Below are 144,179 nucleotides of genomic sequence, written 5' to 3'. Positions count from 1 at the left end.
AGCTTAAGTCTCCCGCAGAAGGCCTCTCTGTCCTCCCAGACAATCACCAGCAAGGTAAAGACAATCAATAAATTAAGCCAGAGTCCCCCCCGCCCCCCAGCCGTGGCTTGTCATTGTCCTCAACCCCAATTCTTCACGATCCAGTGAAACCTGAATGTCCAGGAGCTTGGGAGACCCTTGTCCTGGTCTGGTTGTGGGCCTGTGTATCTTGGACCTTCATTCCCGACTCCTCTGTATGGTTTTCCAGTGGCAACTAGGTGTCTGAGAGCTTAGGAACCTCAGCTTCAGCCTCCTACATCTTAAACTGTGTTTTGCACCCCCTGAGCAGTGTCTCAGTTCTTCTCTAAAACCCAGCACCCGATAGCAGGGGTGCAGGGTAAATGCAGTCTAGTTCCTTGAGTTCCCTGAAGCTTTTCCTCACCCACGTGGTGACAGAGCGAAACACAGACCATACTGAGTCCTGGGATTATTTCTAGATAAGAATAAATTTCTATTTCCTAAATATGGTGTACCTGACAAAACATATTTTTGAACCTTGATGAACTTGTGACCCCATGATGGTGCCTACCCTTTACGTTGCTTAGCTCATGACCTCATTATGTACTGCTGCCTTTTGCCTTGCCAAATATGTTTTCAGGATACATGGATCCATACCCTTGACAACCTACCCAATGATGGATGCATGACTCCCCTATGTGTTGTATATTTGTGCTTTTATTCTTACTTTTCACTCTATTTTCTTTAATAGCCAATTATTTCACCCCTGAAAACATATAGCTGTTAGCCTTATGGCTCTTCCCTTGAAAAGCCAGTAAGGAGCTGCTCTCTCAAACCCTGAATTAGTACTCTAGCCAGTCCTGGGTATACCTCTAAAAGTTTTCTCAATCATGGGTTTGGTCTTCCTCCTAGAATATTTAGGATTAAAACAAGGACTCCGATTAGCCCAATGCCTTCCTTTTGTTACGTTAGGGCTGAATACTGGTGCCTTTTCCATTTATATGCTTTTCTTTTTCTTTCCCTAAAGTTCCTTTTCTTGGGACTCATTGTGACACAACAAATACATTTCAGTGATTTTACTTTTTGTTTGAGGGTGACAGTTTTAAACCTGATCTTCTCGAAGAGAAAAGAGCAAGTCCACAATTGTCCTATTAAAGCAAACTGTATTTGGGGGTACACCCAGGACTAGCAGTTGACTGCTTCATCCTAAATCAGTATTTGAGAGAGCAGCCCCCACTGGCCTCTTGAAGACCCTCAAGTATGAGAGATAAGGTATTCACAGGAGTGAAAGGGTAGGCTGTTAGACATTGTTAAAAGGATACAAAAAAAAAAAAAAAGAGATGGAACAAAGGGAAGGATATTCATCATGTGAATTGGGTTGAGAGGAGTTTACATCAGACCCAAGAAATAGGAACTTATGCTTAATTACAAATAGAAACCTTATTTAGGAAGGACTTAACTCAAGACCATCAGAAACCTCTTCTTATTACAAATAGAAATCTTTTTTTTCTTTTTTTCTTGGATATTTTATTTATTGAATTTCAAGTGTTATCCCCTTTCCCAATTCTCCCGCTAAAGCCCCTGTATCCCATCTCCCCTCCTCCTGCTCTATGAGGGTGTACCCCCACCCACCCACACATTTCCAACACTCTGGCCTCGGATTCCTCTACACTGGGGCATCAAGCCTTCTCGGGACCAAGGGCCTCTTTTCCCAAGGCTATCCTTTGCTACATTTATGGCTGGAGCCATGGGTCTCTCCAAGTATACTCATTGGTTAGTGGTTTAGACCCTGGGAGTTCTGGTTGACTGATATTGTTGTTCTTCCTATGGGGTTGCAAACCCCTTCAGTTCCTTCAGTTCTTTCTCTCACTCTTTCATTGGGGACCCTGTGATCAGTTCAATGGTGGGCTGAGAGCATCCACCTCTATATATGTCAGGCTCTGGCAGAGCTTCTCAGGATACAGCTATATCAGGCTCCTGTCAGCATGCATGTCTGAGCATCCACAATAGTGTCTGGGTTTGGTGACTGTATATGGGATGGATCCCCAGGTGGGGCAGTCTCTGGATGGCTTTTCCTTCAGTCTCTGCTCCACACTTTGTCTCCTCCCTTAAGCATTTTGTTACCCCTTCTAAGAAGGACCAAAGGACACACACTTTCTTTGGTCTTCCTTTTTCTTGAGCTTCATGTGGTGTGTGAATTGTATCTTGGGTATTCCGAGCTTTTGGGCTAATATCCACTTATCAGGGAGTGCATACCATGTGTGTTCTTTTGTGATTGGGTTACCTCACTCAGGATGATATTTTCTACTTCCATCCATTTGCCTAAGAATTTCATGAATTCATTGTTTTTAATAGGTGAGTAGTACTCCATTGTGGAAATGTACCACATTTACATAATGTATCCATTTTTCTGTTGCAGGACATCAGGGTTCTTTCCAGCTTCTGGTTGTTATGAACATAGTGGAACATGTGTTCTGGTTATATGTTGGAGCATCTTTTGGATATATGCCCAGGAGTGGTCTATCTGGTAATACTATGTCCAATTTTCTGAGGAACCACCAAACTGATTTCCAGAGTGGTTGTACCATATTGCAATCCCACTGACAATGGAGGTTTCTCTTTCTCCACAACTTTGCCACAACTGCTGCCACCTGAGTTTTTGATCTTAGCTGTTCTGACTGGTATGAGGTAGAATCTCAGGGTTGTTTTGATTTGAATTTCCCTCATGACTAAGGATGTTGAACATTTCTTTAGGTGCTTCTTGATCATTTGGGTTGCCTCAGTTGAGAATTCTTTGTTTAGCTCTGTATCCCATTTTTGAATAGGGTTATTTGATTGTCTGGAGTTTAATTTTTTGTGTTCTTTGTATATATTGGATATTAGCCCTCTATGGATGTAGGATTGGTAAAGATCTTTTCCCAATCTGTTGGTTGTCATTTTGTCCTATTAACAGTGTCCTTTGCCTTACAGAAGCTTTGAAATTTTATGAGGTCCCATTCGCTGATTCTTGATCTTAGAGCATAAGCCATTGGTGTTCTGATCAAGAACTTTTTCCCTGGGCCCACATATTTGAGTCTCTTCCTCGCTTACTGTTCTATTAGTTTCAGTGTATCTGGTTTTATGTGGAGGTCCTTGATCCACTTGGACTTGAGCTTTGTACAAGGAGATAAGAATGGACTGACTTGCGTTCTTCTACATGCTGACCACCAGTTAAACTAGCACCATTTGTTGAAAATGCTCTTTTTTTCCACTGGATGGTTTTAGCTCCCTTGTCAAAGATCAAGTGACCATAGGTGTGTGGGTTCATTTCTGGGTTTCAATTCTATTTCATTGATCTTCCTGCCTGTCTCTGTACCAATACCATGCAGTGTTTATCACTATTGCTTTGAGGTCAGGGTTAGTGATTCCCCCAGAAGTTCTTTTATTGTTGAGAATAGTTTGGGTTTTTTGTTATTCCAAATGAAAATGCAAATTGCTCTTTCTAACTCTATGAAAAATTGAGTTGGAATTTTGATGGGAATTGCATTGATCTGTAGATTGCTTTTGGCAAGATGGCCCTTTTTGCTGTATTTATCCCGCCAATCCATGAGCATGGGAGATCTTTCCATCTTCTGAGATCTTTGATTTCTTTCTTCAGACACTTGAAGTTTTCATCATACAATTTTTTACCTGCTTGATTAGAGTCACACCAAGGTATTTTATATTATTTGTGTCTATTGTGAAAGGTGTCATTTCCCTAAATTCTTTCTCAGTCTGTTTATCCTTTGAGTAGAGAAAGGCTACTGATTTGTTTGAGTTAATTTCATATCCAGCCACCTTGCTGAAGCTGTTTATCAGGCTTAGGAGTTCTCTGCTGGATTTTTTTGGGTCACTTAAGTATACTATCATATCATCTGTAAATAGTGATATTTTGACTTCTTCCTTTCCGATTTGTATTCCCTTGATTTCCTTTTGTTGTCTAATTGCTCTGGCTAGGACTTTGAGTACTATATTGAATAGGTAGGGAGAGAGTGGGCAGCCTTGTCTATACCCTGATTTTAGTGAGATTGCTTCAAGTTTCTCACCATTTAGTTTGATGTTGGCTACTGGTTTGCTATATATTGCTTTTATTATGTTTAGGTATGGGCCTTGAGTTCCTGATCTTTCCAAGACCTTTACCACAAAGGGGTGTTGAATTTTGTGGAATGCTTTCTCAGCATCTTAATGAAATGATCATGTGATTTTATTCTTTGAGTTTGTTTATGTAGTGGATTATGTTGTTGGATTTCTATATATTGAACCATTCCTGCATTCCTGGAATAAAGCCTACTTGATCATGATGGATAATTGTTTTGATGTGTTCTTGGATTCAGTTTGCGAGAAATTTAATGAGTATTTTGCATTGGAATTTGTAAGGGAAATTGGTCTGAAGTTCTTTTTCTTTGGTCTTTGTGTGGTTTAGCTATAAGCATAATTGTGGCATCTTAGAACGAATTGGGTAGTGTTCCTTCTGTTTCTATTTTGTGGAATAGTTTGAAGAGAATTGATATTAGGTCTCCTTTGGAGGTCTGATAGAATTCTGCACTAAAACCATCTGTTCCTGGGCTTTTTGTTTGGTTGGAGACTTTTAATGACTGCTGCTATTTCTTTAGGGGTTATGGGACTGTTTAGATAGTTTTTCTGATCCCGATTTAACTTTGGTACCTGGTATCTGTCTAGAAAATTGTCCATTTCATCCAGATTTTCCAGGTTTTTTGAGGCTTTTGTAGTAGTATTGATGATTTTTAAAAATTTCCTCAGTTTCTGTTGTTATGTCTTCCTTTTCATTTCTGATTTTACTAATTTGGATACTGTCTCTGTGCCCTCTGGTTAGTTTGGATAAGGGTTCATCTATCTTGTTGATTTTCTCAAAGAACCAGCTCCTGGTTTCATTGATTCTTTGTATAGTTCTTTTTGTTTTTACTTGGTTGATTTTAGCCCTAAGTTTGATTATTTTTCCATCTATTCCTCTTGGGTGTATTTGTTTCTGTTTGTTCTAGAGCTTTCAATTGTGATGACAATCAGCTAGTGTATGCTCTCTTCAGTTTCTTTTTGTAGGCACTGAGAGCTATGAGTTTTCCTCTTAGCACCACTCTCATTGTGTCCCATAAGTTTTGGTATGATGTGCCTTCATTTTCATTAAATTCTAAAAAGTCTCTAATTCCTTCCTTCCTTCCTTCCTTCCTTCCTTCCTTCCTTCCTTCCTTCCTTCCTTCCTTCCTTCCTTCCTTCCTCTCTCTCTCTCTCTCTCTCTCTCTCTCTCTCTCTCTTTCTTTCTTCTTTCCTTCCTTCTTTGATCAAGTTATCATTGAATAGAGAATTGTGGGCTTTCCATTGCTTTTGTTGTTATTGAAGACCAGCCTTAGTTCATGGTGATCTGATAGCATGCATGGGATTATTTCAGTCTTCTGTGTCTGTTGAGGTCTGTTTTGTGACTAATTATATGGTACCATGAGGTGCTGAGAAGAAGGTATGTTCTTTTGTTTTAGGATGAAATATTCTATAGATATCTGTTAAATCCATTTGGTTCATAACTTCTGTTAGTTTCACTGTGTCTCTGTTTAGTTTCTGTTTCCAGGATCTGTCCATTGATGAGAGTGGGCTGTTGAAGTCTCTCACTCTTACTGTATGGGGTGTGATGTGTGCTTTGAGCTTTAGTAAAGCTTCTTTTATGAATATGGGTGCCCTTGCATTTGGAGCATAGATGTTCAGAATTGTGAGTTCATCTTGGTAGATTTTTCCTTTGACCAGTGTGAAGTGTCCTTCCTCATCTTTTTTGATAATTTTTGGTTGCAAGTTGATTTTATTCCATATTAGAATGGCTACTTCAGCTTGTTTCTTGGGACCGTTTGCTTGGAAAATTGTTTTCCAGTCCTTTACTCTGAGGTAGTGTATGTCTTTGTTGCTGAGGTTCATTTCCTGTATGCAGAAAAATGCTGGGTCCTGTTTATATATCCAGTCTGTTAGTCTATGTCTTTTTATTGGGGAATTGAGTCCATTGATGTTAAGATATATTAAGGAAAAGTGATTCTAGCTTCCTCTTATTTTTGTTGTTAGAAGTGGAATTATGTTTGTGTGGCTTCTTCTTTTGGGTTTGTTGGAAGAAGATGACTTTCTTGCTTTTTCTAGTGTGTAGTTTCCTTCCCTGTGTTGGAGTTTTCCCTTTATTATCCTTTGTAGGGCTGGACTTGTAGAAAGATACTGTGTAAAGTTGTTTTTGTAGTGAGATATCTTGGTTTCTACATGTACGTTAATTGAGAGTTTTGCTGAGTATTATAGTTTTGTAGTAGTATTTGCTGAGTTTCGTAGTATTGTAGGCTGGCATTTGTGTTTTCTTAGGGTCTGTATGACATCTGTCCAGGATCTTCTGGCTTTCATAGTCTCTGGTGAGAAGTCTGGTATAATTCTGATAGGTCTGCCTTTATATATTACTTGACCTTTTTTCCTTACTGCTTTTAATATTCTGTCTTTTTTTTTGTGTGCATTTGGTGCTTTGATTATTATGTGACAGAAGGAATTTCTTTTCTGGTCTAGTCTACTTAGAGTTCTGTAGGCTTTTTGAATGTGACTGGGCACCTCTTTCTTTAGGTCAGGAACATTATCTTCCATAATTTTGTAGAATGTATTTTCTGGCCCTTTAAGTTGGGTATCTTCGCTCTCTTCTCTACCTATTATCCTTAGGTTTGGTCTTCTCATTGTGTCCTGGATTTCCTGGATGTTTCAGGTTAGGAGCTTTTTGCATTTTGCATTTTCTTTGATTGTATGGTATCTTCTGCCCCTGAGATTCTCTCTTCTATCTCTTGCATTCTGTTGGTGATGCTTGCATCTATGACTCCTATGACTTCCTAGGTTTTCTTTTGCCATGGTAGTCTCCCTTTGTGATTTTTTTTTATTGTTTCTACTTCCATTTTTAGATCCTGGATGGTTTATTTCAATTCCTTCACCTATTTGGTTGTGTTTTCTTTTAATTATTTAAGGGATTTTTGTGTTAATTCTTTAAGGGCTTCTAGCTATTTACCTGTGTTCTCCTTTATTTCTTTTTCTTTTTTTTAATTTTTAACATTTTTTATTACATATTTTCCTCAATTACATCTCCAATGCTATCCCAAAAGTCACCCATACCGCCCCCCCCCACTTCCCTACCCACCCATTCCCATTCTTTTGGCCCTGGCATTCCCCTATATTGGGGCACATAAAGTTTGCAAGTCCAATGGGCCTCTCTTTCCAGTGATGGCCGACTAGGCCATCTTTCGATACATATGCAGCTAGAGACAAGAGCTCCGGGGTACTGGTTAGTTCATCATGTTGTTCCAACTATAGGATTGCAGATCCCTTTAGCTCCTTGGGTACTTTCTCTAGCTTCTCCATTGGGAGCCCTGTGATACATCCAATAGCTGACTGTGAGCATCCACTCCTGTGTTTGCTAGGCCCCGGCATCGTCTCATAAGAGACAGCTATATTTGGGTCCTTTCAGCAAAATCTTGCTAGTGTATGCAATGGTGTCAGCGTTTAGAAGCTGATTATGGGATGGATCCCTGGATACGGCAGTCTCTAGATGGTCCATCCTTTCATCACAGCTCGAAACTTTGTCTCTGTAACTCCTTCCCTGGGTGTTTTGTTCCCAATTCTAAGAAGGGGCATATTGTCCACATTTTGGTCTTCATTCTTCTTGAGTTTCATGCGTTTAGCAAATTGTATCTTATATCTTGGGTATCCTAAGTTTTGGGCTAATATCCACTTATCAGTGAATACATATTGTGTGAGTTCCTTTGTGATTGTGTTACCTCACTGAAGATGATGTCCTCCAGGTCCATCCATTTGGCTAGGAATTTCATAAATTCATTCTTTTTAATAGCTGAGTAGTACTCCATTGTGTAAATATACCGTAATTTCTGTATCCATTCCTCTGTTGAGGGACATGTGGGTTCTTTCCAGCTTCTGGCTATTATAAATAGGGCTGCTATGAACATAGTGGAGCATGTGTCCTTCTTATCGGTTGGGACATCTTCTGGATATATGCCCAGGAGAGGTATTGCTGGATCCTCCGGTAGTACTATGTCCAATTTTCTGAGGAACCGCCAGACTGATTTCCAGAGTGGTTGTACAAGCTTGCAATCCCACCAACAATGGAGGAGTGTTCTTCTTTCTCCACATCCTCGCCAGCATCTGCTGTCACCTGAATTTTTGATCTTAGCCATTCTGACTGGTGTGAAGTGGAATCTCAGGGTTGTTTTGATTTGCATTTCCCTGATGATTAAGGATGTTGAAATTTTTTCAGGTGCTTCTCTGCCATTCGGTATTCCTCAGGTGAGAATTCTTTGTTCAGTTCTGAGCCCCATTTTTTGATGGGGTTATTTGACTTTCTGGAGTCCACCTTCTTGAGTTCTTTATATATATTGGATATTAGTCCCTTATCTGATTTAGGATAGGTAAAGATCCTTTCCCAATCTGTTGGTGGTTTTTTTTGTCTTATTGATGGTGTCTTTTGCCTTGCAGAAGCTTTGCAGTTTCATGAGGTCCCATTTGTCAATTCTCGATCTTACAGCACAAGCCATTGCTGTTCTATTCAAGAATTTTTCCCCTGTGCCCATATCTTCAAGGCTTTTCCCCACTTTCTCCTCTATAAGTTTCAGTGTCTCTGGTTTTATGTGAAGTTCCTTGATCCACTTAGACTTGACCTTAGTACAAGGAGATAGGAATGGATCAATTCCCATTCTTCTACATGTTAACAACCAGTTGTGCCAGCACCATTTGTTGAAAATGCTGTCTTTCTTCCACTGGATGTTTTTAGTTCCCTTGTCGAAGATCAAGTGACCGTAGGTGTGTGGGTTCATCTCTGGGTCTTCAATTTTGTTCCATTGGTCTACCTTTCTGTCACTATACCAGTACCACGCAGTTTTTAATCACAATTGCTCTGTAGTAAAGCTTTAGGTCTGGCATGGTGATTCCACCAGAGGTTCTTTTATCCTTGAGAAGAGTTTTTGCTATCCTATGATTTTTGTTATTCCAGATGAATTTGCAGATTGCACTTTTTTTTATCTTGTAATTCACTTTTTTAAAAATTTTTAATATTTTTATTACATATTTTCCTCAATTACATTTCCAATGCTATCCCAAAAGTCCCCCATACCGCCCCACACTTCCCTACCCACCCATTCCCATTCTTTTGGCCCTGGCATTCCCCTATATTGGGGCATATAAAGTTTGCAAGTCCAATGGGCCTCTCTTTCCAGTGATGGCCGACTAGGCCATCTTTCGATACATATGCAGCTAGAGACAAGAGCTCCGGGGTTCTGGTTAGTACATTATGTTGTTCCAAAAATAGGGTTGCAGATCCCTTTAGCTCCTTGGGTATTTTCTCTAGCTTCTCCATTGGGAGCCCTGTGATACATCCAATAGCTGACTGTGAGCATCCACTCCTGTGTTTGCTAGGCCCCAGCATCGTCTCACAAGAGACAGCTATATTTGGGTCCTTTCAGCAAAATCTTGCTAGTGTATGCAATAGTGTCAGCGTTTAGAAGCTGATTATGGGATGGATCCCTGGATACGGCAGTCTCTAAATGGTCCAACCTTTCATCACAGCTCCGAACTTTGTCTCTGTAACTCCTTCCCTGGTGTTTTGTTCCCAATTCTAAGAAGGGGCACAGTGTCCACACTTTGGTCTTCATTCTTCTTGAGTTTCATGCGTTTAGCAAATTGTATCTTATATCTTGGGTATCCTAAGTTTTGGGCTAATATCCACGTATCAGTGAATACATATTGTGTGAGTTCTTTTGTGATTGTGTTACCTCACTCAAGATGATGCCCTCCAGGTCCATCCATGTGGCTAGGAATTTCATAAATTCATTCTTTTTAATAGCTGAGTAGTACTCCATTGTGTAAATTTACCATAATTTCTGTATCCATTCCTCTGTTGAGGGACATCTGGGTTCTTTCCAGCTTCTGGCTATTATAAATAGGGCTGCTATGAACATAGTGGAGCATGTGTCCTTCTTACCGGTTGGGACATCTTCTGGATATATGCCCAGGAGAGGTATTGCTGGATCCTCCGGTAGTACTATGTCCAATTTTCTGAGGAACCGCCAGACTGATTTCCAGAGTGGTTGTACAAGCTTGCAATCCCACCAACAATGGAGGAGTGTTCCTCTTTCTCCACATCCTCGCCAGCATCTGCTGTCACCTGAATTTTTGATATTAGCCATTCTGACTGGTGTGAAGTGGAATCTCAGGGTTGTTTTGATTTGCATTTCCCTGATGATTAAGGATGTTGAACATTTTTTCAGGTGATTCTCTGCCATTCGGTATTCCTCAGGTGAGAATTCTTTGTTCAGTTCTGAGCCCCATTTTTTAATGGGGTTATTTGACTTTCTGGAGTCCACCTACTTGAGTTCTTTATATATATTGGATATTAGTCCCTTATCTGATTTAGGATAGGTAAAGATCCTTTCCCAATCTGTTGGTGGTTTTTTTGTCTTATTGATGGTGTCTTTTGTCTTGCAGAAGTTTTGCAGTTTCATGAGGTCCCATTTGTCAATTTTCGATCTTACAGCACAAGCCATTGCTGTTCTATTCAAGAATTTTTCCCCTGTGCCCATATCTTCAAGGCTTTTCCCCACTTTCTCCTCTATAAGTTTCAGTGTCTCTGGTTTTATGTGAAGTTCCTTGATCCACTTAGACTTGACCTTAGTACAAGGAGATAGGAATGGATCAATTCCCATTCTTCTACATGTTAACAACCAGTTGTGCCAGCACCATTTGTTGAAAATGCTGTCTTTCTTCCACTGGATGTTTTTAGCTCCCTTGTCGAAGATCAAGTGACCGTAGGTGTGTGGGTTCATTTCTGGGTCTTCAATTTTATTCCATTGGTCTATTTGTCTGTCACTATACCAGTACCATGCAGATTTATCACAATTTCTCTGTAGTAAAGCTTTAGGTCCGGCATGGTGATTCCACCAGAGGTTCTTTTATCCTTGAGAAGAGTTTTTGCTATCCTAGGTTTTTTGTTATTCCAGATGAATTTGCAGATTGCACTTTCTAATTCGTTGAAGAATTGAGTTGGAATTTTTATGGGGATTGCATTGAATCTGTAGGTTGCTTTTGGCAAGATAGCCATTTTTACAATGTTGATCCTGCCAATCCATGAGCATGGGAGATCTTTCCATCTTCTGAGATCTTCTATAGTTTCTTGCTTCAGAGACTTGAAGTTTTTATTATACAGATCTTTCACTTCCTTAGTTAGAGTCATGCCAAGATATTTTATATTATTTGTGACTATTGAGAAGGGTGTTGTTTTCCTAATTTCTTTCTCAGCCTGTTTATTCTTGTGTAGAGAAAGGACATTGATTTGTTTGAGTTAATTTTATATCCAGCTACTTCACCGAAGCTGTTTATCAGGCTTAGGAGTTCTCTGGTGGAATTTTTAGGGTCACTTATATATACTATCATATCATCTGCAAAAAGTGATATTTTGACTTCATCTTTTCCAATTTGTATCCCTTTGATCTCCTTTTGTTGTCGAATTGCTCTGGCTAGGACTTCAAGTACAATGTTGAATAGGTATGGAGAAAGTGGACAGCCTTGTCTAGTCCCTGATTTTAGAGGGATTGCTTCAAGCTTCTGACCATTTACTTTGATGTTGGCTACTGGTTTGCTGTAGATTGCTTTTATCATGTTTAGGTATGGGCCTTGAATTCCTGATCTTTCCAAGACTTTTATCATGAATGGGTGTTGGATCTTGTCAAATGCTTTTTCCGCATCTAACGAGATGACCATGTGGTTTTTGTCTTTGAGTTTGTTTATATACTGGATTACGTTGATGGATTTCCGTATATTGAACCATCCCTGCATCCCTGGGATGAAACCTACTTGGTCAGGATGGATGATTGTTTTGATGTGTTCTTGGATTCGGTTAGCAAGAACTTTATTGAGGATTTTTGCATCGATATTCATAAGGGATATTGGTCTGAATTTTTCTATCTTTGTTGGGTCTTTTTGTGGTTTAGGTATCAGAGTAATTGTGGCTTCATAGAATGAGTTGGGTAGAGTACCTTCTGTTTCTATTTTGTGGAATAGTTTGTGAAGAACTGGGATTAGATCTTCTTTGAAGGTCTGATAGAACTCTGCACTAAACCCATCTTGTCCTGGGCTTTTTTTGGTTGGGAGACTATTAATGACTGCTTCTATTTCTTTGGGGGATATAGGGCTGTTTAGATCATTAACCTGATCTTGATTCAACTTTGGTACCTAGCATCTGTCTAGGAACTTCTCCATTTCATCCAGGTTCTCCAGTTTTGTTGAGTATAGCCTTTGGTAGAAGGATCTGATGGTGTTTTGGATGTCTTCAGGATCTGTTGTTATGTCTCCTTTTTCATTTCTGATTTTGTTAATTAGAATGCTTTCCCTGTGCCCTCTATTGAGTCTGGCTAAGGGTTTATCTATCTTGTTGATTTTCTCAAAGAACCAGCTCCTTGATTGGTTGATTCTTTGAATAGCTCTTCTTGTTTCCACTTGGTTGATTTCACCCCTGAGTTTGATTATTTCCTGCCGTCTACTCCTCTTGGGTGAATTTGCTTCCTTTTGTTCAAGTGCTTTTAGGTATGTTGTCAAGCTGCTAATGTGTGCTCTCTCTAGTTTCCTTTTGGAGACACTCAGAGCTATGAATTTTCCTCTTAGAAATGCTTTCATTGTGTCCCATAAGTTTGGGTATGTTGTTGCTTCATTTTCATTGAACTCTAAAAAGTCCTTAATTTCTTTCTTTATTCCTTCCTTGACCAAGGTATCATTGAGAAGAGTGTTGTTCAGTTTCCACGTGAAGGTTGGCTTTCTATTATTTATTTTGTTATTGAAGATCAGCCTTAGTCCATGGTTATCTGATAGGATGCATGGGACAATTTCAATATTTTTGTATCTGTTGAGGCCTGTTTTTTGACCAATTATGTGGTCAATTTTGGAGAAGGTACCATGAGGTGCTGAGAAGAAGGTATATCCTTTTGTTTTAGGATAGAATGTTCTGTAGATATCTGCCAGATCCATTTGATTCATAACTTCTGTTAGTTTCACTGTGTCCCTGTTTAGTTTCTGTTTCCATGATCTGTCCATTGGTGAAAGTGGTGTGTCGAAGTTCCCACTATTATTTTATGAGGTGCAATGTGTGCTTTGAGATTTACTAAAGTTTCTTTAATGAATGTGGCTGCCTTTGTATTTGGAGCATAGATATTCAGGATTGATAGTTCCTCTTGGAGGATTTTACCTTTGATGAGTATGAAGTGTCCCTCCCTGTCTTTTTTGATGACTTTGGGTTGGAGGTCAATCTTATCAGATATTTGAATGGCTACTCCAGCTTGTTTCTTCATACCATTTGCTTGGAAAATTGTTTTCCAGCCTTTCATTCTGAGGTAGTGTCTATCTTTTTCTCTGAGATGAGTTTCCTGTAAGCAGCAAAATGTTGGGTCTTGTTTGTGTAGCCAGTTTGTTAGTTTATGTCTTTTAATCGGGGGGTTGAGTCCATTGATATTAAGAGATATTAAGGAAAAGTAATTGTTGTTTCCTGTTTTTTTTTGTTGTTAAAGTTGGCATTCTGTTCTTGTGGCTGTCTTCTTTTAGGTTTGTTGAGGGATTACCTTCTTGTTTTTTCTAGGGCATGGTTCCCGTCCTTGTATTGGTTTTTTTCTGTTATTATCCTTTGAAGGGCTGGATTCGTGGAGAGATAATGTGTGAATTTGGTTTTGTCGTGGAATACTTTGGTTTCTCCATCTATGTTAATTGAGAGTTTGGCTGGGTATAGTAGCCTGGGCTGGAATTTGTGTTCTTTTAGTGTCTGTATAACATCTGTCCAGGATTTTCTGGCTTTCATAGTTTCTGGTGAAAAATCTGGTGTAATTCTGATAGGCTTGCCTTTATATGTTACTTGGCCTTTTTCTCTTACTGCTTTTAGTATTCTATCTTTATTTAGTGCATTTGTTGTTCTGATTATTATGTGTCGGGAGGTATTTCTTTTCTGGTCCAGTCTATTTGGAGTTCTGTAGGCTTCTTTTATGTTCATAGGCATCTCTTTCTTTAGATTTGGGAAGTTTTCTTCTATAATTTTGTTGAAGATGTTTGCTGGTCCTTTGAGTTGAAAATCTTCATTCTCATCCACTCCTATTATCCGTAGGTTTGGTCTTCTCATTGTTTCCTGTATTTCTTGGATGTTTTGAGTTAGGATCTTTTTGCATTTTACATTTTCCTTGATTGTTGTGTGGATGTTCTCTATGGAATCTTCTGCACCTGAGATTCTCTCTTCCATCTCTTGTATTCTGTTGCTGATGCTCGTATCTATGGTTCCAGATTTCTTTCCTAGGGTTTCTATCTCCTGTGTTGCCTCACTTTGGGTTTTCTTTATTGTGTCTACTTCCCTTTTTAGGTCTAGTATGGTTTTGTTCATTTCCATCATCTCTTTGGATGTGTTTTCCTGTTTTTCTTTAAGGACTTCTACCTGTTTGATTGTTTTATCCTGTTTTTCTTTAAGGACTTGTAACTCTTTAGCCATGTTCTCCTGTAATTCTTTAAGTGAGTTATTAAAGTCCTTCTTGATGTCCTCTACCATCATCATGAGATATGCTTTTAGATCCGGGTTTAGCTTTTCCGGTGTGTTGGGGTGCCCTGGACTGGGCTAAGTGGGAGTGCTGGGTTCTGATGATGGTGAGTGATCTTGGTTTCTGTTAGTAAGATTATTATGTTTATCTTTCGCCATCTGGTAATCTCTGGGGTTAGTTTTTATTGTTGTCACTGTTTAAAGATTGGAGCAGACTCTGTGTTCCACTCACCAGAAGTCTCAAAATCCTGTCGCGGGTGTCGTGGGTAGCTGGCGGGAGTCAGCCGACCCTGCACGCTAGCTACCCCAGTGCTGGTCTGACCGGAAGAGGCTTGTGGCCCTACTCAGGCCGGTTTTCTGCTTCCCGAACTAATGCAGTCTCAGGCCTGTGCGCAATTTGATTGGAGCAGAAGCTGTGTTCCACTCACCAGAAGTCTTAAGATCCTGTGGCGGGTGTTGTGGGTAGCTGGTGAGTGTCAGCCGACCCTGCTCCCTAGCTACCCCGGTGCTGGTCTGACCGGAAGAGGCTTGTGGCCCTACTCAGGCCGGTTTTCTGCTTCCCTAACTAATGCAGTCTCAGGCCCCGTGCGCAATTGGATTGGAGCAGAAGCTGTGTTCCACTCACCAGAAGTCTTAAGATCCTGTGGCGGGTGTTGTGGGTAGCTGGCGAGTGTCAGCCGACCCTGCGCTCTAGCTACCTCGGTGCTGGTCAGACCGGAAGAGGCTTGTGGCCCTACTCACGCCAGTTTTCTGCTTCCCTAACTAATGCAGTCTCAGGTCCCGTGCGCAATTGGATTGGAGCAGAAGCCTCCTTTATTTCTTTATCGGAATTATTTATGTCCTTCTTAACATCCTCTATCATCGTCACGGAAAGTGATTTTAAATCTGAATCTTGCTTTTCTAGTGTGATGTGTTATCCAGGACTTGCTATTGTTGGAGAACTGGGTTCTGATGATGCCAAGTAACCTTGGTTTCTGTTGCCTATGTTTTTGTGCTTGCCTCTCATCATCTGGTTATCTCTTATAGTAACTGCACTCACTGCCTCTGACTGGAACCTGTCCCTCCTGTTATCTTGGTTGTGTCAGAATTCCTCAGAGTCCAGCTGTCTTTGTGATCCTGTGATCCTGAGATCCTGGGTATAAGAACTCCTGGGAGTCAAGCTGCCTCTGGGATGTTGAAATCTTGGGATGACCAAGCTCCTGAGATCCTGTGATCCTATGATTCTGGGCATGTTAGAGAACTTGGGAGTCCAGGTTCCTCTGGGTGTTATGGGATTGGGTGCAGAGCTGGTGCCCAAGGTTTGCTCTGGGCACCAGTTCTGGCCAGATGGAACCCATGCCACTTGCAGGGTGGGGGTTCCTGCTTCTCTGGATCTCTGGGGGTCCCAGTTACTCCCAGTTTGGGGGGTTGTTGTGGCCTCCTCACCTATGATCCTGGGCATTTTAGAGTTCCTGAGGGTTCAGCTTCCTCTAGGTTTTTTATTGTGCAGACCTAGGGCCCAAGGTCTGCTCAGGGAACCAGCTCTGACTGGAATACAAATAGAAATCTTATTTCACAGAACTTAACACAGCACAAACAAGAACTTTCTTTACCTAGGATTTAATACAGGAGAAAGAAGAACTTCTTTTTTTACTAGTTTAGCTCTAAACAGAGCTTTTAACTTGCAAAGCTTGGTTTCCTGTTTTGGTCTGCCATTAACTTCTGAGATATTTGTGCCTATTTTGGTCTCACAGCAGCTAGAACATTAACATTATAATTGTGGAAGCTTATATCTGTGCTGACTCTGATATAGTCTTTCAAATATTCTCTGCAGCTCATATCAGGCATATAAACCTTGGAAATGGCATTATCAAAAGTAGAATTTTTATAAGCATGTCCCTGAAATCAGTTTGGGTAAAGTTTTCCTTAGGTTGTCCTGTAGTTTAGACACAAATTACATATCAAATTCTGAACTGCCTGATGAAATTTGCTATAAGGAAAATATGAGCATATTTCCTGGTTCTGCAATGTTTTCCTCTGTTTTAGTTCAACAAACACAGACTTGATTTATAAGTCTTCATATCTACTTACTTATCTACAGTCAATTTTAGAAAGGTTCTTTCTTTCTTTCTTTCTTTCTTTCTTTCTTTCTTTCTTTCTTTCTTTCTTTCTTTCTTTCTTTCTTCCTTCCTTCCTTCCTTCCTTCCTTCCTTCCTTTCCTTCCTTCCTTCCTTCCTTCCTTCCTTCCTTCCTTCCTTCCTTCCTTCCTTCCTTCCTTCCTCCCTTCCTCCATTCCTCCCTTCCTCCTCCCTCCCTCCCCCCTTTTGTTCTTTCTCTGTCATTTTTTTTTTTTTGTTTACAGTTTTTCAAGGTCAGTTTTCACTGTGTAGCTCTGGCTATCCTAGAACTCACTCTGTAGACCAGGCTGGCCTGAAAAATCACAGAGATCTGCTTGTCTCTGCCTACTCAATGCTGGTGTTAGAGACATGTACCACCACTGCCTAGATACAAAAGGCATTTTCTTAATTGAAGCTTCCTTCTCTGATTACTTTTGCTTATTTCAAGGCAATATAAAACTAGCCAGAACAACTGATCCCTTGTAAACCTGACACACAAACACATCTCTATTAAGGATAACCTCATTTAACTCATTTATTAAGTCCCTCATTTTTACTATTTCAAACATGTTAAAAGTTCATTCTCTTTAAACTACCACATCTATTTTAAAATTGAAAGTGTCTCAACTGTGGGGTCCTTTTGGGATAGCATTGGAAATGTAAATGAAATAAATACCTAATAAAAAAAAAAGAAAAAAAAGAGAAACATACCATTTAAGGATGAATGCTCCAAGGTATGCTTGTTGTCTCTTCTTCCTTACCCTTCCTCTTCCTCCAGGAGAAGGGAAGGGGAGATGGGGGAGGAAACAAAGAAATTGAAGAAGATATCAGTCTTACTTTGGATTTTATTGCTATAAAGAAACACCATGATGAAGGCAATTCTTATAAAAGAGATGTACTTGCAGCTGGCTTATTATTATCATCATGGCAGGAAGCATGGCAGCATACATACAGACATGGTATTGGAGAAACCAAGAATTCTGTATCTTCATCTGTAGGCAGCAGAATGGTAATGTAATTCTATACTGGGTGGAGCTTGAGTGGTAGGAGACTTCTAAGCCCACCTGCACAGTGACACAATTCCTCCAACAAGGCCATACTTATTACAACTAGGCCACTCCTCCAAATAAATCATAAAGTTATGTAATCATAATGTTAGGAGAAAAGATAAATTGTCAAAGTTCAGGCTGAAATTATTCTCAAAGTGTATATGATATAAGAAAGAGGATGAAAAAAGTGTGAGTTTCAAAGGCAGGACATTGTAGAATTTTGAAGTGTTTTGCATTATTTTGTCTCTTTGAGCCATGTTGGGGTAATTTTTTCTTTACATTGTGTGAAGATATGTCTCTGTATTTTCAATTGTTAATTCTGTACCGGCAGAAAGCGAAATGCTGGCAGGATCTTGGAATGGTCGTTTCTATGGCCCATCACTGGCCTTATATTTGTAAATACTTGTCCTTTCACACTTGTTCAGACACTTTAAGGTCAGACAGCCCTCTATGCCTAGAGGAAATCTAAACAATGTATCAGGTGTTATCTTGATGCAGACTAGTTGTAATAAAGATCTGAGGCCCAATAACGGGAGCAGGAAGAGGGGGCAGGACTTCCAGACAAAGAGAGTGATGCCAGGGAAGAAGCAAGATGTGGAAAATTCAGGAGTGCCACAGAGTGGAACAGATGGACTATAGCAGAGTAGAGAGGTATAAAGCTAGCCATGTGGGAGGCTGTAGGCTAGATAGCTGAGTTAAGTTAGATGAGTTAGGTGGGAAACTGCCCAAGCAAAAAGCCTATGTTTTCAACTTAATTTATAGACTCTTAAAACTTAGTTTGTAGTCATTATTTATACTACCAGTGGATCCATAAAATTCCTGCTATAGAACCACATTCAAATAAAAGAAACTACTATTCCAGAAGCTTGAAAAGAATTAAATCAAATAAATTCCTTGTTTAGAGCAAAACAAACACCAAACCAACCAACCAACCAACCATCCAAACAAACAAACAAAGTCAAATGCATATAAAGAAAAAAATCATATGATTGCTTCACTAGGTGCTTAGAAGGCCTTTGAAAATATTCTTTATATATTGATGATAAAAGTCCTGGAAAGTAAAGTGTTGGAGTGTACATAACTCCATATATTAAAGGCTAAATATTAGGGACTAGAGAGATGGCTAAGAGGTTAACAGCACTGACTGCTCTTCCAGAGGTCCTGAGTTCAATTCCCAGAAACCTCATGGTGGCTCACAACCATTTATAATGAAATCACAAGCCCTTTTCTGGTGTGTCTGAAGACAGTGACAGCATAATCACATACATAAAATAAAATAAAATAAAATAAATAATTCTTTTAAAAAAAGGCTAAATATTACAAACACAGAGACATTATCATTCTACTTGGAGAAAACCTCCAAGTAATTAGAATTAAATAAAATTAAAATCAAGAATGAAACAGGACTATCCACTATTCACACTCCTTTCCAATACAGTGCTTAAAGTACTCACAGAAGCAATAAGGAAGGAAATGAACATAAAAGACAACAAACAGGAAAAGAATTTGATTCACCTCCACCTGCAAATGATATATTACAGAAGGCAGTCCCACAACTCTTCCAGAAAACTTTTAGAAAATATCAACACATCTCTGCTCCTCCCTGTTCCAGAGATAGCCATATCTTCTTGTGCAGTGCCAGCCTCATCAAGATGGAGAAGATTGGTGTGAACAGATTTGGCTGTATTGGGTGCCTGGTTACCAGGGCTGCTTTCTGCTCTGCACTTGGAAAAGTGGAGATTGTTGCCATCATGACCCCTTCATTGACCTCAGCTATGTAGTTTACTTGTTCCATTATGACTCTGCCCATGGCAAATTCAACGGCACAGTCAAGGCTGAGAATAGGAATCGTGTCATCAACAGGAAGCCCATCACCATCTTCCAGGAGCGAGATCCTGCTAACATCAAATGGGGTGATGCAGGTGCTGAGTATGTTGTGGAGTCTACTGGCATCTTCACCACCATGAAGAAGGCTGGGGCCCACTTGAAGGGTGGGGCCAAAAGGGTCATCATCTCTGCCCCTTCTGCCAATGTTCCCATGTTTGTGATGGGTGTAAACCACTAGAAATATGACAACACACTCAAGATTGTCAGCAATGCATCCTGCACCACCAACTGCTTAGCCCCTGGCCAAGGTCATCCATGACAATTTTGGCATCCTAGAAGGGCTCATGACCATGGTCCATGCCATCGCTGCTACTCAGAAGACTGTGGATGGTCCCTCTGGAAAGCTGTGGTGTGATGGCCATGGGGGTGCCTAGAACATCATCCCTGTATCCACGGTGCTGCTAAGGCTGTGAGCAATGTCATCCCAGAGCTGAATAGGCATGGCCTTGTGTTCCTACCTGCAGTGTATCTGATGTGGATCTGAAATGCCTCCTGGAGAAACCTGCCAAGTATGATGACATAAAGAAGGTAGTGAAGCAGGCATCCGAGGGTCCACTAAAGGGCATCCTGGGCTACACTGAGGATCAGGTTGTCTACTGTGACTTCAACAGCAACTCCCACTCTTCTACCTTTGATGCTGGGGTTGGCATTGTTCTCAATGACAACTTTGTAAAGCTCATTTCCAGGTATGACAATGAATATGGCTATAGCAACAGGGTTGTGGACCTCATGGCTTACATGGCCTCCAAGGAGTAAGAAACCCTGGACCACCCACCCCAGCAAGGACATTGAGAGAAAAAGAGAAGCTTTTGGTTGCTGAGGAGTCCCTATCCCAACTTGGCCCTCAACATTGAGCCCTCACACTTTCCACCCCAGATGCCCATAAAACAGGAGGGGCTTAGGAAGCCCTCCCTACTCTCTTGAATACCATCAATAAAAGCTCGCTGCACCTACAAAAAAAAAAAAAAAAAAAAGAAAAGAAAAAGAAAATATCAACACATTGCACAAAGTGGCAAGACACAAAATAAATTTACATAAATCAGTTGCCCTCATGCATACCAATAATTACAATGCTAAAGAAGAGTTTGCAAAACTCTCCCAATTCACAACCACTTCAAAGGCAGTACAAAATTAGTACAAATTAGTACATATGAACCTAGAGTCAGAAATGAACATTTTTTACAATAAATATTTTAACTTCATAGGGCAAAAAAGCGTCAGATAAAAACATCAGAAGATATAATGGTCTTCCAGGATGGCTTGGTTGGAATAATATTATGAAAAAGACCATCCTGTCAAAAGATTTCTAGAGTAAAAAAATAATTGTGGCATTATTTACAGAATGAAGAAAAATTATGAAGTTTGTATGGAATTACAAGTTACTTCAAATACTCAAGAAACCATAAATAAAGAAAAGTGCTAGAGGGATTACTATACTAGATTTCATGCTGTCTTATAGAGATATAATAATAAAACCAAGATGGGACTAGCACAAACCAAACATAAGTTCAATAGAATAAATGGAAGATATTTCATTTGAACACAGAAGTGTAGTATGTAAAAATACATACTGAAGGACAGTTACCATCTTCAATAGTGTTAGAATGAAATTGGACACATATCTATTGTCCTGCATGAAAATCAATTTCAAAGGAATCAAATACAGAATGTTTTTATGGAAAACAAGAAATAATTCTCAACAGAATTAAAACATCCCTGGTTTCCATGTTACAAATTACAAAAACATGTCCATTCTCTGAATTTTCACTCTACACAGTCTTGGTATCAGGGTAGGTGAATGCCTTCATTATTTTTCAGTTGTAGTGATAAATTATATCGACAAAAATATACAAAAATATATAAAACATCCCTGGTTTCCATGTTACAAATTACAAAAACATGTCCATTCTCTGAATTTTCACTCTACACAGTCTTGGTATCAGGGTAGGTGAATGCCTTCATTATTTTTCAGTTGTAGTGATAAATTATATCGACAAAAATATACTTGGAGGGAAATGGGTTTATTTTGTCTTACAATTTATAGTTGTTATCCAAGGGAGTCAGGGCAGGAATTTAAGGCAGGAATCTAGATACAAGAACTGATGTAGAGTCCATGGAGGGGTGCTTCTTACTAGCCCACACCTCATGGCTTCCTTAACCTAACTTATTATCATGTTTCTACCTTCTCAGATTATAATGGACTACCCTTTCAGATATTTCAAGAACTGTACTGAGCCTGGGCTCTCCCACATCAATCATAAGTCAAGAAAAAGTATCACATGCCAATATGGTAGAGATATTTTCCATTTGATGTTCCTTCTTCCCAAGTGACTCTAACTCAAGTTGACATAAAAACTAGCCAGCACAGTTGATAAGAATTTGCCCACTTGATTGAATTTCATAGTACCAAAATTAAAAAAAAAATTGAGTGGTCTTGAGAAGCCATTTTTCACAGAGGATGAAATGAGGGGTTGGAAACACCTTGGGTGGTTGGCTTCAGCATCTTATAATGTTAAGTCTTGAGTGGAATTAAAGATTCAGAAAGAAACATGATTCAAGATAACTTCTCTCTGTATCCTGATCCAAATGACAGTATGTAGCTGTAAAACCCAAAATAAAAGACCATCTAGCCCCTTCCCCCTCTGAAGGGACTTTCCAAACTAGTGGTCAAAAGGACCAGACTAAGTCTGCAGCTGCCCAAACAAGATTCGTAGTTCCCAGAGAAATTCCCCTACCCTGCCCCATACTGAATTCTGAGAAAAACCACAAACCACCCTGACCTTGCTAGAATTCCCTGTGACATTAATAGCTGTGAAGTCAATAGCTGACCCATAAGTTCAAAATGTACTGCTTTGCTGATAACCCACCATAAGGGCAGGCAGAGCGAGTCACTAGGCCAAAGGAAGTCACCCTATGCAAACCAACCAATGCCTGAAAGGGTTACATGCTACACCAATGAGAATAAGCCAGCTAGCCCTTTTGCCTAAATCTGCCCCTTACAAGGTATAAAAAGTGTGTTCTTTGTTTGTTTGGAGTCTCTCCTCTTGCCTGCGTGCTGAGGGGGGGACCCCAATGCGTTGGATCAATAAAAAAAATCTTTTGCATTTTGCAGTGATGGCAGTCTCTGTGGTCTTTGTGAGTGAGGGTCTTTTGAAGGACTCCAACATAGCCTTATGCTTCATGACACCATACCTTCCCTGCCATGACAGAATCGACAAATACAAATTGCAAGCTAAATTAAAACTTCCCTGAAATCTGTTGCTTTAGCTGTGAGAAGTGATGTAAATAAATAGCCTTAGAGAAAGAAACCATTTGAAAGGAATAAAAAAAGATAGAAATACTACAGGTAGATTCATATAATTCATATTTGCCTATAATAAACTCCTATACTTAAAATACAAGAAGGACTCAAAGGCCAACACTTTGATATGGTAAATCGTTTCAACAAACTAACATGGAAAAAATAAACATTAAAAAATCATTACATTTTTAATATCTAGATTAAAACCTTGATGGAAAGGATTCAGAAAGATTAGCACATTACTATTACCTTCTAAAATATGTAGTGAATATAAATATTTTTACTATAAAAATTTGATTCAGAACCTCTAAAATATCATTTTATAGAAAATACTCCCAAATTACATGATCAATAGTTAACAGTGAATAAATGAATATGTTGCTAAAGGCAATACTGATATTCAATATAACTCCCACCAAAATTCCACAGATATTCTTGAATAACAGTAATATGAATAGAAACCCTCAATATTTTAAGGAAGCACAAAAGATAGGAAATAAGCAAAAGACTGATTGCGAAACTTTCATATGAGTGTTAGGAAGTCCAATGCAGGAAGTACTATAACACCCGATTTTAAATAATATAAAGGCATCTGAGTGTAGTGTGTGTGTGTGTTTGTGTGTGTGTGTGTGTGTGTGTGTGTGTATGAGAGAGAGAAAGAGAGAGAGAGAGAGCTGGCCATCTCTCAACTTTATTGTTAACCAAATGCAGTTTCTAGTGTTGGGATTAGTTTACATCTAATTGAATTTTGACCTAAGGAGTCCTTTGGGAATCTCTGAACAACAGGCAGTTTCCAAGATTATAGGTTGCTCTACACAAACTGACAGCAAGACTCCATTGCTGAAGTCAGCACTAACACAACAACATGTTAATGAAAAAAACTCACTACCAAGGATGTGGGGAAAGTGGAACCCTGCCACCAGGCAAAAACTTGGTGAGGTTGAGTGGATTCAGACACCCTGGTACATTCATAGATGAGACCAGGTTACCGCCCTGGAATACGTGATCACAACACCCCATGGAGAGGACTGTAACAATCAGTCACATAGGGACAGTGTCAGACCCTGTCCACGAGGAATAATACACACACAGGGTATTTCACCAAAGATTGACTGAGAGCATCTGAGAGCTCTATATGAGCTGCAACACTTTGGGAAAGAGAAATTCTTTCCCTCATTACTGGAAGCTGTTCAAGCCTACCGCAGTCCCTTCTTGCTCCACGGCCCCCCGCCTTTGGCTCCCAGTTGCCTGCTGTGCTGCTCTGGCCCACTGGCCTGCCCATAGAGTCCTCAGTTTCCCACCACTGTCCTACACCAACTTTAGAGCAGTGCCAGAAGAGACTAGGCAAGTTCGACTCACCCTACCCTTTGGAAAGCACAACTCTTTAGCTGCCCTGGCTCAGCCAGAGCCTGACAAATCTCTGCAGATAGCATCAAGTAAAACAGACTGGCACATGGAGATGTTGAGCTGGTGCCTACATAAAGCCTTCATCCCCATGCTCCAGTGTCTCTGGTGCAGAAAGTACTTTGCACAGACTCAAAAGAGAAATGCAAACACCAAGTCAGCTACAAACCCTTTATCAGGCTATCCCTGTCTGCTCACTTGCTATAGCACTTGGGAGAGCAGGTCCTGCAACTTGCCTGGGCAACACAGTGAAGCTGGCCCTGATGAGGAAGGCAGGCATGAGCCTTGCCAGAGCATGTGAGAGCAGGAGAACAGTCCCAGATCTTCATAAGTTGCAGCAGCACTTGAGAGAGTGGGCTGGGCCACATGTCTTGACTGAGCAGCAATGGAGCTGGCTCTGGAGGTGTGGGTATGAGTGAGCAGGCCCTAAGGGATTGAGAGCAGGGGAGCTGACCTGCTCCTTGCCTCCTGCTGATGGGGGCATTGGGCGGCCTATCCAGAGCTGTGCTGGAGAGCTGGTGGGATGAACAGCTCTGGTACCACTGAGGCCCAGATGCAGGACTCTGAGATGGCCCACTCCAAAATCTATAGAAACTGGAAATGGTTGGGAGGCAGAAAAGGGGAAATCTCCATGACACAGGGCAACAAAGGAATAACTGGGAGGAGTCCCAATGAGGATCCAGTATTGATGATGTCACAGAAGCCAGAAATCTTGAACCAAACCAAAGACTCATTTGCAAGTGAAGAATACGTGGACAGAGGGACACACTGTCATATACTACAGCTTCCACAAGGACATGTTTTTCTATGCTTTGTTTTTTTTTGTTTGTATGTTTGTTTTTGTTGTTTGTTACATATATCCAAAAAGATTTTTTCTTTTTACTATATTTTATTTTTAAATGTTTAATTTAAATTTATATATACTTAAAAAATCTTTTTATTAATTCTTTATGAATTTCACATCATGCACCCAAGTCCTGCTTATATCCCTGTCCCCTCAGATCTGCCTTTTGCCCTTGCAACCTCACCCACAAAATAGAAAACACACAAACATTGATGTGGAGATGGCATAAGGGCAGGTGAGAGTCCTTTCACTTTATTTTAGTATAGCAACTGCTTTACATGACAGTCATCCTTCTTTTCCACAAGTGATCACTCTTTCTCTAGTTTTCTTCACATAAATATAAATGCATTATAAAGTGTGGTTGTTCTGTCACTCCCTCAGTTGTATATTTTTTACTTAAAAAAAAACCAATTATACTTATATACCTATAGTCAATTTTTCTACCTCTGTTTTGCATAATATAATATCTCATGTGAAAAGCAAAGCATAAATCTCTCATTATTATTTGGATGCATTTATTTATTTATTTATTTATTTATTTGAGACAGGATTTCTCTGTGTAGCCCTGGCTGTCCTGGAATTCACTCTGTAGACCAGGCTGGCTTCGAACTCAGAAATCTGCCTGTCTCTGCCTCCCGTCCTGGGATTAAAGACATGCACCACCACTGCCTGGCAGACGCTCTTAATTTTATAGCAGATTCTGCTCTTGTATTCATGGTATTTAAGAACCTAGTAAGTACTTTCTGGAAGGTAGATTGTCACATTGAAGTACCCTAGGGGCTTTCACCAACCTTACACCCACCCGCCTTGGGTCAAGGCTAGCCCAAGTTCCATTCTCCACCCACAGGAACATTCTTGAGTAAAAAATTCTCAGAATGTATTGATAGTCACCTGAGAAAGACAATAAACACACAGACAGTTCACCCCTGCTACAGGTTACAGAAAAACTTGGGGTTGCCTTCTCATCACTATCCCCGAGGGACTGATTGAGGGTTGACCCTGATGCCCTGGAAAATAAACCTCTTGCTTTTGCATCTATCCACATCTTGGTGTCTCATTTGGGGGTGTCTTGAAGTATGTACCACTGACCGAAGGTTGGGGGAAGACAGAGGAGGAGAAGAAGCAGAGAAAGAGAAAGGAAGGAGATGAAAAAGAGATGAATAAAAAAAAGAAAAGTGACAGAAATTTACAGAGAATCTTGTAGTTATGGAAATCAGAGAAGAGAGACTCCAACCAAAGAGAGACATAAAACTGCTTAAAAAGGACCAGTGAACATATATCAAGGAGAGGGACCACTGGATCACAGAGTACTGCAACAAACAGAAGCCAGGAATGGGAAATTCCAGACCTTGGGAAAAGTGTTCCCAAATGGCAAAGGTGTTAGCCCTGGGGGAAGGCAGCAATTAGAGAGGATGGGGTTTGGACCCCCTCCCTGAGCCCAGGGTAACTTTAAAAGTGAAGGGGAAACCCACCCACTTCTTGGTGGATACTGGGGCCCAACACTTGGTCTTCCTCCAAGCTGTTGGGTCAGTCTCCAGCAAAACAATCTTAGGTCCAAGGAGCCACTGGCACCAAAATATATTCATGGACAAAGAACAGTGGACCTAGGAATAGGCTAAGTATCCCATCATTTAGGTCATCACAGACTGTCCCTACCCTCTGTTGGGGCAAGACTTACTCTCCAAGACAGGGGTCCAGATACACTTCCTGCCCAACAGAGTCCAACTAACTGGCCCAAGAAGAGAGCCCATGATTGGAGGAAAGACTTCTCTGACTGACCCCTGCTGGGAGCCTAAGCTACCTGGTTTACAGATTTGAGCAGTTATCTCCATGAAGGTCAAAGACAAGCAGGTGCTACTGTGGTGGATGGCACAAATGTCATCTGGGCTAAACTTCTACCTCCCCAGCATATCAGCACAGAAAGCAGAGCTAACTGCACTCACCAAAGCCTTGGAACTTGGGCCCTGCAAGAAAATTAACATCTACATGGATAGCAGGTGTGCCTTTGCCACAGCCCATGTCCTCGGGGCTATATACCAAGAGAGAGGACTGCTCACATCAGAGGGAAAAGAAATAAACAAGCAGGAAATCTTAGATCTCTTGGATGCTCTGATGAAGCTGGCAACTGTGAGTATTATTCATTGCCCAGGACATCAGAAGGGAAGGGACTCAGTGGGCAATAACCAGGCAGATCAAGTGGCTCAAGAAGTGGATATGCAGTAGCCTATTCCAGTTATGGGCCTGCATGAGATACCCACTGGGGAATGGGACTGCACTAAGGGATAGCCTCACTTAAAATATACTGAAGAAGAAAGAACTCAGATTGCTCACCACCGTACCAACTATTACCTAGAGAAGGAAGGTCAATGGCCCACACAAGAAGGAAAAACTATACTCTCCAGAAAGCAAGCAAAAGACTTACTAGGCCAAATGCACAGATGGACTCATTTAGGGGATAAAAAGCTCATCCAAGCAGTTAAGGGATTTAAAGTATATATAATGGACCTCAGGTTTTGGGCCAGAGAGATAGTAGAACAGTCTAAGATATGCCAGAAAGTGAATGCTTATGTGGCCAAGAGTAAACAGGGCAAAGGACCTAGAGGAGAGCAGCCTGGAGTATATTGGAAGGTAGATTTTTACAGAAGTTAAGCCAGGAAAATATGGTTACAAATACCTTCTAGTGTTTGTGGATACTTTTTCTGGTTGGGTTGAGGCTTTCTCCACCAAGCAGGAAATAGCTACTGTGGTAGCCAAGAAGATATTAGAGGAAAATTTCCTGAGGTTCAGAGTGCCCAAGGTAATTGGATCAGACAATGGCCCTGCTTTTGTCTCTAAGGTAAGTCAGGGATCAGCAGAGATATTGGGGACTAATTGGAAGCTCTATTGTGCATACCATCTCCAGAGCTCAGGGCAGGTAGAAAGAATGAACAGAACCCTAAAAGAAACCTTAACTAAACTGACCTTGGAGACTGGCGCTGACTGGGTGGTGCTCCTTCCCCTGGCCCTGGAACACTTCCTACCATTTTAACCTGACCCCTTTTGAGATCCTGTATGGAACCCCCACTCTCTTGACCCCTCCCCGCAGTGGCTTTTCAGGCTGACAAGGATCTTATGGTTCGATTGCAAGCTTTCCAGATCAGCCACCAGGAATTGTGGCCTAAACTTAGTGCCTGGTATAACAAAGGTACCCCAGAGGTTCCACTTGAGTACCAAGTTGGAGATTGGGTATATGTTAAGAGACATCATGCTGAAAACTTGGAAGCAAAGTGGAGAGGGCTGTTCCTGGTGCTGTTGACCACCCCAACCATCATTAAAGTGGATGGAGTAACTGCCTGGATTCATGTAACTCATGTCAGACCAGCACCTGCTCCTGACGCCAACTGGATAGCATCCAGACACCCAAGCAACCCCCTCAAGCTCAAGGTTACCCACCCTTCTGTAAGGCCAGAGAAACCGTGAGATGGCTATGGTGTATCTTCCTTCTGGTGATGAACTTCAGCAGCCCCTACGACCCTACCAAAGTGACTCAGCCACTTGGTTGGTCCACTACAGAGGAACACCCGCCTTATACCTGGTGGCTGGACCTTGTCTTTGACCTCTGTAAGTTAGCGGCAGGCCTTGACTCCTGGGATACCCTCACTGTAGAGGCACAGGGGGAGGAATTACCCAAATGTCGGGGACAAGGGACTTTTGAATTTAAACCATGCCCCAAAAGCAGCCTTGGAGGGTGGGGTTTAGGGTGCAGACACCAAAGTTGAGGAGTGTCCTGCAAGAAACCCCCATATATGTGTGCTCTTGAAATGGGAGAAGCCAGCATCAGGCCCATCAGTGTCTGGGTGGGGGCAACCACTTTTTCTGTGCTACCTGGGGTGTGAAACATTGGGAAGCACATACTGGAGACCATTTGGGAGTAGTTAAGGATTCAATGGACAAGATGAGAGAAGGGCTAGCCAAGCAAAAGAGAGAAGAAAGAGAACAGAGTCCGGGTTGGTTTGAGTCTTGGTTAAACTCCCCACTTTGGTTAACCACCCTTATACCAACCTTGTTTGGACCCTGTAATTGTTCTCCTGCTATTGTTGACCTTTGGGCCCTGCATACTGAACAAGCTTATAGCTTCATAAAAGAGAGAATAGTAGCAATACAGCTTATGGTCCTGCACCAACAATATGAGACTCTGAGGACAGGACCTAAAGAATGAGTTAGTTACCAGAGAGCCCTGAGTGTAGCTCCAAGATTGGAGCTTATACAAGAAAAAGGGAGGAATGAAGAACCCCAGGGGCTTTTGCCAGCTTTACACTCACCCACCTTGGGTAAAGGCTAGGCCAAGTTCCATTCTCCACCCATAGGAACATTACTGAGTAAAAAATTCTCAGAATGTACTGACAGTCACCTGACCCTCTGGAAAGCCCCAGGTAGAGTTCAAATTCATGTCATGCTTGATAGCCAATGGATTTAAAGGTCAATATGATTAGCCAATAAGTTTGAACTGTAACCTTGCTGATGTAACCTGTGCCCCTAAAAAGTATAAAAACTGCTTGTTATAGCCATTTGGGGATGCCTTCTTGTCACTCTCCTCAAGGGACTGGTTGAGGGTTGACCTCGATGTGCCAGAAAATAAACCTCTTGCTTTTGCATTGATCCACATCTTGGTGTCTCACTTGGGGGCATCTCGAAGTAAGTACCATTGACATACAGTTTTTATATAAATCTGAGTAAAGTAAATGCATTCATAGTGGCAAAAAAGTACAAAGTCATCACATTCTTAATTGATTTATTTGATATTGATGCTATAATTTTGTATTTAATGGAGTTATATGCATATGTAATTTAGAAATTTGTCCAGTATACATGCACCATGAATTCTGGGTTATGGGTGTAATCCCACCACAGTACTGCATCATAAGTGGTGATATATACATTTTAGCCTCCCAGAGCAATTGTAACATGAGTGCCAGGATACAGGTGTCAGCCTCCCACACTATATGCACTCTGAGTGCTGGGTTATTATTAGTAATCACCATGTACACTCACAATGAGTCCTGGGAAACAGGCACAGTACATTCACCATGAGCACCATGTTAATGGTATTAGTCTCCTACCATATGCAAATCGTTAGTGCTTTAGTTTTGAACTGTATATTCTCATTAATGCTGGGATATAGGCACGAGCCTCCACACTAATTGCAACATGAGTGTTGGGTTACTGCCAATGATCCACCACAGTACATACACCATGAGTTATATGTTACCGAGTTGAGTGTTACACAATACATTCACAATGATATTGTGTTATAGGCATGAGTCTCCCAGTGCATGCATCGTGGGTGACAGGATGTAGTTGTGAGCACACCACAGTAAATATGCAATGGAATTGGGTTTAGGGACATTAGCATCCTTCAAATCATGTCCCATATGGCTTGGGTTACTGGTTTGAATATTGACATTACATTCACAATTACTACTGAGTTACAGATATGAGCTTTCCACAGTACACGCAGCATGAATGCATGGATACTGGCACAAGCACATGGTGCATGAGTTCTACATTCCTGTGTTGAACCTAACATAGTACATTCACAGTGAATGTGCCTTGTAGGCATAAGCACCCCACAGTACATGAAACATGAGTGGCACAGTGTTCCACAGAATATATACAATAAATGCTGGTTACAGCCATGGCCCAATCATAGTACATGTACCATGAATACTTGGTTATAAACATGATCCTCCCACAGAATATTCACTATGAGTACTGTGATATATATGTAAGTACATTCACCATAAAGCCACAACAATACATGGGCAATGAATTGTTGGTTATAAGCTAGAGCCTCTGACAATACATCACCATGGTTGCTGGAATCAGCCACTATCCCATCACAGTATGATTGCTGTGTTATAGGCATTGGCCTCCCACAGTAAATTTGCCATGAATGCTGGCTTATAGGAATGATCTTACCATTTTATATATACCATGAGAACTGCATTACTGGTTAAAGTCTCACAGAGAACATTCAAAATGAGTTCTGGCATACAGGTGTCAGCTTGCCACAATAAATGCACCTCCCACAGTACATGCTTTATGCTTCACTCAGTATATTCACAATGACTGCTGGTTTGTAAACATGCACCTCCTAGAGTAACATGAACTATGAGCTCTGGATTATAGCTCTGGGCCTACCAAAGTATGTGTGTCATGAATGCTGGAGTACAGATACCAACCTCTCTTAGAACACGGACCAAGAGTGCTAAGTTGCTGGTTTGAATCTTGCACAGCACTTTCAAAATGAGTGCAGGGTTATAGGTGTGTGCCTCCAGCAGTACATGCACCACGAGTGTGGGAAATAGTTGTCAGCTTCCCATAGTAGATGCACTATCAGTGCTTGGTTACAACCGTGAGCCCACAGCAGTACATGCAACAGAAATGCTGGCTTGTAAGCAAGATCTTCCAGAAGTATATGATTTATGTGTTCTGGGTTACAGGGTTGAGTCTTACACAGTACATTCACAGTGTTTGTTGGTGTAGAGGAATGAGTCTCCTACATTACGGGCATCAAGAATGATAGGATAGAAGGGTGATACAACACGTAGTATATGCACAATGATTGTTACATTACATTCATAAGTCAACCACAATATACACACCAGCAATGTTGTGTTACTGCTTTGAGTCTCTCACAGAACATATACCATGAACGTTGGGTTGTAGGCATGGGCTTCCCTCTGGAGCTTGCCCTCATGTGTGTTGGTTACGGGTTTGATTTTCACACAGTGCATTCTCAATAAGTTCTTGGTTATATGCACGAGCCTGCTAAGGTACATCCACCATGATTTTTTTTTTTGATTTTTAATATTTTTATTACATATTTTCCTCAATTACATTTCCAATGCTATCCCAAAAGTCCCCCATAGCGCCCCCCACTTCCCTACCCACCCATTCCCATTCTTTTGGCCCTGGCATTCCCCTATATTGGGGCATATAAAGTTTGCAAGTCCAATGGGCCTCTCTTTCCATTGATGGCCGACTAGGCCATCTTTCGATACATATGCAGCTAGAGACAAGAGCTCCGGGGTTCTGGTTAGTACATCATGTTGTTCCAACAATAGGGTTGCAGATCCCTTTAGCTCCTTGGGTACTTTCTCTAGCTTCTCCATTGGGAGCCCTGTGATACATCCAATAGCTGACTGTGAACATCCACTCCTGTGTTTGCTAGGCCCCGGCATCGTCTCACAAGAGACAGCTATATTTGGGTCCTTTCAGCAAAATCTTGCTAGTGTATGCAATGGTGTCAGCGTTTAGAAGCTGATTATGGGATGGATCCCTGGACACGGCAGCCTTTAAATGGTCCATCCTTTCATCACAGCTACGAACTTTGTCTCTGTAACTCCTTCCCTGGGTGTTTTGTTCCCAATTCTAAGAAGGTGCACAGTGTCCACACTTTGGTCTTCATTCTTCTTGAGTTTCATGCGTTTAGCAAATTGTATCTTATATCTTGGGTATCCTAAGTTTTGGGCTAATATCCACTTATCAGTGAATACATATTGTGTGAGTTCTTTTGTGATTGTGTTACTTCACTCAAGATGATGCCCTCCAGGTCCATCCATTTGGCTAGGAATTTCATAAATTCATTCTTTTTAATAGCTGAGTAGTACTCCATTGTGTAAATGTACCATAATTTCTGTATCCATTCCTCTGTTGAGGGACATCTGGGTTCTTTCCAGCTTCTGGCTATTATAAATAGGGCTGCTATGAACATAGTGGAGCATGTGTCCTTTTTACCGGTTGGGACATCTTCTGGATATATGCCCAGGAGAGGTATTGCTGGATCCTCCGGTAGTACTATGTCCAATTTTCTGAGGAACCGCCAGACTGATTTCCAGAGTGGTTGTACAAGCTTGCAATCCCACCAACAATGGAGGAGTGTTCCTCTTTCTCCACATCCTCGCCAGCATCTGCTGTCACCTGAATTTTTGATCTTAGCCATTCTGACTGGTGTGAGGTGGAATCTCAGGGTTGTTTTGATTTGCATTTCCCTGATGATTAAGGATGTTGAACATTTTTTCAGGTGTTTCTCTGCCATTCGGTATTCCTCAGGTGAGAATTCTTTGTTCAGTTCTGAGCCCCATTTTTTAATGGGGTTATTTGACTTTCTGGAGTCCACCTTCTTGAGTTCTTTATATATATTGGATATTAGTCCCTTATCTGATTTAGGATAGGTGAAGATCCTTTCCCAATCTGTTGGTGGTTTTTTTGTCTTATTGATGGTGTCTTTAGCCTTGCAGAAGCTTTGTAGTTTCATGAGGTCCCACTTGTCAATTCTCGATCTTACAGCACAAGCCATTACTGTTCTATTCAGGAATTTTTCCCCTGTGCCCATATCTTCAAGGCTTTTCCCCACTTTCTCCTCTATAAGTTTCAGTGTCTCTGGTTTTATGTGAAGTTCCTTGATCCACTTAGACTTGACCTTAGTACAAGGAGATAGGAATGGATCGATTCACATTCTTCTACATGTTAAGAACCAGTTGTGCCAGCACCATTTGTTGAAAATGCTGTCTTTCTTCCACTGGATGTTTTTAGCTCCCTTGTCGAAGATCAAGTGACCATAGGTGTGTGGGTTCATTTCTGGGTCTTCAATTCTATTCCATTGGTCTATTTGTCTGTCACTATACCAGTACCATGCAGTTTTTATCACAATTGCTCTGTAGTAGAGCTTTAGGTCTGGCATGGTGATTCCACCAGAGGTTCTTTTATCCTTGAGAAGAGTTTTTGCTATCCTAGGTTTTTTGTTATTCCAGATGAATTTGCAGATTGCACTTCCTAATTCGTTGAAGAATTGATTTGGAATTTTGATGGGGATTGCATTGAATCTGTAGATTGCTTTTGGCAAGATAGCCATTTTTACAATGTTGATCCTGCCAATCCATGAGCATGGGAGATCTTTCCATCTTCTGAGATCTTCTATAATTTCTTTCTTCAGAGACTTGAAGTTTTTATTATACAGATCTTTCACTTCCTTAGTTAGAGTCACGCCAAGATATTTTATATTATTTGTGACTATTGAGAAGGGTGTTGTTTCCCTAATTTCTTTCTCAGCCTGTTTATTCTTTGTGTAGAGAAAGGCCATTGATTTGTTTGAGTTAATTTTATATCCAGCTACTTCACCGAAGCTGTTTATCAGGCTTAGGAGTTCTCTGGTGGAATTTTTAGGGTCACTTATATATACTATCATATCATCTGCAAAAAGTGATATTTTGACTTCATCTTTTCCAATTTGTATCCCTTTGATCTCCTTTTGTTGTCGAATTGCTCTGGCTAGGACTTCAAGTACAATGTTGAATAGGTATGGAGAAAGTGGACAGCCTTGTCTAGTCCCTGATTTTAGAGGGATTGCTTCAAGCTTCTGACCATTTACTTTGATGTTGGCTACTGGTTTGCTGTAGATTGCTTTTATCATGTTTAGGTATGGGCCTTGAATTCCTGATCTTTCCAAGACTTTTATCATGAATGGGTGTTGGATCTTGTCAAATGCTTTTTCCGCATCTAACGAGATGACCATGTGGTTTTTGTCTTTGAGTTTGTTTATATACTGGATTACGTTGATGGATTTCCGTATATTGAACCATCCCTGCATCCCTGGGATGAAACCTACTTGGTCAGGATGGATGATTGTTTTGATGTGTTCTTGGATTCGGTTGGCAAGAACTTTATTGAGGATTTTTGCATCAATATTCATAAGGGAAATTGGTCTGAAGTTTTCTATCTTTGTTGGGTCTTTTTGTGGTTTAGGTATCAGAGTAATTGTGGCTTCATAGAATGAGTTGGGTAGAGTACCTTCTGTTTCTATTTTGTGGAATAGTTTGTGAAGAACTGGGATTAGATCTTCTTTGAAGGTCTGATAGAACTCTGCACTAAACCCATCTGGTCCTGGGCTTTTTTTAGTTGGGAGACTATTAATGACTGCTTCTATTTCTTTGGGGGATATAGGGCTGTTTAGATCATTAACCTAATCTTGATTCAACTTTGGTACCTGGTATCTGTCTAGGAACTTCTCCATTTCATCCAGGTTCTCCAGTTTTGTTGAGTATAGCCTTTGGTAGAAGGATCTGATGGTGTTTTGGATGTCTTCAGGATCTGTTGTTATGTCTCCTTTTTCATTTCTGATTTTGTTAATTAGGATGCTTTCCCTGTGCCCTCTATTGAGTCTGGCTAAGGGTTTATCTATCTTGTTGATTTTCTCAAAGAACCAGCTCCTTGATTGGTTGATTCTTTGAATAGTTTTTCTTGTTTCCACTTGGTTGATTTCACCCCTGAGTTTGATTATTTCCTGCCTTCTACTCCTCTTGGGTGAATTTGCTTCCTTTTGTTCTAGTGCTTTTAGGTGTGTTGTCAAGCTGCTAATGTGTGCTCTCTCTAGTTTCCTTTTGGAGGCACTCAGAGCTATGAGTTTTCCTCTTAGAAATGCTTTCATTGCGTCCCATAAGTTTGGGTATGTTGTGGCTTCATTTTCATTGAACTCTAAAAAGTCCTTAATTTCTTTCTTTATTCCTTCCTTGACCAAGGTATCATTGAGAAGAGTGTTGTTCAGTTTCCACGTGAAGGTTGGCTTTCTATTATTTATTTTGTTATTGAAGATCAGCCTTAGTCCATGGTGATCTGATAGGATGCATGGGACAATTTCAATATTTTTGTATCTATTGAGGCCTGCTTTGTGACCAATTATGTGGTCAATTTTGGAGAAGGTACCATGAGGTGCTGAGAAGAAGGTATATCCTTTTGTTTTAGGATAGAATGTTCTGTAGATATCTGCCAGATCCATTTGATTCATAATTTCTCTTAGTTTCACTGTGTCCCTGTTTAGTTTCTGTTTCCACGATCTGTCCATTGGTGAAAGTGGTGTGTTGAAGTCTCCCACTATTATTGTATGAGGTGCAATGTGTGCTTTGAGATTTACTAAAGTTTCTTTAATGAATGTGGCTGCCTTTGTATTTGGAGCATAGATATTCAGCATTGATAGTTCCTCTTGGAGGATTTTATCTTTGATGAGTATGAAGTGTCCCTCCCTGTCTTTTTTAATGACTTTGGGTTGGAAGTCAATCTTATCAGATATTAGAATGGCTACTCCAGCTAGTTTCTTCATGCCATTTGCTTGGAAAATTGTTTTCCAGCCTTTCATTCTGAGGTAGTGTCTATCCTTTTCTCTGAGATGAGTTTCCTGTAAGCAGCAAAATGTTGGGTCTTGTTTGTGTAGCCAGTTTGTTAGTCTATGTCTTTTTATCGGGGAGTTCAGTCCATTGATATTAAGAGATATTAAGGAAAAGTAATTGTTGTTTCCTGTTATTATTGTTGTTAAAGTTGGCATTTTGTTCTTGTGGCTGTCTTCTTTTAGGTTTGTTGAGGGATTACCTTCTTGTTGTTTCTAGGGCGTGGTTCCTGTCCTTGTATTGGTTTTTTTCTGTTATTACCCTTTGAAGGGCTGGATTCGTGGAGAGATAATCTGTGAATTTGGTTTTGTCGTGGAATACTTTGGTTTCTCCATCTATGTTAATTGAGAGTTTGGCTGGGTATAGTAGCCTGGGCTGGAATTTGTGTTTTTTTAGTGTCTGTATAACATCCGTCCAGGATCTTCTGGCTTTCATAGTCTCTGGTGAAAAATCTGGTGTAATTCTGATAGGCTTGCCTTTATATGTTACTTGGCCTTTTTCTCTTACTGCTTTTAGTATTCTATCTTTATTTAGAGCATTTGTTGTTCTGATTATAATGTGTCGGGAGGTATTTCTTTTCTGGTCCAGTCTATTTGGAGTTCTGTAGGCTTCTTGTATGTTCATGGGCATCTCTTTCTTTAGATTTGGGAAGTTTTCTTCTATAATTTTGTTGAAGATGTTTGCTGGTCCTTTGAGTTGAAAATCTTCATTCTCATCCACTCCTATTATCCGTAGGTTTGGTCTTCTCATTGTGTCCTGTATTTCTTGGATGTTTTGAGTTAGGATCTTTTTGCATTTTACATTTTCCTTGATTGTTGTGCCGATGTTCTCTATGGAATCTTCTGCACCTGAGATTCTCTCTTCCATCTCTTGTATTCTGTTGCTGATGCTCGTATCTATGGTTCCAGATTTCTTTCCTAGGGTTTCTATCTCCAGTGTTGCCTCATTTTGGGTTTTCTTTATTGTGTCTACTTCCCTTTTTAGGTCTAGTATGGTTTTGTTCATTTCCATCATCTGTTTGGATGTGTTTTCCTGTTTTTCTGTAAGGACTTCTACCTGTTTGATTATGTTATCCTGTTTTTCTTTAAGGATTTGTAACTCTTTAGCAGTGTTCTCCTGCAATTCTTTAAGGGATTTTTGTGCTTCCTCTTTATTGTCTTCTGCCTGTTTAGCAGTGTTCTCCTGCATTTCTTTAAGTGTGTTGTTAAAGTCCTTCTTGAAGTCCTCTATCATCATCAGGAGATATGCTTTTAAATCCGTGTCTAGCTTTTCCGGTGTGTTGGGGTGCCCTGGACTGGGCGAAGTGGGGGTGCTGGGTTCTGATGATGGTGAGTGGTCTTGGTTTCTGTTAGTAAGATTATTACGTTTACCTTTCGCCATCTGGTAATCTCTGGGGTTAGTTGTTATCGTTGTCAGTGTTTAAAGATTGGAGCAGAAGCTGTGTTCCACTCATCAGCAGTCCCAAAATCCTGAGGCGGGGGTCGTGGGTAGCTGGCGGGTGTCAGGCAACCCTGCGCTCCAGCTACCCCGGCGCTGATCCAGCCGGATGAGGCCTGTGGCCCTACTCAGGCCGGTTTCTGCTTCCCTAACTAATGCAGTCTCAGGTCCCACGCAATTGGATTGGAGCAGAAGCTGTGCTCCACTCACCAGAAGTCTTAAGATCCTGTGGCGGGTGTTGTGGGAAGCTGTCGAGTGTCAGCTGACCCTGCGCCCCAGCTGCCCCGGTGCTTTTCTGACCGGAAGAGGGTTGTGGCCCTATGTAGGCCGGATTTCTCTCTCCCCAACCAGAGCAGTCTCAGGTCCCACGTGATTGGACTGGAGCAGAAGCTGTGTTCCACTCACCAGCAGTCCCAAAATCCTGCGGCGGGGGTCGTGGGTAGCTGGCGGGTGTCAGGCAACCCTGCGCTCCCGCTACCCTGGCGCTGATCCGGCCGGATGAGGCCTGTACATCCACCATGATTGTCGGAAAACACATTTCAGTCTCCCATAATACATGGTGCATCAGTGATAGATTACAAAGATGAGCCCACCACAGTGCATACAACTTGAAAGTTGGTTTATAGGCACTAGCCTCTGATAGTATATGCACCATGAATGCTGGATTAGTGATGTGACTTTATCACAGTACATTCACAATTAGTACTGGGTTATAGGCATGATATTCCCATAGTACTTGCACCATGAGTGCTGGGGTATAGGTATGAGTCTCCCATAGTATGTACACTGATTGGTGAGATACATATGTCACCCTCCTCTAGTATAGGCACCATGATTGGTAGGATACATATGTCAGCCTCCTATATAGTACATGCATCAAGAGTACTGGATTATAGGCATGAGCCCAAAACAGCACATGCACCATGGAGCTGTACATGCAAACATGCACACTACACATGTGCACTCAACATGCACATCACACACAAAACACTACATACACATTTCACATTCCTACTGTACATCATGCACACACATGCACACATACATCAGACATGTACATGCACACCACACATGCACATGCACTGCACAGGCACAGCATACATAGTAATAAGGAATAGTGACAACTACAGGTTAAGTAAAACTGTAGCAAAATAAAAAGCAGAAACTGGTAAAGACAAAGGACTAGGAACACTTGCTGTTACTTCTGAGGTCCAGGGTTTAACTTCTAGAACCAGCATAATTGGCTCACAAAGATTTGTTACTGCCATTCCAGGGCACTTCATAGAACCTTTTTTTTTTCTTTTTGTATGCATCAAATATATTTACTAAGAAAATAAAGAGAGAGAAAAAGAATGAGACAAAAGCAATAGAAATCAAATTAACAAGATTCTATGGGAGAGCAAAACAATCCATCAGCCAACTCCGAGTCCATTGTGAACATGAGCATTTAGGTGAAGGAAACCAAAGAATACACATCCCTCTGTAGTTTCTGTGTTTGCTTGTGGAACTGTCCTAATTGCAAGTTTTGTCAGGCTAAAGCGTCACTGTTTGCTTCCCCTCCACCTAGTTGCAGCTGGTTTAACGGTGGCACTGATTTTTTTCCAATTTTTTATTAGATATTTCCTTCATTTACATTTCAAATGCTATCCTGAAAGTTCCCTATACCCTCTCCCCAACCCCTGTTCCCCTACACACCCACTCCCACTTCCTGGCCCTGGTGTTAAGACAAAAAGGCCACCAACAGATTGGGAAAGGATCTTTACCAATCCTAAATCAGATAGGGCACTAATATCCAATATATATAAAGAACTCAAGAAGCTGGACTCCAGAAAAGCAAATAACACCATTAAAAAATGAGACATAGGGCTAAACAAAGAATTCTCAACTGAGGAATATCGAATGGCTGAGAAGCACCTGAAAAAATGTTCAACATCCTTAATCATCAGGGAAATGCAAATCAAAACAACCCTGAGATTCCACCTCACACCAGTCAGAATGGCTAAGATCAAAAATTCAGGTGACAGCAGATGCTGGCGAGAATGTGGAGAAAGAGGAACACTCCTTCATTGTTGGTGGGATTGCAAGCTTGTACAACCACTCTGGAAATCAGTCTGGCAGTTCCTCAGAAAATTGGACATAGTACTACTGGAGGATCCAGAAATACCTCTCCTGGGCATATATCCAGAAGATGTTCCAACTGGTAATAAGAACACATGCTCCACTATGTTCATAGCTGCCTTATTTATAATAGCCAGAAGTTGGAAAGAACCCAGATGTCCCTCAACAGAGGAATGGATACAGAAAATGTGATACATTTACACATTGGAGTACTACTCAGCTATTAAAAAGAATGAATTTATAAAATTCCTAGGCAAATGGATGGACCTGGAGGGCATCATCCTGAGTGAGGTAACCCAATCTCAAAGGAACTCACACAATATGTACTCACTGATAAGTGGATATTAGTCCAGAAACTTAGAATAAGGGCTAATAACAAGATACAATTTGCAAAACACATGAAACTCAAGAAAAACGAAGACCAAAGTGTGTACACTTCGCCCCTTCTTAGAATTGGAAACAAAACACCCATGGAAGGAGTTACAGAGACAAAGTTTGGAGCTGAGACGAAAGGACGGACCGTCTAGAGACTGCCCCACCTGGGGGTCCATCCCATAATCAGCCACCAAATGCAGACACCATTGCATATGCCAGCAAGATTTTGCTGAAAGGACCGTGATATAGCTGTCTCTTGTGAGGCTATGCCAGTGCCTGGCAAACACAGAAGAGCATGCTCACAGTCAGCTATTGGATGGAACACAGGGCCCCCAATGGAGGAGCTAGAGAAAGTACCCAAGGAGCTGAAGGGGTCTGCAACCCTATAGGTGGAACAACAATATGAACTAACCAGTATCCCCAGAGCTGTGTCTCTAGCTGCATATGAAGCAGAAGATGTCCTAGTTGGGCATCATTGGGAAGAGAGGCCCCTTGGTCTTGCAAACTTCATAGAACTTTCCAAAGAATCAATGAGTTACGTGTATGATCTCTGAGGACCTATCTAGGTAGGTATGGGGTGTCCATCAATGGCCCAGGAGGTGGAGCCAAAACCCAATTACCAAGTTATACAACTCAAAAAACCACAAAACAAAGAACTTCCTGCTGCATATGTAGCAGAGGATAACCTAGTTGGACATCAATGGGAGAAGAGGCCCTGGGTCCTGTGAAGGCTCTATGCTCCAGTGTAGGGGAATGCCAGGGCCAGGAAGCAGGAGTGGGCGGGTTGATGGGCAGGGGGATGGGGAGGGAATAGGGAGAGGAAGCTTTCAGAGGGGAAACCAGGAAAGGGGGTAACATTTGAAATGTAAATAAAGTCAAATAAATAAATAAATAAATATATATATATATATATAGAGAGAGAGAGAGAGAGAGAGAGAGAGAAGGAAAGAAAGAAAGAAAGAAAAAGAGAAAGAAAGAGAGAACGAGAGAACGAGAACTTCCTTAGTGCTGGTAGTCTTCCTTTGAAGCTGGAAGACTGAAACCCTGGCAGGCCCTTACCGTCTGACACTGACCTCCCAGCACACCAGTCTGTAGGTCCTGTTGGACTCTGGACTCTAGGTTTCCCAAAACCATGAGATCCTGCTTTCAGTTGGGAAAATACTCTTGAAGGCCTTTGCCCTCTGCTGAGAAAGATAGAGGGTATTCACTTCAGGAGGACACCACTCTACATGGAGTCTTTTGTAGTGGCTAAAGTAATTTCAGTCTGTACTGATCAGCTATGGAACGTAAACTTAAAGAATTAGTACACTGGGTTATATTTATAGACAAAACCTAATGCTTTATGTTAAGACCTAGGTAAAATATTAAGGCCTGGAACTAAAACAGTTAAGGTAAATTGTTACCTCTCTAGCCTGCCGTTGTTTCTCTTGTTACTAGGAAACTTTCTCATGCCCAAGTTGATTCCATATTCTGTTATATTCTGTGCTCTTGGAAACCCATTACGGTAGAAGTCAGTAGAACTGCTTTGTATATTTACACACAATAAGCTCGAACCTGAACCAACCACCGAGCAACACTTCCTGAACCCATGTTTAAGCCCTCATGATATTTGCTTTTATAAGCTGCCCCTGGGGTGGACCCCAACATAAGAGAGACATCTGTATCTATTTAAAAGAAGACTTTTATTTTGAGTAGGGTTTGAATAAAGTTTAAGTTCTCAAGACTTCCCTGGGAACTGACATCGTACTTGGCAGAAAGAGACATGTGTGTGGGTAACTGACATCCTGGTTGGCAAGTTAAGACATGAATGTTAGGCAAAAGCAAGTCCCCTGACATAGTTGAATATTCCAATTAATGGGAACAGGATTCCTAGACCCCAACACTTTAAATAGTGGTAGACCAAATGTATGCTATAGAAAAGGAAAATAAACTTTAGACTTTGTTAGTAATGTAGTCAGGGACTAACAAAACAATCTCCAGGTTAGTGAATATACAAGGGAAGCTGCTGAGATAACAGCTTTTCATTTACAGAAACCATTTCTCAGACTGTACCAGATAACTTGAAACCTTCTAAATACCTTGAACCTGAATTTCTAGAAATATTGTTTAGGAAGATAATCTGAAATTCAGGCAATATGGAAGATTTGAACCAGACAGTTGTTTGTAATAAACTATGAAGAACTCTGAAGCTGTCGCACTGGGAAGATTAAACAGCCACTCTGTCCCAATGCCTGTACACAAGATAGAAGATATCGTAAAAGTAACTTTTACTCACCAGATGGTAATTATCATCTCAGAGGCTTACTGCTGAATAAGCTCACTCTTTCTAGTTTTGTTCTGAACTCAAGATGGCTGGTTCAATTTAGCTATTCTGGCTCAAACTCCTCTCCAACTAACTGATTCAATCTGGTTTCCCTCAGCTTCTCATCAAATGGCTTTGCTTGGCTTCAAACCAATTCTAGCAATTTGTTTTAATCCTCTGGTTCCGTCTTATTCTCTGACTTTAATTGCCACTGCACACTCTGCACTGCCTCCCAAGTGACTGACCCTCTCTCCCTGTGCTGCTCGTAAATAGCTTCTCTTTCCTGTCTGTTCTAGTGAGAGTTGGGTGTATCCTATCTCTGACTCATTATGTCCTATCATAAACAAAACACACACACACACACACACACACGACAAACAACTCAGAATTTAGGGAACAGTAAACTGGATAGGTGGCTCTGGTGAAGATCACTTGATGTTCTTGCTGAAGACCTGGGTTACAGCACTCACATGGTGGTTCACAACTGGATGTTGGCTATAACTCTAGTTCTAGGGGATTGGATGCCCTCTTTTGGTTTCTATGAGCCCCTGCTCATATAAAATGTACATACATGCATGCAAGCAAAACACTTACATTAAGTAAAAATAAATAATTCTTATAGAGGAATTGTAATATAGATAAGCAATATAGATAAGGTCAGTCTGAAGAAGGAAGGACCCATGTTTGAAAGTGATGCCTAATTGACATATAGAACTCTGGATATATGGTTTGGTTTCAGTTTGAGGTCCAGGGGTTGAACACAGTTTGAACACAATGCTAAGCAGTGCTTCACCACAGAGCAACAGCCACTTACTAACATCAAAAGATGCTGGGTACAACACTTTAAAAAAAACTCTGTCCTTCCAGGTTTGGTAGCTCTGTTATCTGTGCACTTAGGAAGTCCTTTGGCAGCTTCTAGGCTGGCTTAAGCTATGTAGTCTTAAGCCAGCCTAGAACCCTCAGTTAGGGTCTTGGTGACCCACAAATATAAAAATAAAAAAAATTCTCAGGCTGTCAATATAGCTCATTGTTTAAAATGCTTTCCTTGGAAGCCTAACACTCTTGAGTTTGCTTCTATGAACCAGTGGTTGGACGAGAGAATGGACTCTAAAGTGGTTCTCTCATATCCACATGCATGATCTCTCACATGCTGACATACACACATTAATAATGATGATTTTATAATAATGTAGTAATAACAAATTTTAGTCAAGCATGAACTTGGGGGTCAGAGACAGGCAGATATCTGTGAATTTGATACATGCATGATCTACATAACAAGTTCCAGGACAGCCAGTGGTACATAGACTGATCATTTTTAAATAAATAATTAAGTAAAAATAGATTTAAAATGTCTCTCACTCCCAGGAGAACAATATTGGAACAGAATTGGTGGGGACAGATGAATTATCAACTGTCCTTTTTTGTTTCCTCTGCAGTGTTCAAAATGTAGGAAATGTTCCTTGTAGTAGTAGCACTGGTACACTCTGGAGAGATGGCGTATCAGTACTGTACTGTACAAAGGTGGATGAGACCTCCTTTGGTGCACTTGGTAGCATGACACCTGACTTATAATTCATCTAGGGTAAAAGTTGTTTTTCAGCCAATGTACATTTCAAGTGAATTCTGGGAATTCTAGGACTGCATAGTGAGACTGTGCAGGTCAAGTAAAACAATACAAAAAGAATTTAAGAGCACAGCCTTAGCCAAGATCCCATCCTCACCTTTGAAGATTTTTGGACTGTGTAACCCTGAAATATGCACCAACTTTTTATTTTAGTTTCCTCCTTGATAAAATGTAGGGAAATTATAGTTGTGGGGTTCTATCAATTAGTCTATATAAAATTGTATAACTGTGCCTGACAAATTATAACCACTAAAGTATTTCATACTAATACTGTTGATAATCATTCTAGAGGGATGTCAAAAAAAAAAGGCATCTGAATTATGCTCCACAGAACATTGAGTGACAGAATTTGAGAGGGATTCAAGGTTTAGATTCAAGAAGAGATGATTATTTGACCATATTTTAGAATTAAGCACCTCCCATTTTAGTTTGGTGATATGTATCTGGGCTTTCTAGTGTGCACCATGTAAAATCCCACTGGAGAGCACTACTCTAGACTTGCTTCTGTGTCTTAGACTTCTAATCCTGTCAGGGAATAAAAAGCAGAGTCTAAGCCAGGGATATGTCTTTGACTCTGACATGTAGAAGGTGAAGGGAAGAGGATCATGTGTTCAAGGCTAACCTCTGCTACCTGAGGCCACTCTAGGTTACCTGAGGTGTTCAGGTATGGCCAGGGGCAAAGGCACCTCTCACCAAGTCTGATGACCTGAGTTTGATTTCCATGATGGAAGAAGAGAACAAAGTCCTGGTGGATGTTTTTTTGTTTTGTTTTGTTTTGTTTTGTTTTGTTTTGTTTTGTTTTGTTTTGTTTTTGTTTTTTGTTTTTTGTTTTTTTTTTTGGTTTTTCGAGACAGGGTTTCTCTGTGTAGTCCTGGCTGTCCTGGAGCTCACTCTGTAGACCAGGCTGGCCTCAAACTCAGAAATCCGCCTGCCTCTGCTTCCCGGGTGCTGGGATTAAAGGCGTGCGCCACCATGCCCGGCTCTGGTGGATGTTTTTAATCTGTACATTCCCCCTTAATAAATAAACTGCAAAAAAATATAACTAATGCCTATAGGTTGTCTTCTGATGTATATGTGTATATTCATTCACACACACACACACAACATAGACACACACACACACAAACACTCACACTAACCTGTATCAACAGCTTAGAACACACACACTAGGCTTTCTGAGATTCCCCGCCCCCTTCTCAAAACAAAACAAACAACAGCAATAAAACATTGTGCCTCCAATCTGGAAACAACCCAGATGTCCTTCAGCGGGTATCAGATGTTCTTCGATATGTATCCACTTATGGTTGCATATTACACAGCAAGGAATGAATATAAAGCTATTGATAAATATACTTGGATGAATGACAGAGTTGTGCTGGGTGGGAAAAGTGCGTCCTGGGAGGGCACATTGCAACATGCATTCAGGTCAAGATTTTGTGACATCTGAGGTTGTTATAGCCGAAGGAACTGGAAGAAGAGAGGCTCTTTGTTTCTGCAAAGGGCAAGAGGGGATTTGGGGGATAAAAATGGTAGTCTTTTTGTTAAAACTTACTAAGTTTTATGTGTATTTCTGTTTTGATTGCATGCCTGTCTGTGCATCACATACATGTCTGGTGTCTGAGAAAGGTGGTGCATTCCAATCCAATTGCAGATGGTTGTGAGTGCTGAGAATCAAACTCAGGTCTTTTGAAAGAGCCTCCAGTGCTTTTTTTTTTTTTTTTTTTTTTTTGCATTTACTTTTACCTTTTACTTATACATGATTTTTGGATTTACAGACTTGTGAAAAATACAGTAAAAACAGTGTCTCAACTGCTATTTTTTTAAAAAAGGAATTCAATAGGCTCTTCTAATATCACATTGCTGTAAAACCTGGTTTTTCCATTATTAAGAACATTTTTAAATTTTGATATGTCTCCATCTTCTAGGTTGTGCCATATTTCTATTGTCATTTAACAGAGCTGATGAGATAGCTCAGCAGGTAAAGGTGCTCTGTGTGAAGTCCGACAACCTGAGGTCAATCCATGGAATCCACCTGGTGCAGGGAAAGAATTAATTCCTAAAATTTATCCTCTGACATCCACACATGTGTCATACCAGGTGTACACTTCTACATACTCATACATACACAAATAAATAAATAAATGTAAATTAAAATGTTTTTTGTTCTTTATTCATGACTATACGACTTTATTGAGTCTTTGTTCTTTGAATCATAGAGAACATCCTATGCTATATCTTAATCACACATTTATAAGTGAATTTTTACTTTAGTGTTTTATTTACAGGCCTTCATTTTATTTACAAATAGTAACCACATTATCTGTCCCCTCACAGAGGATGCTTGCTGAGCTGGAGTCTGAAGATAATGCATAATATGAAATGTGGCCCTTGCTTTATGTAGAGCCGTTGATGATTTCAGAACTTACATCTTACGAGAATGTAATGAAAATTTAATTGGGCATGAGTGATATTGATGTGCACAGCCCTTTGGGCTGCTATGCAGATCACTAGCCCCAAAACTGTAATTTTTATTAAAAATGCCTTACCCTGATTAAGCTATGTCTCACTTAGCAGTTAAACAAAATTTGCAGTAGTTGAAAATAACAGTAGGTCCATGTCAACCCACTGGTTGACATGTTTCAGTAGAGGCTTAACAGGGGAAGACAAAAACAGGTGCTTTTTTTGGGGGTGGGGGAGTTTCCTCACTGTTTTATTATTTGTTTATTCATTCACCCTTACTTACTTTTTTATGTCATCAAAATAATTTATAATAGTTAAATGCCTCTTAAAAATACATGATATCTTCTGAAGCTAAAAGTGATATGCACTTAACCAGTTTTCAAAATCTATTTAGAACATTAAACATCATAGAAGTAGAAGAAAATCCCTTATGAAGTCCTCTATGAAAGGTAATTGTGACAAGTTCCTGACTAGACAGAAACTGTTCCATCTCCAAGGGAGAATACGCAGTGTAAATAACTGTGGCTTCATAGAATGAATTGGGTAGTGTTCCTTCTGTTTCTATTTTGTGAAATAGTTTGAAGAGTATTGGTTTTAGATCTTCTTTGAAGGTCTGATAGAATCTGCACTAAACCCATCTGGTCCTGGGCTTTTTGTTGTTGTTGTTGTTGTTGGGAGACTTTTAATGACTGCTTATATTTCTTTAGGGTTATGGTACTATTTAGGTGGTTTATCTGATCCTGATTTAACTTTGGTAGCTAGTATCTGTCTAGAAAATTATCCATTTCATCTAGATTTTCCAGTTTTGTTGAGTATAGGCTTTTATAGTAGGATCTGATGATTTTTTGAATTTCCTCGGTTTCTGATATTATGTCTCCCTTTTCATTTCTGATTTTGTTAATTTGGATACCGTCTCTGTACCCTCTGGTTGTCTGGCCAAGGTTTATCTACCTTGTTGATTTTCTTAAAGAACCAGCTCCTCCTAGTTTTGTTGATTCTTTGTATAGTTCTCTTTGTTTGTACTTGGTCGATTTCAGCCCTGATTATTTTCTGCCATCTAGTCCTCTTGGGTGTATTTGCTTCTTTTTGTTCTGGAGCTTTCAGATGTGCTGTTAAGCTACTCATGTATGATCTCTCTAATTAATTTTTGGAGGCACTCAGGTCTATCAATTTTCCTCTTAGCACTGCTTTCATTGTGTCCCATAAGTTTGGGTATGTTGTGCCTTCATTTTCATTAAATTCTAAAGTCTTTAATTTTTTATTTTATTTCTTCCTTGACCAAATTATCACTGAGTAGGATGTTGTTCAGATTTCATGTATATGTGGGTTTTCTGTTGTTTTTGTTGCTATTGAAGACCTGCCTTAGTCTGTGGGGATCTGATAGGATGCATGGGATTATTTCAATCTTCTTGTATCTGTTGAGGACTTTTTTGTGACTGATTATATGATCAGTTTTGGAGAAGGCAGCATAAGGTGCTGAGAAGAAGGTATATTTAGGTGAAATATTATATAGATATCTGTTAAATCCATTTGGTCCATAACTTTTGTTAGTTTCAATGTGTCTCTGTTTAGTTTGTGTTTCCATGATCTGTCTATTAATGAGAGTGGGGTGTTGAAGTCTCCCACTATTATTGTGTGAGGTGCAATGTGTGCCTTGAAACTTTAGTAAAGTTTCTTTCATGAATGTGGGCGTGCTTGCATTTGTAGCATAGATGTTCAGAATTGAGAGTTCGTCTTGGTAGATTTTTTCCTTTGATGAGTATGAAGTGTCCTTCCTTATCTTTTTTGATAACTTTTGGTTGAAAGTCAATTTTATCTGATATTAGAATGGCTACTCCAGTTTGTTTCTTGGAACTACTTGTTTGGTAATATTTTTCCAGTCTTTCATTCTAAGGTAGTGTCTGTCTTTGTCACCAAGTTGCATTTCCTGTATGTAGCAAAATGCTGGGTCCTGTTTACATATGTAGTCTGTTAGTCTATGTCTTTTTATTGGGGGAATTGAGTCAATTGATGTTAAGAGATATTAAGAAAAAGTGATTGTTACTTCCTGTTTTTTGTTGTTGTTGTTTTTGCTTTTGCTTTTGTTAGAGGTTGTGTTATGTTTGTGTGGCTATTTGCTTTTGGGTTTGTTCAAAGATTATTTTCTTGCTTTTTCTAGGGTGTAGTTTCCCTCCTTGTGTTGGAGTTTTCCATCTATTATCCCTTGTAGGGCTGGATTTGTGAAAAGATACTGTGTAAATTTGGTTTTGTCATAGAATATCTTGGTTTCTACATCTATGGTAATTGAGAGTTTTGCTGGGTAGAGTAGCCTGGGCTGGCATGTGTGCTCAATTAGGGTCTGTACGACATCTGCCCAGGATCTTCTGGCTTTTATAGTCTCTGGTGGGAATTCTGGTATAATTGTGATAGGCCTTTATGTTACTTGACCTTTTTCCCTTACTGCTTTTAATATTTTTTTCTTTGTTTTGTGCATTTGGTGTTTTGACTATTATGTGGCAGGAGGAATTTCTTTTCTGGTTCAATCTATGTGGTGTTCTGTAGGATTCTTGTTTGTTCATGGGCATCTCTTTCTTTAGCTTGGGGAAGTTTTCTTTATAATTTTGTTGAAGATATTGACTGGTCCTTTAATTTGGGAAGCTTCACTCTCTTCTATACCTCTTATCCTTAGGTTTGGTTTTCTCATTGTGTCCTGGATTTCCTGGATTTTTTGGTTTCGGAACTTTTTGCATTTTGCATTTTCCTTGACTGTTGTGTCAATATTTTCTCTGGTATCTTCTGCACCTGACTTTCTTCTATCTCTTGTATTCCTTTGGTGATACTTGCATTTATGACTACTGATCTCTTTCCTAGGTTTTCTATCTCCAGGGTTGTCTCCCTTTGTGATTTCTTTATTCTTTTTATTTCCATTTTTACACCTGTTTGTTTGTGCTTTCCTGTAATTCTTTAAGGGATTTTTGTGTTACCTCTTTAAGGGCTTCTACCTGTTTACCTCCTGTATTTCTTTAAGGGAGTTATTTATGTCCTTCTTAAAGTCCTCTATCATCATCATCATCATGAGATGTGATTTTAAATCAGTCTTGCTTTTTTGGTGTGTTGGGGTATCCAGGGCTCACTGTGGTAGGAGAACTTGATTCTGAAGATGTCAAGTAGCTTTGGTTTCTGTTGCTTATGTTCTTGCTCTTGCCTCTTACCATCTGGTGTTAGCTGGTCTTGCTGTCTCTGACTGTGGCTTGTCCCTCCTGCAAGCCTGTGTGCCAGTACACCTGAGAGACCAGTTCTCTTCAGGAGGAATTTGGGTATGAAGAGTGTGGCTCAGGGTCAGCTTTGGGGTACAGATGGAAACCAGAAGGATCCTGTCCCCAGATTTTCCTTGGTTTCTGTGTCCTGATGGCTCTAGGTGGGTCCCACTTGGGCCAGGAATTTGGACAGAAGTGCTGCCTTACCTGTGTTCACAGGTGTGTTAGCACTCCTGGGAGACCAGCTCTCTCCTGACATTATTTGTATATGTATCTCTGTGGCACAGGATCAGCTCTGGGGGCAGATGGAAACCTGAAGGATTCTGTCCCAGGCTGCTCCTTGATCCCTGTGTCCCAAGGTCTCTGGGCAGCTTCCTTTGAACAGAAGTAGTGGTCTTACCTGTGCTCACAGGTTTGCCCCCACTCCTGGGAGACCAGCTCTCTTCCAGCCATATTTGGTTTGGAGTGGCACAGGATCAGCATTCAGTGCTCTTAAACACTGATCCATCTTTCTAGCCAGCCTCTCATATTTTGAGGCAGGGTCTCATATAGAAAAGCTAGGCTCTAATTCATATATATCTGAAACTAGCTTTGAAATTTTCATCCTTCTTCCTTTACTAGCAGTGCTGGGATGACAAGTGACTGCCACCACACCTAGCCCATTTTGTGGCATGACTGTCATTATCAACTAGGCACTGCTCCTGCATACAGGCTTACTGTGGTTTTTGTGGTTTTAGCCTTTATAAACTGACAGAGAAAGATGCTCATAAGTTGTAGCCTCAACCCTGAATTCTGAGCTACAGCCCTGATCAATCAGTTTTAGGTGTCAGTAAGCCACTCTTGTTTGACTGAGATTGGTGTTTGCATGGTTTGTGGGTGACTCTTGGATCTCAACATTTGGTACATTGACCAGGAAGTCCCCTACCCTCAAGTGCCCCTCAGTTACTCACAGTGAATGCCTCAAAGCCAGCTGTGCTCTCAGTGAGGAGGCAAGTTTAGTGTACCTGCACAGTTCTTTGTTCTTGTTTCTGGTACCTTTTGGTGACTCAATTGAAGGTAGCTCGACACAGTAATGCTCTTGGATTGGAAGGACAGAGAGAGGATGCTCCCATTCTTCTCTTTGCTAAAGACCTAGAGTCCAACCCACTCTTTAAGACCTGTTCTTGGTCAGGACTCTCATCTAAGAGCCCCAACATGCAACTTCTCTGGTAAAGAAGCTGATAGCTAGTCCTGCTACAAAATACAATTCTCTACGCCTGTGAGAATTGGATTCAGTAGGTGGCAAGGTACTCCTTCCTTGAAATTGCACCTGGAAAAAGTATGAAAAAAATCTGCTTGTCTATTCTAAATGTATAAGTGTATGTGGCCACTATATCTTTATTTCTGACTGGTCTTAAATGTATAGGTTTACTATGTTCTGCATGTCTTGGTTATAGATTATTGACTTATAAGTTACTGGGTATAGTTAAAAATCTGTAACATCTGTAACAAAAAGTTAGCTTAAAATTCAAAGGGTAGCCATTCTGGGCAACAATACATGGCATGAGCCAACACAGGCCAGACACATGCACATACATACATACATGCACACATAGGAACAGAAATTATTTGATAATGTGTTTTAGGATCAAGTTTAAATTAAAAAAAATTTAAAGTTTTTATAAATTCTAAATAACTGTTATTTGTGACCCAGAGGAAATCTCTATTGATAAAAAGGTAAAGATATATATGGTATGAATTGTAATATTGAGTAGTAATTTTGGGGAAGTTAATTGTCACGCATGAGTTTGGTTCTTCTTTAAAGGAGTTAGATTTGTGGTTTATTCACACTCACTGTACTTTTATTGTATTTTCAGTCCATGTCCTCAAATACTAGGAAACCAAAAGAATGAAAATTTAGGCCCCAATTCTTAACTCAAGTTGAGTCAAAGTCACTACTTATTTTTGTATTTACTTGGTCCAGCCTAACTTGGGATGGATCCCAGGGAAATATCACCTTAGTTAGGGTTTTTATGGCTATGAAGAGGCACCATAACCATGGCAACTTTTATAAAGAAAAACATTTAATTGGGCTTGGCTTACAGTTTTAGAGGTTCAGTCCATTATCATCATGGCAGGAATGAGGGCAGCATACAGGCAGACATGGTGCTTGCTATGGTTTGTAAATGCTTGGCCCAGGAAGTGACATTATTAGAAGGTGTGACCCTGTTGCAGTAGGTGTGTCCCTGTGGGTGTAGCCTAGCTACCTGGAAGCCAGTATTCTGCTAGCAGCCTTCAGATGAAGATGTAGACTTTTTAGTTCTTCATGTACCATGCCTGCCTGGTTGCTGCCATGTTCCTGCCTTGATGATAATGGACTGAACCTTGGAACCTGTAAGCCAGCCCCAATTAAATGTTGTCCTAATAAGAGTTGCCTTGGTCATGGTGTTTGTTCACAGCAGTAAAACTCTAAGACAGTGTTGAAGAAGGAGCTAAGAGTTTTACAACTTGATCCTTAGGTAGCAGGAAGTGACAGTGACACACTGACCAGGCTTAAGCATCTGAGACCTCAAAGATCTAGTAACAAACATCCTCCAACAGATCCATACCTCCTCCAACAAGACCACACTTCCTAATAGTGCCATTCCCTATGGACCTTTGGTGACCATTTTTATTGAAACCACCATACATTTCTATTTTAAATGTTACACAAATTATTCTGAGGCAATCCGAGATGGAAAACTGTGGGAATCCACTACAAGACTGAGCTATTCTGTATGGTTTCTAAAAGCAATGGTAACAGGTTGTATGGGAAGACAATACCCTTGATAATTCTAAAGGGCAATATGTGTATTAAGACTAATTGGTTCAATTTATATCATTTATACTGAGCAGTAATAGTTGTGGCTAATTTTAACTTTCCCCCTTTTTATTGAAGACAGATTCTTTCTCCATCCATTATATTCTGATACAGATCTCGAATAAATATTTCTCTTTCCTCTACTCCTCCAAGCTTTTCCCCACCTCCCCTCCCATCTGGATCCACTCCTTTTCTCTATCTCATTGGAAAAGTACTTCTAAATTCTTCTAAGAGGTAACAAAATAGAATATATTAAAATAAAACAAAACCCATCACATTGAAGTTGGACAAGGCAACCCAACAGAATAAAAAGAGCTCCAAGAACAGATACATGAATCAGAAACACATTTGTTCACCTACTCAGGAGCCCCACAAAAATACTAAACTGAAAGCCATAATATATATCTAGAGGACCTGGTGCAGAATTGAGCCAGCCCTGTATATGCTGCTTCAGTCTGTCAGTTCACATCACCTTTACTTAGTTGTTTTAGATGGCTTTGTTCACCTATTGTGTTCCATCACCTCTGGATCTTGTTTTTTTTTTTTTTGTTTTGTTTTGTTTTGTTTTGTTTTTTGTTTTTTCTTTTTCTTCTTTTTTCATTTGGTTGGTTTTTCGAGACAGAGTTTCTCTGTATAGCCCTGGCTGTCCTGGAACTCACTTTGTAGACCAGGCTGGCCTCAAATTCAGAAATCTGCCTGCTTCTGCCTCCCGAGTGCTGGGATTAAAGGTGTGTGCCACCACGCCCGGCTACCTCTGGATTTTACACTCTTTTAGCCCTCTCTTCTGCAAGGTTCCCTGAGCTCTGAGGGGTGGGATTTGATGGAGATTTATAACTGAGTGCACCAAGGTCTTTTCCTCTCTGTGTAATGTCTGGCTGTGGGCCTCCATTTCTGCTTCAATCTGCTATGGGAAGAAGCCTCTTTGATGATGGCTGAATAAGTCATTATCTAGGAGTAAAACAGGATATCATTAGGAATAAATTTATCACTACTGTTTTTTTTTTAAAGACCATCATAGTATTTTGTTTCACCCTATGTCTCTGGGCTATCAAGTCTCAGGTTCTTGGTCACTCTAGCAGTGTCAGATATAGGTTCCATCTTATGGAGTGGGCCTTAACTCAAACCAAACATTGACAAGTTACTCCCAAAGCTTATTGCCACCATTGCCTTAGCATATTTGCAGGCAGGAAAGGTTGTAGATCAAGGGGTTCTCCCCACATTTCCTCCCACAACCCAATCTCTCCTCACTTTCCTCATCTGATCCTCCTGCTCCTGTTTCTGATCACCCCTACTCCCAGTCCATCTACAAAAATCAAGCCTGGGTCACAGACCTTCCTGATGCAACAGGATAGGAGAGTAGGCCTGAGATCTAAGGAGATGGGGCTTGTATTTCTACATACCCGGGAGATCTACTTTGCACCTGCAGACCAGTGCAGTGTGCTGCTCATGCAGGTAACCTCTGAGGGCATAGAGAATAAGCAGTGGTAAAGGTAAAGGTGCGGTGAATGTCTCTTAGGAGTAAAGACAGGGAAAGATAAATAAGAGAGCTCAGAAGAAAGTAAGGGAGCATGGAAAATGTAAGGGAGCTCAGAAAAAAAAATAAAAGACACAAGAAAAAGTAAAAAGAGTCAGAAATGGAAAATGGAAACAGATGTATGTTTTTGTTATGCCCAGATTGTGAGACCTCCAAAGAGACCACCAGGGTCCACAACTCTGATGCAAGCACATGAGAGTCTTTATTCAGGATCAAGCCTGGGTTACAAACTTTGATGCAACAGGATAGGAAAGTAGCTCCGAGATCTAAGGATATGGGGTTTATAAAGGAAAAAAACACAAAACAAAAAAACAAACAAACAAAAACCTGAAACCTGCAAGTGGGGTTTCTTGAGCCTTGCTTGGCCTAACATGATTGGGTATAAGGGTAAAGGATTTTTGGCCTTTAAGCTGATTGGTTCACAGCATCTGCAAACTGTAAGGAGGGACCACACATCTAAATGGAGCTTTGCTTTTTTTTTTTTTTTTTTTTTGAGACAGGGTTTCTCTGTATAGCCTTGACTGTCCTGGAACTCACTCTGTAGACCAGGCTGGCCTCGAACTCAGAAATCTGCCTGTCTCTGCCTCCCAAGTGATGGGATTAAAGGTGTGCGCCACCACTGCCTGGCTTAAATGGAGCTTTTTGACCTGGGAAGGACTCATGTTTTCTCAGCCCACCCTGTTTTTATCAGCTGGCCACAGCTGTCATGTCTATTTTGCAACAGTCAAGAATATCTCATGGTTTTTCTCAGAACTCAAGTATGGGGGTCAAGTCACTCTGAGAACAAGTTAACTTAAAATGGGGTCTGAAAAACAAAATGGACTTTATTCTGCTACTTTAACCCCTCCACTTTTTATACATATGCTTAAAATTTTGCTTCATTCCCTCCTGACTAAAATAGAGCAACAGCATTGCATAACGTCTTAAATTTTGTAGAGAAGGTTTGTCCTTGCTTTCTTGAGGACAGTACAGTAAATTTAGTAACTTTGAAAAAGCTTGGGGATAGACTTCAAAACTATTATGATGTGCACAGACCAGGTAAAATGCCTGTAGGTACCTTTTAGTCTCTGGGCCTTGATTAGAGATAGCTTAGATCCTAGACATAAGAGAGAGAAGTGGGTTTCAGGGAGGCAGCCCCCATTGGGGACACTTTGACAAGCGAGTGAGAAAATGAAACTATGTTGGCTGCCCTGGCAGTGGAGCCTGTGTACACAGACAAGTTAGTTACAGAGAAGATAAAACAGCTGCAAACCTGCAAAGGGCTTTTACTTTGATGTCTGTGCAAATGCAAATATTACAGGCTTGACAATCTCAAGAGGAGGACTTGGAACCACCTAAATGAAAGATGAGAGCGAGTAAAACCCCAAGTGTCTCTGGACTGAAGCCTGTCCAGAGGTGGCGGTGGAGCCACCAGTTGTAGCAGTGGTGGGAAAGTTGTCTGGGAGACGACCTTTGTAGAGGCTTTTCTCTCCCTTACAAGCGACCTTGAAAGAAGCTACTCAGAGAGGAGATGATGTTCAGGGATTTCATTTTACACTTCCAGTTATAGAACAGGCCGATTCTCAAGGTAATAGAGTTTATCAACCTCCTCTGTTTAAAAAGTTAAAGGAATTAAAAACTGCTTGTGTACAGTATGAGCCGACAGCCCCATTTACTAAGGCTATGCTTGAATCATTGTCCACAGAGTCCCTCCCTCCTGGGAACTGCAAACAATTGACAAGGGTGTGCTTGTCAGGAGGAAATTTTTTATTATGGAAATCAGAATTTGCTGAGCAGTGTCAAAACACTGATGAGATCAACTGAATAAAACAAATACCTATTAACGTTGGAAATGTTAGCAGGAGAGGGACAGTATCATGAGGCTGTTCAACAGTTAGAGTTTGACCTAGCTGTTTATGCACAGGTTAATGCTGCAGCTAAGAAAGCCTGGGATAAGCTACCTTCTACAGGGAGGCAGACTGAGGATTTATCAAAAATTAGGCAGGGACCAGATGAGTTGTTTCAAGATATTGTGTCTAGCTTGTTGTAGACAGCAAGCAGACTTATAGGGGGTTCTGAGGCAGGTCTATTGCTGGTAAGGCCATCCATGAGAATGCGAATACTACATGTCAGACAGTATTATGACCTTTTAGGAAAAGGGAAATTTGTCAGACTATATCAGATTGTGTTCTGACATAGGTCCTTCGTACACCCAGGGTGCTGCTATGACAGCTGCTCTGCAAGTCAAGACAGTAAAGGAGCTATTGTTTCAGCAAAGAATACCAAATAAAAGTAAAGTAACTGGTTTTCCAGGAAGTTGCTATGGGTGTAGACAAAGAGGACATCAGATCAGGCAGTGTCCCAATAAAAATGTGACTAGCCCTCAGAATTTTTTTCCAGGATGGATAACAGTCAAGATTATAGTACAAGTCTAAGAAAGGAAGACATTGGGCTAATGAGTGCAGGTCCAAGAGAAATGTTATGGGAAACGAGAGGAAGGGCCAGCCCCAGGCCCTGTAACAGCAATGTTATGGGATACTACAGAACTTTGTTCCCCAGCAAGGAAATCCATTCAGGAGCTCTTCCAAGCAACCCCAGGCAGTGCAGGACTGGACCTCATTTTCTCTACTTATACAGTATTAACACCTGAAATGGGTATGGAGGTCCTACCTACAGGAGCGTATGGTCCTTTACCACCAGGTACCATGGGTCTGCTCCTTGGGTGTAGTGTTACCATGAATGGTATTAAGGTAGAGCCAGGTGTTATTGATAATGATTATACTGGAGAGACCAAAATTATGACACATCCCCCTAATTGGATTTTGGTTATTTGCCAGGAGCCTGCTCAGCCTGGAATGGGCTTGAAGTGGGACACAGCATTGGACACTATTATGGCCTTCTAGCTCTCTACCTATGCTGAACGTTTGCTGATAACTTCTAAAAGATTCTAAGAACTTCTTGCTTATTCTATGATTAAAATAAGCTGGCTTCTTTTCTCTTTAGCTCTGTTTTATTAAACATTACAACTCTGTGCTTCATTTAACTCTTTATGTTAAAATAAGCGCCAGGGAAACTTAACTCTTTGTTACTGTTCTGTGTTTCATTAAGCACTACAAACTTAACTATTATGCTGTGCTTCATTAAGTGCTAAAAATGTAACTCTTTATTACTTTGCTTTAATAAGCTCTAATATCTGGCAATTAACACATTTTGTTTAGCAGCAGGGAATGAAGCAAAAGAATTTATTGCTGGTGCTTCTTTCTGTGGTGAATCAGCCAGACACCTCTCTGGGTAAGCTGGTTAACTCTTTGTGACCTGAGAGGAAGAAAAGAAAAAGAATTAAGATTCTGTACAGAGGCAAATATGCACAGATACATATATATCAAGCATTCATATACCCACATTCTGGCCATATATATCAAACATTCATATACCCACACTCTGGCCATATATATCAAACATTCATATACCCACACTCTGGCCATATATATCAAACATTCATATACCCACACTCTGGCCATATATATCAAACATTCATATACCCACACTCTGGCCATATATATCAAACATTCACATACCCACACTCTGGCCATATATATCAAACATTCATATACCCACACTCTGGCCAAGCTCAATCATCTGTCACAATCAACTCCACAAGTGTTTATGCATGCTTATATACATACTCATATACCTTACACAAACATAGACAAACAGACATATACATTTGGATGGATAGATAGGTGGATGGGGCAAAGCTCCCCAAGCCAAACCACTCAACCAACAACTTTATTTTTTTCCTCTGGTCTTTTTATACCTTCTTAGACGAAAAGTTCTTTAGAAAATTACTTCAGGGATAAAATGTTACATAAAATGGGAGTTACAGAAGGATGTTAATATTAAGTTCAAAGTAGTGTTTCATTATAATATACTTCTTAATATATAAAATATATTATATTATTTTATATATTATAAATATATTATACATTAAAAGTTCAAAGCAACTTTTTACATGTTTTAACATGGCCTTGCCTTATCATAGTGCACACCTGTGACTTAATCCTTGGACCTAAATGTTTTTCCTTGAACACAAAATTGTCCCTAATTTATTTCTCTTTTTAGTGTGATTATGAAAGCTCATTGCATTTCTTACTATGATGCAGCCTTTACTTACTATCTTGAGGAGTGGGAACATTCTATTCTTGATTCTAACTTTACTACATTTTCTAGCAACCAAGACCATCTCTAAACACTTTCTTCCTAAAATTACTTTAATCAAATCAGGAATTCTAATGAATTATTACCTATTTGTATATAGAGCACCACTAGAAGATTGTACATCTCTGTAGGTCTGCAGAAATCCGCTCAAAATGGTGAGACAATACCTAGTGATATATATATATATATATATATATATATATATATATATATACACACACACACACATATATATATTCATGTAAAGCATATTAATAGCAGAATTCTTTCCTTGCCAGCTGGAGCAAATTCATCATAGATTTTTAAAAAGGATTTCATTTATTTATTTTTTTTTATATATATGATGAGTACACTGTGGCTGTCTTCAGAGATACCAGAAGAAGGCATCAGATCCTATTACAGATGGTTGTGAGCCACCATGTGGTTGCTGGGAATTGAACTCAGGACCTCTGGAAGAGCAGTCAATGCTCTTAACTGCTGAGCCATCTCTCTAGCTCTCCATCATAGATTTTAATCCAAGGCAGACCCATCTCAGGAAGATCACCTGCTAATTTTGGGCTTCTACTTGTTGGTTCATGGAAGTTATACAGTCAGGACAGCATTTGGCACAGCTATTATTACTTCCTCAAGTTCAAACTAAGACTATAGCAAAAAAGGATTGAAGAGGAGATGTAGACATTGGGTCCTCAGATGCTTATTGGGTATAAGCCATAGGGGCTCAGAGACCAGAGCTTATGTTAAGAATTAATGGAAAAGATTTCAGGACTACTGGACCCTGTTGCTGATGTTTCAATGCTCATGGCAGATCAATGGCCTCAGGCTTGGCCAAAACAGTCCACAGTTACACAATTACAAGGAATTGGTCAAAGCTAATGTCCAAAACAGAGTAGTGATATTTTAATGTGAAAAGATGAGGAGGGACATGAAGGTATGTTCCAACCATATATTGTATCAGGCCTACAAGTTAATTTATGGGGACAGGATATGATGAGAAAAATGGGGGTTAACTACCATACTGATTTCTATACTGGCTGTACAAGTTTGCACTCCCATTATCAATGAATGTTTTCTTTATTTCATATCCTTGCCAGCATGAACTGTCACATGTGCTATTGACCTTAACTATTCTAAGAAGCGTAAAATGTAATCTCAAAGTAGTTTAGATTCTCGTTTTCCTGTTGGAAAATGATGTTGAATAGTTAAGTGTTTTTCAGATATTTGAGTTTCCTTTATGGAGAATTCTCTGTTTAGATTTCTATCCAATTTTAAAGTTGTATTATTTGGGTTATTTAATATATAATTTCTTGAGTTCTTTATAAATTTTGAATAGTAGCCTTTTATTAAATATGGAGTTGGTAAAAAAATTTTCCCATTCTGTAGGCTGCTACTTTGTGAGAATAATGCCTTTGCCTTAATGAATCTTTTCAGTTTCATGAGGTCCTATTTATGAATTTTGATCTCAGTTCCTGTGCTATCCTTGAACTGTTCAGAAACTCTTGTGCCAATGAGTTCAAGGCTATTCCCCATTTTCTATTCTATGAGTTTCTATGTATCCAATTTTATGCTGAGACCTTTGATACATTTTAGAGTTAAGTTTTTTGCAGGGTGATAAATAGGTATCTATTTGCATTGTTCTACATGCACACATCCAATTTGACCAGCACCATTGTAAAAGATGTTGTCTCGTTTCCAGTGTGTATTTTTGGCTTCTTTAATAAAAAATTAGGTATCCATGGATATGTGGATTTAAATCTAGGTCTTTAATTCAACTCATTTGTTGGATGCATCTATTTTATGTCCATCCCATACTTTTAAAAATTACTATAGCTTTAGTACAGGTTAAAATAAAAATTGGTGAGGCCTCTAGCAGTTCTTTTATTGTTCAGGACTGTTTTAGCTTATTGAATTTTTTGTTTTTCCATATGAAGCTAGAAATCATCTTTTCAAGATCTGTGAAGAATTGTATTGGAATTTTTATAGGGATTACATTGAATCTATAGATTGCTTTTGGTAGGATGACCATTTTAGTATGATAAACCTACCCATTCATGAGCAGGAGGGATCCCATTTTTTGATATTTTCTTCAATTTCTTTCTTGAAAGACTTGGCATGTTTATCATACAGATCTTTTACTTCTTTGGTTAGAGTTATCTCAAGATATTTTGCATTCTTTGGGACTATTATGGAGGATGTTTCTCTGGTTCTTCAATCTGCTTGTCATTTGTATAAAGAAGGCCAACTGATTCTTATGAGCTAATTTTGTATACATCTGCTTTGCTGAGTGTGTTTATCAGCTGTAGGAGTTTCCTGTTGGAATTTTAGGGTTGATTAAATACACTATCATATGATCTACAAATAAAGTTACACTGACTTCATCCTTTGTAGTTTGCATTCCTTTCATCTCCTTTTGCTGTCTTAGTGTATTAGCTAAAACTTCAGGTAATAGATTGAATAGGCATGAAGATTTTGGACAACCTTTTCTTGTTCATGATTTTAGTGGAACTGCTTTGAGGTTTTCTCCATTTGATTTGATGTTGGCTATGGGATTGCTTTAAACTGCCTTTATTATATTTAGGTATATCCCTTGTCTATACCAGACTTTTATTATGAAGGGGTGTTAGATTTTTTTCCTTTTCCTTTTCTTTTTTTTTATTGGATATTTTCTTTATTTGCATTTTAAATGCTATCCCCTTTCCAGGTCTGCCCTCCGGAAACCCCCTATCCTATCTCCCTTCCCCTGGATTTTTTAAAAAGGAATTTTCTGTACCTAATGAGATGATCATGTAATTTTTTTTAGTTGTAGTTTGTTTATATAGTAGATTACACTTATTGATTTCCATATATTCAATTACTCATGCATCTCTGGGATGAAGTCTATTTGATCATGAAAAACTTTTGATGTGTTCTTGGATTTAGCTTGCAAATATTTTGTTGAGAGTATTTTTGCATCTATGCTCACACATAGAATTGGTCTGTTACTCTTTTTCTTTGTTACTCTTTTTTTGTTGTTGTGTCTGTATGTGGTTTGGATATCAGTGTAATTGTGGTATCATAAAGTGAATTGGGCAATGTATTTTTCTTTTCTTCTTTGTGGAAAAATTTTAGTGGTATTGGCATTAGCTCTTCTTTGAATATTTGGTAGAATTTTGTACTAAAATCTGACCCTAGGATTTCTTTAGTTAGGAGAATTTTAGTGACAGCTTGTATTTCCATCAGGTTATAGGTCTTTTAAATAGATTATTTGATCTTGATTTAATTTTGATAATTGGCACCAACTGAGAAAATTATCTATTTATATTAGATTTTCCAGTTTGGTAAAGTACAGGTTTTTAAAGCATGTCCTTGGGTGAAATGTGTGATTCTTGGGGTTTGTGATTCTCACAGTATCAAATGTTTTGTCTTTCTTTTCATTTCTGATTTTTGTAATTTGGATATTCTCTCTTTGCCTTTTAACTAACTTTTAAGTTAACTTGGGAAATGGTTTGTCTATCTTATTTACATTTATCAAAGAACCGACTCTTCATTTCATTGATTCTTTGTTTTTTTTTCTCTGTTTCTATTGATTTCAACCTTGAGTTTGATTTCTCCTTTTGGGTGTAATTTCTTCTTTTTGTTCTAGAGCTTTCAGGTGCATGATTGAGTTACTAGTATATATATGGAAAAAACCAAAGTTATTCCACAACCAAAGGAAGCAAGAGATTACATATCTTGATGGAAGAATTGTCAAAGACAAAGGATAGTATAAAGAGTATACACATAATAATGGGAACATGGGGCTGTTTTGCAATTTAGATGCCAAATAGTATTAGCTAGTATATAGCATCTCAGAAAGAATGGGACTAGGGAGATGGCTCCATGGATGCAGTACTTGTCATGAAATCTTTAGCTCCCCAGGATCTCTATATATCTGGATGCAGTAGTATGAATCTGTAATCAGAACACTTCCTAGGGTGAGATGGGAGGCAGAGACTGGAGATGCCCAGAAGTTTAAAGGCAAGCTAGCCTGGCATATGACAAGCAATTATGTCTCTAACAAGGTGGAAGGCAAGGATTAATACTTGAGATCGGCCTATGATCTTTACATAAAAGCTGTGCCACATGCATGCCTGCATTCACACACACACACACACACACACACACACACACACACACTCATACATACACGTGAACATGAACTTACATTTTACACACACACACACACAGATGGGGGGGAGAGACCTAATTAATGCAAACTGTCTAAGAAGTAGCTTAAAAATATAAATTTCCTTTTGTTCTTTCTTGATAAGTGGAGAGGGAAAGTTGGGGACAAACGATGTTTGTTTTCTAAAATATTTGATGAAATAAAGGATATTGTCTTTCATTTCTTATTAATCTGCATTTTCTGGTTGATTTGTGATATGTTTAGAGAAATAGTGATTTTAATGGGTAGAAGGATTATTGGCTCTTAACTGGTCTTGGCTTTTTGTGACAATTCTTAGTGATTGCTTTCATTTTATTGCTTGTAACAGTCTAAGAACTATTCACCTGAATGCATGGCTTTATTGTTGGACATTTGTGTTATATAACATTTTCTATAATTGGATATGAGCAAGGGCTGATTATGAAAAATTTGGAACTTTTTTTTTTCTATTTTCCTGAATGCCTGTGCTTGGGATGTAGTTCTGTAAGCTGCAGGGTAAGGTGAAAATTCCTGAGTCCTGAGTATCCTTCTTGTAGTTCATGACTGATGACTTGTAGTAGGATATTGAAAAGTTTTGAAAAGGAGAATGAAAGCTCAACTGACATTTGCCTGAAGTCCTAGAATATGTCAATATTGTTTTATGAAAGCATTAAAAAAGATTGATAAATTTATTTAAGGAATGACACAAAGTCACACCTTCAACAGAACTAGGGCAAGAGGCTTATTGGGGAAGGATAAGAGTGAAAGACTGTCTCAGAGTGGGGACATGAGAGAGAGAGAGAGAGAGAGAGAGAGAGAGAGAGAGAGAGAGAGAGAGAGAGAGAGAGAGAGAGAGAGAAGAGAGAGAGAGAGAGAAGAGAAGAGAAGAGAAGAGAAGAGAAGAGAAGAGAAGAGAAGAGAAGAGAAGAGAAGAGAAGAGAGAGAGAACAAACTGCACAGAGAGAACTATGGTTCTCATAGAAATGGAAGAAATGCACCATATTTGGTGGCAGGTGATGACATAAGCTGCTGCTGCCTAAGTGGCCGCCAACAGGCTAGTTGGAGGAGAGGTCTAATTTACAACATTCCTCCCTTGTGTTTTATTATAAAATGTGAGGGAATAGGAAGGAGAGACTGAGAGGTAGGAATGATGGTGCTGTGCTCTTTAGACTGCTTCCTGCTGTCTGGGAGAGGGGGGCAATGACATCTTTGGGACCCAGGAAAGCTAGGATCCTGGCCAAGTCCTGGTGAGCTGGCTATTTAACTCACTGTCTAGGTTCTGTTGGAACATCTGGGGCTAGGAAAGTGTAGGCCTAATCCAAGCAGTTTATGAGCCTGGACCACTTGAGGCTAGCCACTTTGAAATTTCCCAGGATGCAGATTTTAACAGAACACCTGGACAAACTGGGATGCTGAAACATACGTACACCCCCCATACACACCCACACCCACACAATCCCTATGGAGTTTAGGGAGAAAATGTTTTCTTAAGTGTACATTTGAAGCTTTTAGGCCTATGGTTATGGTAGTTGAGGTAGGGGAGTCCAAATACCAGGGAATGGGAAGAGATCCCTCAGGAATAGGCAGTAGGTGGGGAAACATAGGCTGCTGGTTGACAAGGATACTTATCTGGAGACCATTTGACCTATGAGAGGTAGATTCAAGTGATTCCCTGAATCTTAGAAGAATTTTTTTACAAAAGGAGGTAAGTTTTAGACATGTTAGCATTACCTTTGTTTGTTATCTGTACTGAAACTCATATTGTAGTGAAGGCAATCGACTCATACCTTTGTGTCATAGTAGAAGCTTAGGAAACTATTCTGGGTTAAAAGTATGAATGCTCTTTAAGGCAAGCTCAGGGAAGATAGACTCCTTCCATGGAGCAGAAGTGGCAAAACCTCACTTGGTCTTGATTTTTTTAGTATGACTATAAACCGTGAAATAAGGGCTTCTTTCCTCTATCCAGAAGACTGGATGTATATAGATGTATATAGATAGGTGTTTTTTAGCACAATGAGAAACACTTTTAAGCCTATATTTAGAAGACAACCAAAGGAAATCTAAAATCTTGAGCTTGTGGTTATGATAATGGTAGCAGTGCTTTATCAGGGCTAGATTAATAGCTTATCAGAATTCTATTGATTAATGGACTTTTGAAGACTCTGAACTCTCAAAGTTTAATAGCATAGGAGGGAAAGAAATCCAAAGCGGTTTTTATTCCTTTTATATACACCTTAAATCTCTTTGTTATCACCACTTAAGTTTTTACATTGTCCAAACTTTATAACTAGCATTTATCCACTTCAAGTTATAACTTACATATTTACTCACCTTTAAACACCTTCTTACACCCTAAAAATTTTCTTAGATCTGCACAACTTAAGTTTTCATATTCCCAGACTTTACATAAACTTTACACTTTTTTCTACCTAATTATTCACCATGAGGTGGTTGATTGCTGGGAGCAGTCATTGTGAAGTGAGTTCCTTTAAATAAAGAAATAGTTAAAAGTAACTGTGAAATATGTTTTGTGAGTTTATCTCTTTTCTGGTTCTGGTAACACAGTAAACTGTGTCTAGATCTAGGAAAGTAAGGCCTGTGGTCATATTTTTTACACATGAAATTGCAAAGGTAGCCGAAGCCTTGCTTGCTACTGTTAAATTGATAAAGTGACCCCTAGCCTAAGTTGCCAACTCCATCAAAGACCTGAGAAGGAAGAATTTTACCTGAGTAAGCAGGAAATAAAGGCCAAATACAGATTCATCTTCTGGATCTCCTAAAAGGAACAGAGACTTACTTACTGGCTACCTAGACAGTCAGCGTCAGTCTTCAGCCATTAGGTCAGAAGATCTGACAGACTTTCCTGTGGAGTTGGAGCTAAGGGGGACTGGCCTATTTTTTTCTAGGCATAGTAAAGCAATCAAGCCCCACATTTCCACAGTTTAGACAGTGCTGCCAGCAACTGAGGTAGAGAGTAGTTTTCTGCCCAATGGCCAGTGTTTCCACACTTAAAGCAAGCTCCAGATGGAGGGTCTTCTGTGCCTATCATCTCCTGTGGGGACTAGGGGTGCTGCCAGGAGCTGGCATGCCTATCATGCAAAGTCCCTTTTAAAAACCTTTTATTTTATTTTATTTTTTTTTGTAAATTGTAAACACTTTAAATGCCCTATTCTGCAGGTCTCTGTGGCATTTGAGGATCATTTATCTACTAAGTGTATATAAATAGACAAACTTTGCTTGTTTCTAGTTATTTACTTTATGCTTAGTTTTGGATACCTATAAAGGTGGCTAAATAAAGCTTACTTCTGTAATTAATTACATTAGTACTTAGCATGACTACAAATATAGCTCTGAGCACATTAAAGAATTTGCTCATTTATAAAGTGACTGACCATTAACTTGTACTTCTTAATTATCCTCAACAGTTTAAAATAAGCTAATAGTTTTCATAAGACTAGGACTTTATATTCCATTCCTGTTAGGTTTAGCTTTAAAAATAATTATTTTACTAGAAACCCTGTTAGTTTCTGTCTGGTCTCTCTACAATCGAAAGTTTTATTTTGATACTAGAAGAGCTCTTCTATTTCTAGTGAAGAGAAAAGAAATTGGAATGGGGAATTTTTCACATTCCTGTGATTGCTTGGGTGGCATATTGAAGCCAGCTTCAACTGGAAAGGAGTGGTCAGAGGTTCTCCAAAAGACATCCCAAAAGGAATGGGAGGTAGATGATGTTTTTCCCTTAGGTGAGGTAGAGAGAGGTCCAGAGCCTGAGTCTGAGGCATCCTAGAAACCCAGGAAAGACTGAACAAGGGTGGCAGAAACTGGTCACTGGGTCTTCACACATTGAGTAGGTGCCAGGGTTAAAGCCTGAGGAGACACAGTCATCTGGTACCAGGTCTTTTGAATGAAGCCAGAGGGCAAAAACTGTGTGCTCAAAAACTTTACCCAAAGGAAATGATCAGAGGCAGGTAAGTCCACCAGAGACTCAGGGATGCATTAATGCCAATTAGCAGGGATCACCAATAGGTAGTTATGAATGGGAGGTAAAGCAATTGTTGAACCAGAACATGGATCTGTTGTGGTTGGAGTGGGCAGGTGGGGTCCCAGTGTGGACATGCCCACCCGTTGTCGCCACCTGCAAGTCACTGCGCCAACGTTAGGATAAAGTGGTGGAAAGTTGGAGCTGCTTTAGCATAAAAGTTGTGAATCATCAAATGTGAGCACAGGGAACTTCAGAGCTTGGATATTCTGGAAGAGGAGCAAAGAGTTTTAAACTGCTGACTCATCATCTCTCCAGCCTCTGGCTCCCCCCCCCCCACACACACACACTTGAGACTTTCATAAATGTATACAGTGTATATTTATTGTATCCATCCTCCTCTAATTCTTCCAGAGTGCCCTCCCAAATGCCCCCTTCTAACTTTATTTCCTCTTTTTTCTTTATAACCCACTGAGTCCTATTAGGGCTGCATGCTCATGGGTGTGCAACATCCCAGTGGTCACAACCTACCCTCCCCCCCCCCCAAAAAAAAAACAAAAGAAAAAAAGAAAAAGACTTTTCTCAGCAGCCTTCAACTGCCCATAACTCTTCAGTAGCCTAAGGCAATCTCTTCTCCCTTCCACGCTATTATGCTAATTGGTTTGATCATGTGTAGGTGGCCATAGCTGCTTGAGTTCATGAGCACAGCAACACTGCAAAGTCCAGGAGGAACTGTTTCAAAGGCTTTTGTAATCTTCCCTGCTCTCTCTCTCTCTCTCTCTCTCTCTCTCTCTCTCTCTCTCTCTGCTTTATTTCCTGTATCTTTATCCTTGATTTCTGACTTGATGTACTTTCCACTGTTAGGTGCAGAAGAGATAACTTACAATTCACTTTGAAAAACAGACTGACCCCATAACATACGATGAGTTCAGAGAGCTTCATTATGGCTGGGTGACGACACTCTTCTTCAGAGAGTGTAAGAGTGTCTTGTTATTCTTTTATACAATTTTTGTTACTGATGAGGAAAAGCAAGCAAGAGGTTTACAAAAGCCAATTTGAATGCAGTCAGTATGGCCATATCATAAAGTTTAAAATTAACAGGGACAATGGTGCAGGTACAGCCAATTAAATCAATAGGGACTTAGAACAGATGCTATCTCTCTCCTGTTACCTTCCAGCTGCAGTATGATCAACAGTTTATATAAGTGTCATCTCTTTGGATTTTTACCCTTAGTTTACTGATTATTGCAAGGAAAGTTTTGCATTGAGAGCTTGATCTTTTGATGCCTTTAACATTTCTTTAACATCTGTCTGTCACTTAAAAGAAAATAACACTTCCCTGCATTTTCCTCAGATCACTGCTGCAGCTCTGTTACTTAGGACCCTCATAAAACTTAGGACCCTTCAGAAGTCAACTTCCCTTTAAGAAGCCCCTGTGCAAGTTAGTTTCTCTATCATCACCAATTCTAATATCCAGTCTTAAAAAACTGCAGGCTTTTTCTGAAGAGCAACAAAAGTTAGTTATGATTTATATTGGGGTTACTCTGACTGCCACTGTTGTTTGCTTTTCTGAACCTGTTTTGTAAGAACTATTAAATGTATTCATTGAATAATGTCTATCTTGCATCCAGGTATTAAACAGCCAAAAATAAAAAAGTTCAAAGAGTAACAAAACAAAAACAATGCCCCATCCCCAGAACTTTGTCCACCTTGAGAAACACAAAGTAACTCCTGTGATAACAAAGGAGACTCCTTCCTCTGGAGCCATCTGTCTTTCATGTAATATGAAGCTGATTCTTCTGCACACTGGCTTACTCCGATTACAACCAGTTCTTAGAGTGTTCCAGATATTTAAAACTATCATCTACCAAGAAATCATAGTTATGTAAAGATAACCAGAACCCCTCCAAAATGAAGCAAGCACAGATAATTTGGGGGGAATGTCTGGAGATGATGGTTTCCTTTTCTTAACTGAACTTCCATAGTGAGACTGGAACAAAACACATACAGCAAACATTGGCAGAAGGCAGATCTCCGTGAGTTTCTAGGGCAGCCTAGTCTACATAACAAATTCCAGGCCAGCCAGATAAACAAATCGGATACATGGAGAAATAGTTCTATTGTTGATGAGGGTTAGAGCAAACAGAAGATAAGCAAGGAAAGTGACAATATAATCAATGTAGTAAACCATGCAACATGTAGGACTCCCTACCTTAAAACACACATTGCTCTTCATTAACAAGCTCTCCTTATCTCCTTAATACAAACACTGAGCTGTAACCACTCAGACTGCTTGAATATTTTCCTTCTTTCCATGACTTTATATAAATTCCATGGGATCAATGATATGTTTATAAAAAGATAAAGAGAGAAGGAATATGCTCTATGGAGGTGTGGTGAGGTATGCCAAGGCATCCCTTCCCCATGAGGGACCAGCCACTCGATGGTATAGTATAGAATAGAGTTTATTCAGGGCATAAGGAGGGGAGTCAGGAGGGTAGTAGAGGCAGAGAAAGGCAGAGAGAGAGAGAGAGTAGAGGAGTAGAAGCCATGAGCACATGGAGGCGGGGAGTGGGGGGGGAAGGGAATGGGGAAGGGGTGAGAGGACAGAGCCAGAGCAAGAAGGGAAGAGCAAGAGACCAAGAGTACAAGAGAGGGAGAAGGGGCCAAACAGCCCCTTTTATAGTGGGTCAGGCCTACCTGGCTGTTGCCAGTTAACTGTGGGGAGGAGCATACCTGGCTATTGCAACGGTAATTGTGGGATGGAGTTTAGACCGAATGCTAACAATTACAGCATCCCTCCAGAGTGGATGGAATTATCAGTCCCATTGCTCAGATAAGAATTTGGGAAACTATAGAGGTTCGTCACTTGCTCAAGGTTTCAGCACCAGCAGAGCTGTGCTGGGTTCCTGTTGACTGGTTCCTGTTAGGATGGCAAGTCAAAGGAAGTACCAGGATGTAAAGAATACTTGTGCTTGATCTGTCGACTACTTTGGTGAGACTTGTGTTGGGCTCCTGTTGGAGAATTTTATCCTAAAATCTGTGTCATGGGCTTTCCTCCCTCACTCTCTTTCTTTTTTTCTTTTGAGTGTCCTAGTGTTTCTTCTGTAGTTCCTTCCTATAATTTCACATTTTCTTATCAGAGCAACGGGACTGATAATTCCATCCACCCTGGAGAAATGCTCCAATAGATGTGAGATCAATCAATAGATGTGAGATGCATCATATACTTATCTTTACTTTTATTTGCTGATCTCTGTATGAGGCACATGTAATGCCCAGTAGGAAATAAAAAAGTGGCACTTATTCCCACCTTGGGATCATGTGTATCTATAGCAGTAGGCATATCAGACTGGGAGCTGTATGTGGTACCACCTGGTACTAGGAAGCCCAATTTCACCAGAGACTACTTGTTTGATAACTACAGAACTTAATTCATTAGAAATTTGGGTATTGGAAACCCAAATCAAATGTGCTTTTCAGTGTAGAATTCATTTTCCTGCCCAATTTCTACCGAGTGATGGGCTTTCTTAGCTACATCTCACCATTTGTCTAAGCTGAGTGGTTTTGGGAAGGAAGGGGTTGTGGATAACTGAAGTCTGCAGCTTTAGGATAAAGGTGAATTTGGTCCCTTGGATACAAGTAGCTCTGGACCTCATTAACCTTTTCAAAAGTATTCTGGGGGCTCACCCTCCTAGTCGAAGACAGACATCATATGTAACTGTCATTGAGCCTGGTTCTTGTATCAAGGCTGGGTACAGACTGATTGGAGCTCAGTTTCAGATAGAGAAGTTTGATTTTTCTCCCTAGGGAATGATTAGAGTGAGCCCGATTTTTCTTTTCTAGTCTACATGTAGACTAGACTTTGCTGAGCCACTGGAAGAGGCAGGTGTTATTTTCTCTACTTAGTGTGTAAACCCAGGCAATGTGGAGTTTATGTGTCCAAAAGGAACATGTCTGTGTAGACAGTGACAGGGCCTCTTTGAGAGGGCAGGAACTAAGTTCCCAGACAGAGCACAAAATTGGAGAGACAGAAGTCAGGCTGACCATAGATAGACATGTTCCACTTACTAACAGTATAAGAAAGAAGTTAATTGACCTCTCTGGACCTCAGCAATCCTGAGCACTTGGTTTATTTCTCAACACTCAGGGGACCAACAAAGATCTTTGCCTGCATGAAGACCAGCTGCTTCCTTCAAATACCCTCCTCCAAATGCAAGGGTAGTCATATGGGGCATTAAATTGGGCCTTGATAGGATAGCAGGTGGGAATGAGGAACCTCGAGCTCTGGAGGACAGTTGCAACTACAATTGCCACTTAACTAAAGTAGGATAATCTCCAACTACATTTTAAATAATTGCTCTTATAACTACAGATAAATGTGAACTTCATTTCTCATCAAGAAAATTCTCTTTGCAATAGATGGAGAGCATTACAGAGAACAATAACTGATCAAAATGCTGAATTGTGGAGCCTAGACTCAACTGATTCTATCTACAACAACAACAAAAAAATCTTACACCTAAGGCCCAGGAATCACTGTGAGATTGTGTCTCTTAGGAATGTCAGAAGCTAGAACCATAAATTCTTACCAATATGACTTTCTAAACAGGAGCTAAACAAGGACTACACTAATGGACACGGTAAAGTGAGAAATGGAAAAGATTATGAGGGCTTAAGCCTAAATAAAGAACTATAGGCAACTGTGGAATGCTGAGAGTGGGAGAAAGTGCACACTAATTGGTTATCCAATACCAAATGGCAAAGCCCAAAACATATACACACAGACTGGGTAGGTTGTATTTATGTATTTAAAGAGAGAAACAATTGGTGAAAAAGAGGCCATCGAACTTGAAAAACAGCAAGAAAGGCTGTATGGAAGGTATCATGGGAGGAAACATGACAGCATGCAGAAGGAGCTGAGAGTTCTTCGTCTTGATCCACAGGCAACACAAAAAGACTGAGAGCCACTAAGCCTGGCTTGAGCTTCTGAGACCCCAAAGACTGATCCTAGTGACACACCTCCTCCAACAAAGCCATACCTGTTACAATAAGGCCACACCTAAGAGTGTCAAACCCTATGGAAGCCATTTTATTCAAAACATCACATTGCACTCCCTGGCCTTCATGGTCTTGTAGCTATATCATAATGCAAAATGGAGTTAGTCCAACTTCAAAAGTACCCATAGTCTCAATAGTCTTAAAATTGTTTAAAAGTCCAAAGTTCGAAGTCTCTTCTGAGACTCATGCAATCTCTTAAATATAATTCCATGTAAAACTAAAATTAGAAGCAGATCACATATTTGCAACATATAACACAGAAAGAATATATGTTACTGTTCCAAAAGGGAGGAAAGGGAGCATGGTGAGGAACTAGCCGACCAAAGCAATACTGAAAATCAGCTGGACAATCTCCAAGCTCCATCTTAATGTCAAATGTCAAAATGCTCTTCAAATCTCCAACTCCTTTCATTTTTTTTGATTGCAACACACTTCTATTAAAGGGCTGGTTTCACTCTCTGTTAGCAACTCTCCTTGGCAGATATCCCATGGGTTTGGTATCTCCAACATCTTGGTGTCTCCAAAGCAATCCAGGCTTCATCCTCACATAATGGCTTTTCTAGGCCTCCATGGATACCCCTGACACATGCCTGGCCCTAGTGGCTTTTCTTAGTTGTGAAGGGAGAGTCTATAACCTCTTTCTTCTATCCTTGACTCTAAAGCCAGAAGCACATAGCCAAAGCTGCCACATTCTGTTGTTTGCTGGGGTTGGAACATGGCCTCCTCATTCAATCACATCTTCACCAGATTTCTGTTTTCTATGGTTTCCTTTTTTACCTAAGCTTGGCTGTCCTGGAACTTGCTCTGTGAACCAGGCTGGAGTTGAACTTAGATATTTGCTTGTCTCTGTCTCCTGGTGATTAAAGGCATTTATTGCTATTCCTAGACCTAAACTCTTCTTTAATTCTTTTTCACAAATTGGAAGTTTAGCTGGGTGGGGTCTTATCCTGTGGTTACCATTCCCTTTATTCCTTTTAATATCACGTTTTTCTTTAATATGTATATTTCCTCAAACACAGGACTTAGCTCCATTCCACTTCCTGGTGCCCCCTTTCTCCTCAAATTGTACCTTTTGTAACTTTCCCTGCTCACCTTGCTCCTTTTCATTTTAGATCTTCATTGAAATGAACTTTTTTTTTTTTCATAGAAAGTTATTTTATTTTCAGAGCAGTATGTGTCTTAGTTAAGTTTTTACTGCTGGGAGCAGACACCACGACCAAGACAACTCTCAAAAGGACAACATTTAATTGGGGCTGGCTTACAGGTTCAGAGGTTCAGTCCATTGTCATCAAAGTGGGAACATGGCAGCATCCAGGCAGGCATGGTGCAGGAGAAGGTGAGAGTTCTACATCTTCATCTGAAGGCTGCTAGTAGAAAACTGGCTTTCAGGCAGCTAGGGTGAGGGTGCTATACCCCAAACCCACAGTGACACACCTAGTCCAAAAAGGCCACGCTTCCTAATAGCGCCACTCCCTGGCCCAAGCATATATAAACCATCACAGTATGCTTCCTTATGTTTAAGATCTATTTATTATGTTGGGTTTTTTTTTTTTTACAAGTACCAAAGGCCCTCCATCTTTTTCCAGGTAAATATACATGAATATAAAAGCCAATGATTTTGCATCCTGCCCACCATCTGCCCCTAGCTGTGTTCTATGCGAGGCCTCTGCCAGAGCTGCTTCCCTCTTGGCCTGTTCTCCAAGCAGCACTCAGTCGTCCTCTTGCTCATTTCTTTTCAGCTTAAGGAAATCGATGAGCTTGTGAGCATCCTCCCCGGTGGAAAGGTCTACAAAGTCCTTGGGCAGCCCGTAGCTCAGATAGGGGCTGGGCTGCACTGTGACTTCACTGTTTGTGCAACGGAAGGCCGGAGAATCCTGCTCCTGCGCATCCCCTTCAGTGACGTCACCGCGTAGGTTGTTCTCAGATGTTAGCTCTTCCCAAGTAAACAACAGTGAGTCTGTGACCTCCCCAAATGAACATTAACAACCACAAGTTGTTAACCACAACAGAGTCAATACTAGGCAGCTTTGAAATTTCCTCTGCCATTACAATTATTCCAAAACTCTTCAATTTAGCATCAGGTACACGTCTCAGATATGGCCAAAAAGCATCCTTCGCATTCTTCACAAAAATATCATAGGAATGATTTCCAGACCACATATTAATATTCTTGTTCTCTGAAACCTCTTGATCCAGGTCCCCTGAGTTTAAATCATTCTCAGTACCACTGTCTTCAATGTTCCTACTAGGATGGCCCATTAAACACAGCTTAAAGCATTCAACTGCTTTTAAATTCAAAGTGTCAAAGTCCACATTCCTTCAAACAACATAATGGTCAGGCTATCACAGAAATACCCCAGTCTCTGGTACCAACGTCTGTCTTTGTTAGGGTTTTAGTACTGTGAAGAGACACCATAACCATGGCAACTTTTATAAAGGAAAACATTTATTTGGGGCTGGCTTACAGTTTCAGACATTTAGTCTATTATTTTCATGGTGGTGGGGGGGAGCATGGTAGCATACAGGCAGACATGGAACTGGAGAAAGAGCAAAAGTTCTACATCTTGATCTATAGGCAACAGGAAAAGAGCCACTATGTAAGGTTTAGCTTCTGAGACCTCAAATTCTGCCCCCAGTGACACATCTCCTCCAACAAAGCCATACTTTTTAAAAAAGAACACTTCTCCCAATAGTGCCACTCCCTATGAACCCTTTAGAACCATCTATTCAAAGCACCACAGAAGGGTTTGGAGGGAGGAAAGGGAAGAGAGAAATAATATAATTATAGTTTGAAAGTTTTTTTTAAAGCAAAAACTTAAAACAAAGCTGTTTTCAACATTTCCCCCAAAAGTCTTACCTATCTTTTAGAAGACAACAGCATTCTGACCATCCTAACAAGAATGAGTCAGATGCAGGCACATGCTCAACTCTAGTGGATATTGTAGTATTACAAAGTGGTTGTCTCATCAGCAAAGCCAAGAAGATAGTAATGTTCAAAGGTTTTGTTCAAAACCTGTAGTTAGGAATACATACGCAGAAAATGAGTGAAGACTTACAGAGACATTTCTCCAAAGCAGACAACAAAACAGTCACTTAGCTTATGAAACCATGGCAAATATCAACAGGAGAACAGCGGCTAGACCATGCCAGATCCAAGAATATTCCCTCCATTATGGCTCACATCTGTTGAGGTTTGGTCTTTTGCTGCATATTGTAATGCTAAATATTGACCCCCAAATCTTGTTGCCCCTAGGGACAAGGAGATCCTCGAGTACACCAAGTGATGCTATGTAATTTTGGCCCTTAGTTTAAAACTGTTGGATGAATAAAGACCCTTACAATCTATAGCTGGGCAGAAAAGAGATAGTCAGAGCTTCAGTTCCCAGACTTGGTCTGAGGCAGAGACCACAAGAGGAGAGGGAGAAGGTAGAGAGAGGAGATTGCACCATGGTATAAGGGATCATGAGAACTGGCCATGAGGGTCGGTCAGTCGGAGTAAGAGTGGCCTAGGTGGGGCATGGCAAGTCATATCTTGGGGTTATTAGCAGGGAAGTAGACATAATGATATAGAGAGTAGATAACTGTCCAGATCTAGTGCTGTCTAAGGCTTATTATAAATATAAATGTTTTGTATCTTTTATCTGGGAATTAAGTGTTCTAAGGCAGGGTAGAAACCCCTGGTTAATTATTACTACAACACATATCTAATGGGTGACAATATTTGGTGATTTTTGGAATAATTGGAACTTGTGTCAGATCCATTACTCACCAGTTCTTCATCTGCATAATGTTCTCCTGAAGTAATTTAAAAATTACACCAAGTATGAGCATCAGAAGTTTCCAAGGCTTCTAACAGCTCAGTGGATTCCCTCAATGGCACCAAAACGAGTAGTTAGCTTTGTTGGTAGATCTTTTACTCACTACAGACTCTTGCTTGAGTTTTATAGATGCCCAATTCTGAGGCAGATGAGATTGATACAGTCTTAGTAATGACTTAGTCATGTTAATAGATGTCTGGATTTCACTGCCTTAAAAATTTCTAGCCAACATCACAATGTCCCTCAACTTTGTTATTTGGCATTAGTTATTTTATTTGGATAAGTGACCAAGTAGACACTTCAAAGTAAAAAGTCAAATTAGTTTAGGGCTTTATAAGCGATTTACTTGGTGCTCTTCAAATGGTATGTTTTAATGTTTGGTAAATCACATGCGTCTCTTTCTCAACTGCATAGGTATATTTACCTCACTCTTTTATCATTTCACAATGCTTAGAATTGTTTCCTTGGACTTTTAAAAAGTTGTTTCTCCACCTAAGGAATGAATGTCTGTGAAGCTCTCTGAGTGGAACTGAGTATTAATTTCCTATGTTCTGCTTAGTCATTTCCTAGAGAAAATTTAAATATGGACCTGAGGGAGTTCACACCTCTCTTTAGGGATGCTATAACTATGATTCTGTTGTAGGTTACCTATCATATAATGTAATGGTTGATTTTATTTAGATTCCACAGAAATTCAATGATACCACTCTTTGTTCTGTCTGCCATGGTGTTTCCAGAAAAGCTTAGCATTTGATTTGGTACATGAGACACTGCTTAGCACTGTGAGGTGGCACAAATTACTCACTTAGGGCCTGGAAAGTTTGTAATACAGAAGGTTGAATCACTCCCTTATTTTGACAAGGACATTAAACTTTCTCCGGTCGTGAGACTTCTATGCTATAGGGTTTCTACACTAAAGCTTACCAGAGACTTAGAGCATTGTCCTCTACCCATCTGTCCCTTCAACCTGTTTAAGTTATACTACTGACTCTCATGATTCTTTCAATTGTAGAGATCATGAAACCGTTTCACTTTATAATCTTTTGAGTCACCTAATGCATTGATATCTGCTTGCTGTGTTTCTGTGGAGAACCTTGATTATTATATGTAGCAGACAAACACAAAAACTAGTCATGAACTGAGAGACTTACTAGGACAGAAAAAGTTATTTGACATCTAAACCTCCACCCAATTTGTTCCAGATTTTAAAAAGTCTCCAAGAAATGAAAATGCTTTGTTTTATGTTTTACTTCCTTTTAAAAACTTATTTTTCTTATTATTATCAATTGATTGATAGATTGATAGATAGATCTAGATATATATTGTCAGTTACTAGCCTTTGTGTTGGGAATGGTTTGGCATTGAACCCAAACCTTACTGTCAGTGATTTTTACAATGCTACTTATCTGCCATTTTAGAAATTAGATCAGGCAGGATGCTAGGAGGGTTCGGGTACCAATGGCTAGTAAGGGCCCAAGGAGAGGAAGAAGCCAAGCTGCCAAAGGATTTGAGTACCATGGGGTATGGGTGTTGGGCCCATAGCATACCTGGAGATTACACTAGAGATATTTGAACATTTGTTTGTTTTGTTCTACCAGTCCAGATTCACTGACATAGAAACAACATTCCTCCCCCAATGCAATGCAAGAACTTCTGTGTTCAGCAGTTATTAAGTCCAGAGCCCTTTGGTTTCGTAGAAGGTCATCTGTCACTGGAGAGACTCTAGACTGTCTGTGGTGGAAGCTGTGACCTGGTCAAGCTTGTCCTGGAAGCTGTTAGCTGGGTGTGGTGTCTGGTACTTTTGCTCTGAAGACACACAAACTTTTAAAGGTTATATTGTAGGTACATTTCTGCTTTAACAACACATGGAATGTACAGTGTGCACAAATCAACAAATGATAATTCTCTGTTCTATGTTTGAGCATGTGAAAAGGTATCTGTCAAGTTTATAAGTCTGTTTGGATTGCATAATCAAACTGTAATATAAATCTCCATCTGGGCCATATGAAAGGATAGCATTCAATAAAAAGTCATGAGGACCAGGTAGCCAAAGGTTTATTGGTTATTCATGTCCCACCATGTCTGTAGTCAAAGTATTTCAGGAGGATTTCTTGGTCAAATCTAATTTTTATTAGCTTTGAAGGAATCCTCAGCCTTTTGCTTCTTGTTGAAACAAGACAAAACCCTCTTCTCCAACACAATTCATGACTTATATTCTGAGGTTAACCCACTCTTAGGTATATAAGCAGATTAATTCAGCAATTCTTTCTATAATCCAGTGGTTTTGTTTAACAGCTGTGTTACTACAAGACCCCCGAAGCTGGGCCTCCGCTCAAGTCCAGGGATGAGCTGGCCAGCACCCCAGTGTCCTGAGAGAAAACCACACCTGGATGCAAACTGCAAGAGGTTTTATTATCAGCTAGCTGAGTCCCTCCGCCCTGCAGGGCAGGGGAGTTCGACCCTGAGTGGTGACAGTAGGGGGCTTTTAACAGCTAGCTGAGGAATTGGGAGGAGTTGGGAGGAGAGTTGGGAGGAGTTGGAAGGAGAGTTGGCTACAGCTCCTTTTTGGTGAGAGGGGGAGTGAGCTGCAGCCTCCTCTCCAGCTTCTATCTCCATGTCCTTGGCACAGGAAGGCAGGCATCTCTGGTTGTACAGTATAGAAACAAAAAGGTCTTTTGCTGGCTATAGAGAACAAAGAGCTTCTTTCTAGCTGTATTTTTAGAGATCAGGGAAAACAAGCTTGGGGAACATCCAGAGGCTTTACCTTCCAGGGAGAAACGCTCTAAGTCGGGGTCTCACATTACCTGTTTCATTGATTTTTAAGAAACTTTGAAATAAACAAAGCATCATTTATCCCACCTACTTAGAATAGCCGAGAAAGGAAATGCCATGCTAACCTATGGCCTGTGTAAAGAAGCCTAGAGAGGGATAGTTAAAAGGCAACATTTTGGGGGAGTTTTAGATCTTTGTGTGTGCTTTACTACCAAACTGTGGCTGAAAAATGTTCTTAGCATTCGAAAGTTATCAGAATTTCTATAAAGAAGATTCTCTGTGTGTATAAAAAACAATGAAATAAAAAGTGTTTCTTTGTAACCCTACAAAACTGACTGCACAAAACTCAGAACTTTAGAAACTAAATTCCTGGAATTAATTTTGCTCCCATGAAGGGAATACATTAGTTTTTTAGATTGGTAACTACTAGAATGTTTCATAGGTAGTATTAGTCAATAGAAAACTCCATACATTACAAGAGATGACAAGATGCCAATGTAAAATATTTTTAGTGTAATCAGTTAACAGTTCCTATAAAATAAACTGGCCCAAATAAAGGTCTTACTAAGTCATAAAGTAGGACACGCACAGCAGCAGTCTATTATCAAATGGAAGTGGTATATAAGTGATCAGGCCTGAGCAGGTCCTGAAGGCACAAGCAAGTTATGTGAAGAAGTTGCTCAAATGCCTATGGTTTCTACTCCCGTTACAATACCATCTGCTGCCAAGCATACACCTATAGCCTCATGGGGTGTTTTCTATGATCAGTGACTGAAGAAGAGACTAATACACTTCCAATTGTTGCATCTCATGTTGGGCATCAGCTGCTTTTCCCCTGAGGGTATCCAGGTATCATTGCACACTGGGCTGTATTGGAGGAAATGAGGCTTGGCTAGGTTGAGTGGGTTAGGTAGGATCTTGGTCTTCTCTGGAGAAATATTTCAGTGAAACAGATTTCCTTATTGGTGGGGAAAAGGGAGTATATATAAACCTTGGGGAGTGGGTAGGGGGTTGGGGGTGAGTGTAATGTACATGTAATTAATGTAATCAACTGGGGCTGAGGTACTGGGAATGCTTCATTTGCATAAAGAGACATTCTGGGTGCTTGCTGGACATGTCCTTATAAGGATAGAGGAAATTTAACCTAAAACCTGGCTGCCATATTATGTGACCACCGCAAGAGTGGCAGAGGTGGGATTGTATGGCTTATGTGGTTTGAGACACGTGGCTCAGAACAAGGAGTCTTATTTCTGGTCTTGGGATAAGATTTTCGGGGTTTGGACACATTTCAATTTCACTCTTGCTCCGGGTCAGCTCCCCTGGTCATACATCTTTCCAGACCCCCACTCTTCTGCTCCATGATGGCAATGGCCAAGTCAAGCCCAGAGCAAAGATATATTCTTTACTCTATTCTTGCCTCCAGCACTTATATTCTATCAGCTTCTCTTCCATTATTTTACTTGAGACTTGAAGAGGGTATTGTGTCCATAAGTGTTTTCTTTTAGGGCTGGACATTGAGCCATTTTTGCCACAGCAACAGCATAGACCATAGCACCAGACACTTAGTCCTAGGAAGACACAGTACATTACTCCAGTCATAGCATAATCCAAGGCAATGAGCTAGGGCGTCATAGATTATAATTTGTCAGTATTCAATTTTAAATTGCTAAGATACATTACCGTATCATGTATACATGCACAGCATGCTTTCCCAATGACTACATATGTGACATTTCAGTGGCTGCATATTCAATGCATTTTATTTTGGAGCACTACCTTTATCAGTCATGAATTTTCCCAATTTAGCATACACAAAAAATTCTCTAGTGGTAAACTTAGTCAAAACGTTCATCTTCAGAATGGCATCTAAAGCTCCAGTTGCAGGGAAGAAGACAGTAAGAAATTTCTATAGCAAGTATCTTTTTAGTCCATTAAGTGTCCCACATATATCTGTAAATCATCTATCTTTCTATTATCTCTATTTGTCTATCTATCTATCTATCTATCTATCTATCTATCTATCTATCTATCTATCTATCTATCTATCTATCAGCCATCTGTCATATTAAGACAGATTTCTAGTGGCTGCCATTCTATATGCCAATGAGAAGATGCTAGTTTGATTTTGTCTCTTTAGACATAATGGGTATACACACACACACACCCCTGCATGTATATATAAATGTATATATAGTCTTCCATCCATAGTTTTGTACCATTCATATTAATCAATCCTAGACCATAGTTCTTCTAGTCTGGATACTCTAGATATGGGTATTGAGGACTAAGAGCTTGAACCAGAGAATGTCAGTCACACTTCCCTCAATATCTTCTGGGTACCTAGGAAGTATATACACAGTGGAAGGTATCTCATGTATACACAGTGGGAGGTCATTCAGACTTAACTCCAGCCTTTTTCATCTGCTGGCCTCTAATCTTTAACCAGCCACTCCCCTCAGTTAGTACTTGTGTCCTGGGAAGAGGTATCTCACCACACATTAAGGTTTTTAGAGGGGATTAGCCTCTCCATCTTGCTGTGTTATTCTGCCTTGGCTGGAGATAGGAGGAGCAGCAGGCTACCTCTACTTCTGCAAAACAAAGGTTTTCCCTCTGTCAGTGCCTTGATCCTTTGGATTACAATAGACACAGCCTTCAGCTCAGATTTCAGGGCTGACAGACCCCTCTCCCAAACTGATCAGTCCTTTTGCACAGAGTCATGGTGGACAGCAGGTGTGTGTTTGTCTGGTTTCTGCTGCCTTTTAGGTGGCCTTTGAGGGCTTGAGGGACTGTTCTTCCACCCGAACATTCTAAAACTTCTTTCCTTACGCACATTCTTTTACATAGCCTCTTACCCTTTCTATGCTCCTGGCATCCCAGACTTGAGGAAAGAATCCTCCCAGTCATTTGCTTTAATCCATGGTTTCCTTTGGCCTGGTACATTTTAGTAAGTCAGTCAGATTTCCTAAGTGTGCACTCAACTTTAGTTCTGGTATGAAATATAATGCAGTGTGTGTGTGTGTGTGTGTGTGTGTGTGTGTGTATGTTTTATTTTTATTTATTTTTGTTTGTTTGTTTTTGTTTATTTTGGAGGATTTTGTTGTATTGAGTTTTTGTTAGCTCTTGGAGAAAGCTTAAAGTTGGATGGATATGGAAGGGGAGAGGATCTAGAGGCACTTGGGGGAGGAAATGAGTATGATCAAAAGATATTTAAATTTAAAATTTGTTTTAAATAATAAAAACAAAAATTTAAAAATGTAAGAAATTTAGAGAGTTGGGGTGTGTGTGAATCTCTAGCAGAAGATTCCTGGAATCTAGATAAGAGAGGACAATAGAAAACCAGAGAATTAGACTGGACGTTCAAACTCCATCATCAAGGAGATCTTCCTGCAGGGCTCAGAATAGGGTCCTAACAATCTTCTCAGTCCACAGCAAGTGGGAAAAGAGCCAACTCTCTCAGCAAGTGTTGATCTTCATTAAAAGAGAAAGCCACACAGACTGAAATGTCTTTTTTTTTTTTTAAGATTTATTTATTTATTATATGTGAGTACACTGTAGCTGTCTTCAGACACTCCAGAAGAGGGCATTTCTTTATGGATGGTTGTGAGCCACCATGTGGTTGCTGGGATTTGAACTCAGGACCTTCTGAAGAGCAGTCAGTGCTCTTACTGGCTGAGCCATCTTTCCAGCCCAGACTGAACTTTCTTAAAGCAGAACAAGGACAGCTGAAACCAGATACCTGCTAAGGGAGTCTTTCCTTTCATTGGGAACAAGCAAAAGAAATGTCTCTTAAGTACTGCCATTTTGTTTTCAGACTCTATTTAGTTATAGGGGGGAATTAAGTTTAAGGTCCCAGGTCCTAGGGGAGCTGAGGACTTCTCAAAAAGCTGATCAGCTTCTGTTATTCATCTTGTGTTCCAGAATATAATGACTGTTCCTAACCTCAGCTCCTGTTATTCATCCCTTGTTCCCCAAAACATAATGACTGTTCCTAACTACAAATGAACAAATGGATTTGATTGGTTGTACTGTAAAACCTACATTCTGTATCAGGTGACATAGACCAACCACATAAGTAAAGCCTTTATTCATAAGTCCTGATTGGTGATGAAATACAATAACTTGGCAAAGATGTTTTTGATTTTCAAGCTTTAGTACTCTGTGATATTCTGACTTGAGGTTGCAGTCAAGCTCTCAAGCCTGTTTTGCAGCCCTAATTGATCAGTAACAGCTTGATTACATAAATTTTGTCATCTGTCTTGACCTGGTGTTTGAGTATTGTTGGATCTAAGCAAACTCCATAACACTTTGACTAGAGAGACAGAAAGAAAGAAAGATGAGGACAAACACAGAGAAGAAAGGAGAAAAAACAGGAGAGTTTGAAAGAGACCATGGAGAGGTAGGGTGCACCAAGGAGCCAAGAGGAGTGGTTCCTGAATCCTACATAGATTATCCACCTCAATCCTTGACACAAAATGAGAGCCCAAAGAAATGGCCGATCCACCCACAAAGGAGAACTGCTCTGGGACACTTAGATAACATCAGCCAAACCACTGATGCTCATTCAAGGTACTGGTCCTCCTTACAAGTCTCCCTCCCATCCTCTCGTGTAAAGGGCAACCTAATACTCTTCAACGGTGCTCCAGGATATTTAACACACAGCTGCATAGACGATCTCTTTTCTCCTCTAACTCAGCAAATGTACTGCATGACTCCAGCCATGTCATTCTGAGGTCAGATGCCTACTCAGAGAGGAAAATAATTCTACAGGGAATTGACTTCTCTTGGACCAATCAAGATTGAGCACTGCTGTCTGGCTATGAGAATCGGAGACATTTCGTTTCCTAGCTATAAAGCTGAAGTGACTACACACATTGAGACAAGAAGTGGCTAGCCCTATGAGAAGGAGGTGTTGGCCTGTGCCTTTCTGAGCCTGGAACATTTCACATATTTTCTCATTCCATCCACTGCTGAGCAAACGTCACTATTTCAATTTGTGGCTGAGTAAAGTTCCACTCTGTTCAGGTACCACATTCTCTGAGTTGGGGATTACATTTGAGTTCCTTGCTGCACTTCTCTGGATACTATATCCTGGGTTTTGACTGAAGCCTGTTGCTCTGGCCTGATGGCAAACTAGACAAGGAAGGACAGATGCTTCACTATCTCTGTCTGTGGCACTGAGGTCACCAAGCAGCTCTGGAAACTTGTGTTACTTTTTTTCTTAAGCCTTTAGAGAGGTCTGCTTCTGCATTCTGATTCCTCTGAGGAATTGCTGAAGTGCTTAGAGAAATTCTTTACTTTCATTCAAAACAAACAAACAAACAAACAAACAACAACAACAGCAACAACACCACCTGCCAAGTTTCTCTAAGTTTAAAGATATGGGAACATGTAGGTAAAATGTTAGAAATCAACCATTGCCTACCAGGGCAGAGTGAGTTTCATACTGATGAGTTTGGGATGTACAGTTTGGCAGGATATCGCTTAGACCCACAGCATAAAGTTGATTAAATTGTAATTCAAACTCCTTGATAAAACTGGTCAGTTGACTCCAAAACAGACAGGAAGATAAAAGATAAAAATAATAGAGCAAAGGCTCAGACGATGAGAAGGCAGCTTTATTTATTAAATTGTTTTCATTTCATGACACTTCAGAGGACAAAGAGGAAATTTCTGTTTTTTTTTTTTGTTTTTTTTTTTTTTTTTAAGATACAAATTTAAAATCACCTAAAGTGGCTTTGGCTCTTTTAATTGAGCCAAGTACCCCTCCCCATTTATTACATACAAAATTATTAGATACCCCTAAAGGGCTTTAGCCCTTCTTTGAGGAAGCTGGAGGAGCCTGAGATTCCTGATAAAGTATTTTGTACAAAAGTTCTTGCTTGCTTTATCCGGATTTCCACGACAACAGGGGGTTTCACAGAATATGAGGAGCACAGTAGACAGGCTGTGACTGTGCAGACTCATGAGCAGGCTGCAAGCACCCAGCATTCCAACACACAGTGAACCTGACTCATTCTGCTAGCTGGAGACTTTGTCTCTGCCACTGCCTGCTTTGTTAGGGGTCAGGACAGGTCTTAAAACTAAACTAAATGACCAGCAATTCCATATTTTTAAATAGTTGTGTGGCCTCTGCCACACATACATACACAACTGTCTGTCTGTCTATCATCTGTCTGCCACACTCTAGGATACATTAGCCTGGCCTAATCTGTGATCTGGGGCTTTTAGGGGCAAGTGAATGTTGGAGGGGGGCCCCCATCTCCAGCTCCTGACACTTGGTCCTCCACATGCAAATGCTTATTAATTTTCAAAGTTTTTATCTGTTATTGTATGCATGTGTATCTGCATGTATTGTGTACCACAGTTTTCAGTTAGCTTCCACCACGGCTCCCAGGGATTGAATTCAGGCATTATTCTTGTGCAGCAGCAAATTCTTTTTTTTTTTTTTTTTTATTAGATATTTTCTTCATTTACATTTCAAATGCTATCTCGAAAGTTCCCTAGACCCTCCCCCCCGCCCTACTCCCCTACCCACCCACTCCCATTTCTTGGCCCTGGCTTTCCCCTGTATTGGGGCATATAAAGTTTGCAAGACCAAGGGGCCTCTCTTCCCAGTGATGGCCGACTAGGCCATCTTCTGCTACATATGCAGCTAGAGACACAAGCTCTGGGGGTACTAGTTAGTTCATATTGTTGTTCCACCTATAGGGTGCAGCAAATTCTTTTTACCTAAGGAATGCCTTGATGCTACTGTGTGTGTGTGTGTGTGTATTTTTCATATAAGTATGTACTGTATGCTGGGCATATTTCCCCCCCCCCCCCACACACTATTATCCTCCCTTTTCTCACCTCTCCTATCATTTCTCTTTATCTCTCAGTGCAGTTTTACTTTGTTCATGTCACAGAGACAGTCATGCTTTTATGTATCTGCAAGAAACATAGAAGCACACACACACTGAGTAAAACAAAAATAAATTTAAGAACTAAATATACATCTAGTCTTTTTGTTCAATATTCATTAACATGTGCTTTTGCTTTGATTTTTTTCGACAATTCATGTATAATAATTAATGGTCAATCAGCTTGAAAAATGTCCTTGATGTTGATAATGGAGTTTTCACTGAGATCCTTGGGGTTTTCATAAGTGTTATACTGTCTTCAGGTGAAAATGAATTATCTCAGCCTTTTTTATTCTTATATAAGTATACACACACACACACACTCACTCACATAATAGTGTTTATATTAATATCAACAAAAATCTTCACCATAATAATGATGGAATAGGGCCTTATGTCAACTTCTAATTCATAATAGCAACAGGACTTAAACTAAAGGACTCCATTCTGACCACAGCCCTCTGCTGTCCATTAGGGTGGTTGCCACTTAGTGGTAGCTCACTCAACAAGCAGGAAAACAGAAGGCTGGTGTTGCTGCGACCTCTTCTGGCCAAATGTCGCCATGCGTGTCTCCTGAAGAAATGAGGATGTGCATACTAGGTCTGGGGTGCCACCTTGTGGAAGCAAGAGTTTATTGCACCTGAGCAGTGTCTTTTTCACATAGTTGCCTTAGTTTGCTCAAGTCTGAGAGTAGGGGGAAATCCGAGTCACCCTCATCACAAGAACATTTCTTGTCTCAAAAGGAAGCCCAATCTTAGTCATAAGGAAAGGCACACTTGATGTCCAATGAGATTCATGCTCACCCCTCAACCTGGAAAAAGTCCAAACGAAGGACTTTCAGACATATTATTAATGCAAGGGAACCCAGGGTACTGAATATCCCTGGACAACTCAGACCAGTGTCTTCTGTCTAATCTAATAGAATACTGTCTCCAAGTACCCAGGTAAAAGTTCTTATTCTACAAATCATGTCAGATGTCATAAATTCTATAAACATATAGCATAATTTATAACAAGCTAAAAGGAACGAAGAAACAGCCTGTTATGGTGGTGGCCCACTATTAGTCTGAGAACTCAAGGAGGATGGCAGAGACAGGCAGATATCAGGGAGTGAACATCCTGGTCTATGTAAATAGTTCTAGGCTAAACAGAAACAGAAAGTCTCTGTTCCAAAATACGATTTTCAGTAATTGACACCTAAGATGAATGTGTGATTGCAGACATTATAGTGTGTCCTTTCTGGGTGCACAGTATAAGCTCAAATTTTATAATCCCATGAGAACATTCATGAGAAATGAAGAAACCAGAGACACTGGGCAGATACGAATAGTAACAGGAATGGCAGTGCCACCTCTATGTAAATGCCAGGGAGGGGTAGGGAGAGGGGGCACAGCTGCAAAAGCATCACCTGCAGGATCTAAGTGAGGACTGCCTGAGAGACCAAGGATTGCTGGTACAGACAATGCCAGACAATCGGACACTGCTGTTTAGAAGAAATATTTCTTGGGACCAGTGGGATATGGGTGGAGGGTATTAAAAGAGCTTGCTGCGGAATTTCTTATCTGCTTCCAGAGTTTGTGTTGTTGACTCTGGGCCACCTCACCTCCCACCCCCAAGGGCTGGTAGAGTCGGACATTGAGTAGTCCAGGGCACAGGCAGCACAGGAGTAATTAAAACATTAATATAAAAATGTAAAACTAAGTTTTACAGGTGATATTTTAAAAGCCAAAGTGGCTGACCTTGTACTGCTTAAAAAATGTCTAGTTAGATAGCTCAGAGGGTCAAGGTGTTTTTTTGCCAAACCTGAGGACCCTTGGGACCCATATGGTGGAAGGTAAGAACTAACTTCTATAAGTTCTTCTCTTATGTCAAGGCGTGCACTACTATCCACCTCCCAATAGTAAACAAACAAAAATATTTGAGAAAAAAGGTCCATACAAAAAATATAAAAATAAACAGGTTAGTAAATCTACATGTACTTTGTTTAGAAGTACAACTATACCTATTGCTATTTTACACAAATATCCAGAATCTTACAGCATTCTTTTATTTAGGGTAGCCCGTCATTTCCATATCTTTGGGACCAGTGTCATTTATGGAACAACTTTAAGTTAAGCCATATATGTAGTATTACCATCTAAATCTAGAAGGAATAACACTGAAAAAACGAATTTGTAAAGACTGATGGTCCCTGGGTAGCCATTCAGAGAGAGTCTTTTATGGTTATGGTGAGCAACTTTGCTTACTATTTCCCATCAAACAATACTTCCCATGTAAATTGAAGCAATACTGTAGTACACGGTTGTAGGTGATTTTGACTGCCTGCATGGTTCTGACATTTTTGTGGCTCCGTTGAGTAAAGAGGAATCCAGGGTTTTCTGCCTAAGGAATTCTTTTTGTAACTTGGCTGAAACTCAGACCTGTACACCGTTCTCTCTCTCTCTCTCTCTCTCTCTCTCTCTCTCTCTCTCTCTCTCTCTCTCTCTCCTTATGTCTATAAGTGTTTTGCCTGCTTGTATGGGTAGATGCACCATGAGCTTGACAGGTGTGGGTGGAATCCAAAAGATATCTTTGCCTATCCTGGAACTGGAGTACAGGTGGCTGATAGCCTCTGTGTGGGTAGTGGGAACCAAACCCAGATCCTCTGATTTTAACTGCTGAGATATCTTTCCAGCCTCCACTCAACCCTTCTCTCTTCTTCTATACTTTGGTCTTTCTCTAGTCTCTTTGAATCTACCTGCCATAACAAAAGAACTTCCAGGGTTACAAAAACTGAAAACAAAACAAAACCAAATCCAAAGATACATTCTGGTAGCCCCAGGCGTCCTCCAGGAGTAACTGTGGCTGCTCACCCATACCTCTTTCTTAGGATTTCTCACAGTCTTCTAACTCCAAATGGCAGGGTATCAGATGGAGACAGTGGTGCTATGTCACCGGTTAGTAGATACTAACTCATTACTGAGGAATACTGAATGGCTGAGAAGCACCTGAAAAAATGTTCAACATCCTTAATCAACAGGGAAATGCAAATCAAAACAACCTTGAGATTCTACCTCACACCAGTCAGAATGGCTAAGATAAAAAATTCAGGTGACAGCAGATGCTGGTGAGAATGTGGAGAAAGAGGAACACTCCTCCACTGCTGGTGGGATTGCAAGCTTGTACAATCATTCTGGAAGTCAGTCTGGAGGTTCCTCAGAATATTGGACATAATACTACCGGAAGATCCAGCAATACCTCTCCTGGGCATATACCCAGAAGTTCTAACTGGTAATAAGAACACATGCTCCACTATGTTCATAGCAGCCTTATTTATAATAGCCAGAAGCCGGAAAGAACCCAGATGTCCCTCAACAGAAGAATGGATACCGAAAATGTGGTACATTCACACAATGGAGTACTACTCAGCTATTAAAAACAATGAATTTATGAAATTCTTGGACAAATGGATGTATCTGGAGGATATCACCCTTAGTGAGGTAACCCAGTCACAAAAGAAGTCATTAGATATGTACTCACTGATAAGTGGATATTAGCCCAGAAACATAGAACACCCAAGATACAATTTGCAAAACACAAGAAAATCAAGAAGAGGGAAGACCAATGGGTGGATACTTCATTCCTCCTTAGAATAGGGAACAAAATACCCATGAAAGGAGTTACAGAGACAAAGTTTGGAGCTAAGACGAAAGGATGGTCTATCCAGAGACTACCCCACCTGGGGATCCATCCCATAATCATCCACCAAACCCAGACACTATTGCATATGCCAGCAAGATTTTGATGAAGGGAGCCTGGTATAGCTGTCTCATATGAGGCTATGCCAGTGCCTGGCAAATATAGAAGTGGATGCTCACAGTCATCTATAAGATGGAACACAGGGCCCCCAATGGAGAAGCTAAAGAAAGCACCCAAGGAGCTGAAGGGGTCTGCAACCCTATAGGTGGAACAACAATATGAACTAACCAGTACCCCCAGAGCTCGTGTCTCTAGCTGCATATGTAGCAGAAGATGGCCTAGTCGGCCATCACTGGGAAGAGAGGCCCCTTGGTCTTGCAAACTTTATATGCCCCAGTACAGGGGAATGTCAGGGCCAAGAAGTGGGAGTGGATGGGTAGGGGAGCAGGGCGGGGGAAAGTTATGGGGAATTTTCGGGATAGCATTTGAAATGTACATAAGGAAAATATCTAATAAAAAAATAAAATGTCAAAAAAGACATATATATATATATATATATATATATATATCAATTTAGTAAGCTTTTGCTTTTGCAAACAGCATTAAACTCATTTTATAACTCTTAAAAAAATTGACCAATGACATTTGACAAAAAGGACAGAAGATAGATAGCATGTCCAGCCTGCTGTGAACCACCTCATTTATTCATCAAAAATGCATAAAGACCGATTTGCCCAAAAAGGCCCCCGAACACTGTCTATAGTTTCATTTCGTTGATTTGGTATCTCTCTATTTGTTTCTTTGCTTTGTTGAGACATGGGTTTTTTTGTATAGCTCTGGCTGCTCTGGGATTGGCACTGTAGATCATGCTGGCCTTAAACTCAGAGATTAGCCTGCCCTTGTGCCCAGAATACTGGGATCAAAGGCATGTGCCACCACTGCTAGCCCTGAATTGGGGCCTTCTTTACACATGGATCAGGACTATCTATGGTCAGTATGTTTCTGTTCTGGGACCCCTTGGTTAATTAATTAATTAGTTATATGTGTGAGGGGAGTGTCCCTCAGTGTTTACATGAAGATCAAAGGACAAATGCAGGTGTCTTTTTTCTTCTTACAGATGAGGTCTAGGAACACAATAAATTAAGTTGCTATGCCTGGGAGACTTTTATTGCATGAACTGTCTGAGGTCACTGGCTCTGGGTGATTTATTAATTTGTTTGCTAGTTTACTTAAGATATGGTTTAGCTATGCATCATTGAGTAGCCTAGAACTCAATGTAGGAAAGTCTGCTCTTGAATTCACATATGGCTGCTCGTCTTCCTGGTGTTAGTATTAAAAGCCTGCATTACCATTCCCAGTCCAGGTACCTTTTTATTTTTAATTTTCTCTTTGAGGCAGAGTCTTTCTGTGTACCCAAGACATTTCAGGAACTCAGTAAGTACAGCAGGATGGCCTGCAAATCAGAGATCTGCCTTCTTCAGCTTCCTCAATGATTGGATTAAAGACATATACATCCTCTCCCAGCTCAGGAGACATTTCAAAGCACTGACAGTAAACTCAAGAAAACCTCTCCCATTTCACTTGGGGCAGGACTAAGCAATTACAGTGAGAGTTGCTTTGCCTTGCAGGTCAATGTTATCAACAGATTTTATCAAATGATGCCACCAGTCAGTCAAAGTAGGAAGAGGTGTTTAGCAGCATCTGATTCTATCTAAAGCTTTATGATCAACTGAAGTCTCATGGAAGAAGTAGACAGGGTTCGCTGGGAGCATATGGTGAGCATGAAATACTTTCCCCAGGACAATCTAGAAGATAAGATGCACATGGATGTTGCTGACCTGCTTCTTGTCTGTCTGTGAACCCTGAGAATGCCTCGTGCACTAAGAAGTCAGATGACGTTACACCATACCATGTGTGTAGGTGGCCAAAGTTGTTAGTTGTTGCTTATTGTTGTTGTTGTTATTTTGGTTGAGGATCTGGTCTTCATGTTTTACTTGGGCTGAGAGGAACCTCTGTTTCTTCTAGGCTTCCTTTGCAAACTAATCCTATGTGAGGATATGTCAAAGGAAGACCTTGCTTTGCCAGTTTCTTTTGGAAGTACAGAGGAATCTTTTCCTCTTCCTGGAGCAACATTCTGCTGCTATTCTGGTTTATGTTACATGGTTGGTTTTACCAATGGAGATATCAGTGAAGTCAAATGGTTGCTTTCATCATGGTGTGGTCACCAGAGATGACAACTGCCATTCGCATGGTGGCTTCCATCTTGATAAGCTCTGTTGGAGTATAGGAGTTGCCCCACAAACCACATTGATCTCAGTTAAACAGGCATGGTTTATGGAATGCACTCCCCAAGACTAACCAACCAGGGCAACAGCTTAAAGCTGTGTAATGGATGTTTCTTGGGGCCAGCTTATAAAGGCTAAAATCACAAAGCCCACAATGAGCTCATATGCAGGTGTTGGAAGTGCTGCCTGGTGGTTTTCCCTGACGCAATCCAGTTTAGACATAATAGTTGATCTTTAATTTATTGATCTTAATATTGTGATCTTAATATTTATTGATCTTAATATTGATCTTAATATTTATTGATCTCAATATTATGATCATAATAGTTGATCATAATATTGATCTTTAATTTGATGGGTCCTAAATGAAGCTTGTAGTTGTAGAATTTCTTAAGGTTAACAAACCTCATAACATACAGAACGTAACAGAGTATGTAGCTCTAAATCAAGTTATTTTTCTGTATCAATGACTGGTAGGCATATTACAGCAACAATATGAAAAAGCTGGCATGCATGGAACAAAATGGTTACAGCTATGCTAGGGCAGCAGGCCTTAACAATCACCTCTTTGAGTTGTCCCAGTCAGTCAAATCACTGACTCAAACATTTCCTCTGAGGCCAGGGGGACCAGTTAAACAAACTTTTATACCAGACTTTGTCAGCATTTTGTTCTCTTCCTTTCTCTGTTTCTTTATTTTATTAAGTTTAGACTTTTAAAAAAATTATGTCTGAATGATTAGCATAGAAACAGTATTGTTCACCTAGACAGCTGACATTAGGACATTGTCATTGGGGTCCAGGAAGACTGAAATGCATCTGTCTCTGTGTGTACAAGTGTATGATTTTCTATGTATTTCTGTGTATATGAGAATGTGTATTTGTGTGTGTGAGTAACTTTTTTTGTGCATGTGTAAAAGTAACTTTTATTCTTCTGTAGTGATTGTTGTATCTGATGCTGTTTTGCCCAGATTGCAAAAACCCCAAAGAGACCACCAGGAACCACAACTCCAATGCAAGTATATGAGAGTCTTTGTTTAAGCTTGAGCTTGGGCCACAAACCTTCTTGATGCAATAGGATAGGAGAGTGACTTTGAGGTCTAGGGGAAGGGATTTGTAGAGTAAAAAGTCAAAAGTGGGGGGTTCCAAGCCTTGACATTACATGATTGGGTAAAAAGTTTATGGGGAAGTTGACCTTTAAAATGATTTAGGTTGGCACCTATTGTTTTAGGTGCCAAGGCTGCAAGCCTCTGGCCCAGCCATCTGGATCTCCTGAGTGCAAAGAATGCAGGAAAGGGAGTGTTGCTAGGAAACATTATCTAATAGAACCAGCCACTCCCAGCAGCTGCAGCTGGCCAGATGTATTTCATCCTGTGACCTGGTCCTCTGCTTAAGCTTATTTTTCTCACTTAGGTCTCTCAATGCTTACTGCCTCTGTCTGCTAACTTAGGCCTAGAGGCTTTAGCCTCCATACAATCTTATCTAGGCCTAGAATGTTTTAAGTCTCTGAGACTTGCTGACTGTTTCAATCTAGCTTCTCTTGACTTCTTAGCTTCTGTTTGGCCTCAAATTAACTCTGGAAATCTGTCTAATCTTCTGGTTCCTTCCCATTCTCTGGTTCGTTCTGTCTTCATCTATGTTTAGCTTGTTCTCTCTATGCAACCTGTATCTGTACAGCTGTCCCAGAAAAACTGCCTTTTTTTTTTTTCTCACTGCACTGCTGTCATAAGTAGCTTCCCTTTCCTCTCTTCTCATGAGAGTTGAGCATATCCTATTCTGTCAAATCTTTCTCTGATTCATCACTTTGTCTAACACTCAATTAGATCAATGGGTCTTCCTTCTACAAAGTAACTTTATTATTATTGTTTGGGACCAAGGGTCAGCCATACCACAGCTAGAAACAAGTTTTTCTGGTAAACAATACAATTTTAAAGTTCACAGGGTAATCAAATATCCTGCAATAAATGTGTTTGTGTGTCACTGAGTATGTTTCTTTGTGTGTAAGTGTTTTTTTGTGTGTGTGACTGTGTGTTTGTGAGTGAGCATGTTTGAATGTATGTGTCTGTGTAAATATTTGTGTTTTGTGAGTATTACGCATTTATGTGTGTGTTTGTGAGTTTGTGTGAGTATTTGTGAATGTGTGTGAGGGAGTTTGTATGTCTTTGTGTTTGTGTTTGTTTTTATATGTTTGAATGTGTGTATTTATTTGTGTGAGTGTTCTTGTAATAAGTGTGTATGTGTGTTTGTGTATGTGATTATGTTTGTGTGTATGTGTTTGTGTATGAGATGTATATGTTTTCATGTTTGAATGTGTGTTTTTGGTATATGTGTGTGTGAGTATGTGTCAATTTGTGTGTTTTATGTGTGTGTTTGTTTATGTATGTTTGTGAGTATGTGTGTTTATGTGTGTGAGTATATTTTGTTTTATGTGTTTTTTTGTGTGTGAGTGTTTAGGTCTGTGAGTGTATGTGAATGGGTGTTACTGTGTGTCAGTGTGCTTGTTTGAATGTATGAGTGTAAGTGTGTGTTTTGTGTCCGTGAGTGTGATTGTTTTTGTGTGTTTGAGAGTGTGTTTGTGTGTGTATGAGTATGTGAGTGTGTGCATATATAATTTTATGTGATTGTGTGTAAATGTATGTGTTTGTGTGTAAATGAGTATATGTCTTTGTGTATATAAGTAAGTTTGTGTATGTGTGAGTATGCGTGTTTGTGTATGAGTATCTGTGAATGTGTGTGTTGGTGTGGTCTGTATGTGGTCTGTACGAATATGTGTTTGTATATGTAAGTGAATATGTGTGTGTATGTTTATATTTGTGGATGATTGTGTTTTACTGTTTCTGTTTGTGTGTTTGTGTCTGTGTGAATGTGTGTTTGTGAATGTGTGAGGAGAACAGAACACTCAAAATTCTTGATTTCTTAAACATATTTTGCTTTCACATATTTAAACTATATCTAGTAATCACTAGGATGGATGTAGCATGGATTTAAATATAGATCACTGTTTTTGTGCAGTTTTCTTATCTTGAAAGAACTTTGAGGGTCATTTTTAAGGAACATATAAGCAATTGAATATGATCAAAGAAAAGTGGTCATTTGTAAAAACCATACAACATCATTGTAGAGATCACTAAATACAGTTTAAACACTAAAGAACTTAGTAAGATTCAGAGAGCAGGAACTCCATGTGTCCTCTTTACAAACATATGCACAAATGAAAACTATCAGGAACAGTGGCCTATTTGTAAAAAATGTTGATACATCCACTGTAGACATTACTAGACACAGGCTAAACAATTGAAAATGTAGCATGTTTAGGAGAGCAAGATCTTTGGGTGTTCTGTAAACATACATAAGTGCAAGTGAAGAGAACTAGCAATGAACAATGGCCTTTTGAAATAAACCATACTAAATCAATTGCAGAGAGTACTTATATACAATTTGAACCCATGAAAATCCACTATGTTTCAGAGGACAGAAATATTGAGTGTGTTCTTTAAAAAAAAAACATATGGGCAGTCCTTTCAGAGCTCCATCTTCCTTCTGATCCACACCTGTACATGCAACCACAGATCTGCACCCCATTCCCTAGCCCACAGCTCTGTCTGCCTCCTAGGAGGCTTGCTCTAATCTGGGAAACACAGGACAAACAGCTCCACTCTCCCATCCATACCTATTCCTGCAATTGAGGATCTGTACTCCATACCCCAGCCCACAGCTCTGCTTACATTCTGTGGGGCCTGCTGTCATCTGGGAGAACCAATCCCAGATGATTGCTATTCCCAGGGACTACTAGGCCAGCCAACACCATCGATAACTAGATGGCTAAAGGCAAGTGTAAGAACAAAATCAACAGAACCTCAGTACAATATGGTACATTAAAGCTCAGCTCTTTTACTATAGCAAGTCTTGGATATACTAACACACCTGAAGAGCAAGGCTATGGTATTCAATCTCATCTTATGAATATGATAGAGGTTTTTAATGAGGAAATAAATAAATCTCTTAAAGAAATACAGGAAAACATATTCAAACTGATAGAACCCTTTAAAGAGGAAACAAATAAATTCCTTAAAGAAATACTGGAACATACAATGAAACATGTGAAGAAAATGAATAAGACTGTTCAAGACCTAAAGATGGAAATAGAATCAACAAAGAAAATAGAAATGGAGGCGACCCTGGAGATTGAAAACCTAGGAAAGAGAACAGAAACTACAGATATAAGTATCACTAACAGAATACAAGAGATGGAACAGAGAATCTCAGGAATAGAAGATACAATAAAAGAAATAAATACATCTATCAAAGAAAATGCCAAATCTGAAAAGTTTCTAACTCAAAACATCCAGGAAATTTGCAAAGCTATGAAAAGATCAAACCTAGGAATAATAGGATAGAAGAGGGTGAAATTTCCTAGTTCAAATGAACTGAAAATATCCTTCTCAATAAAATCATAGAAAAGCTCATCCGGCTGGATCAGCGCCGGGGTAGCGGGAGCGCAGGGTTGCCTGACACCCGCCAGCTACCCACGACCCCCGCCGCAGGATATTGGGACTGCTGGTGAGTGGAACACAGCTTCTGCTCCAATCCAATTGCGCGGGACCTGAGACTGCATTAGTTAGGGAAGCAGAAACCGGCCTGAGTAGGGCCACAGGCCTCACCCGGCCGGATCAGCGCCAGGGTAGCGGGAGCGCAGGGTTGCCTGACACCCGCCAGCTACCCACGACCCCCGCCGCAGGATTTTGGGACTGCTGGTGAGTGGAACACAGCTTCTGCTCCAATCCAATTGCGCGAGACCTGAGACTGCATTAGTTAGGGAAGCAGAAACCGGCCTGAGTGGGACCACAGGCCTCATCCGGCCGGATCAGCGCCGGGGTAGCGGGAGCGCAGGGTTGCCTGACACCCGCCAGCTACCCACGACCCCCGCCGCCGCAGGATTTTGGGACTGCTGGTGAGTGGAACACAGCTTCTGCTCCAGTCCAATCACGCGGGACCTGAGACTGCTCTGGTTGGGGAGAGAGAAATCCGGCCTACATAGGGCCACAACCCTCTTCCGGTCAGAAAAGCACCTGTGCAGCTGGGGCGCAGGGTCAGCTGACACTCACCAGCTACCCACAACACCCACCACAGGATCTTAAGACTTCTGGAGAGTGGAACACAGCTTCTGCTCCAATCCAATTGCACGCGGGACCAGAGACTGCATTAGTTAGGGAAGCAGAAAAACGGCCTGAGTAGGACCACAGGCCTCTTCCGGCTGGACCAGCACCGGGGTACCGTCAGCTACCCACGACCCCCGCCGCAGGATTTAGAGACTGCTGGTGAGTGGAACACAGCTTCTGCTCCAATCTTTAAATAGTGACAACGATAACAACTAACCCCAGAGATTACCAGATGGCGAAAGGTAAACGTAATAATCTTACTAACAGGAACCAAGACCACTCACCATCATCAGAACCCAGCACCCCCACTTCGCCCAGTCCAGGGCACCCCAACACACCGGAAAAGCTAGACACGGATTTAAAAGCATATCTCCTGATGATGATAGAGGACTTCAAGAAGGACTTTAATAACACACTTAAAGAAATGCAGGAGAACACTGATAAAAAGGCAGAAGACAATAAAGAGGAAGCACAAAAATCCCTTAAAGAATTGCAGGAGAACACTGCTAAAGAGTTACAAATCCTTAAAGAAAAACATGATAACATAATCAAACAGGTAGAAGTCCTTACAGAAAAACAGGAAAACACATCCAAACAGATGATGGAAATGAACAAAACCATACTAGACCTAAAAAGGGAAGTAGACACAATAAAGAAAACCCAAAATGAGGCAACACTGGAGATAGAAACCCTAGGAAAGAAATCTGGAACCGTAGATACGAGCATCAGCAACAGAATACAAGAGATGGAAGAGAGAATCTCAGGTGCAGAAGATTCCATAGAGAACATCGGCACAACAATCAAGGAAAATGTAAAATGCAAAAAGATCCTAACTCAAAACATCCAAGAAATACAGGACATAATGAGAAGACCAAACCTACGGATAATAGGAGTGGATGAGAATGAAGATTTTCAACTCAAAGGACCAGCAAACATCTTCAACAAAATTATAGAAGAAAACTTCCCAAATCTAAAGAAAGAGATGCCCATGAACATACAAGAAGCCTACAGAACTCCAAATAGACTGGACCAGAAAAGAAATACCTCCCGACACATAATAATCAGAACAACAAATGCTCTAAATAAAGATAGAATACTAAAAGCAGTAAGAGAAAAAGGCCAAGTAACATATAAAGGCAAGCCTATCAGAATTACACCAGACTTTTCACCAGAGACTATGAAAGCCAGAAGATCCTGGACGGATGTTATACAGACACTAAAAGAACACAAATTCCAGCCCAGGCTACTATACCCAGCCAAACTCTCAATTAACATAGATGGAGAAACCAAAGTATTCCACGACAAAACCAAATTCACACATTATCTCTCCACGAATCCAGCCCTTCAAAGGATAATAACAGAAAAAAACCAATACAAGGACAGGAACCACGCCCTAGAAACAACAAGAAGGTAATCCCTCAACAAACCTAAAAGAAGACAGCCACAAGAACAAAATGCCAACTTTAACATCAAAAATAACAGGAAACAACAATTACTTTTCCTTAATATCTCTTAATATCAATGGACTCAACTCCCCGATAAAAAGACATAGACTAACAAACTGGCTACACAAACAAGACCCAACATTTTGCTGCTTACAGGAAACTCATCTCAGAGAAAAGGATAGACACTACCTCAGAATGAAAGGCTGGAAAACAATTTTCCAAGCAAATGGCATGAAGAAACAAGCTGGAGTAGCCATTCTAATATCTGATAAGATTGACTTCCAATCCAAAGTCATTAAAAAAGACAGGGAGGGACACTTCATACTCATCAAAGGTAAAATCCTCCAAGAGGAACTATCAATCCTGAATATCTATGCTCCAAATACAAAGGCAGCCACATTCATTAAAGAAACTTTAGTAAAGCTCAAAGCACACATTGCACCTCATACAATAATAGTGGGAGACTTCAACACACCACTTTCACCAATGGACAGATCATGGAAACAGAAACTAAACAGGGACACAGTGAAACTAACAGAAATTATGAATCAAATGGATCTGGCAGATATCTACAGAACATTCTATCCTAAAACAAAAGGATATACCTTCTTCTCAGCACCTCATGGTACCTTCTCCAAAATTGACCACATAATTCGTCACAAAACAGGCCTCAACAGATATAAAAATATTGAAATTGTCCCATGCATCCTATCAGATCACCATGGACTAAGGCTGATCTTCAATAACAAAATAAATAATAGAAAGCCAACCTTCACGTGGAAACTGAACAACACTCTTCTCAATGATACCTTGGTCAAGGAAGGAATAAAGAAAGAAATTAAGGACTTTTTAGAGTTCAATGAAAATGAAGCCACAACATACCCAAACTTATGGGACGCAATGAAAGCATTTCTAAGAGGAAAACTCATAGCTCTGAGTGCCTCCAAAAGGAAACTAGAGAGAGCACACATTAGCAGCTTGACAACACACCTAAAAGCACTAGAACAAAAGGAAGCAAATTCACCCAAGAGGAGTAGACGGCAGGAAATAATCAAACTCAGGGGTGAAATCAACCAAGTGGAAACAAGAAAAACTATTCAAAGAATCAACCAATCAAGGAGCTGGTTCTTTGAGAAAATCAACAAGATAGATAAACCCTTAGCCAGACTCACTAGAGGGCACAGGGAAAGCATCCTAATTAACAAAATCAGAAATGAAAAAAGAGACATAACAACAGATCCTGAAGACATCCAAAACACCATCAGATCCTTCTACCAAAGGCTATACTCAACAAAACTGGAGAACCTGGATGAAATGGACAAGTTCCTAGACAGATACCAGGTACCAAAGCTGAATCAAGATCAGGTTAATGATCTAAACAGCCCTATATCCCCCAAAGAAATAGAAGCAGTCATTAATAGTCTCCCAACTAAAAAAAGCCCAGGACCAGATGGGTTTAGTGCAGAGTTCTATCAGACCTTCAAAGAAGATCTAATCCCAGTTCTTCACAAACTATTCCACAAAATAGAAACAGAAGGTACTCTACCCAACTCATTCTATGAAGCCACAATTACTCTGATACCTAAACCACAAAAAGACCCAACAAAGATAGAAAACTTCAGACCAATATCCCTTATGAATATTGATGCAAAAATCCTCAATAAAGTTCTTGCTAACCGAATCCAAGAACACATCAAAACAATCATCCATCCTGACCAAGTAGGTTTCATCCCAGGGATGCAGGGATGGTTCAATATACAGAAATCCATCAACGTAATCCAGTATATAAACAAACTCAAAGACAAAAACCACATGGTCATCTTGTTAGATGCGGAAAAAGCATTTGACAAGATCCAACACCCATTCATGATAAAAGTCTTGGAAAGATCAGGAATTCAAGGCCCATACCTAAACATGATAAAAGCAATCTACAGCAAACCAGTAGCCAACATCAAAGTAAATGGTGAGAAGCTTGAAGCAATCCCTCTAAAATCAGGGACTAGACAAGGCTGTCCACTTTCTCCATACCTATTCAACATTGTACTTGAAGTCCTAGCCAGAGCAATTCGACAACAAAAGGAGATCAAAGGGATACAAATTGGAAAAGATGAAGTCAAAATATCACTTTTTGCAGATGATATGATAGTATATATAAGTGACCCTAAAAATTCCACCAGAGAACTCCTAAGCCTGATAAACAGCTTCGGTGAAGTAGCTGGATATAAAATTAACTCAAACAAATCAATGGCCTTTCTCTACACAAAGAATAAACAGGCTGAGAAAGAAATTAGGGAAACAACACCCTTCTCAATAGTCACAAATAATATAAAATATCTTGGCGTGACTCTAACTAAGGAAGTGAAAGATCTGTATAATAAAAACTTCAAGTCTCTGAAGAAAGAAATTATAGAAGATCTCAGAAGATGGAAAGATCTCCCATGCTCATGGATTGGCAGGATCAACATTGTAAAAATGGCTATCTTGCCAAAAGCAATCTACAGATTCAATGCAATCCCCATCAAAATTCCAAATCAATTCTTCAACGAATTAGAAAGTGCAATCTGCAAATTCATCTGGAATAACAAAAAACCTAGGATAGCAAAAACTCTCCTCAAGGATAAAAGAACCTCTGGTGGAATCACCATGCCGGACCTAAAGCTCTACTACAGAGCAATTGTGATAAAAACTGCATGGTACTGGTATAGTGACAGACAAATAGACCAATGGAATAGAATTGAAGACCCAGAAATGAATCCACACACCTATGGTCACTTGATCTTCGACAAGAGAGCTAAAAACATCCAGTGGAAGAAAGACAGCATTTTCAACAAATGGTGCTGGCACAACTGGTTGTTAACATGTAGAAGAATGCGAATCGATCCATTCCTATCTCCTTGTACTAAGGTCAAGTCTAAGTGGATCAAGGAACTTCACATAAAACCAGAGACAATGAAACTTATAGAGGAGAAAGTGGGGAAAAGCCTTGAAGATATGGGCACAGGGGAAAAATTCCTGAATCGAACAGTAATGGCTTGTGCTGTAAGATCGAGAATTGACAAGTGGGACCTCATGAAACTACAAAGCTTCTGCAAGGCTAAAGACACCATCAATAAGACAAAAAAAACACCAACAGATTGGGAAAGGATCTTCACCTATCCTAAATCAGATAAGGGACTAATATCCAATATATATAAACAACTCAAGAAGGTGGACTCCAGAAAGTCAAATAACCCCATTAAAAAATGGGGCTCAGAACTGAACAAAGAATTCTCACCTGAGGAATACCGAATGGCAGAGAAGCACCTGAAAAAATGTTCAACATCCTTAATCATCAGGGAAATGCAAATCAAAACAACCCTGAGATTCCACCTCACACCAGTCAGAATGGCTAAGATCAAAAATTCAGGTGACAGCAGATGCTGGCGAGGATGTGGAGAAAGAGGAACACTCCTCCATTGTTGGTGGGATTGCAAGCTTGTACAACCACTCTGGAAATCAGTCTGGCGGTTCCTCAGAAAATTGGACATAGTACTACCGGAGGATCCAGCAATACCTCTCCTGGGCATATATCCAGAAGATGTCCCAACCGGTAAAAAGGACACATGCTCCACTATGTTCATAGCAGCCCTATTTATAATAGCCAGAAGCTGGAAAGAACCCAGATGTCCCTCAACAGAGGAATGGATACAGAAATTATGGTACATTTACACAATGGAGTACTACTCAGCTATTAAAAAGAATGAATTTATGAAATTCCTAGCCAAATGGATGGACCTGGAGGGCATCATCTTGAGTGAAGTAACACAATCACAAAAGAACTCACACAATATGTATTCATTGATAAGTGGATATTAGCCCAAAACTTAGGATACCCAAGATATAAGATACAATTTGCTAAACGCATGAAACTCAAGAAGAATGAAGACCAAAGTGTGGACACTGTGCACCTTCTTAGAATTGGGAACAAAACACCCAGGGAAGGAGTTACAGAGACAAAGTTCGTAGCTGTGATGAAAGGATGGACCATTTAGAGACTGCTGTGTCCAGGGATCCGTCCCATAATCAGCTTCTAAACGCTGACACCATTGCATACACTAGCAAGATTTTGCTGAAAGGACCCAAATATAGCTGTCTCTTGTGAGATGATGCCGGGGCCTAGCAAACACAGGAGTGGATGTTCACAGTCAGCTATTGGATGTATCACAGGGCTCCCAATGGAGAAGCTAGAGAAAGTACCCAAGGAGCTAAAGGGATCTGCAACCCTATTGTTGGAACAACATGATGTACTAACCAGAACCCTGGAGCTCTTGTCTCTAGCTGCATATGTATGGAAAGATGGCCTAGTCGGCCATCAATGGAAAGAGAGGCCCATTGGACTTGCAAACTTTATATGCCCCAATATAGGGGAATGCCAGGGCCAAAAGAATGGGAATGGGTGGGTAGGGAAGTGGGGGGCGCTATGGGGGACTTTTGGGATAGTATTGGAAATGTAATTGAGGAAAATATGTAATAAAAATATTAAAAAAAATCATAGAAAAAACCTTTCCCAACCTAAAGATAGCTATAAACATAACAGAAGCCAAAAGACCACCAAATAGATTGGACCAGAAAAGAAAATCCTCTCATTGCATGATAATCCAAACATTCAATGTTCAGAACAAAGAAAGAATATTAAAAGTTGCAAAGGAAAAAGGCCAAGTAACATTAAAGGCATCACTATCAGAATTACATCTTACTTCTCAACAGAGATGCTAAAAGCCAGAAGATCCTGGATTGATTTCTGGCTAGACTTTAAGATACCATAGATGTCAGCTTAGAATAATATACCCAGCAAAACTTTCAATCAAACTTCAACCATAGATGAAGAAACTAAGATATTTCATGACAAAACCAAATTTAAACAATATTTATCAGCTAATACAGTTCTATGGAGGATAATGGAAGGAAAACTCCAACACAAAGAGAGTAACTACACCCCCACAAAAAAAACCCACAAGAAATTAATCATCACATAGTAAATCCAAAAGAAGAGAATCACACAATAAAGTTCCACCACCAACATCAAAATTACAGGAACTAATAATCATTGGTCATTAATATATTTCAACATCAATGGACTCAATTCACGAATAAAAAAAGACAGGCTAACAGATTGGATACATAAACAGGATCCCTCATTCTGTTCCATACAGGAAACACACCTTCGCAACAAACATAGACACCACCTCAGAGTAAAAGGCTGGAAAAAGGTTTTCCAAGCAAACTGGACCAAGAAACAAACTGGCGCAGCCATTCTGATATCTAATAAAATAGACTTCCAACCAAAAGTAATCAAAAGAGACAGGGAAGGACATTTTATACTCATCAAAGGAAAAATTCACTAACATGTCATCTTAATACTGAACATTTATGCTCAAAACATAAGTGCACACACATTTGAAAAGAAACAATACTAAAACTCAAATCACACATCAAACCTCACAAAATAATGGGAGACTTCAACACTCCACTTTCAACAGTGGACAGGTCATCAAAACAGAAACTAAACAGAGAAACAATGAAATTAACAGATGTTATGAAACAAATGGATCTAACAGACATCTACAGAACCCTTTACTCCCCCCAAAAAGAATATATCTCTTTTCAGCATCTCATGGAGCCTTCTCCAAAATTGACTATGTAATTGGGCACAAATCAAACCTCAACAGCTACAAGAAGATTGAAATAACCCCTTGTATCTTATCAGACCACCATGGATTAAAGCTGGACTTCAACAGCAACAGAAACAACAGAAAGCCCAAATATTCATGGAAACGGAAAAACTCTACTCAGTGATCACTAGGTCCAAGAAGAAATAGAGAAATCAAAGACTTTCTGGAATTCAATGAAAATGAAGGCAAAACATACCCAAACATATGGGACACAGTGAAAGCAGTGCTAAGAGGAAAATTCATAGCACTAAATGCCTTCAAAAAATTAGAAAAAAAAAATCCCTCACATGAGCAACTTAACAGCACACCTGAAAGCTCTAGAAAAAAAAGAAGGAAACACACACAAGAGGAGTAAACTGCAGGAAATAATCAAACCCAGGGCTGAAATCAATGAATTAGAATTAAAGAAAACAATATAAAGAATCAACAAAACCAAGAGTGGGTTCTTTGAGAAAATAGACAAGACAGACAAACCTAGAGTCAAACTAACTAAAATATAGACAGTATTCAAAGTAACAAAACCAGAAATGAAAAGAGAGACAGAACCATCGAAACTGGGGAAATGCAAAGAATCATGAAGTCTTACTTTAAAAGCCTGTACTCCACAAAACTTGAAAACTTAAATGAAATGAATGATTTCTTAGACAGATACCACTTACGAAATTTATTTATTATTATTTTTTAATTTTTAATATTTTTATTACATATTTTCCTCAATTACATTTCCAATGCTATCCCAAAAGTCCCCCATAGCGCCCCCCACTTCCCTACCCACCCATTCCCATTCTTTTGGCCCTGGCATTCCCCTATATTGGGGCATATAAAGTTTGCAAGTCCAATGGGCCTCTCTTTCCATTGATGGCCGACTAGGTCATCTTTCGATACATATGCAGCTAGAGACAAGAGCTCCGGGGTTCTGGTTAGTACATCATGTTGTTCCAACAATAGGGTTGCAGATTCCTTTAGCTCCTTGGGTACTTTCTAAAGCTTCTCCATTGGGAGCCCTGTGATACATCCAATAGCTTACTGTGAACATCCACTCCTGTGTTTGCTAGGCCCCGGCATCGTCTCACAAGAGACAGCTATATTTGGGTCCTTTCAGCAAAATCTTGCTAGTGTATGCAATGGTGTCAGCGTTTAGAAGCTGATTATGGGATGGATCCCTGGATACGGCAGTCTCTAAATGGTCCATCCTTTCATCACAGCTACGAACTTTGTCTCTGTAACTCCTTCCCTGGGTGTTTTGTTCCCAATTCTAAGAAGGTGCACAGTGTCCACACTTTGGTCTTCATTCTTCTTGAGTTTCATGCGTTTATCAAATTGTATCTTATATCTTGGGTATCCTAAGTTTTGGGCTAATATCCACTTATCAGTGAATACATATTGTGTGAGTTCTTTTGTGATTGTGTTACTTCACTCAAGATGATGCCCTCCAGGTCCATCCATTTGGCTAGGAATTTCATAAATTCATTCTTTTTAATAGCTGAGTAGTACTCCATTGTGTAAATGTACCATAATTTCTGTATCCATTCCTCTGTTGAGGGACATCTGGGTTCTTTCCAGCTTCTGGCTATTATAAATAGGGCTGCTATGAACATAGTGGAGCATGTGTCCTTTTTACCAGTTGGGACATCTTCTGGATATATGCCCAGGAGAGGTATTGCTGGATCCTCCGGTAGTACTATGTCCAATTTTCTGAGGAACCGCCAGACTGATTTCCAGAGTGGTTGTACAAGCTTGCAATCCCACCAACAATGGAGGAGTGTTCCTCTTTCTCCACATCCTCGCCAGCATCTGCTGTCACCTGAATTTTTGATCTTAGCCATTCTGACTGGTGTGAGGTGGAATCTCAGGGTTGTTTTGATTTGCATTTCCCTGATGATTAAGGATGTTGAATATTTTTTCAGGTGCTTCCCTGCCATTCGGTATTCCTCAGGTGAGAATTCTTTGTTCAGTTCTGAGCCCCATTTTTTAATGGGGTTATTTGACTTTCTGGAGTCCACCTTCTTGAGTTCTTTATATATATTGGATATTAGTCCCTTATCTGATTTAGGATAGGTGAAGATCCTTTCCCAATCTGTTGGTGGTTTTTTTGTCTTATTGATGGTGTCTTTAGCCTTGCAGAAGCTTTGTAGTTTCATGAGGTCCCACTTGTCAATTCTCGATCTTACAGCACAAGCCATTACTGTTCTATTCAGGAATTTTTCCCCTGTGCCCATATCTTCAAGGCTTTCCCCCACTTTCTTCTCTATAAGTTTCAGTGTCTCTGGTTTTATGTGAAGTTCCTTGATCCACTTAGACTTGACCTTAGTACAAGGAGATAGGAATGGATCAATTCCCATTCTTCTACATGTTAACAACCAGTTGTGCCAGCACCATTTGTTGAAAATGCTGTCTTTCTTCCACTGGATGTTTTTAGCTCCCTTGTCGAAGATCAAGTGACCATAGGTGTGTGGGTTCATTTCTGGGTCTTCAATTCTATTCCATTGGTCTATTTGTCTGTCACTATACCAGTACCATGCAGTTTTTATCACAATTGCTCTGTAGTAGAGCTTTAGGTCCGGCATGGTGATTCCACCAGAGGTTCTTTTATCCTTGAGAAGAGTTTTTGCTATCCTAGGTTTTTTGTTATTCCAGATGAATTTGCAGATTGCACTTTCTAATTCGTTGAAGAATTGATTTGGAATTTTGATGGGGATTGCATTGAATCTGTAGATTGCTTTTGGCAAGATAGCCATTTTTACAATGTTGATCCTGCCAATCCATGAGCATGGGAGATCTTTCCATCTTCTGAGACTTCTATAATTTCCTTCTTCAGAGACTTGAAGTTTTTATCATACAGATCTTTCACTTCCTTAGTTAGAGTCACGCCAAGATATTTTATATTATTTGTGACTATTGAGAAGGGTGTTGTTTCCCTAATTTCTTTCTCAGCCTGGTTATTCTTTGTGTAGAGAAAGGCCATTGATTTGTTTGAGTTAATTTTATATCCAGCTACTTCACCGAAGCTGTTTATCAGGCTTAGGAGTTCTCTGGTGGAATTTTTAGGGTCACTTATATATACTATCATATCATCTGCAAAGAGTGATATTTTGACTTCATCTTTTCCAATTTGTATCCCTTTGATCTCCTTTTGTTGACGAATTGCTCTGGCTAGGACTTCAAGTACAATGTTGAATAGGTATGGAGAAAGTGGACAGCCTTGTCTAGTCCCTGATTTTAGAGGGATTGTTTCAAGCTTCTCCCCATTTACTTTGATGTTGGCTACTGGTTTGCTGTAGATTGCTTTTATCATGTTTAGGTATGGGCCTTGAATTCCTGATCTTTCCAAGACTTTTATCATGAATGGGTGTTGGATCTTGTCAAATGATTTTTCCGCATCTAACGAGATGACCATGTGGTTTTTGTCTTTGAGTTTGTTTATATACTGGATTACGTTGATGGATTTCCGTATATTGAACCATCCCTGCATCCCTGGGATGAAACCTACTTGGTCAGGATGGATGATTGTTTTGATATGTTCTTGGATTCGGTTAGCAAGAACTTTATTGAGGATTTTTGCATCAATATTCATAAGGGATATTGGTCTGAAGTTTTCTATCTTTGTTGGGTCTTTTTGTGGTTTAGGTATCAGAGTAATTGTGGCTTCATAGAATGAGTTGGGTAGAGTACCTTCTGTTTCTATTTTGTGGAATAGTTTGTGAAGAACTGGGATTAGATCTTCTTTGAAGGTCTGATAGAACTCTGCACTAAACCCATCTGGTCCTGAGCTTTTTTTAGTTGGGAGACTATTAATGACTGCTTCTATTTCTTTGGGGGATATAGGGCTGTTTAGATCATTAACCTGATCTTGATTCAACTTTGGTACCTGGTATCTGTCTAGGAACTTCTCCATTTCATCCAGGTTCTCCAGTTTTGTTGAGTATAGCCTTTGGTAGAAGGATCTGATGGTGTTTTGGATGTCTTCAGGATCTGTTGTTATGTCTCCTTTTTCATTTCTGATATTGTTAATTAAGATGCTTTCCCTGTGCCCTCTAGTGAGTCTGGCTAAGGGTTTATCTATCTTGTTGATTTTCTCAAAGAACCAGCTCCTTGATTGGTTGATTCTTTGAATAGTTTTTCTTGTTTCCACTTGGTTGATTTCACCCCTGAGTTTGATTATTTCCTGCCATCTACTCCTCTTGGGTGAATTTGCTTCCTTTTGTTCTAGTGCTTTTAGGTGTGTTGTCAAGCTGCTAATGTGTGCTCTCTCTAGTTTCCTTTTGGAGGCACTCAGAGCTATGAGTTTTCCTCTTAGAAATGCTTTCATTGCGTCCCATAAGTTTGGTTATGTTGTGGCTTCATTTTCATTGAACTCTAAAAAGTCCTTAATTTCTTTCTTTATTCCTTCCTTGACCAAGGTATCATTGAGAAGAGTGTTGTTCAGTTTCCACGTGAAGGTTGGCTTTCTATTATTTATTTTGTTATTGAAGATCAGCCTTAGTCCATGGTGATCTGATAGGATGCATGGGACAATTTCAATATTTTTGTATCTGTTGAGGCCTGTTTTGTGACCAATTATGTGGTCAATTTTGGAGAAGGTACCATGAGGTGCTGAGAAGAAGGTATATCCTTTTGTTTTAGGATAGAATGTTCTGTAGATATCTGCCAGATCCATTTGATCCATAACTTCTGTTAGTTTCACTGTGTCCCTGTTTAGTTTCTGTTTCCACGATCTGTCCATTGGTGAAAGTGGTGTGTTGAAGTCTCCCACTATTATTGTATGAGGTGCAATGTGTGCTTTGAGATTTACTAAAGTTTCTTTAATGAATGTGGCTGCCTTTGTATTTGGAGCATAGATATTCAGGATTGATAGTTCCTCTTGGAGGATTTTACCTTTGATGAGTATGAAGTGTCCCTCCCTGTCTTTTTTAATGACTTTGGGTGGAAGTCAATCTTATCAGATATTAGAATGGCTACTCCAGCTTGTTTCTTCATACCATTTGCTTGGAAAATTGTTTTCCAGCCTTTCATTCTGAGGTAGTGTCTATCTTTTTCTCTGAGATGAGTTTCCTGTAAGCAGCAAAATGTTGGGTCTTGTTTGTGTAGCCAGTTTGTTAGTCTATGTCTTTTTATCGGGGAGTTGAGTCCATTGATATTAAGAGATATTAAGGAAAAGTAATTGTTGTTTCCTGTTATTTTTGTTGTTAAAGTTGGCATTCTGTTCTTGTGGCTGTCTTCTTTTCGTTTTGTTGAGGGATTACCTTCTTGTTGTTTCTAGGGCGTGGTTCCTGTCCTTGTATTGTTTTTTTTCTGTTATTATCCTTTGAAGGGCTGGATTCGTGGAGAGATAATGTGTGAATTTGGTTTTGTCGTGGAATACTTTGGTTTCTCCATCTATGTTAATTGAGAGTTTGGCTGGGTATAGTAGCCTGGGCTGGAATTTGTGTTCTTTTAGTGTCTGTATAACATCTGTCCAGGATCTTCTGGCTTTCATAGTCTCTGGTGAAAAATCTGGTGTAATTCTGATAGGCTTGCCTTTATATGTTACTTGGCCTTTTTCTCTTACTGCTTTTAGTATTCTATCTTTATTTAGAGCATTTGTTGTTCTGATTATTATGTGTCGGGAGGTATTTTTTTTCTGGTCCAGTCTATTTGGAGTTCTGTAGGCTTCTTGTATGTTCATGGGCGTCTCTTTCTTTAGATTTGGGAAGTTTTCTTCTATAATTTTGTTGAAGATGTTTGCTGTTCCTTTGAGTTGAAAATCTTCATTCTCATCCACTCCTATTATCCGTAGGTTTGGTCTTCTCATTGTGTCCTGTATTTCTTGGATGTTTTGAGTTAGGATCTTTTTGCATTTTACATTTTCCTTGATTGTTGTGCCGACGTTCTCTATGGAATCTTCTGCATCTGAGATTCTCTCTTCCATCTCTTGTATTCTGTTGCTGATGCTCGTATCTATGGTTCCAGGTTTCTTTCCTAGGGTTTTTATCTCCAGTGTTGCCTCATTTTGGGTTTTCTTTATTGTGTCTACTTCCCTTTTTAGGTCTAGTATGGTTTTGTTCATTTCCATCATCTGTTTGGATGTGTTTTCCTGTTTTTCATTAAGGACTTCTACCTGTTTGATTAGGTTATCCTGTTTTTCTTTAAGGATTTGTAACTCTTTAGCAGTGTTCTCCTGCAATTCTTTAAGGGATTTTTGTGCTTCCTCTTTATTGTCTTCTACCTGTTTACCAGTGTTCCTTTGTATTTCTTTAAGTGTGTTATTAAAGTCCTTCTTGAAGTCCTCTACCATCATCATGAGATATGCTTTTAGATCCGTGTCTAGCTTTTCCGGTGTGTTGGGGTGCCCTGGACTGGGCAAAGTGGGAGTGCTGGGTTCTGATGATGGTGAGTGGTCTTGGTTTCTGTTAGTAAGATTATTACGTTTACCTTTCGTCATCTGGTAATCTCTGGGGTTAGTTGTTGTCGTTGTCACTGTTTAAAGATTGGAGCAGAAGCTGTGTTCCACTCACCAGCAGTCTCAAAATCCTGTGGCGGGGGTCGTGGGTAGCTGGCAGTACCCTGGTGCTGGTCCGGCCGGAAGAGGCCTGTGGTCCTACTCAGGCCGGTTTTCTGCTTCCCTAACTAATGCAGTCTCAGGTCCCACGCGCAATTGGATTGGAGCAGAAGCTGTGTTTCACTCACCAGCACTCTCAAAATCCTGTGGCGGGGGTCGTGGGTAGCTGGCAGTACCCTGGTGCTGGTCCGGCCGGAGGAGGCCTGTGGTCCTACTCAGGCCGGTTTTCTGCTTCCCTAACTAATGCAGTCTCAGGTTCCACGCGCAATTGGATTGGAGCAGAAGCTGTGTTTCACTCACCAGAAGTCTTAAGATCCTGTGGCGGGTGTTGTGGGTAGCTGGCGAGTGTCAGCCGACCCTGCGCCCTAGCTACCCCGGTGCTTTTCTGACCGGAAGAGGCTTGTGGCCCTATGTAGGCCGGATTTCTCCCTCCCCAACCAAAGCAGTCTCAGGTCCCGCGTGATTGGACTGGAGCAGAAGCTGTGTTCCACTCACCAGCAGTCTCAAAATCCTGTGGCGGGGGTCGTGGGTAGCTCGCGGGTGTCAGCTGACCCTGCGCTCTAGCTACCCCGGTGCTGATCCAGCCGGATGAGGCCTGTGGCCCTACTCAGGCCGGTTTCTGCTTCCCTAACTAATGCAGTCTCAGGTCCCGCACGCAATTGGATTGGAGCAGAAGCTGTGTTCCACTCACCAGAAGTCTTAAGATCCTGTGGCGGGTGTTGTGGGTAGCTGGCGAGTGTCAGCTGACCCTGCGCTCTCGCTACCCCGGTGCTTTTCTGACCGGAAGAGTCTTGTGGCCCTATGTAGGCCGGATTTCTCTCTCCCCAACCAGAGCAGTCTCAGGTCCCGCGTGATTGGACTCCACTTACGAAATTTAAATCAAGATCAGAGAAAGTATCTAAACAGTCCTATAACCCTTAAGGAAATAGAAGCACTCAGGAAAAGTCTCCCAAGCAAAAAAACCATGGCCAGATGTCTTTAGCACAAAATTCTATTAGATTTTCAAAGAAGAGCTAATATCAACACTCCTCAAACTAACCAGAAACAAAAGTAACATTGCCAAATTCTATGAGGCCACAGTCACCCTGATGCCTAAACCACACAAAGACTTAATAAAGAAAGAGAATTTTCAGACCAATTTCATTTATGAACACCAACACAAAAATACTCAGTAAACTCCTCTAAAATCAAATCCAAGAGCACATTAAAAATATCATTCACCATGATCAAGTAGGCCTCATCCCAGGCATACAGGGATGGTTCCATATATGAAAATACATCAGTGTAGTCTACCATATAAACAAACTGAAAGAAAAAAAAATCCCATGATCATTTTACTAGGTGCTGAAAAATCCCTCGACAAAATTCAACACCCTTTCATGTTAAAAGTCTTAGAGAGCTGGGCGTGGTGGCGCATGCCTTTAATCCCAGCACTCGGGAGGCAGAGGCAGGCGGATTTCTGAGTTCGAGGCCAGCCTGGTCTACAAAGTGAGTTCCAGGACAGCCAGGGCTATACAGAGAAACCCTGTCCCGAAAAAACCAAAAAAAAAAAAAAAAAGTCTTAGAGAGATCAGTCATATAGGGCACATACTTAAACATAATAAGTGCTATGTACAGAAAGTTAATAGCCATTGCTTCTCAGCCTTTTGGCTAAGATCACGTGTAGAAAGTTAATAGCCAACATCAAATTAAATGGAGAGAAATGTAAAGGGATCCCACTAAAATCAGGGGCAATACAAGGCTGCCTATTCTCTCCCAATCTATTCAATATATTACTTTGTTCTGACCCGCAGATAGTCAGTTTCTGAGGAACCACTGTGGAGAAGAACACAAAGAACGGACAGCAAGTCTGATGATCAAGCTGACAAATTTTATTTTTCCCATGCAGGCTTTATACCCATAGAAGCAGGATATGGGGAGGGGGATGATGCAAATTTGCTTTGTTTCTGGGGGAACACACCTGTTCTCAAAAGTAGAATATTGGCTAGGTAAAAAGTTCAGCAGGAGGAACAGAACAGAGTGGGTTGCTAGGTCCCTGTCCACAAGATCTATAGCTATTTGTTCTTAACTGGGGGGGGGGGTAGTACTTTCCTACAGAGGCCTCAACTTTTCCCACAGAAATCTCAACAAAGCTAGTACTTTTCTGCTAAGGCCAAGACTTTGTAAGTAAGCACTTACAGCTGACAAGGCAATTAGCATTCAAACAGAGTCGCTCCCAACATCTCCCCCTTCCTTTTAGTATTGAAGGACCTTGGCAATTTTGTTCTTTGCTAAGGCTGGAATAGAGGCCTGACCTCCGGTGACTAAAGGGTACCTGTAATGGCTCTGGTCCTCCTGGTGTTGTTCAGTGAGGCATGGGGGCCATACCCATCCTGATGTCTTGGAGAGGGGATAGTTTTTGGACATCAACACCTATGCAGTCAGGCTTGTCCCTCAGGAAACCCAGAAAAATGTCTTTAGTTTTTGCTTTATATTCCCTTGCAAGTGCTTTGCCTCACAGCCCAAGCAAGAACTTAGAGCGCCAGTCAGAGGGGGTTCGGTGTGGCCCCTCTCTACTTGGTCCTGGGGAAGGAGTCCCCTTCCTTAGGTTGGGTGGAAATGACCTTTGGGAACACCCTGGAGGGAAGAATAACCTCATCTCAAGTCTCTTGGTCCTTCATAGCTAACTTATGATAATGCACCTGAATAGGTTTTGCTGCCAAATCATTCATCTGACATTTCACAAAATTGGTAAGTCTATTAAAGGCCCAGGGACCATTAAAGAAATAAGCAAAAACAATCCAACTAATGGTTCCAAAATGGAAGGAAGTAAATTTGACAACCATGGAGAAGTTGAAAACCAGTTTTGTACCAGCTCTCTTCTCTGTCTCTCTCTCTGTTTTTTTTTTTTTTCTAGGCCTTCTCGTACCCTTTTAATGCTTTCTTTGACCATCCCTGTCTTATTTACATAAAAGCAACACTCTTCCCTAAGAGCTGCACATAGCTCTCTCTGCTGTAAAAAGAGTAAATCAAGTCCTGTGCGATTGTGTAGGATGACTTCAGCTAAGCAGGAGAGGGAACCAGTGAGGTCGTCGATGCCTGTTTGCAGACACTGGACATCTCTGTCAATGTTGACACTAAGTTCTTGATACCTAGACTTAGAGAGAACATATGAGGAGATGCCAGCCCCAGCACCCACGGCACCAAGGCCTAGGAGGACTGAAATGGTGACGGCAGTTAGGAGCTCTCTTCGCTGGCGAACCAGGGAAGGGGAGGAATCAGTGGACTGATCCCACAAATGAAAAAATTCTTCTGAATGATAATAAATCAATCGAGGAACCAATTGCACAAGAATGCAAAAATCAGAATTTTCTGTAGAAAAGGCACTGGCTGAGAGGCAGAGGGTGAGGCCATCAAGGCAAACCCACCAAGTATCATTTGGAGGAACTAAATATTGGCTCCTAATCTCAGGTGCCAGGGTAACATTACAAAGATGGGCATACTGAGGCGTAGGTGTATTATGAGTCACACAGAGGCCCAATCCCGAGACCTGAGAGAGATATGAATCATTCTACTCTCCAGGTTGCCAACAACAATGATGGGAATTATTTGTAGGGACAAAACTGCCAGAAACATCAATACCCTCATAAAAAGGTAGCTGGGAATGATAACACAGCCAGCAATCATCAACAAGGTTAGAGGAGGTGGCATTAAGTGTAAGGAAGGTTTGATTCACTAAGCCCAGGGCATGGGGTGCAGTTTGGGGCTGTTGAGTGTTCTTGATAAAAGTTGCTGGGCAGAGGGCAGGTTCTTATAGGGGTTCTTGGTGCAGGTGTATCATAGAGGCAAGCATACAGTATTGTATGCCATTTGGGAATTATGTGTGTGCTTTCAGCCGAGTTGGTGAGGAGAGGGCTTGATCTTACTTGGGGTTCATTGTGCCAGCATGGCCTCCAGGAAAGCAGCATGTGTTGTGGACAGGAATATGCAGCACCAGGAGATCAGGTGCAGTTAGGGATGTTGGGTGTGATTGAAGGAAAGTTAGTAGGCAGAGGTATGGTCTAACTTGGGATTCATGTTTGTGTCACGTCCTCTAAGACAGCAGCCTGTGTTGTGTGCTGAAATATGGAGACCAGAGTGTAGTTAGGGGTTGTTTGCTGTGTTTTAGTGGGAGTTGGGGAGTAGGGGGCAGATTCTTAACCTGTATCTCTGGTACAAGTTTGGCCTCCTTGAAAGAATCTGGATATGGGGGTAGGGTGTAGAATATGTAGTCCATAGGGTCCATTTTGAGTCTCTTGGGTATGACTGAAGGGAAATTGGCAGGCAGAAGTTCAGATCTTTTGGGGTCCCTCATACAGATGTGGCCTCCAGGAAAGAGCTGGCATTGTGGGTCATAATGTGGAGCCCAGGGATGGCATGCCGTTTAGGCCTATTAAGTGTCATTTAGAGTTGGTGGGCAGAGGGCATGGTCTCACCTGGGGTCCCTAGTGCCAACCAAGTTGGTATCCTGGAAGCTGTTGGAGTTGTTGACCAGAATATGGAGTCCAGGTTATAGCATGCATTTTGAGGCTGTTGGGTGTGGTTTAGAGGTAGTTTTTGGGTAGAGGGAGGGTTATTACCTTTAATTCCCTAGTGCAGTTTTGGTCTTAGGAAAAGTATCCAGAATTGTGGGGCAGAATGTGGAGTCTAGGACATGGGATGCAGTTTGCTGCTGTTTAGTTTGCTTTTAGGGGAGTTGGCCGACAGATGGCAGAGTCTCACCAGAGTTCATGGGTGCCTCAGTAAAGATCCAATTTAGGTATGTTGAGTGTGTATGAAGGAGTTGGTAGGCATAGGACAGAGTCTTACTTGGGTCCTTAGTGGCAGCATGGCCTCTGGGAAGGCAGATGAAGTTGTGGGTGTGAATATGGAGATCAGAGGGTGGAGTGAGTTTCAGGTTGTCGATGTGTTTTAAGCTGAGTTGGCAGGCAAAATGTGAAATCTTACCTGGGGTCCCAAGACATAGTTGTACAACAACAACAACAACAACAACAACAACAACGTCATTCAATGAGAAAAAATATCTATGACACAAAGGCTTGAGAGGCAAGAGATAAAGGAATTAAGAGAACAGGAAGTGCCTAATTGTGAATCTATAGTACCTAATGAAATTAAGATTCAAGATAGAGAGCCCGAGACAGAGACCTGCCCTGCAGAGAGCACCATCTTGGCTCCGGGACTCCGCCGAACTTAGTCTACAGGTTAGAGTGAGGACCACAGAGGCAGACAGCTTCTGGGACAGGCGGGAGCCACAGAGCCGCTGAGGCAGCACCCTTTTGGGGCCGCAGACATCCGGCACCCTCCCAGTCGGAGGACAGTGACCTGCCCTGCAGGGAGCGCCATCTTGGCTCCGGGACTCCGCCGAGCTTAGTCTGTACAGGTCAGAGTGGGGACCACGGGGGAAGACGGCTTCTGGGACAGGCGGGAGCCACAGAGCTGCTGAGGCAGCACCCTTTAGGGGCCGCAGACATCCGGCACCCTCCCAGTCGGAGGACAGTGACCTGCCCTGCAGGGAGCGCCATCTTGGCTCCGGGACTCCGCCGAACTTAGTCTGTACAGGTCAGAGTGAGGACCACAGAGGCAGACAGCTTCTGGGACAGGCGGGAGCCACAGAGCCGCTGAGGCAGCACCCTTTTGGGGCCGCAGACTTCCGGCACCCTCCCAGCCGGAGGACAGAGACCTGCCCTGCAGAGAGCACCATCTTGGCTCCGGGACTCCGCCGAACTTAGTCTACAGGTTAGAGTGAGGACCACAGAGGCAGACAGCTTCTGGGACAGGCGGGAGCCACAGAGCCGCTGAGGCAGCACCCTTTTGGGGCCGCAGACATCCGGCACCCTCCCAGTCGGAGGACAGTGACCTGCCCTGCAGGGAGCGCCATCTTGGCTCCGGGACTCCGCCGAACTTAGTCTGTACAGGTCAGAGTGAGGACCACAGAGGCAGACAGCTTCTGGGACAGGCGGGAGCCACAGAGCCGCTGAGGCAGCACCCTTTTGGGGCGGCAGACATCCGACACCCTCCCAGCCGGAGAACAGTGACCTGCCCTGCAGGGAGCGCCATCTTGGCTCCGGGACTCCGCCGAACTTAGTCTGTACAGGTTAGAGTGAGGACCACAGAGGCAGACAGCTTCTGGGACAGGCGGGAGCCACAGAGCTGCTGAGGCAGCACCCTTTTGGGGCCACAGACATCCAGCACCCTCCTAGCTGGAAGACAGTGGTCTGCCCTGCACAGGAGCCCTCTGCCTCAGGAGCAGGGAGCACATCTTGGATCCAGGACTCCACTGAACTTAGGAACTTAGTCTGCACAGCTGAGAGTGTGTACCACAGAAGCCTACAGCTTCTGTGACCTGCCAAAGCAACACAGCATCTGGGAAAGGTCCTGTTTTCCGCCTTCTTCTTCGGCCAGGAGGAGGTCCAAACCCCAGATATCTGTACACCTTCCCTTTAAGAGGAAAGCTTGTCAGCAGGGAGTGCTCTAACCACTGAAACTCAGAGGAGAGAGCCTGTCTCCCAGGTCTGCTGACAGAGGATACTCAGAATCCCCAGAAGAACAACCTCTGAACAGAGACAACTATAACAACTCCAGAGATTACCAGATGGCGAGAGGTAAAGGTAAGAATCTTACTAACAGAAACCAAGACCACTCACCATCATCAGGACCCAGCACTCCCACTTCGCCCAGTCCAGGGCACCCCAACACACCTGAAAAACTAGACCTGGATTTAAAAGCATATCTCATGATGATGGTAGAGGACATCAAGAAGGACTTTAAAGAACTACAGGAGAACATGGCTAAAGAGTTACAAGTCCTTAAAGAAAAACAGGAAAACACAACCAAACTGGTAGAAGTCCTTAAAGAGAAACAGGAAAACACATCCAATCAGATGATGGAAATGAACAAAACCATACTAGACCTAAAAAGGGAAGTAGACACAATAAAGAAAACCCAAAATGAGGCAACACTGGAGATAGAAACCCTAGGAAAGAAATCTGGAACCATAGATGCAAGCATCAGCAACAGAATACAAGAGATGGAAGAGAGAATCTCAGGTGCAGAAGATTCCATAGAGAACATGGGCACAACAATCAAGGAAAATGGAAAATGCAAAAAGATCCTAACTCAAAACATCCAGGAAATACAGGACACAATGAGAAGACCAAACCTACGGATAATAGGAGTGGATGAGAATGAAGATTTTCAACTCAAAGGACCAGCAAACATCTTCAACAAAATTATAGAAGAAAACTTCCCAAATCTAAAGAAAGAGATGCCCATGAACATACAAGAAGCCTACAGAACTCCAAATAGCCTGGACCAGAAAAGAAATACCTCCCGACACATAATAATCAGAACAACAAATGCACTAAATAAAGATAGAATACTAAAAGCAGTAAGAGAAAAAGGCCAAGTAACATATAAAGGCAAGCCTATCAGAATTACACCAGATTTTTCACCAGAGACTATGAAAGCCAGAAGATCCTGGACAGATGTTATACAGACACTAAAAGAACACAAATTCCAGCCCAGGCTACTATACCCAGCCAAACTCTCAATTAACATAGATGGAGAAACCAAAGTATTCCACGACAAAACCAAATTCACACATTATCTCTCCACGAATCCAGCCCTTCAAAGGATAATAACAGAAAAAAACCAATACAAGGACAGGAACCACGCCCTAGAAACAACAAGAAGGTAATCCCTCAACAAACCTAAAAGAAGACAGCCACAAGAACAGAATGCCAACTTTAACAACAAAAATAACAGGAAACAACAATTACTTTTCCTTAATATCTCTTAATATCAATGGACTCAACTCCCCGATAAAAAGACATAGACTAACAAACTGGCTACACAAACAAGACCCAACATTTTGCTGCTTACAAGAAACTCATCTCAGAGAAAAAGATAGACACTACCTCAGAATGAAAGGCTGGAAAACAATTTTCCAAGCAAATGGTCTGAAGAAACAAGCTGGAGTAGCCATTCTAATATCAGATAAGATTGACTTCCAACCCAAAGTCATCAAAAAAGACAGGGAGGGGCACTTCATACTCATCAAAGGTAAAATCCTCCAAGAGGAACTATCAATCCTGAATATCTATGCTCCAAATACAAAGGCAGCCTCATTCATTAAAGAAACTTTAGTAAATCTCAAAGCACACATTGCACCTCATACAATAATAGTGGGAGACTTCAACACACCACTTTCACCAATGGACAGATCATGGAAACAGAAACTAAACAGGGACACAGTGAAACTAACAGAAGTTATGGATCAAATGGATCTGGCAGATATCTACAGAACATTTTACCCTAAAACAAAAGGATACACCTTCTTCTCAGCACCTCATGGTACCTTCTCCAAAATTGACCATGTAATTGGGCACAAAACAGGACTCAACAGATACAAAAACATTGAAATTGTCCCATGCATCCTATCAGATCACCATGGACTAAAGCTGATCTTCAATAACAAAATAAATAATAGAAAGCCAACCTTCACGTGGAAACTGAACAACACTCTTCTCAATGATACCTTGGTCAAGGAAGGAATAAAGAAAGAAATTAAGGACTTTTTAGAGTTCAATGAAAATGAAGCCACAACATACCCAAACTTATGGGACGCAATGAAAGCATTTCTAAGAGGAAAACTCATAGCTCTGAGTGCCTCCAAAAGGAAACTAGAGAGAGCACACATTAGCAGCTTGACAACACACCTAAAAGCACTAGAACAAAAGGAAGCAACTTCACCCAAGAGGAGTAGACGGCAGGAAATAATCAAACTCAGGGGTGAAATCAACCAAGTGGAAACAAGAAAAACTATTCAAAGAATCAACCAATCAAGGAGCTGGTTCTTTGAGAAAATCAACAAGATAGATAAACCCTTAGCCAGACTCACTAGAGGGCACAGGGAAAGCATCCTAATTAACAAAATCAGAAATGAAAAAGGAGACATAACAACAGATCCTGAAGACATCCAAAACACCATCAGATCCTTCTACCAAAGGCTATACTCAACAAAACTGGAGAACCTGGATGAAATGGAGAAGTTCCTAGACAGATACCAGGTACCAAAGTTGAATCAAGATCAGGTTAATGATCTAAACAGCCCTTTATCCCCCAAAGAAATAGAAGCAGTCATTAATAGTCTCCCAACCAAAAAAAGCCCAGGACCAGATGGGTTTAGTGCAGAGTTCTATCAGACCTTCAAAGAAGATCTAATCCCAGTTCTTCACAAACTATTCCACAAAATAGAAACAGAAGGTACTCTACCCAACTCATTCTATGAAGCCACAATTACTCTGATACCTAAACCACAAAAAGACCCAACAAAGATAGAAAACTTCAGACCAATATCCCTTATTAATATTGATGCAAAAATCCTCAATAAAATTCTTGCTAACCGAATCCAAGAACACATCAAAACAATCATCCATCCTGACCAAGTAGGTTTCATCCCAGGGATGCAGGGATGGTTCAATATACGGAAATCCATCAACGTAATCCAGTATATAAACAAACTCAAAGACAAAAACCACATGGTCATCTCGTTAGATGCGGAAAAAGCATTTGACAAGATCCAACACCCATTCATGATAAAAGTCTTGGAAAGATCAGGAATTCAAGGCCCATACCTAAACATGATAAAAGCAATCTACAGCAAACCAGTAGCCAACATCAAAGTAAATGGTGAGAAGCTTGAAGCAATCCCTCTAAAATCAGGGACTAGACAAGGCTGTCCACTTTCTCCATACCTATTCAACATTGTACTTGAAGTCCTAGCCAGAGCAATTCGTCAACAAAAGGAGATCAAAGGGATACAAATTGGAAAAGATGAAGTCAAAATATCACTCTTTGCAGATGATATGATAGTATATATAAGTGACCCTAAAAATTCCACCAGAGAACTCCTAAGCCTGATAAACAGCTTCGGTGAAGTAGCTGGATATAAAATTAACTCAAACAAATCAATGGCCTTTCTCTACACAAAGAATAAACAGGCTGAGAAAGAAATTAGGGAAACAACACCCTTCTCAATAGTCACAAATAATATAAAATATCTTGGCGTGACTCTAACTAAGGAAGTGAAAGATCTGTATGATAAAAACTTCAAGTCTCTGAAGAAAGAAATTATAGAAGATCTCAGAAGATGGAAAGATCTCCCATGCTCATGGATTGGCAGGATCAACATTGTAAAAATGGCTATCTTGCCAAAGGCAATCTACAGATTCAATGCAATCCCCATCAAAATTCCAAATCAATTCTTCAACGAATTAGAAAGTGCAATCTGCAAATTCATCTGGAATAACAAAAAACCTAGGATAGCAAAAACTCTTCTCAAGGATAAAAGAACCTCTGGTGGAATCACCATGCCGGACCTAAAGCTCTACTACAGAGCAATTGTGATAAAAACTGCATGGTACTGGTATAGTGACAGACAAATAGACCAATGGAATAGAATTGAAGACCCAGAAATGAACCCACACACCTATGGTCACTTGATCTTCGACAAGGGAGCTAAAAACATCCAGTGGAAGAAAGACAGCATTTTCAACAAATGGTGCTGGCACAACTGGTTGTTAACATGTAGAAGAATGCGAATCGATCCATTCCTATCTCCTTGTACTAAGGTCAAGTCTAAGTGGATCAAGGAACTTCACATAAAACCAGAGACACTGAAACTTATAGAGGAGAAAGTGGGGAAAAGCCTTGAAGATATGGGCACAGGGGAAAAATTCCTGAATAGAACAGTAATGGCTTGTGCTGTAAGATCGAGAATTGACAAGTGGGACCTCATGAAACTACAAAGCTTCTGCAAGGCTAAAGACACCATCAATAAGACAAAAAAACCACCAACAGATTGGGAAAGGATCTTCACCTATCCTAAATCAGATAAGGGACTAATATCCAATATATATAAAGAACTCAAGAAGGTGGACTCCAGAAAGTCAAATAACCCCATTAAAAAATGGGGCTCAGAACTGAACAAAGAATTCTCACCTGAGGAATACCGAATGGCAGAGAAACACCTGAAAAAATGTTCAACATCCTTAATCATCAGGGAAATGCAAATCAAAACAACCCTGAGATTCCACCTCACACCAATCAGAATGGCTAAGATCAAAAATTCAGGTGACAGCAGTTGCTGGCGAGGATGTGGAGAAAGAGGAACACTCCTCCATTGTTGGTGGGATTGCAAGCTTGTACAACCACTCTGGAAATCAGTCTGGCGGTTCCTCAGAAAATTGGACATAGTACTACCGGAGGATCCAGCAATACCTCTCCTGGGCATATATCCAGAAGATGTCCCAACCGGTAAAAAGGACACATGTTCCACTATGTTCATAGCAGCCCTATTTATAATAGCCAGAAGCTGGAAAGAACCCAGATGTCCCTCAACAGAGGAATGGATACAGAAATTATGGTACATTTACACAATGGAGTACTACTCAGCTATTAAAAAGAATGAATTTATGAAATTCCTAGCCAAATGGATGGACCTGGAGGGCATCATCTTGAGTGAAGTAACACAATCACAAAAGAACTCACACAATATGTATTCACTGATAAGTGGATATTAGCCCAAAACTTAGGATACCCATGATTTAAGATACAATTTGCTAAACGCATGAAACTCAAGAAGAATGAAGACCAAAGTGTGGACACTGTGCACCTTCTTAGAACTGGGAACAAAACACCCAGGGAAGGAGTTACAGAGACAAAGTTTGTAGCGGTGATGAAAGGATGGACCATTTAGAGACTGCCGTATCCAGGGATCCATCCCATAATCAACTTCTAAACGCTGACATCATTGCATACACTAGCAAGATTTTGCTGAAAGGACCCAAATATAACTGTCTCTTGTGAGACGATGCTGGGGCCTAGCAAACACAGGAATGGATGTTCACAGTCAGCTATTGGATGTATCACAGGGCTCCCAATGGAGAAGCTAGAGAAAGTACCCAAGGAGCTAAAGGGATCTGCAACCCTATTGTTGGAACAACATGATGTACTAACCAGAACCCCGGAGCTCTTGTCTCTAGCTGCATATGTATCGAAAGATGGCCTAGTCAGCCATCAATGGAAAGAGAGGCCCATTGGACTCGCAAACTTTATATGCCCCAATATAGGGGAATGCCAGGGCCAAAAGAATGGGAATGGGTGGGTAAGGAAGTGGGGGGCGCTATGGGGGACTTTTGGGATAGCATTGGAAACGTATTTGAGGAAAATATGTAATAAAAATATTAAAAAAATAAATAAATAAAAAAAAAGTTTAAAAAAAAACAAAAACAAAAACAAAAAAAAGATAGAGAGCCCATTGAACCTATGGTGCCACCTCTTAATGAAATTGTGTAATCATGACCACTCAGTCTAGTTTTTTCAGCTACCTGAGAACAAGTGCCTAGAGGTGGTTTTTCATAGCAAGCAGAACTCTTTGCTTCTAAATAATATGAAGCCTGCCTGTGAAAAACATTCTGGCTGTCATAGCACTCCTCAGTCTAAGGCAAATTATCTCCCACTTTCTCCAGCAATGATGCTTCCCCAGCTGTTATCTCAGTCATTGGTGCACATCTGGCAGGATCCTCTAATATCAATTCTTCAGTTACTGGGGTTCAAATATTTTGAGATACCCTAAAAATACCATACAAGATGGAGTTAAAAACTGAACCAGGGAGAGCAGACTTGAAGCACACTTTTACATACAGGAGTAATGTTGCAATTACCCATGGTCTGAAAAAGTTCTTTAGTTGTTGCTGTGGAATAATGATCACAGTTGAAAATTTTTGGAAGCCTGGCAACAGAAACATCACTCTGCTTGTCTCACAGTGGAGAACAAGACAGGATCTTAATGTCACAGAAGAGAAGTATTTAAAAAAAAATTCCCCTTAGATATTTTCTTTGATTACATTTCAAATGTTATCCCTTTTCCTGGTTTCCCCTCTGAAAACCCCATCCCCACCCCACTCACCCTGCTCACCAATTCACCTACTCCTGGTCTCTTTCCTAGGTTTTCTATCTCCAGAGTTGTTTCCCTTTGTGATTTCTTTATTGTTTCTACTTCCATTTTTAGATCCTGGATGGTTTTGTTCAGTTCCTTCACCTGATTGTTTGTGTTTTCCTGTAATTCTTTAAGGGATTTTTGTGTTTCCTCTTTAAGGTCTTCTACCTGTTTACCTGTGTACTCTTGTATTTCTTTAAGGGAGTTATTTATGTCCTTCTTAAAGTCCTCTATCATCATCATGAAATGTGATTTTAAATCAGTCTTGCTTTTCTGGTGTGTTGGGGTAACCAGCTTTATTGTGGTGGGAGTACTGGGTTCTGATGATGCCAAGTAGTCTAGGTTTCTGTTGCTTATATTCTTGCTCTTGTATTTCACCATCTGGATATTTCTGGTGTTAGCTGGTCTTGCTGTCTCTGACTTTGGCTTGTCCCCCCCTGCAAGCCTGTGTGCCAGTACTTCTGGGAGACAAGTTTTCTCTGGGATGAATTTGGCTTTGGAGAGCTGTGGTACAACGTCAGCTCTGGGTTACAGACAGAGACCAGAAGGATCCTGTCCCTAGCTGATCCTTGGTTCCTATGTCCTGATGGCTCTGTGAGTGTCCCTCTTGGGCCAGGAATTTGAAGAGAAGTGGTGGTCTTACCTGTACTCACAGGTGTGTAGGAACTCCTGGGAGACCAGCTCTCTTCTGGCAGTATTTGGGTATGGAGCCTTGTGGCAGAGGATCTGCTACAGGTAGAGACAGAAACTGGAAGGCCAGAAGAGAACTTCTTAACCAAGCCCCAGGAGCTTGGAATATTATCTTTATCTCCTGCTTGGATGGTCTTTGGAGAAAGAATTGCTTCTACCAGTGATAGGTTCTTACTACACTTGGAGGACAAGACTGAGGTATAATTGTAACAAATGATACATACCTTCAGAGAGTTTTTGACTGAGTCAGTGTCCTGGAGAGAAATTATTACAAAAAGACTCCTTTAGTACACATTTGTGGGGAACGTATTTATGATTCTTGATGACTCTCTGGGAAGAAACAGACCTCAGCTAGAATAATTTCTTTGAAAGGAGAGCTTTCTTAGAGACATGCAGCTGCTATCCAATGCCCTGTCTTGCAGAGCCCTGGCACCCAGGGAACCAACACCAGCCACTAGCCTCCACCCCAGGTCTGGTAGCCTCTTCAAGCCCCTGGCTTTCTCAGCAGTACTACATGGCACCCTTGACCACCTTTCTCAGTATGCAGCGCAATCTTCCCACTTTAGCACAGAGATCCACAGAGACCAGAAAGCTGAGGGTGACACTGTTGAAGATCTTCCCTGACTCTGAGCAAAACTGAAGATTGACTGGATTCTGGTAGCTCAGCTGTGTGTGAAAGACATTAGTGCACTCTGGTGTTGAACTGAAGTCTGAACTGAGAGTCCAGTGATTATGGGGCCAGAGGGTGCTGCCAACTGTGGGAAGTACCATAGTGTGACAACGCCTTCCCAGAGTGAACATAGCTGTACTGCATAGAAAAAAAGGATGGAGATATTTTGTGTATAAGAAAAGAAGATCCCCAGGAAACAGAAAGGAAAATAACTCCTAGAAATAGACTTAATAATGCTTTATTAACTTTGAATTTTTTTGAAAGTCAGTGCATCAGGAACAATGCTGCTAAAAGACACTGGATTATTAAAAGAAAAACTGATGAATTAGATTAACTGGTATAATGTAAAGATGTTTTAAGATCAGAATGGAAGTCAGTATGTGTTGCAGTGGGGCTGGAATGCAAGCATGCCACACATTTTTAATCCCAGTGATGTCTAATTGTGGGGCTGACAAAGTGATGAATCAGAGAAAGATTTGACAGAATGAGTCAGAGATAGGATATGTCCAACTCTCATGAAAACAGCACAGGGAACGGGAAGCTATTTAAGAGCATCAATTGGAGAGAGACTCTGTCAGTTGGGAGTCAGTTCATAAGATCAGTGTAGTTCATGAAGTTCAGTGCAGTTTGTGCAGTGCAATTGAGAAGCAGTGAAGTGGAGTTGAATTTGTGGCCATTCAGTTAGTGGCAGTTCACTTAGTGGAGTTCAGAGGCAGTTTTAACCAGGACAGTTTAACCTGTCTCTGGACAGATTGCAGAGAGAACAAGCTAGACATAGGTAAAGATAGAATGAGCCAGAGAATAAAAAGTAGCCAGAAGATTAGAACAGATGGCCAGAGTTAGAGGCCAAGCAGAGCAATTCAGTGAGTTGCCCAATGGAATCAATCAGCTTGTCAAAGAGTTTGTGCCAGAACAGCTGAGTCGAATCAGCTAGCCAGAGTTCAGAAAAAACTAGAAAAAAAAAAAAAGAAAAAATAAATAAAGAAAGAAAGAAAGAAAAAGAAAAAGAAAAAAAAGAGAATTCTTTGTTTAACTCTGTACCCCATTTTTAATAGGGTTATTTGGTTTTCTGGAGTATAACTTCTTGAGTTCCTTGTATATGTTGGATATTAGCCCTCTATTGGATTTAGGATTGGTAAAGATCTTTTCCCAATCTGTTGCTTATCTTTTTGTCTTTGTTCAACATCCTTAGTCATCAGGGAAATGCAAATCAAAACAACACTGAGATTCTACCTCACACCAGTCAGAATGGCTAAGATCAAAAACTCTGGTGACCGCAGATGCTGGTGAGGATGTGAAGAAAGAGGAACACTCCTTCACTGCTGGTGGAATTGCAAGCTGTACAACCACTCTAGAAATCAGTTTGGCAGTTTCTCGGAAAATTGGACATAGTACTACTAGAGGATCCAGAAATACCACTACTGGACATATGCCCAGAAGATACTCCAACATGTAATAAGGACATATGTCCCACTATATTCATAGCACCCTTATTCATAATAGCCAGAAGCTGGAAAGAACCCTGATGTCCCTCAACAGAGAAATGGATACAGAAAATGTGGTACATTTACACAATGGTGTACTACTAGCAATTAAAAACAATGAATTTATGAAATTCTTAAGCAAATGGATGGATCTGGAGGATATCATCCTGAGTGAGGAAACCCAATCACAAAAGAACACCCATGATATACACTCACTGATAAGTTAATATCAGCCCAGACCCTCAGAATACCCAAGATACAATTCTCAAAACACATGAAACTCAAGAAGAAGAAAGACCAAAGTATGGATACTTTATACTTTCGTCCTTCCTAGAAGTGGGAACAAAATACCCATCGAAGGAGTTACAGAGACAAAGTGTGAAGCAGAGACTGAAGGAATGACCATCCAGAGACTGCCTCACCTGGGGATTTATTCCATAAACTACCACCAAAACCAGGCCGTATTGTGGATGCCAACAAGAGCTTGCTGACAGGAGCCTGATATAGCTGTCTCTTGAGAGGCTCTACCAGTGCCTGACTAATACAGAAGTGGATGCTCACAACCATTTATTGGACAGAGCACAGGTTTCCCAATGAAGGAGCTAGAGGAAGTACCCAAGGAGTTGAAGAGGTCTTCAGCACCATAGGAGGAACAACAATATGAACTACCCAGTATCTCCAGAGCTCCCAGGGACTAAATCATCAACCAAAGAAAACAGATGGTGGGACTCATGGCTCTAGCTGCATAGGTAGCAGAGTATGGCCTAGTCAGTCATCAATAGGAGGAGAGGCTCTTAGTCTTGTGAAGTCTATATGCCCCATTATAGGGGACTGCCAGGGCCAGGAATCGGGAGTGGGTGGGTTGGTGAGTAGGGGAAGGGATAGGGGGTTTTCGTAGGGGAAACTAGGAAAGGTAAATAAAGAAAATATCTAATAAAAAAGGATATATTGTATGAGGCAAAAATCTATTTCCAATAAAAGGTAAAAGCTTAAAAAAAGAATACATTATGTTTCCATGTATTATTTATTTGAAAAGAGTAGGATAGCAAACAAGTAAACTAGCTTTTTTTAATTAACTAGAAAAATATGAATGTTGACTCATTTTGGATGACCACAAGATGAGACCACATTAAGGGCTAATTTGCTAAAATGCCATAGTCCATCCAGTTACTCCATGTTTGAAAATGGGATCTCATGCAACAAGAAGAAGCACAAGTCTCTAAAGGGTTTTATTTTATTTTTGAGCTTTTATTTACAAAAGGAGACAGAACTTTGAGACAGAATCCTCACAGAACTATAATCTACATTAGAGTATACACATCCACTCCCTGTTGCCCAGCTGCTACAAAAGACCGTATCTGGCATGGAGATCAATGATAAAAACGTGTTCTTAGCTTAAACGGTAACAACAATAATAAACAAATCTTAGAGAAACTCCTTTTGTATTTCTGGTATCCAGATGTCAGCTTCTACAAAACACTTATTGTTCTACTGAACTTCACAAGCAGAATGCGCTTTGATTTGCTTCATGTATGAGACACAAATGTGTTTCCTTTTTCTAGTTCATGGAATGCAGAATATTATCTCCTTGGTATTATCTCTTTCTGAAAATACGGTATTTTCTTTAGTAAGAGCAAGTTCTCACCTTTGGTGCCACCTAACACTGTGTGCTGTGGCAGGGTGTGGGGTGTTTCTAGTTGCTACCACCCTGAGTGTCACATTAAGTGCAGTTAGTGAGGCAGGTCTGCAATACGCTAGCAGAAATTACTGAAGAGCCATGGTTTGGTAACTGCTAAACTTAATTGTTCATTTTGAAAACTATTCTTTCCATGCTTTCTTTCCAAAAGTAATAGTTGGCATAAAGCCCAAATTAAAAAAATAAATAAAACAATACAAAACAATAACAACAACAACAGCAACAACAACCTGGGAAAGAGAAGCCCATTGAATTTGCCACCAGTGAGTACAGAATAAAAATAAAAGGCAGAAGTCAGTCTTGGCAGTCTAAAATAAATTTCTTCTGCCTTTACACCATCAGTCTATCACATAGAGTGGAAAATCCAAATCAGTTTCACCTTAACCTGAAAATATCCATTAGAATCCTCACAGCATCATTAAAAAAATTTGTTTTATGCCAACACCTTTACTACTTATAGGCCAAAATTTTAAAGACTTATTTAGAGTTGTATATTGTTTTCTGGATTTTGTTCTATCTGTGAAAAATAAAAAGAAACACAGAAAGTGGGGGCTGGAGAGGGAAGGGAGAAATAGGATGAGAATTTATAAGAATAGGGAGGAAACAGAAAAGGAAAGAGAAGTAGCCAGCTGTTTCTAAAATATTAGGATTCAGGCGATTGCCACAGGTGCTGACTCCTGATAGTCACGATCATGTGAAGTGTAAGTTCATTTCAACATCACACATGTAATGCAGGTACAAAAGGGAGCCCATACCTGACTCAGACTGAAGCTTTGTCTGTACTCTCCCTCCGAGTAATGAGCATATTCTTCCGTTTGCCCTCTGAGAACACACATAGAACTTGTCATGTCTAGTGCCAATTACAATGTACAGCAGAGAGAGAAGCTGGGTGTCAGCATCAACTCCTTCCAATTTAACTAACTGGAAACTGTCAGGCAAGAGTAGTTTTCTGTTTCTACCACCTACAGCCATAACCAGATGTCTAGAAGTAACAGTCAATGTATCCATCCTTGATAATTTCATCTGTCTTCTTTCTCCGAATTAAACTCATTTTCTTTTATAGAGTTTGAAATGAGCTCAGTGCCATCACGGAATTAAGCAACAGTGGTCAGATTTCAAATAGCCTAAACAGCTCTGGGATTATTTTTTCCTTATTTTATCAAATCATTATATTGATTTTACATAAAATACATGGCCAAAGAAATAACCTACATGCCTGTACAAAATACATAAAGCCAGAATACAATTTACAATCAGTTGTACACTAATTTTATTCTGTCCACAGAGTACTAGAGCAACCAAAGTGTACTCTTCCAAAAGAACCACAATGGCTTATACTTATTCTCAGTCAAAGTTTTGTGACTGTAAGATTGGTTTGTATCTTTACCTGGATTATTTCTACCAACTTCCAGAGAGGTACTAAGACGTGAAAATGGGAGGCCATTTAGTGACATGACAAGGATTCTAATTCTGTGTGGCAGGAGGAAAGTTACTGGCCTCTTCTAAACTTTAGTTTCTTTGTCTGGGAAAGACAGAAAGTAAGGCCAATACTTATAACACTTTTAAAATGAAAGTATATAGCTTTCTCTGTGTTAAGGAACTTAGCATAAGGGTTGGTAAGACAGCTCAGTAGTTAGGAAGGATTTCAGCAAAGTTAAGATTTGATCTCAATTCTTGGAATGCACAAATTGCAAGGAGAAAACCAACACCTACATGTGGGACGCCTGACTCGCCAGCAAGAAAGACACCACAATAGGATCCTTCTGCAACACGTTTATTGGGCTGCACATTGACTGTGTAGGTGAAAGACCCCGAGCCCTGGGCCTCTCACTCTTATATACTATCAGTTCCCATCCACTCACAGCAGGCCACATCACCTCACCAGGTACACAGCTTCAGCTAATCAGGGCAGCAGGGGCATATCTCCACCAAAATGGCTTCGCCAGTAACCTGGTACACCTGCGCAGCTCTCACAATGTTTGTGGCTTATATTCAGATGTATGAGGAAGTCAGGTGCAAGTCATAAGACTTAGCTGCAGTCCCTGGCGCCTTCTTGGGACTGCTGCCACACCTGCTCCCCACACCTACAAGCTATCCTGTGACATCACTTGTGTATTATATCATGTACACACAGATGCACATACATAATTAAAAATAAATAAGAATTAGGGATTTATCACAAAATTTGACATATTGGAAACTCTAAGTAAGTACTAGCTACAGTCATAACAAAGATGCAATAACAAGAAATGTTATATACTCATGGTAGATCTACATAGAAATGAGGACATTTTTGCATGAAGGTCACTTGTACCATATATATCTGGTATTAAGGCACACAAAAGAATCAAACTTAAATCTCAGCTCCATCATTACTGATCAGCAAAACAATGTTTGCTTGTCTTGTCTTCTTCATCTATACAACTTAGCGAGCAAAGGTTCTGAATTGCATAGAAATTGCAAAAAAAAAAAACCCACTTAACATACTAATCAACACATAACAAATGAGCACACATACAAAAATAGCATAACTGATGAAATACAAAATAAAAATTTTAGAAAAGAAAAGTTTGCATGCATTCCTGTAATTTGCCTTTTGCCAAATATACATTTTGAGCATTTAGTTAACACAATTGCTTTTTTTTTCTGCTACCAACAACAAACGATTTCACAAATAATGTATGCCTGTCTGTGAGTGTGAGTCTACTGAGCTCTGTGTGAAAATAGAATTGTGGCCAATGTTCTTTACTTTTCTTTATGAGACAAAGATATCATTGTATATCACAGGCTGAACTAAAATTGATGATAGTCCCGTTTCAGCCTTATATATACTCAAATGGTAAATGTGAATCATGATACCTTGATCTGCATCTAGAATCAGGACCTTGGTTCTCAGCATAATCTTATCAAAACAGTATCCCTTCCTTTGTGGACAATTTAGTTCACAATGATCTCACATGAAGGATGTCTGTGTGCACTGAAAGAAATGATATGTCAAAAAAGACACAGGCCACTCTCTTACTGCTAACTCTGGTGAATAGTAAGATAGAAAATGTTAGTTTACTTGTAACATACTTCATTTGATTTCTAAGATCCAGGTGAATGTAAGTGGTTCTCATATTAGTATAGGAACACTGCCTTTGTAGAGAAAGCATTTCCTGCAAAGTGGTCACTCCATATAGATGCCACATATTTAGGGTTAGGTTACAGTTATGGTAGTGTTGGGGCCAGCCTGCGGCTCTCATGTCCGGGTTCAAGCCTGGGAGGCAGCCTGGAGCTGAAAGAGAAGAGGGGACCTAGGTGGATAGAGAAATAATGGAACCAAGACATGCTAGTCTGCTCAAGGTTCAAATGTTTAATGGCAGACACTCTTTATAAAGGGGGCAGGGGGGGGGGTGGCATTCCCACCAATTCATTCTTGGAGCCTGGAACCAGCTGCAGGTGATGACATGCAGAATAGGGCGTAATCTCTGGAATAGCTCCTGGGACTCTCAGCAGGTAGCAGTATCTTGAAGAGGAACAGTGACAGCGACTGAACAATAGAGTGATCTAGGGAGGAAGGCTCCACCCTAGATAATCTCCTTAGTGGCAGCAAGGTCAAGTTCTGGCTCAGCCTGCTTCAGGCTTGAGGGAGGCTACATGGTAGGAGTTAGGGTTAATGTAATAAGAAAGGAATAGGGGAGCAGAACTTAAGAATTTAGAAAACAAACACAAAAGTGAACAAAACACCACACATTGGCATATTCACAAAAACCACTTCTACTACTACAGCAATATCCAAATCCTGTTCAACTAAAACAATGAAATGGATGGTTTGACTCCTACAAATCTGAGGGTTTTTGCATTAGAACACATAGCGTCTACCATTAGGTAAAGCCAGTTTGTTAAGAAGACAATAAAAGTGGTAGTACTTTTAGAGGAGCAGAAACTTTGTTATACCTCCCAAGAAAGTACTGAAAAAACAGTGGTAATTTATTACAATAAACCAGCACATAAGTTTATTATTGAGGCACTGCACAAAGAAATTAGGATTAGGGTTAGGGATAGATTTAGGGTTATAACAAGGAAGGAATAAGAGAATAGAGTATAAGAATCTAAAAGTATAGTAGCACACAGTGTCACGTTTTGAAAACACAAGCACTAATGACTAAAACATAAAAGTGTATCATATTTTCAAAAGAAAATGTATTTTTACTGCAGTAAAAACTAAATCATGTTTACAAAGAAGTAGGTAGTTTTAGTCTCACACCCTGAAGCTGTTTGAATCAGAATTGGATGGCTAAGATCAAAAATTCAGGTGACAGCAGATGCTGGCGAGGATGTGGAGAAAGAGGAACACTCCTCCATTTTTGGTGGGATTGCAATCTTGTACAACTACTCTGGAAATCAGTCTGGTGGTTCCTCAGAAAATTGGACATATTTCTACCAGAGGATCCCGCAATACCTCTCCTGGGCATATATCCAGATGTTCCAACCGGTAAGAAGGACACATGCTCCACTATGTTCATAGCAGCCTTATTTATAATAGCCAGAAGCTGGAAAGAACCCAGATGCCCCTCAACAGAGGAATGGATACAGAAAATGTGGTACCTTTACACAATGGAGTACTACTCAGCTATTAAAAACAATGAATTTATAAAATTCCTAGGCAAGTGGATGGACCTGGAGGGCATCATCCTGAGTGAGGTAACCCAATCACAAAAGAACTCACTTGCTATGTACTCACTGGTAAGTGGATATTAGCCCAGAAATTTAGAATACCAAAGATACAAGATACAATTTGCAAAAACACATGAAACTCAAGAAGAATGAAGATGAACGTGTGGACACTTTGCTCCTTCTTAGAATTGGGAACAAAACACCCATGGAAGGAGTTACAGAGACAAAGATTGGAGCTGAGACAAAAGGATGGACCATCTAGAGACTGCCATACCAGGGGATCCATCCCATAATCAGCCTCCAAATGCTGACATCATTGCAAACACTAGCAAGATTTTGCTGAAAGGACCCTGATATAGCTGTCTCTTGCGAGGCTATGCTGGGGCCTAGCAAACACAGAAGTGGATGCTCACAGTCAGCTATTGGATGGAACACAGGGCCCCCAATGTAGGAGCTAGAGAAAGTACCCAAGGAGCTAAAACAGTCTGCAACCCTATAGGTGGAACAACAATATGAACTAACCACTACCCCTCCCCTCCCCCCCCCCCCCCCCCCCCCCCCGAGCTCGTGTCTCTAGCTGCATATGTATCAGAAGTTGACCTAGTAGGACATCTGTGGAAAGAGAGGCCCATTGGTCTTGCATACTTTATATGCCTCAGTACAGGGGAATGCCAGGGCCAAGAAGTGGGAGTGGGTAGGTAGGGGAGTAGGGGAGGGGAGGGAATGGGGGACTTTTGGGATAGCATTGGAAATGTAAATGAAGAAAATACCTAATTTAAAAAAAAAAGAGTTAGCAATAACAGCGTATGATCGTAATCCCTGTTTTGCGGAGGCAAAGACAGGAGCAGTCACCCGTGTCTCCAGAGCTCCTGTGCTGAAGCTGGTGCATCTGATGTGTCCAGGTATGTGGCTGAGAGGAAGTACACCCAGGAGCAGGCCCGGAAGGAGTTTGAGCAAGTGTTCATTCCAGAATGCAATGATGACGGCACCTATAGTCAGGTCCAGTGTCACAGCTACACAGGATACTGTTGGTGTGCTACACCAAATGGAAAACCCATAAGTGGCACCCCTGTGGCCCACAAGACATTCAGGTTCCCCGGTTCAATAAATGAAAAGCTGCTGCATCGGAAAGGAGCAGGGAAAGCCGATGATGCTGCAGCCCCAGCATTGGAGACTCAGCCCCAAGGAGATGAAGAAGATATTGCCTCATGCTACCCTACACTCTGGACCGAGCAAGTTAAGAGTCGGCAGAACAAGACCAATAAATATTCAGCATCCTCCGTCAGCTCTTGAGGAAGCCAAACAGTCCAAGAATGACAATATTAGTGATTCCCGAGTGTGCACATGATGGCCTCTACAAGCCAGTACAATGCCATCCATCCACTGGATACTGCTGGTGTGTGCTAGTGGACAATGGGTAGCCCATTCCTGGGACCTCCACAAGGTATGAGCAACCTAAGTGTGATAACACAGCCTGAGCTCAGCCAGCGAAGGCCCGGGACCTGTACAAGAACAGGCCACTGAAGGGTTGTCCTGGTGCCAAAAAGCACGAGTTTCTGATAAGTGTCCTGGATGCTCTCTCCACAGACATGGTTCATGCAGTCTCTGACCACTCTTCCTCTTCTGGTAGGCTGTCAGAGCCAGACCCCAGCCACACCCTGGAGGAGAGGGTTGTGCATTGGTACTTCAAGCTGCTTGATAAGAACTCTAGTGGAGACATTGGCAAGAAGGAGATCAAACCCTTTAAGAGGTTCCTGCGAAAGAAATCCAAGCCCAAGAAGTGTTTGAAGAAGTTTGTGGAGTACTGCAACATGAACAATGACAAGTCCATCACCATGCAGGAGCTCATGGGCTGCTTGGGTGTCACCAGAGAGGAGGGTAAAGCCAACACCAGGAAGCGCCAGACCTCCGGAGGAAATGCTGAAATTACTTCTTCTAATAGACAGCCCAGGAAACAAGGATGAACAGCTGACTACTCAAGACAGTTCCTAGACATGTGGGAATTTTCCCTCACCAAAGAACAATTAAAAACAAAAAACATTTAAAAAAATGCAAATTGATCCATTCTTATCTCTTTGTACAAAGCTCAAGTCTAAGTGGATCAAGGAACTCCACATAAAACCAGAGACAGTGAAACTTATAGAGGAGAAAGTGGGACAAAGCCTCGAAGATATGGGCAAAGGGGGAAAATTCCTGAATAGAACAGCAATGGCTTGTGCTGTAAGATCAAAAAATTGACAAATGGGACCTCATAAAATTGCAAAGCTTCTAGAAGGCAGAAGACACTGTCAATAAAACAAAAGGGCCACAAACAGATTGGGAAAGGATCTTTACCAATCCTAAATCAGATAGGAGACTAATATCCAATATATATCAAGAACTCAAGAAGACAGACTTCAGAAAATAAAATAACCCTATTTAAAAATGGGGTACAGAGCTAAACAAAGAGTTTTCAGCTGAGGAATATCAAATGGCTGAGAAACACCTGAAAAAATGTTCAACATCCTTAATCATCAGGGAAATGCAATCAAAACAACCCTAAGATTCCACCTCACACCAGTCAGAATGGCTAAGATCAAAAATTCAGGTTACAGTAGATGCTGGCAAGGATTTGGAGAAAGAGGGACACTCCTCCATTGCTGGTGGGATTCCAAGCTGGTACAACCACTCTGGAAATCAGTCTGGCAGTTCCTCAGAAAATTGGACATAGTATTACAAATGCAGCTAAAGACTTAAGCTCTGAATGTACTGGTTAGTTCATATTGCCGTTCCTCCTATAGGGTTACAGACCTTTCAGCTCCTTGGGTACTTTCTCTAGCTCCTCCATTGGAGGCCCTGTGTTCCATCCAATAGCTGACTGTGAGCATCCATGGAAGAAGTTTTTCATAGCCGTGCACCACACAGAGATGTACTCGAACTGAAGTAGTGATTGATTTATGAGAAGCAAGAACACATAATAGATAAAGATACTGAGGCAGTATACAATGTCAGTTGTGGAAAACAAATGCACAAGGGAATGTAACCACATTCAGTAGCATATTGGCAAAATATAATAATAATAATAATAATAATAATTAATAATAAATGGCAATGTACTTCTTTTTTAGCAATATTCAAATCCCATCTAAATTGGAGCAGATGAGTTTAGTCATACTACTCTGATTTTGCTTGCACCCAAACAGCAGTGTGTACATTCCTAGTTCCAGTAGTTTTCTTAAGAACACAGTGAAAATGATAGTAGTTTTACAACAAGTACTTTACTATAGCTATAGACCTCACAGAGATGTCCTTGAGCACAAGTGCTGATTTATTAAAAAGAAACCACAGAATTGAGCTTATTATATCACTGCAACAGGACACTGAAGCAGTACACAGTGTCATTGTTGGAGAAGATAAACATAAGTGAGTAAAATACTGCTTAACGGCATTTTTCAAAAAACAAATTTACTTCTTCTGTAGTGAAAACTAAATCTGGCTTGCAACAAGGTACTTGGTTTTATTCTTATAACACTGAAGTTACTTGCCTCAGTACAGCAGTGAATACCTTACTAGGTAAAACTGATTTGTTCAGAACAAAATACAGTAGTACTTTCAAGGCAGCAAGAACACTAGTATGCCACTGCACCATGCTGGGATGTACTGTAACATAAGTGGGGACTGATTTACAAGAAAGCAGAGCACATGAGATTATTATTGTAGCAGTGCATCAGTACAGTGATTGAACAAGAATAGAAGAGGAGTCCTCAGCAAAAGTATGTATAACTGAAACAGTGCACAGTTCCATCTTTGGAAAACATGCACAAAAAATGATGACAACACAGCACAATGTCCTACTTGCAAAACCCAATATACTTCTGTTGCAGTGAAATCTAAATCTACTGTGCAATGAAGGAGGAAAGTTTACTCGTACAATTCTGAAGTTGCCTGCATCAGAGCAGTAGTGTGAACATTCCTAGGCAAAGTGGATTTGTTAAGAACAAAGTGAACACTTTCATCACAGAAGCGGTTAGATTAACTGTAGATCTTCATCTCTCCTTTTTTTTTTTTTAAATTAGATGTTTTCTTCATTTACATTTTAAATGCTATCCCCTTTCCTAGATTCCTCTCTGAAAATCCCCTATACTCTCCCCCCTCCCCCTACTCCCCAACCCAACCACTTCCACTTCCTGGCCCTGGCATTCCCCTATACTGGGGCCTAGAATCTTTGCAAGACCAAGGGCCTCTTCTCCCACTGATGGCTGACTAGGTCATTCTCTGCAACTTATGCAGCTAGAGACACGAGCTCTGGGGGTACTGGTTAGTTCATATTGTTGTTTCTCCTATAGTGCTGCAGACCCCTTCAGCTCCTTGGGTACTTTCTCTAGCTCCTTCATTGGGGACATTGCTCCTTCTGCTCCTCCAAATATAATCTCCCAGTCTCATCCCCAACACTGCCACAGAATACCTACTGCAGCCTCCCTTCCCCACTTCCTTCATTTCCACTGCACCTCAAAAATCCTTTCCTCTCAAACTCACTGTCTGAACACTTTGCACTATCTCAGCTCCAAACTCCAGCAGGCCTTCTCTGGGAACCAACTGACCAATTCTGCAGGAGAAGCAGACATGCTGGCTGAGAATCTTTACCTCTTCTGTCATTCCTCCAGATCCAGTCCCTCAATCTATTCCCCAGCTCTGCAGAAGAACACCTGTGGCAGCTTTCCTCACCCCATCTCTAATGGATCTCACAGATCATCCCCTCCTATCCATCCTCCACCACTTGTTTTATCTCAGTTCCCAACTGGAGCAGATATTTCCTGGGAACCCATAGGCCACTCTGGATACAGTTAGGCTAACACCAGATCTTCGTATTTCCCTCAGTTCCTTCAAATCCAATCCCCAAGTCTCATTTCTAGCTCTGCAGCAGACTACCTGCTGAGGCCTCCCTTTACCTGCTATCCCCACCTCCATTGTACTACATAGATGTTACTCTTGTAACGTATACCCTCCTAGCATTGATTGATTTATCCCAGTTCTCCGTTGCATCAGGCCCATAATCTGCTAACTCACAGGCTACTGCAGTTAGGCTAACTGCTCACTGTCACTTCTCCCTGTGCTCTTCCAAATGAAATGCTCCCAGTCTCATTCCCAGCTCCAAGTTAGCAGGTATTCTGCTGTATCCCTTCCTCACCTTCTGCCCCAATATCCAGGGGACTAACTTAGAAGATCTGCTTTTCTCCCTCTTGTACTGCCCCCAGCCCTTCCCCATTCTTAAGTTCTAGGTCCTAATACCCTGAAACAACTTTTAACTGTAAAGCCTAGTGCCCACACCCACCAGGACCTCCAGAAAAATTCCCTATAGGCAATACAGAGCCACCATAGTCTCCAAACATCCAGAAAGGAAACAAAAAACAAGGAAGAAAATATCCACCCAACAAAGACAAAGCCAGATACCAGCACTTAGAATTATACTCTTCCCATTCCTAGATGTCCAGACACAAGCTTACAAACACAATCAGCACCTATCAGAGCAATATGTCTCTATTAGTGTTCAGTAGCCCCACTCCAGTAGGCCCTTAATATTATAACATAGCTGAAAACAAGTAAAAGACCATAGTATTGGCTTTATGAATATGATAGAGGTATTTAAAGAGAAAACCAATAAACCCCTTAAAAATTTATGAATACACCAACAAAGATTTGAAGGAAAAGAATCATACTATTCAGGACCTGAAAGTGGAAATAGAATTAACAAAGAAAACAATAACTGATGAAAATGTGGAAGCTAAAAATTTAGGAACTCCACCAGGCACAACAGAGTCAAGCTTCATTAACAGAATACAATAGATAAAGGAAAGATTTTCATGCATTGAATACAAAATAGATGTTTGTCAAAGAAATCATAAATATTAATGTTAAAATGTTAAATGTTGAAAAAAGATTGTGTTAGTATTATAATCACATCCTCACACCTACAGAGTATTCAGTTTACTGACTGAGATAGTTCTCAGCCCAGATTATGAAGATGTTTTTTATAAACGATACAAAGGATCTAACTGTTAACCTAGCCACATATTCTCAGAAGGAAGTATGCTGGGGGAAAATATTGATTTTTTTGTTCCTATTTTTGTAAATGTATTTGTAGATGCCTTGTTAGAACCAGCTCTGTCTCCATTGTAAAATTATTATTTATTCTATTTCAAACATTTTAGATATCAGTAAAATATTCAGATTTCATTGTAGTGTCTTGAATATAGAAGTACCTTTACAAAGTTGAGTTATACTATATTGTTCAGTAGTTTATTTAAAGGATTTTAAGTATTTTAGCGACTATCTTACACTTCTAAACATTTTACATGGTCTGAATATGAAAACTTTTAATTGTTGATGGATGGAAGACATCATGAAACTGGAGAGATTGCTCACACAGAGAATATTGATTTGAAGCCAGGTGAAAAATACTTCCCTTTAAAAAGTCCATGTCAATTAATTATGAAGTCTAAGATACAAAAGTACCTTGATTAACAAGTGAAATGAATGTGAATTGTGGCATCCATAACTGCTATGGAGGAGATGGTTTCTTTGTGAAGGTTTTGATAGTCTTCCCTGCCATGTCTGATATAAAACTCAGAGGTAATATTTCTGTAAAACACAATTGCTTCAAAAACCCTGTTGCTCAAATAACCACATGGGAGAAATGTCAAAGGTTATAATGTCCTAAATCATCATGTTTTACCACCAATGGAAGAAGTTTTATGTAGCTGTGGGTCAGCCAGTAATCTGATTGCCATGAAGTTATTCAATGACTGAATATAGCATAGGTCCTTGAGCATCTGTGGAAGGCCACTTGATCTATCTGACAAAACTATGCATGGAAAGTGGTCAATTAATGAAAGGAGAGCAGGAGCAGTCACTGTTTATATGTGAAGAGCTTATCCAGTCATCATACTCATTTTGGACCAAAACATGGTCACACTGAAGCTTCCAACAGTAGTAAGCCTGATGTTCTAAGACTCCATCATGGATCACTAGAATTCCCCGTTTCCTGTCCTGTATCAGTGGTTTGTTTCTAAAATAGTTGGGCCTGGAGACTTGCAATTTTTACCTCTAATGAGGGAAGGTAGAAATCCTAACTCCCCAGGCACCCAAGCCTTTCCAGATGCCATGAAAACTCCAGTCTTCTTTCCATGTGTTCATACGATCAGCATGCCTTTTTGTTAGGTTATACTTGTTCTTTCAATTTGTCTTAATCTGTTGGGTCTGGAGGTAGATCAACTCACAACACAACTTTGTTCTCCAAAAAAATATAGTGTACTAGCTGGGGGATACAGTTAGATACTGTGCAAAGGAGCTGAAAAGCCTTTCTAATAAGTTGAGACAGGAGAATGGGAAGTATGCATTGGACTGAGAATGCTATATCAGTAAGGAAGGAGTAGCACATGAAAAAAATTCAAGAGGGTAGTAATTTGAAAGCATGCACATGGGATAGAAAATCTAAAATTTTAGAGCTTTAATCCAGACAGAAGCATTGGTTGGTTCTTAAAGAGTAGTCTATTCTACCTAGAAGTATTAGATCTATAAACTATAATGGAAGAAAGTGAAAATACATCAGAAGGAGTATTCTCAAGTGGAAATGTGACTTGAAGTCATAAAACACACACAATGAAGTAATAGAGGACACTTTGTTTCATGTTGTTACTGTGATGTGCCACCAAAATGGGCACCAGTATAATGAATAAGTGCTGTTGAAGACCTGGGCTCAGAGGAAAGATGCAGAGTTCCATTAATAAACCAGAAAGGGAGTGCTGATCATCTAAAACAAATGTGAGGCACTTGTCTTCATTAATGTGGTAATTAGAGTTTGAAAACAACCCTAAATTTTGTACATAAGAAAATCTGCAAGCCATGAATTTTGTTTTGCTTAATCATTTTAGTCAAGATTTGTGAATATTAAGAATTGTACAAGAAACTATGAGCAACGTTTTTAAGTCATCCTTCAGGAGACAAAAACAAGTTGTATTCAGAATAAATCATTTCTAGGCCTACCTCTTTTGTTTGACCGGAAAAACGAAATTCAATAAAGTCTAACCAACATTTGTTGGCAACTTTCAGAGACATTTGCAAAGGAAGGCAACTACTATATACTAAAAGAATAAAACTTTTATCTGATTCTTCTAACGTATGAAATATTAATAAAATGATAGAGGTTTACTATATGGCTGCATTTTGTTTGAGTTTGGTTTATGCTGAAAGGCATTTTGTGGGAGAGGAGGAGGGAAGATGGGAAGGGCCACTTCTGTCCCCTCACATAGATTGCTCACACAGAGAATATTGATTTGACTCCAGGTGAAAAATGCTTCCTTTAAAAGGCCATTGTCAATTAATAATGAGCTCTAAGATACAAAAGTGTCATGATTAACAAGTAAAATACTTGTAACCTATGACATCCACATGGAAAAATGGCAATGCAGGATATAGCTTCTTTGTGAAGGTTTTGACAATCTTCCCTGCCATGTCTGACATAAAACTCAGAGGCAATATTTCTGTAAAACCCAATTGCTTCAAAGATCCAGTTGCTCATATGTCCACATGGAAGGAAGGTCAAGGGTTATAATGTCCTAAGTCGTCACATTTTACCACCAATGGAAGAAGTGCTATGTAGCTGTGGGTCATCCAGTAATCTGGCTACCATGAAGTTAATCAATGGTTGCATATAGCATAGGTCCATGAGCATCTAATCTCTGTGGAAGGCCTCTTGATCTATCTGACAAAACTATGCATAGACTGTGGCTAGGTAATCAGGGGAGACCTTACCACAGCATAGATAGCTTTTTATTCTTTTCCTGTGCCTCTGGTCAGTACTAGCATCTCTGTTGAACAAAGGGTTGATCTTGCTGAAAGTCAAAACCATAGATAAACAGTATCTAAGATGAGTACCTAAGTTAGAACACCTTAATCATTTAATCAAAATGGAAAAAATAAATCAAGTAGTATCACCACAGGAGTGAGATGATACCTCACCACACAAAGGCACCTATTTTGTCTTTCTTTTCATTTGTGGTACATCTTAGAAGTAGTGCACTGTCACATAAAATATATGCAAATTAGCCTTTTATTTTTATTTTAAACATTTTGCTTGAAAGTTGTGTTTTAGCTGTATTTAAAGTTAGCTAAAGTATTAAGAATTTGTCTAATTTGAAACTCTGATTTAGACTTCCAACCAAGAGATATTTTCTTCCCTAAATATTATGAAAAGAGCAGTAATTAAGAATCTATATATGGAAAAAATTTGGTTTGCTATTTAGACATCTGCTTTTAATCCATTGCTCCATGGTAAGACAGATAGTTACATTTCCTGTGCTTGCTCTGCACTTGTCTATTTTCAGAAAAACAAATACCTAAATCTCTTTGGACCACAAAGTCAGACTATATGATAATAAAAACATTTTGTCAAGAGAGAAATATCTGCTTCTGGCACAATCATATCAGTGTTTTTCTTTTAACTATTGCCCAGGAAGTTTTTGGGCATTCACATTCTACAAAATGCTCAATGCTAGGCTACTCCCAGGCCAAGCCTGAAATAAGGCCAGTCCACTCTTCAGATTAGGACAGTGCTAAATATTAAAGCGACAATAAGGACTATGTTATGCAACCTCATTAAATGTTGGATGAAAAAGTGAAACCCATGCCCTAAAAAGCTGTACAGGTGTCTATGTAGTCTTATCTATCTTGAACACCTATTTTCAGTTCATAGAGCTTGCATGGGTGTTGTCATTTCATCTGATTTGGCATCTTGCCATATTCTGTTGCAATTTTTTTTTTACAGTTTTATCTAAATTTATTTATTTATTTATTTTTATCTATGTATTTGTGTATAAACATTTTGCTTGTGCAGATGTGGAGATCAGAGGGCACCTATCATGAGTTGGTTCTATCCTTCTACATTTTGAACTTAGATTGTCAGACTTGAGAGCAAGCAGCTTGATCTACTGAGTCATCTCATCAGTCTTCAATATGACTTCTTAAAGCACTTTAATAAAATAGTATTGAAGATAGAGTGTGCATAATAAAAATTCTGGAAAAAGTGGATTGAGTGTCAGTCAATGCTCATTTATTCTCCAAACATCTGCATGTTAGGGATAGAATGAATATTGATATCTAAGAAAAGGGTTCTCATCTGTGGAATTAAGAAATATAGTCATTGGCTATATTATCAAAGTTGTGTTTGCCTTGAGAGAAGGGAGACTCTACCATGGACTCTGGAGAAACATTATCTCTTAAGACTCTGAGCCGGGGAAAGCGTATCCAATAACGACCAGAAGCCACATCTTAGAGTAGTCAGCATGGGAAAAGAGTTTCACGATTTTAAAGATTTATTTATATTTGAGTATGTGTATCTGTGGGTGTCTCTCTGTGTGTGTCTATGTGCATATACACATTTGTGCACATGCCCATCAAGTCTGGAAGAGAGGATCAAGTCCTTTGGATTTGTAGGCAAGTGTGTGCTATACAGGATGTGTGATAAGACCTGAACTCATGGCCAATGGAAAGGCAGCAAGGACTCTTACATTTCTCTAGACATAAGAGTTTCACACTTTGATTGTTTTGTTTGGATTTGTTTTTACCAAAGGATAAATGTAAAAACCAGTGCTTATTTACCAAACCATTTTCTTCTGTTATTGTGAGTGGGAATGAAAACCAGGACCATGTTGGAAGAATCTCAGCAAGACTGAGGCTGAGACAAGTATATTGCAAGCAATTAGACTTTTTGAACATTTATGAGAAACAAATTATAATGACAGTTTCCAGGAAGAAATAAATGTAGTTGCCAAGATACAATTATATTTGCCAGCTATACAGGGTATACAATATTAAGGTCAAAGGCTAATTGTTCTGCCAAATTTCTGTATGCTTCGTTGGCTTCTAGGGAATGAAGAAGACTGAATACTCTACTTTCTGATGGAATGCTTTGGTTTCTCAGGCACTGGAAGGTACACAATGCCTCAGGGGCCATGACTCTAGCCTGAAGACTCTATGACACATGCCTCTCAAGGCAGTTAGACCAGGACTACTCTACTCCAACTCTGACGCTGGTAAACATCATTGTCAAATACAAACATCTTCAAATAATCAACTTGTAAATGTCTGAGATTTAGCATGTAAAGGTAACTTAAGTAGTGAAGTTGGGAGCCCATGTCACAGTGAGATCAGCTACAAAGAAGTTCTGAGAAAGTGGCAATATCTGATAGCTTCCTTTAAAAACAAAATTAGCAATAATAGAGCCAGGGTAGCTAGAGAAAAATGTAGTTCAGGGAAAGTTTCTTCTGCGAGCATACAAAGGTCTGGGTACACATGCTGGGTTTAGATTTTTGTCTTTCCTTCTTGGAAATAGCTCAGTGGCTTTTTCCCCTAAGAACTAGGATGGATGATTTTATTTTTAAAACAGCGAATAACAAAATGAGGGTGATTCTTGAGAAAGACTGAAGGAAAAGCAATTCATAAATCCACCTGACAGTCACGCCAAAATATTAAGCAGTACATTGGTTCTGATGCCTTTGTGAGTAGCTTTGACTCTCCTTGCAGTTGTCACAGATGTGAATACTTCCCACTCCTGTCACAGTCATAAGCTGTGACAACTCAGCTCTGACAGATTCACTCAGGTTCTCTTTTGCAAATGAACTCTGCTGAAGAAAGACATTTAACAATAGAAAGTTGTCAAAACAACACTGAATGATTGAGGTTAAAACATAAATTACAGCTCTTTCACCCAAGTCACTCACCTTACACTGATTCCTGCCAGAGTTAATGGCCATTCTGAATGGCCTCAAGATAATATGCTAGTCAAAAGTTTTCTATAAATTCCCCTTGGTTACTTTAAGTCAGAGGTTCTCAAGTTTCCTAATGCTACAATCCTTTAATACAGTTCTCCATGTTGTGGTGACCCCAATCATAAAATAACAGAAACTTTGCTGCTGTTATATTTGTAATGTA

The 144,179-nt window shown here is 40.4% G+C and overlaps 3 pseudogenes; all 3 read left to right on the top strand.

Moving 5' to 3' along the window:
- Positions 1-19,384: 19,384 nt before the first annotated feature.
- Positions 19,385-20,391, top strand: LOC147005930 (glyceraldehyde-3-phosphate dehydrogenase pseudogene; annotated as a pseudogene).
- A 54,764-nt stretch (positions 20,392-75,155) lies between these two features.
- On the top strand, positions 75,156-124,405 carry LOC110305829 (NEDD4-binding protein 1-like; annotated as a pseudogene).
- Positions 124,406-124,435: 30 nt separating this feature from the next.
- LOC110305837 (SPARC-related modular calcium-binding protein 2 pseudogene) lies at positions 124,436-134,235 on the top strand (annotated as a pseudogene).
- The last annotated feature ends 9,944 nt before the right edge of the window (positions 134,236-144,179 follow it).

This window comes from Mus caroli, unplaced genomic scaffold (assembly GCF_978045245.1).
Source record: "Mus caroli unplaced genomic scaffold, Mus_caroli_1 scaffold_2, whole genome shotgun sequence".
In the NCBI taxonomy this organism is placed as follows: Eukaryota; Metazoa; Chordata; class Mammalia; order Rodentia; family Muridae; genus Mus; species Mus caroli.
Note: the sequence above shows the minus strand (reverse complement) of the source record. Positions and strands in the feature narration are given on the sequence as shown.